General features: G+C 43.4%; 7 protein-coding genes across 12 annotated transcripts; 2 read left to right on the forward strand and 5 right to left on the reverse strand.

The window, feature by feature from the left end:
* Positions 1-25,146: 25,146 nt before the first annotated feature.
* Positions 25,147-27,389, reverse strand: LOC122128905 (NFX1-type zinc finger-containing protein 1-like). 2 transcript variants are annotated; one of them, XM_042703957.1, is made up of 3 exons: positions 26,732-27,389; positions 26,386-26,460; positions 25,147-25,584 (listed from the first exon to the last, which is right to left on the reverse strand). In XM_042703957.1, coding segments are annotated over exons 1-3 (429 nt in total). In that variant the 5' UTR covers positions 26,733-27,389; the 3' UTR covers positions 25,147-25,231. The 2 variants fall into 2 exon arrangements, with proteins under 2 accessions (XP_042559891.1, XP_042559892.1); XM_042703958.1 differs by having other exon boundaries at positions 26,386-27,389.
* A 10,240-nt stretch (positions 27,390-37,629) lies between these two features.
* On the reverse strand, positions 37,630-52,719 carry rhot1b (ras homolog family member T1). 2 transcript variants are annotated; one of them, XM_031563835.1, is made up of 20 exons: positions 52,274-52,719; positions 49,170-49,228; positions 48,895-48,976; positions 48,757-48,800; positions 48,611-48,664; positions 48,414-48,466; positions 47,707-47,815; positions 46,196-46,297; positions 46,014-46,112; positions 45,364-45,472; positions 44,891-45,011; positions 44,158-44,242; positions 43,557-43,702; positions 43,215-43,315; positions 42,733-42,863; positions 42,196-42,279; positions 41,628-41,750; positions 40,925-41,127; positions 39,700-39,822; positions 37,630-38,844 (listed from the first exon to the last, which is right to left on the reverse strand). In XM_031563835.1, the coding sequence occupies exons 1-20, from the start codon at positions 52,308-52,310 to the stop codon at positions 38,727-38,729; spliced, it is 1,983 nt and encodes a 660-aa protein (XP_031419695.1). In that variant the 5' UTR covers positions 52,311-52,719; the 3' UTR covers positions 37,630-38,726. The 2 variants fall into 2 exon arrangements, with proteins under 2 accessions (XP_031419695.1, XP_031419696.1); XM_031563836.1 differs by lacking the exon at positions 39,700-39,822.
* A 90-nt stretch (positions 52,720-52,809) lies between these two features.
* On the reverse strand, positions 52,810-56,889 carry LOC105892284 (arf-GAP with dual PH domain-containing protein 2-like). Its single transcript, XM_012818532.3, has 11 exons — positions 56,385-56,889; positions 56,005-56,135; positions 55,817-55,908; positions 55,414-55,502; positions 55,216-55,328; positions 54,767-54,916; positions 54,431-54,514; positions 54,172-54,234; positions 53,901-53,978; positions 53,568-53,796; positions 52,810-53,378 (listed from the first exon to the last, which is right to left on the reverse strand). The coding sequence occupies exons 1-11, from the start codon at positions 56,470-56,472 to the stop codon at positions 53,347-53,349; spliced, it is 1,149 nt and encodes a 382-aa protein (XP_012673986.2). The 5' UTR covers positions 56,473-56,889; the 3' UTR covers positions 52,810-53,346.
* Positions 56,890-57,216: 327 nt separating this feature from the next.
* On the forward strand, positions 57,217-59,334 carry tefm (transcription elongation factor, mitochondrial). The gene is made up of 4 exons (XM_012818553.3): positions 57,217-57,397; positions 57,624-58,093; positions 58,176-58,325; positions 58,438-59,334. Exons 1-4 carry the CDS (start codon positions 57,355-57,357, stop codon positions 58,861-58,863), a joined length of 1,089 nt encoding a protein of 362 aa, XP_012674007.1. The 5' UTR covers positions 57,217-57,354; the 3' UTR covers positions 58,864-59,334.
* A 30-nt stretch (positions 59,335-59,364) lies between these two features.
* atad5b (ATPase family AAA domain containing 5b) lies at positions 59,365-66,713 on the reverse strand. Of its 3 annotated transcripts, none has more exons than XM_031563576.2 (16): positions 65,106-66,713; positions 64,852-65,000; positions 64,511-64,661; positions 63,807-64,154; positions 63,606-63,702; positions 63,360-63,445; positions 63,057-63,202; positions 62,706-62,886; positions 62,388-62,561; positions 62,132-62,280; positions 61,882-61,975; positions 61,666-61,730; positions 61,147-61,503; positions 60,150-60,958; positions 59,790-59,942; positions 59,365-59,551 (listed from the first exon to the last, which is right to left on the reverse strand). In XM_031563576.2, the coding sequence occupies exons 1-16, from the start codon at positions 65,932-65,934 to the stop codon at positions 59,473-59,475; spliced, it is 3,867 nt and encodes a 1,288-aa protein (XP_031419436.1). In that variant the 5' UTR covers positions 65,935-66,713; the 3' UTR covers positions 59,365-59,472. The 3 variants fall into 3 exon arrangements, with proteins under 3 accessions (XP_031419436.1, XP_031419435.1, XP_031419437.1); XM_031563575.2 differs by having other exon boundaries at positions 63,606-63,729; XM_031563577.2 differs by lacking the exons at positions 64,852-65,000; positions 65,106-66,713 and having other exon boundaries at positions 63,606-63,729; positions 64,511-64,774.
* An 846-nt stretch (positions 66,714-67,559) lies between these two features.
* Positions 67,560-77,211, reverse strand: suz12b (SUZ12 polycomb repressive complex 2 subunit b). Of its 2 annotated transcripts, none has more exons than XM_031563579.2 (16): positions 76,458-77,211; positions 76,115-76,161; positions 75,741-75,805; positions 75,544-75,612; positions 74,875-74,924; positions 74,693-74,778; positions 74,318-74,549; positions 73,303-73,411; positions 72,415-72,520; positions 71,942-72,116; positions 71,345-71,433; positions 70,782-70,925; positions 70,337-70,494; positions 69,751-69,949; positions 68,488-68,561; positions 67,560-68,099 (listed from the first exon to the last, which is right to left on the reverse strand). In XM_031563579.2, the coding sequence occupies exons 1-16, from the start codon at positions 76,618-76,620 to the stop codon at positions 67,799-67,801; spliced, it is 2,067 nt and encodes a 688-aa protein (XP_031419439.1). In that variant the 5' UTR covers positions 76,621-77,211; the 3' UTR covers positions 67,560-67,798. The 2 variants fall into 2 exon arrangements, with proteins under 2 accessions (XP_031419439.1, XP_012674006.2); XM_012818552.3 differs by having other exon boundaries at positions 68,482-68,561; positions 76,458-77,210.
* A 441-nt stretch (positions 77,212-77,652) lies between these two features.
* Positions 77,653-87,334, forward strand: utp6 (UTP6 small subunit processome component). Its single transcript, XM_031563601.2, has 19 exons — positions 77,653-77,922; positions 78,541-78,625; positions 78,882-78,923; positions 79,038-79,130; positions 79,546-79,593; positions 79,694-79,757; positions 80,373-80,491; positions 81,060-81,137; positions 82,120-82,201; positions 82,298-82,379; positions 82,790-82,965; positions 83,552-83,631; positions 83,981-84,058; positions 84,460-84,639; positions 85,538-85,618; positions 86,053-86,162; positions 86,264-86,330; positions 86,485-86,557; positions 86,809-87,334. The coding sequence occupies exons 1-19, from the start codon at positions 77,831-77,833 to the stop codon at positions 86,961-86,963; spliced, it is 1,785 nt and encodes a 594-aa protein (XP_031419461.1). The 5' UTR covers positions 77,653-77,830; the 3' UTR covers positions 86,964-87,334.
* Positions 87,335-106,710: the final 19,376 nt, after the last annotated feature.

The following is a 106,710-nucleotide window of genomic DNA, read 5'->3' on the forward strand; positions in this document are numbered from 1 at the left end:
GTTGGTTCCCATTATATATGCCATAGTCATAGAATTGGATGTATTATTTAGGAAAAATGATATTCATGAACATTGTAGTCAACCTTATGCATTTAAATGTACCTTGACCACTTGCACAATCATCTCTGCAGTCACTGGCAAGTAAAAGTTTTTGACTGCGCTGGTTGACTTCAGTGCCTGCTGTTTGGCCAGATGCCCCTTACTGCCTATGTGCCTTGTCACATCCCGCACACCTGGATGGGCACAGGAGTTCTCTTGGTGGCAGATAGAGCACCAGTAATATGAGCGGGTGCTTCCTACAGTAATAAATGGCCATTTAGAGGTCCATTCACTATTAAAAGAGGTCTTGTAGGTGGCTGCTCCTGGGACTTTTCTCCCTTTTGTTCTAGCCATCTCCTCCACTGTTTCTTCCACCGTCTCCTCCTCTTCCACCTGCACCGTCTCCTCCTCCTCCACCTGTACTGTCTCTTCCTTCTCCACCTGTACTGTCTCTTCCTCTTCCAACATCTCCTCCTCTAATGTGTTTACGACCTTCTCTGGGCCTAATCTGGCCTTTTTAGGGGGCTTTCCTCTTTGGGCGAAGGACATGATGCTTATTTGTTTTTTACCTGACATCTTTGAAAGACAGATGCAATGATTAATGCATCCATGGCCAGGATATTTATAACATACTAGTATGCCTAATGAGCTCGCGATTCACAACTTCACGTGAAGAAGCCTCGGAATGTGAATAGAATGTTAAACCAAACACATTTACAAAAAATAATGCCCATAACATCATTGAATATTAAGGGCTGCCTAATATTCGTTCGAATTACAGGCTATATATATTTTTAATAGGCCTACTCGAATTTATTATAGCCTATTAACGAAGTTCGGAGTCAAAGCTATAGTGAAAAGGCAGGCTATAGCCTAAAACTGTGTTGGCTACAAACACTCATTAAAACCTGATGCTAATTATCTGGGAAATATTCTCTAACTGCAGTCAAGTTGTCATTGCTTGTGTCAAACCATTGTGAATTTGTTGTAACACTAAAACAGGAGACTACTTATCCTTTGTAGAAGACTGATGCTCGGAGCTCCAGTGGTTTCTTCAGGTGAGCGAAACTTTTGGAAGATCAGTCACGCGCAAATTCCAGGATGCTTTATTTTCATTGGTTGCTGGATTAAATCTTACCCAGATACAACAGATACAAAAGATAAGTTTTTTTCTGATTGGCTATTGTGTAGCCCATTTTTCTTTGATTGGCTGATAATTGGCACCTCACGGCAGAACTCCAGGGGATTCGGGGAGACGTGCTTGATTCCTCCATGGTGAGGGCAGCGCGGCCAGGTCATGTTTGCGTGCTGCGGCACATTAAATAGCCTAGTTTTTTTTCAGCGTGAGAAATACGATGTGTGGCGGGAGTGCGTGATTAAAGACCGAAATGAGTGACTGTCACGCTCAATGCGTGACACTTGAGAGCCCTGTATCATTTCATGCAAATTGAACTCTTCCGATTAACTCGTAAGGCTATTAATTAATAGTCAACAATACACTGTGGAACCTGAAGATGCCTTCCAACATCAGCCCGCAATCTCCAATCCTGCGCTTTGCCCCATTTGCCAGTACTATTTGTATGTGCCTGGTGTCCACTTTTCTTCTCTCACACAAAAGAAGTTCTTCTGTCCCTGTCATTAACTGGCAAAAAGTTAACCTCAACTTGTTTATTCTCAAACAAACACGCAAATGATTTTAAAAGCTGATGATGTCTCCATGTGTAGCGACCCTGGGTCAAGCTAGTCTACCAACCACACAGAATATGTTTAAACAGGGGCGGCTTCTCCATAAGGGCGACTGGGGCGACGCACTCCTGATCTATAAACGCAATATCACTGTAAGTCGCGTAAATGACGACATGTAAATTTAAATGTAATAATTTTTTTTCTGTCGGTTTCTACCACTAGACCAGTGGTTCTTAACCGTATTGGAGGTACTGAACCCTTCAAGCTTCATCAGTGCATTCACCGAACCCTTCGTAATTGTAAAAATAAAACATGATTTCTTCAAAAGATAGGTATATATTCTTTGTTCATATTCTGGTTGTTTCCATTGCTTCTTCAGCTGCCTCCTCTTTCAAATCAGCCTTTCTATTTCAGCCGGTCATCTTGACTTGGCTTGACCTTGCTTTTTCTTCCTAGCTTTCTGACAAACTCCATGTCTCCCTGATCTCACCCATGTGATTATATTTACTCTCTGCTGTACCTTTCAATCCTTCCAAAATTCCTCATTAATCATCACTGATGCAACTCCTTGGTAAAGCCATACTGTCGTCTTACCATGACATATGTATACATACTGAATATGCTTAAATGTGTGTTCAACAGAAGTTCTCATGACGCTACTTATAGCAACACTACAATAGGGCCACCTATCAATGGTGTGTACACACTAGAATAGTGCTAAGCACTTTTCTACACATAAAACGTTATTTTTGACAAGACTTTTTTGTATGCACATGGTCTCGGGTGGTGTACACATACTGTTTGTAAATTGCAGACTGGTGAGGTCAACTGGTATCCATCACTGTGGTAAGGATTTCTCGAGCACATATTGTTAACTGTATTGTTACTGCCATAACTGAACTGTCAATACAGCTATCATGCCAATTGTATGGAAAGGGACAACCCGGTTGACTGCAAGGTCCAGTATATTTAACAGTACGGAGGCCAATATTAAAATACATTCTCCGGCAACGTCAGGTTTTCACAATGTATCTGTAACTACCCGCTGGTTTTAACTCATAAACATGACTCCACGCTTCATACTGATGTCCAACTCTTTCTTATTTATTTTCGGGAACACCGTGAAAACTAGAGACAGACAGACAGACAGACAAACAAACAAACAAACAACAAAACAAACAAACCCAAAGTTTACACATAGCATCACAAACAAATATACATTTTCCATTTAAAACATAGTACAGATACGTAAATGCATTACCGTGTTCGCCTGGAAACCAGCAGTAGATTTGATTGGGAACTTAATTAGTGCGTGTTCTCTCAGTCTTTCAAGTCCGATTTGCCCTTGCCCTTCCAGGTCATATAACCAGGTAAGGTCACATGACACAAAGGGTCACCAGACTAACGCACAAATTCCTTTAACCACCAGCAAATGGATATTAACTTTGCACAACAACAAATTAAATCACAAATTCATAAATAAAATGATTCATCAATCTATGCAATTTAAATGTCCATCACCTAAGGCCATATATTGTCAGCTGATCCATCAGGGTCAGCTACAGTATCTATTGTTTAAGTCAGACCACTTGGCCCATTGCAGGCTGCATCCAGACATTTTGACAGTGATTACATTTCACAACGGTGAAAACACTAGCTATGAGGTCACCGAGGTCCAGACCTCTGTTCTTATTTTCAAATCTAAAAATAAAATTTGAAGCTAAATACAACCGAATGAAAAAAATCTGGGGTGCAACCCCTCCCTCTCAGTACTTCATATCGTAGGCAGTTCAGGTATTTCAAATTTTGGACATGTGTGTAGGCATGCTAAGTGTAATGGCGATGAAGTGAAGCATTTGTTTGAAATGTAGTTAGGATACATCAATGGCAGCAGTGCTAGAGCAAGACAATGCTTGTATGCCTTTTGTCGGTGGCCGTTGCAGATGTGCGCGTCAGTCGGAAGTAGCCAATATAATGATAATAACAATACAATCGGTTTGTTTAGCGCTTTTCATGGACCCAAAGACGCTTCAGAGAGCAATCATGTAAACAGATGATAGACGATATGGTGGGGAATTGTTGTAGTAGAGAACCCTGTGACACATAGGCTATCACCCTCACCCATCACCCCCTCAGCACCCTCGCTAAAACGCCGAGCTCCCCCATAGCACCTGCAGAAAAAAATGTCTGGCGCCGCCACTGTTAGTACTAATGGAACCTTTTTCTAGAAACATTCTAACTTGTTTACAATGATATTTTGGTCCACGGTAATTTCCTGTTCCATGGTAATTTCCTAGTTTTTGGCGTCATAGCCGACATTCAAGAATATAATGTCCACCACTAGATGGTGACATGAACTAACCGTAATCTAAAGAACAGTGTGGTGGCAAGTGCATTCTTGTACTGAATATTTCTGTCTGAGGTAGATATGGTCTCATGTGAATATAACTGACATTCATATTGTGTTTTATTTATTTGATTATTTTCCGACCACAGCCATTGGTATCTTGTCTCCTGAACTTTCTTATTTATCTACATCTTGAACTAACATCCTGGGCCTCAAGTGCTTGTCTGGCCAACACAACAGGTCGAGGGCAGTGTAACTGTGGACATCTCAACAGAACTTTCTATTCCTCTCTCTGGAGTAGCCTTAGTGTCATATTCAGATTTGGTAACAATTTAACTTGAAGCGCTAATGTGGTTTTGCACGATTTACTGATCATGTCTTTACTGATATGTCATCTGTTAGCGTGTGTGTGTGTGTGTGTGTGTGTGTGTCAGCCCAGTTTTTGTCATTTAATAATTTTATTTAATGTATTGTTGCAGGAATGGATTATTTTCTGTCAGCTTTCCCAATGATCAGGCTGTTGCCTTTGTCAAAGTGCGAATGGTTATGGTTTGCAGTGATTGCAATTCGCAGTTACAGCAATCATGGCAATATAGATTATAGTGATATAGACGACGTCACCAGTTTGTGCGCCTCACCAAGCTGATCAATATTGCTTTGTTGGCTCTGTATGAAAGTCCAGGGGCAGCGGCGGTGGTTACAAACATGAAAAAGAAGGGTACGGGACTGTAAAATGTTTTGGGAATCACTGGCACATCAGGGGGCCGCGGATTACTTTCTGGTCAGAATGGTGGTCCCTGGGACAAAACCAGTTGAAAACCCCTGGCCTGTAGGAAGGCGAGCTCTAGGGGCGTATGTTTTTAACTTTCCCTCCCTACACCTCCCCATAGACATATATATATATATATATATATATATGTCGAGGCGTGACTCGCACAAAATCTTATGAACAGATTAAACTTTCCAACATTTCCCATTCCTTCTTCAGATCCTCTTCGGGCTTAACTGACATTGCAGAGTCAGGCACATTCAACACAAGGGGAACACACAACACACGGCACAACACTCATGTCCAGCTACACACTTCCGTATTTTGCGGGCAACGTGATGACATTTGTCAGGGGGAGGTGCATATATATATATATGCACCTCCCCCTGACAAATGTCATCACGTTGCCCGCAAAATACGGAAGTGTGAGTGTTGTGCCGTGTGTTGTGTGTTCCCCTTGTGTTGAATGTGCCTGACTCTGCAATGTCAGTTAAGCCCGAAGAGGATCTGAAGAAGGAATGGGAAATGTTGGAAAGTTTAATCTGTTCATAAGATTTTGTGCGAGTCACGCCTCGACAAGGGGACGTTAGCCTCCCTCAAACTTGAGCAGACGCAGCACTTTGCTATCGCTGACTTTACATAAAGCGGGATTTAGCCTGACTGCGAGTGCGACTGTTTGGAGAGAACGCGCTAATTCACCAAACAAACAAACATACTTTCATATTCATTTTCCACGACTTGTTAGTCATGTCATCCATTCATATCGATGTGAATAAATCAATACTAATACAACTTTAATTGTGATGTGTTTTTGTTTCATTTTGCAATGTATTTACTGTATAATCCACGATAGCAGGTGCCGTTCAAACATTCCACATTCATTGTATTTGCTTAAAACACACAGAAGTACTGTCAAATCATAAAGAAAATCAGCTGTCACTCGGCTATTACCTGACCAATACCTTTCAAACTCGGGGATAGTATTCATAACTAATTTGTCCTTCATTCTACCAAATATGATGTAACGGCATATGGTATTGCACCTGTGAGGCAAACGTGAATAGAGTTTTGTTCGGTTATCTGGCGCTGCCCTCTCTAGACTGATTACTGACCAGCCAATCATGTCCAGTTGTAGACTTGGAACGTGGTCACATCTGCCTCCCCATCTTACCATAGGGGGAAATTGACAGGGTGGTTTGATAGAATGGAGCTCGGTCCGAAAAGCTGACATTAACGTAAAGTGGAGTTAACTTGCGGCCAACACCATTGTATTACAAACACTCAGTGGCGGCTCCTGAAAAAATTCTCAGGGGGGGGCAATTTTTTTGATAATGATTAAATCGACCCATTAAGTAGGTACATTAAGTTAGCTGATTAACTCATACAGCAATAGCTTTTTGTCCACAAAAAAAAAAAAAGGGGACACATTTCCCTCCCTTTGTAGAAACCTGTTGAATGGATACATTTGGTCTAGGAAGTCCTAATTGTTTTGTTGTCAATTTATCTTCATTAGTACGCCGACTAAAAAGGAGTTTCTGTCAAAGAGCGAATTGAGTTGTTGCACTGAACAGGAGCCATCTTGACAGAATATGCCTCTGTCGAAGCTGTATGACGTTCGTATAGGCTTTTACGTCCATTACTTATGACACGACATGGAATTTACATTTAAATTTACATGTCGTCATTTACGCGACTTACAAGGATATTGCGTTTATACATCAGGAGTTTTTTTTTTTTTTTTTTCCTCTAGGCAGTGAGTCGCCCCTATCGCCCTTATGGACAAGCCGCCCCTGGTGCTGACTTATGCTGCGCTGCCTAATTCAGTTCAATGGGCGTTTGGTTCTTTACTATCAGAGCCCAAGCAACACAGAGGGAGTCAGATGGTCAACAAATATATGATATGATATGATCAACAAATAAAACCAGACTGGATCCAAGAAAGGCCAAATTTGTTAGTTAATCACAGTTTTACAACCAGAGAAATACAAATGGTCAAAAAACTTTAACATTAGTTTTATAAGTACACCTCAGTGGTGTGTGTGTGTCTCTCTCGTCCCCTCACAAGTCCTAGTGGTGTGTGTTTCTTTTCCCCTCACAAGTCCTAGTGGTGTGTGTGTGTGTGTCTCTTTTCCCCTCACAAGTCCTAGTGGGGTGTGTGTGTGTGTGTGTGTGTGTGTGTGTGTGTGTGTGTGTGTGTGTGTGTGTGTGTGTATGTGTGTGTGTGTCTCTCTTCACCTCACAAGTCCTAGTGGTGTGTGTGTGTGTGTGTGTGTGTGTGTGTGTGTGTGTCTCTCATCTCTCCCCTGCATTTCTCTCTTGTTTGTTCTCTCTTGTGACTACGGTAGTTTTGGCACGGTTCTCCAGCTCCCTGGACATTTGACACCACACACAAGGGTAACAAAAGTAGGACAGGAGGACATTGTTACCCAGTGAACCCTGAAAAAGAGACGGGAGAGAGAGAGAGAGTGAGGACATGATTGGTTGAAAGTTTACAACATGAGAGACCACAACAAGACCACAATGTTTGTGTCAGGCTTGAACAGTCTCAACGGGTAACTGTCTACATCTCAACTCATTTTCATAGGACCGCTTCCTGTCGATGGGTCATTTCATCTCATTTTCATAGGACCGCTTCCTGTCGATGGGTCATTTCATCTCATTTTCATAGGACCGCTTCCTTTCCATGCATGTCTGCTCTCAACTGCTTTCACTTCTACATTTGTGGTCGTGGACATTAAAGATGTATTGTAGTTACATCAGCTCTGTGCCTCATGCTCCAGCAGGTAGATACGCAAGCAAATGTATTAGTATGATTCAGGCACATTTACCTACTTCAATGTTCACATGTTTGGTTGAGTGGAGATGTTTGGTTGAGTGTATACTGCAAACTGCACATGTTTGGTTGAGTGCATACTGCAAAGTGCACATGTTTGGTTGAGTGCATACCGCAGAGTGCACATGTTTGGTTGACTGCATACTACAAAGTGCAGATGTTTGGTAGAGTGTATACTACAAAGTGCACATGTTTGGTTGAGTGTATACTGCAAAGTGCACATGCAAGGCAGAGTTGCATAGTGCTGCTGGGTAGCGCTGATATGGGTTGCCAACTGACTGACATCAGCAAGTAGGATTCTTGTTTGTTAAGCTCAGGCAGGGTTCACACATTGTTACCAAATTTTCATGACCACACATAAACTCTTAAACGTCTGTGTATACACAAAATATTAGAAGGTTTGACACTAGAAACAGTTAGAACCTTTGAATAGAAATAGAAATAGTTTTCAGTTCTTATTCGTATTATTAACATAAAAATATAAAACATAAAATACGGAAAATGAAAATGCGTTAACCATGCCTGGTCAGGTATTTAACTTGTAATGAGATCCAGATATGTGCTGAATGTCTACTTGCAACTTCACCGCGGTCAAGTGACGTGGCTGATCTGTTTTGCAGTATAGTATAGTATAGTATAGTATATGTTTCCAATATAGATTTTCCACAGTTGATCTTAACTGAACCACATATACTATGATAGACAGGTATTTGTAAAGCAAATTTTTATGACTTTTCTAAAACTTTCTGGCTTTATTTATTTTTCCAACTCCATGATTTTTCCAGGTTTTTCGTGGCGGTATGAACCCTGTCAAATTGCATTACATTACAGCACTGTCCACTAGATTCATGAATAGCAAATAAATTAACATTTCCAATTCCCTAGATTTGTCATCACAACAGGATTTCAAGGATGTATCTCCCTAAGCACCTCAAACGCAACGGGCCTGGGCATGCACTGGCTCACCTGGAGTTGGCCTGATAGCAGAAACATGGCTTCTATCACCACTGCAATGTATGATCAGGCATATTTACAACAGGTGAGGCAATAGTTACACGGATTGATGCCCTGCTGGCTCCTTGTGGAAAATGGAACTGTGGAAAGTTAATCTGTTTTATATAGAACTGTGATGATGCTTCCACAGAACTGTGAACAAATGTTTAGAGATATTTCCCAAAAGAAGGAGAGGACTTTGGACATAAGTCAGTTGGACATGACTCAAAGCCTTATTAAACGATAACAAGTTTAAAAGACAGGTGGCTTCCCCTGTATCTCGCATTACTTGATCTCACAGCTCGTCACTCTCTCCGTTCACACTACTCATTTTATCCCACATGTAAGACTATCTAAAACCACTCGAAGAGTCACTTTGTGCTGAGGAATGCCAAAAGAAGAAGTGAACAATATTGTTACTGATACCATTTAACAGCAGCTAATCTGCCATGTCACCAAGGTTTCACCAGCCTCCTCCTTGACGTCTGTCATTCTTACAGACGAATGTGTGACGTAGTCATGACTCGCAGTGAAAACACTACTTTAAGTGGAAACACTATTTTCAGTATCCTTAGTGGATTTTTATAACTGCCAATCGACAGTTTTATAACTGCCCAATTGAGCCAAATTTAACTCAAAGGGAGTACTTAGGGAATTTTGCCAGGAAAAGTCAAACTTTACATGACTCTTTCATGTGCCTCAAGGGCACACCATTAACCAAGACGAGTGACCAACCATCAGATTATGTTACTTATTATCTATCTTCACCTGGCAACTGTGTTTACTTGCCAATAGAGTATTTCTTTAGACTTCCTGGTTTTCACTGTGTTTGTATCCCCCCTCTGAATGAGCTGAATAATGCCACCAGGAAATTGAGTTTTCATCTCAAAACCACAATGTTTGTGTCAGATCATAAAAGCCTCAATAGGTAGCTGTCAACATCTCATCCCATTTTCATAGCATTGCCTCTTTTCCCCACATCGGCACACCACACCCATTCTAACCCTTTCCCAGGCCATTCCTGTCTGCATGTGTCTGATTCCCCTCAGTTCCCCTTGCTCTCTCCCTCTGAAACCTCCGGCAGCCTTACCTCGATGCCATGTTTCTCCCTTGCCTTAAACTAGTGAGTTACCTCAAACGCATGCGAAAACCTCTCCATGAAAGCGTTTCTTAGAGTTTTGCTGGGTGTTCCATCCCATTTCACAAAACTACATAACTGCATAACCTGGATGGTTAGTGGGAAAGATAGGTGTGTTTATCAGTCATTCACATTACCATATATATTTTTAAATGAATTTGAAGATGATACCAAAACTAGTTGCTCATTAAATCATACTTCAAAAAGTAGCAAATAATTTATTGCAGTGTTGTTTTAAATTATTGCCTGAGTATTGCTGCTCTGTACCCTGACAGTGCAATCATATTTTGACTTCCATCGCAGTCCCATGTTTAGATACATGTTGACAGGTCCAGTGAGGACAGTGTACGCATGTCTACATGGACTCTCTCTGGCACTCATCAGCACATCATGATCAATGAAATACCATAAGGGTGGGCAACAAACACTGCAGACTGAAGAGGGGACTGGAAGTAAGAATACTGCCAGCCATTAGAGAGGGCAAACACTGAATACATGGCTTCCTATATGAAATTAATTGACCCATAGAGCAGGCGGCCCCCGGGCCAATTCTGGCCCGCCAGCGATTTTCTAGTGGCGAGAAAAAAAAGACTGTTTTGCGTCAATACCAAATCAATACCAAGTTACTTGCCGACCCCTGCCATAGAGCCATGTTGAACTTGGACTTGAGGTCAACTCGCAACTGTCAACCATTTCAAAGTCAACTGTTTCAAAGATCTTTGGGATGGATAAACAACAAAAGGTAAATAGTATTTATAAAAGTGTAACCAATAAAAAAAAAAGAAGCGTATTAATCCATTTAATTTTAAGACACTTTGTGCTTGAAATATCTGAATAGCTTGTCACGTGAATAAGCCCATGGATAAGATAGGACAAGGCCTTTGCCTGAACATTAGAGAATCAACATTTGGTCTAATCCAGGGGTTCTCAAACTTTTGCAAGCTGGGCCCCCCCAAAGCTGGTTAGGAGTAGGGGGGCCCCCGCCACCGCCACTGCCACTGCCACCGCCACCGCCACCGCCCTCAACTACACCACCATATATAGATAGATAGATAGATAGCATATTGTTATTATTATAAACATGTCATGGTTAGGCTATTGCTATTGTTAGGCCCATACAGACAATTATTATTACTATTTATAATTATTATTATTATTATTATTGTAAGTAGTAGCAGGCCTATTAGTAGGCTATTCATATTAGCAGCTTCATAAGCCTGCATGCTTTCTTATTATAATAATCATCATTATTATCACCATCATTGTATTATTATTATAATTAATGATTATCGACCAATTATTATTATTATATTATCATAATTATAATAGGTGTTTTTATTGCTATCATTACCCAGAATGACGAAAGAGAAGAGGTGGTAAACAGATGCTTAAGTCTACTGTCACTCTTCAGCTCAATTAGCTGCTCTTGCATGTCTATTGACAGCTCGTCTGCTGAGCAGATAAATGGATCCCGAAACCAGACGAATGAACGGTAGTCCTCTTTGAAATAGGACCCAAACTGATTCTTCAGCGCTGAAAGGTGATCAGCAGCTGATTGGAGGAGAGAGGAGAAATCAGTGCCACGTGCATCGGCAATGAAGTCTGCAAGGCTGGGAAACATGTTGCAGTTTCCAGAACTGATGCGGCCATGCCAGAGAGCAATTTTTTGTGTGAAGGCATTCACTCTATCAGCGAGGAGCAGAACGTTAGATTGGCGGCCTTGCAAAGACAGGTTTAGGCCATTCAGCCGGTCAAAAATATCCACCAAATAGGAGAGAGAGGCAAGCCACATGGTATCATCCAGGTGCTTCGCCAGATCTGTTTGACTTTCGGTCAAAAACAACTTTACCTCCTCTCGCAGCTCATACAGCCGTTGTAACACCCGCCCCCAGGAGAGCCAGCGAACTTCAGTGTGCAGCAGCAGCTGTTCGTGCCCTGACCCCATCTCCTGGCAGAGGACCCCAAACAAACGGGAGTTAAGTGGACGAGCCTTAATATGGTTAATAATTTTCACGCCCTGGTGAAGCACTGACTCGAAGAGCGTTGTCACGATCTGAGCCAGATCCATGTTTTCTGTCATGTGCCCCATGTCGTGTGTGCGCGCGCGCTCTCGCTCTCGCTCTCGCTCTCTCCCTCTCCCTCTCTCTCCCCGCTTCAGGTTTGCCATGCTGAACTCACTGACTCTTCCAGGTGCCTGGTCTAACACACCTGTGGCTAATTGGACCTCATCTCTTCCCTGTGCCTGGCCTAACACTCCTGTTGCTAATGAAGCCTCGTTTCTTCCCTGTGCCTGGTCACACACCTGTGTCTAATTGGACCTCATCACTGCCTGTGTTAAACCGTGCTCTGAAGAACATTCAGTGCTGGATTATCTCTTCGCTTACCTGGACACCTCTCTTGCCACGTTTTTCTTATTGCATTTTTCCTGCCTGTCTGTTTTTGCCTGGATTCATTTGGATTTTGGATTTAACCCTTTGTGGGTTTTATTGGACTGCTTTGGACTGTGCATCTAGCCCTGGCCTGTGAGTTTTTATGTTTCTGTCTTATGCTGCCTGCCATGCCTCATTGAGATCCCCATGTTTTGTATCTTCTGAGCTTTGCTGTTTTTTCTGTTGGATCTCCTGCCTCTGTTTTTTGAAAGACATTCATACTGCTGAAAGGTTTATTAAAATACTCCTTTTGAAGATACTTTGTTGCCTTTGTCTGCCTTTGGTTCCAAACCTGTTTTACTCGGCCTTAGCTGTCGTGACAAGCGTGGCATTTTCTTGGCAGCAAGCAACAACCATGCAGTGTGTCCATTGCACAAGTGGAGCAACTTGCTGGACGCGAGCTACGAGGCCACGCTCGCGCCCTGTCATCGACCGTGCTCCATCTGTGTAGAGGCCAATACACTTTCCCCAGCCCAAACCACTGTCTTGGATAAACGAGTCAAGGACATTAACTATTGCTTCCCCGGTTGTACGGGTCTGAAGAGGCCGGCAAAACAGGATGTCCTCCTCAATTTCCTTTTCCCGCAAATACCTGACGTAAGTGAGAAGCTGGGCCTGTCCAGCAATGTCAGTGGATTCGTCCAGCTGCAGTGCATAGTAAGGACTGATTGAATGTAGTCAATTAGCTGCTCTTTGATATCACTGGACATTTCTGATATTCGGCGTGATACAGTGTCATTTGACATAGGTATTGCGCTGAGTTTAGCAGCCGCACTGTCACCTATCATTATTGTACACATGTCTTGCGCGGCCGGCAAAATCAGTGTTTCGGCAATTGGATGGGGTTTGCCAAGCTTAGCAATCCTATGAGCAACTACATACGATGCCTCCAGACAGGGCCGGCGATTGCTATAGGCGAACTAGGCGACTGCCTAGGGCGACAAATGGGTTGGGGGCTCCCTCTAGTGTCGCCCTTGGACCTACTTCCCATTAATCATAGTTCGAATAACAAGCAAATAAAAACATGTTTATTAATCATGATCATCCGAGGGCGCCCCTTCAGCCATACGTTTACTTCAACCTGATTTTTAGATTGAATTGATGGTTATTGTCGATAGGGGGGAGGGGGGCGGTTGCGTTAAGTTACGTTACGTTAGTTATGTGAGGGCTCCTGCACACTGCCAGGGTGGGGTGAGCCGTGAGCGTGTCAGCTACGTGACATTCGCAAAAATGAAGCGGTCAATACCATCTGGAGCACAGGGACGAAAACGAAGAAAGGAAGAAGAGGAAAAGAAAGCCAAGTATAGAGGTAAGTCTTCTCATCTCAGCCATTAAGGTGTCAAACGAAATACATGTAGTATTGTGCATCACCTAATATTGGACGTTTCATTGCTGTCACTTAGGCTAGCTATAGCTAGCTAGCGACTGTTACTTTGCTAATTTGCTACGTAGGCTATTACTAGCAAACGTAACTTCACTGATAACCTACATGGATGTAAATGTCAAAGACCAGTATCTGGATAACGTATGCTAGTTATGAAAAGTACAGTTGCTGTCTACATTAATTATAAATGGCATAAGTTCCGTTTAGTAAATTTACAACTAGCAGGTGCACACACAGTAACCATTTTGGGGATAGTGGTGGTGTTCACCCTTCTGTACAGTTCCTCCCCAGGAATATACTACATTTTTTGTTTATTTTTGTTTTAAATTGGCCAGATGCACTCAGGCAATTTTTGCGGAGGCAGCTGTAGAAAGGACGCCTGATTCGCCTCCCTCTGAACTTTGTAAGTAGCCTACACAACTAGTACTACTGTTGCTGTTTTTGTTATTGTTATTATTATTAGCAATTATTACTTTCATAATCACATCACATTAATACTACTAATTGTAATCAGTAGCCTAGTATTATTTAGCCTTGTGGCAGTAATTGTAATATATCTACTACAAGTTACATGGTCAGATAAAATGTATTTGTACAATGCAACTATGTGGTAGGATGATAGAAATGACCAAATGCAACTGTGTAACGAACAGCATGGATGAACTCTGTGTTTAAATACAGCTGCAGGAGAAGGGACATCCAGTAGTACTCAAGGGGCCAGTAACACACAGGCCAGGAACACACAGCCTGCATCAGGTGAGTCTATTTAATAGTATTTATTCAAGCCACATCCATACTTTAAAGTACAATAGAAACATGTTAGCATGTATTAAATACAATAGCTTGTTTTCTTAAAGAAGTTCAACCACATTCATGATCATTTCACTTATATTAAACACCCCTAGTCTGGCTATACAATATGCTTGAATACAGGTGAAGGTGAAGGGACATCCAGGACCACATCAAGCACTCTGGACACCAGTGAAACTACACTGCCGCTTGCAGACACCTCACCCTCCACAATTCCTGCTATCCAGGGAGAACCTATAGATCCTGCTGACTGGCCAGCCCTCTGTGATCCGGTAAGGCGCAAAACTCAATCTCGCCTAGGGCAACCAAAGGGCTAGAGCCGGCCCTGCCTCCAGACACTGCTTGGAGACAGTGCTATGCTTTGATATGGTGGTTTTTAGTTGCTGGAGGCCATCACGTTTAAAGAAGTCCACAGGCTTCTCTTTCAACTCAGGGTGTTTGGTGTCGAGGTGCCTTTTTAATTTGCATGGCTTCATGCTGTCATTTGCTAGCACCTCGGCACACAAAACACACTGAGAACGTTGCTCAGTCGTGCCAGTGGCGGTAAAACCAAACTGCAAATAGCTCTCATCATATTTGCAAAGCTTTGGCTTCTTCGCATCTGGTGCATCGGTTGCCTGACTTTTACGAATCAGAAACTTGGCCATAGCTGTTTGCTGATACAGTGTCTGTGAAGTTAATAAAGTTCTGATTTCAACGTCGTGGTCTTGTGAGTGTGTATGTATGTGTGGCTGTGCTAGCTAGGCAATGGTTCCTAATAAAACGAACTGTACACAATATAGACAGGGACAGCACAGAATAATATTCAAGTGCTGTTGTTTTATTTGTTGCAACGCGGTGTATGATCAAAAAATGTAAAGGTAGGTGTTAAGGAGAAAAGGGCTAGCTGCAGTTGTAAGAAGTTAGCTAGCTAGATTGCTAGCTCTCGGGGCTACAAGCTTTTTAAAAAGACTGGAGCAAATTACTCCTTAGAATAGGCTACGAATAAACCTACGGCACATGTGCAGTAAGGTATAACTAAGGAAGGAGTGAGTCTTTAAAAAGACTGTTTATAAAGCAATGAATCTGAATTATTAAGCAAACAAGAGAAATCGCACAAAGTCTGGAGAGTGTAGTCTCAGCGAGGGTGAACGCTTACCATGCCTATGGTTACTTTTATACTCGGAAGCATAGTTGCAACTCGCGTTCAAATGATAAGACTCCGTTTTGATTGGTGGATCAGGAACGAAACAGTATTTGATTTGTTTGTGTCAGTCCAGCCCCTTGCATTTCGCCACTGAGGGAGCTTTCACTAACCAGTGACAGGTCGGCGCTCGTTTTTTTTTTTTTCTCCGTCTGTGACATCACGCCCCCCCGGAGAGTCTTCATCGCGCCCCCCTCTTTGAGAACCACTGGTCTAATCAGTTGCTGTAGGATGGCTACTACAGGCACGGAAGAGAACACTTCCTTCAATGCTACACTTGCACTATCCATCCTCTTCAAGCATTCCTTATTTTGCAGTGCTCGTTCTGGGAACGGTCTATTTTCTGGTTGGAAAAATAAATTCTATCTTGACAGTGCAAGCATTTATTCGACATGTGTTTTAAATGAAACGCGCTGGTGTCTTGATTGCAACAAGCACCAGTTTTTTTCCACAACTTCCTCTGGCTTTACCTCATTAAATGTAAGTTTTAATGTCTGCACTATGTGACATTAAGGAACTTGAAATAATTAAACAATAATTATTGTTTTAAGCAAAGTCAAGCAGGATAACCCAAATCCTATCACTTGACAGGATTTTTGATGGATGTGAAAGAATCATGGAAACAGTACACAGACATGACAAAAGATCAGAACTCAGATGTACTGTTCTGAAGAAGGGGTAGACACTTACAGGTCCTCCTGTCTGAACAGATGTCAAAGAGTTCAGTGCTCCAGGAGCCGGTGCTTTTGGTGGTGGTCGCTGTGGTTACCTGCTGTTGCACTGCCATGGTTCTAAGACAGCAAGAGAGGAAGGTTTCAAAAAATTTTTTTTTTTAGAGTTGACATCCACTAGAAAATGTTTCTTACCTCCCATTAATGATTAATGCATACGAGGTCAGACAGGCAACCTAGGCTACGCGTATTTCAAATTAAATGGGACATAAAATAAATGTATTGACAAAATTGTAAATGGGAAGTTAAGAAATTAGAAGAACGTGTGAAATGGAATAACGGATGAAAAAGATATAAACAGTTACACACATAAACTGAGTTTGTTTGAATTCAGGGACATTTGCAAAGTTTTTTAATTCCGAGGTCCATATAACCTTGTGTGAACAAAGAAAACCTTGGCCTAAATACATAAGTAATAGAATAGAAATGTGGAGAAGTTAAACCATAAGAAAGGTTTAATGTGGTCTTACCAGTTTTATCCTCGAGTAGCCTCCTCTTGGAAGAACTAATAATAATAATAATAATAATAACAGTGCAGGGTGTCAGCAGCAGTCCTTAATGTCAGAGCAGATTTTTCTTTTTAAGTGTGTGTAGGCGCAATGAAGAATGTTGTAATCCAGAGTAACCACAGGCTGACTTTCGGTAAAAAAAATTCATTGACCTCCTGCCAGCATGCGCAAAAATGTTTGTTGGCTCCGACCTGACTGTGGGCGGTGCGATCCATGGGTTACATTAAGCATGCATTAAGCAATCCATCGATCATTCTAACATCTCCTTCCTCTTTTCACTCATTCCCTCTCTCTGTAGAACCTCCATCCACTTGTTTTTTTCTATCCCTTTCCAACTCCTCTTTCTCACACTCCATCTCTCTACTTCAGTCGATTTTCTCTTTTTCTTTCAAACTTTTCCCTCCTCACTCTCTTTACTGTCTTTATCCATAGCCACTCTTGTTCACTGTTCTTTCCTTTCTTCTTTCACTTTTGTTCACTCTTCTTTCCTTTCTTCTTCCTTTCTTAACTTTTGCATTTCATGGACTGGTATTTCCTTCAGGAAATGCATATTCTTGTTCTTATTATTACAGTTCATGAAATGCCCTGTATTGTTATTCCTACGTTTCTTATACTTCTTCTTCTAGGTCTTGTAAAGGACACCTGTGCTATGTATTTTTCATTGACTTACATTGGGCTATTTTGACATCATAATAGGGTAATTAAACTGGCTTGCACCTGTGCTTCACTGACACCTGCGCCAAGGTTCCAAGGCTCCTCTTCTCTCTGTCCCTCTCCATTTAACTGTATAACTAGGAATATTAAGATAAACCTTCCATACTCTACTTTTTTTTCTCTCCATCGGTCCATCTTTCTCTCTATCCCTCTCAGTCTACTGTTTACCACACTCTATCTCTCTGCTTCACTCAATTTTTCTCTCCTTCTTTCAATATTTTCCCTTTTCACTCTCTCTTTATCTCATTATTATTGAGTTGTTAGCAGCCTACTTTTGTTTTGTCTTTGTTAATTACAGTGCATGAAATGCCCTGTATTGTTATTCCTAGGATTCTTATTACAGTGCATGAAATGCCCTATATTGTTATTCCTACGTTTCTTCTTCTTCTTCTTCTTCTTCTTCTTCTTCTTTGTACCAAACTTCTGGGCTTAATTCAGCTCGAACCGCTGAACGTAGAAACTTCGTTTCGAACTTTGTCGAATAGATTTACGTAAAAACGTATTAGTTACATTACATAAATAGACATATGAGGTACATGAATGCAATGAGTGATTCATGTCAAAGATGAATCAAGTAAGGATGAGCCACAGTGAAAGTGACACAAATAGCCTGAAAGGTAGAGGGGAGAGAGTATCTGTGCATACACACACAGACACACACAACGCTGTTGAATCATCAACAAACCAACCAACCAACATGCCCGACTGTGGAACCAGGTCCCATGGAAAAAGCCATTGGCAAAACCTTTTAGTCGGACTGTTCAGACAAGTTCCAACGTTCCAAAAACCATGCTGGCTTCCAGCGAATGTCCCATCCATATAATTAGTTCTGTGGAAAGCCATGTTCCTGGCTCCAGTTCAAAAAAATAGTTTGTCTCACATGTTTTGATGTCTCAATGATTGAGCATGGCCAGTTCTGTAGAAAACAATGTTCCTGGCTCCAATTCAAAATGTGTTTTGATGTTTCCATAGTAATGTTAGCTAAATTACATATTAGCATAGGTTTGAATATGCATCAGAGAAAGCTAGATTACAAAAAGATTTTCTGCAGAAAGATCAGTCTCACACAGTGCAGGCAGTCTGTGAGTGATTAATTCTCTCATAGGCAGATTCATTCTCTCACTCCCGTTCACTTTTCTTTCATGTATTCTTTCAATGACTCTGTCCATCAATTCCTACTCCTTTTTCTACTTTTTTGTCAGCCTTCTTTGACTTTACAGTACTCCATCCTCCCACACTCCATCTCTCTGCTTCACTCCATTTCCTCTTCTTTCAATATTTTCCCTCTTCACTCTCTCTTTATCTCATTGTCCATAGCCACTCCTGTTTACTCTTCTTTCCTTTCTTCTTTCAATTACTCTGTCCATCAATTCCTACTCTTTTTTTCAACTTTTTTGTCACTTCTTTGACTTTACAGTCCTCTATCCTCCCTTACATTTCCTTTACTTCCTCCATGCCATGTCTATATATATTCCACTTTATTCATCGGTCATTCTAACATCTTCCTCCAGTCCATTCTCTTTCCTATTTTCACTCACTGTCCGTTGTTTTGGATAAAAGCTCCTGCGAATTATATTTACCGCCGTCTGTATGCTATTGGAAGAGAGGGTAGTTGAAGTGCTTTTTGAAAACTGGTCAGTCCTTTTTTTAAACAAAGGGTAGGAGAGTGCTTTCGGACAACTGGTCAGTGAAAGTGAAGGGCAGTTAAAAGGGGGTAAAAGTGCTTTGTGTAACTGTGTGACTCTATAAGGTGTTATTACTGTAACTAAGTAGCTTGTCACAGATCATACATTTCACCTACGAATAAAAAAATTACTCATTAAACTAAAGGACCGTGACAACATGAAAATAACAAAATAAAAGGCTAATGGCAGGGAAGTCATACAAGCTACAAACAGACCTTATTAGGAGAAATCAAATCAAAGAATTCCCACACGGGTGACGACTTTCTCTTCCTAACTGGCTCCATAACTCAATCTAAAATACTCTATACTACTAATAACAGCAAACAATCTAAATCTCCAACTACTGCTAAATCTCTAACCACTGACAGCAAACCCATGAGTACGAGATGGGAATTGGGACATCTTATAGTCGAAGCATTCCGCCAAAAGTGAATGAACGACGACTTTGCGAAGCAGTTGACTCAAATGAGGCTTCAGACGTCACTACTGACGTCATTTCAGCAAAACGATACAAGCGTCGATACAAGCTTCGTCTGGAAGTGCTTCACTATTTTTTCTTTACTACCATAAAAATAGTCTCAATCGTTTGTGCTACGTTTGTGCTGTACGGGGGACTGAGTGACGTCACAGGCCAGAAAATGTAATTTTGAATTACTCAAAAAACATTAATAGCATTACATTTACATTTAGCATTTACATTTAACATTTACCAGAGCTGCCAACTCACAGGGTTTCGCCGTGTGACACACGCTTTTGCATGTTTTCACACGCACTCACGCCACACATCCAATTTCTCAGGCCAAAAAAAAATCTGATTTTGGGCCGAGACGCGTTTGTTCCTTTTCAAACTCCCCGAGGGTAGCTGGCGCTAAGGAGCAATTGGATGTGTGGCGTGAGTGTGTGTGAAAACATGCAAAAGCGTGTGACACAGCGAAACCGTGTGAGTTGGCAGCTCTGATGTACGAAGACATTAGACCAGTGTTTCTCAAACTTTTTCAGACCAAGGACCACTTAGCCAATAAAAAAAAACTCGCGGACCACCTAACTAAATACTAGTATATCCCCGGAACAACAGGCCTCCTACCCAGACCTGGCGCCATACAATTGTTAGCGGCACATGATTTTCACGGGCGGGCACTCCTTTTTTACGTACCGGTAGGCTAGTTATAGATATGACGAGTTTCTAGTTGGCCACAACTGCGCGGAGCTCAAGATTTATACAGTATATATAGAAAAATATATATGTAGGGCACAGAGGGAAGTCAACACACAGGTTGCAGTTTGGGATCCACCCTTTTATTACAGTGTATTTAATAATAAAATAAATGTAAGTTACTAGAAATAAATTAAATCCAACCTCCGCACACCCCTATGAGTCGTGCCGGTATTCCCAAGTCCCAAATAATAATAATGATAATAATAATAATAATAATAAAGTCCAGATTGCCGCAGAGCGTCTCCGACTCTCAACCCTTTCGGCTGCTTGGTCTGTCGCTGCTCGCTGCGTGTGGGTCTCCCTTGTCCGCAACACCCACTGTTACCGCGTTCCACCGTCATTCACTGCACCCGAGGAAACAAACACACACAGGTCATAAGCCATTTAGAACATCACCACTCCATGTCCCCCACAATCATAAAAATTGCAGCAAGTTTTATATAGCACATATTACTCACCCATCATCCTCTGACTTAGTGGGAAGAATGGCACTGCTTCTGCTGAGACATGAGCCGAGTGATGTCTGGCTCCAGACTGGAGAGTTTCAGTCTCATATTTGGCTCCACGTTGATCCGGTTGCGTTGCTTTGTTTTCAGACCAACAAGTGTGGAAAATCCAGCTTCACAGTTGTAGGTGGTTGGAAACGGCATCAACACTTTAAGAGCCGAGCCAGCCAGCTCAGGATGCTCAGGTTGGACATGGACCCAAAAGTCTGTCAAACATTTATCTCTGAAAGTCGTCTTCAGAGTCCCATCTGATGTGATTTCCACAAGGCTGTCAGCCTCTCTGGGAGGACGCATGGAGCAGACATGTTTGATGTGTTCTTTGTCTCCGAATGGACTTCTGATCCACTCATGGCCTGCATCTAACTCTGGGAAATATCTTCCCAACTGCGAGTGAAGGCCTTGCAGATGTTCCTTGAAGGCTGCAACAGTGTCGCCATCCAGCTTCTCTTCGGTGGTGAGAAGAAAATCTGCGAGTGTCGGAAAACTGTGATGGAAATTGATATTACCATTCATTTATATACTTACCATCGCATTGCAAGTATGTTCTCGTGTGTGTGTGTGTGTGTGTGTGTGTGTGTGTGTGTGTGCCATGTGTATTGACAGTCTGGGCACACCCCTGGGAAGCCACAACCATGGCCTATGCTAAGTAGGCCTCATGAATGTATGCTCTTGACACCCCAGCAGACATCCTGCCTGCCTGCCCCAGGTGGAGGGACACACATCATCTGTCCACCATCTTGCCTTTGTGTGCGTGTTCCGGAACTTTCCGTAAGAAGGTCACCTCCCCTTCCCAACCTTGACCTGTAGAACATTCCCAATGTTGATCTATCACCCCCAATGTAACCTCCCATGATTGACTGGTATTTAACCTGTAACACTGTGGTGCCTCTTCAGTCTTTGCCTGCCTCTACTTGATGTTGGAATTGACTCCCTGCAGGAGCGCCTTGAAATACACCTCCAGAAACCTTTGATTCGCCTCGTGGTCTTTTGTCTAATAGAATGTTGGCCTGAGATTTCCTATCACATGGTCCTTCGCGCCGGAGTAGACATTACATCTATCCGAATACAGCAAGGGGATCCAAGCCGACGCTCAAGCATTGTGAACGGGACAGGTAAGCGATTTACGCTAATTCTATGTGCAGAAAATTAGTTTGAGAGTGAGAGACAGACTCGAGGGAGACCGAGTCATCGTGCCGGTACATCAGAGTTTCTCTGACCAGCCATCGTGCCGGTCCAGGCATTAGCCTACCAGAGTTGAAATCCGGCGCTACGGTCGGCGGCGTAAAGGTATCGTTGCCAAGCTTAGTCCCAAAATTCATTACGCGCAGCATCGACTGACGCCCTATTTGTAAGGTGCAAGTGTCTAGACAGCATTGTGCCTGAGTCACGGTGGCCTCTGTTTATAACGCTGTATAAACTGAGACAAGTCTGCCATCGGAATCTCTCAAAAAGGGATAGCTAACTTGGTCCTGTACGGATGAAATAGAGCTCTCACATCAAACAAAGACTCTGCACATAGAAAAGGTCCCGTTCGCTACCATTGACCTATATTGTTATTACTACGACCACAGCGAATCAATCTTTTGGCGGTCTGTTTCAAGCGTGCTGTGTTGTGTTTAACTTTGTTGTCTGGTCAAAGCAAAATCTTGGTCTGATTTAATATGGCTGCTTTAAAAACTGCCCCTGCCAAGAGGGTTTGGGAAAAGGCTTCTATATCAGCTTGCACCGTTAGTGGTGAAGTCCCATAGTGGTCAGTGCTCCCCCTGAGTGCCCCCTCAAGTTGTTAAATGTAGTTCACTTTTACACCACGGTCGTAAATACATCGCACTTTGAGACCGGACAGTGGTACACTAGCATTTGTTGACAAGCTGAATGATATGGAACTGGCAAAGACAACGTCAAAAGCCAAAAGACAGTGTCATTTTTACAAGCCAGCTACATTTTCAAGGTTGCAAACTTCCAAGCCTTATTTGGCGTGGTGACCAGACGTCCGGATTTAGGCCGGATTTTCAATGCCCTGTCCGGCGTCCGGCGCAGCATCAAGCCTGATGTGTATTTGTCCTCCTTTTTGGAGTTGCACTGGGCCTAAAGAGCCGCGCTCTAGAATATTTTACTGGAACGCAGTCTAACAAATTATTGGCTAAAAGCGGTGTCAAATACCTATCTGATAGGCTTAGGTCAGGTTCTAACCCTATATCATTGACATAAGCAGTCAGGGTAAAGCTGCCATTGAAACACATGCGGGAACAGAGAAGCATAAAAGCAACAGACACAGACATGCGGCACGCAGGTATCTCTTCACTCAAAACATTTTTTCCGAGAAGGTACGTCGCCGTTGGATAACAAAATATCCGCTGCTGCCTTCATATTTAAAGTCCGCGCACTCAAAGTCACATGTTCCCCGTAACTCAGGTTCATCCACGTCAGCTGATTCCAAATGTACATACATGACACACCAAAACCAAAAGCATACACATCATTCTCATTTTAAATAGCCATGTACAAAAGGTGATTTTTGGCAACCTTTACAAGCTTTCATAGCAAAGTGGCAACGCTTGGCCTCACAACTGCTGTGCCATATGAAGAATACAGTGATGTTATCCAGGCCTGCAATCTGAAAGACATCGATATGGATGGACTGTATAAGGAAAATGCCATGACAATGTTGTATCAGTGGCATCCACTTGATATAGATAAATACAGTAGATAGATAGATAAACACTTTATTAATCCCATGGGGAAATTCTGGTGTCTTGCAGCTCTCTCATATTTACAATAATTACAAACAATATATACAGACAATACAATACAAACAAACAATACAATACAGATATGTACAGTGTAGGATGTAGAATGTATAGTGCAAAACAGTGTAATCATATAGTTATAGTTTTATGGCACCATGGACAAAGTATATTTTGATACCTCTTGTAAATATATACGTTTACATGTTGAGCATCTGATGAAGTACCTTTACCTTGTTCTGACGCTGCAAATATGGCAAACTTCAAACTTAATGACCTGTGAATTTGTAAAATATGATTGTGTGGGTTGGTGAATGAGAGAATCGAGTGCTGGTCTCTATTCTCCCATTCACCAACCCACACAATTTGAAGTTTGCCATATTTGCAGTGTCAGACCAAGGTAAAGGTACTTCATCAGATGCTCAACATGTAAATCCAGACAACTATGAAATATTTACAAGAGGTATCAAAATATTTGTAAAGGCACAAATTACTGAAGAATCCGTTCAACATTAGTTTGCAGGTCTGTTTTCTTTTGAAAAAAAGAAAAGAAAAGAAAATTACAAAATTACACAGATACCTTTTAAAAAAGACAAACATTGTACCCCCTCAATACTTCACAAGGAATTGCATTTACCGTAAATCCTCAAATAAAGACCGGGATTCAATTAGAGGCCGGGCTTCAGATAGTAGCCGGGGGCGTGGTTGATATGGACAGATAAAGACCGGGCCCCGAATACAAGCCGGGGGTAAAAAAAAGGTACCGGTAGCCTATTTGACTGTAGCCTACCAGCACCAGTCCATCAGCACAAAGCAGACATCACAATTTAATTGAATGCATTTCATAAATACATGTTCTCCTCATGTTTAATGTTGTTGGCTTATTTCATGGCTGTTTGCAATAAATGTTTCAGCCTACAAGGCGAATTTGTTATTATACAGTTACTTGCCTAAACGATAGAAGACATTCCTCCAAAATACCTCTTTTTACTGATTTTTTTTTTGCCGTTTCGTGATTTCCACTAAGATTTTTTTTTTCTTTAGGCTAATAGAACTTTAACGTTCCAGGTGTTACGTTGTCCATTACTTGCTGACTTCAAGTTACAATGACTTTCCGCTACGTTAAATGACCGGACTTCTTGCAGAATGATATGAAAGATGAGAATTAGAAGCACAAAACCCGTTGCCAATGACAGCGTTCATTAACTTTTCGCAGTGGTAAGAAATTACAGACCTGCTAACGTTGGGGTGCCCCATTCAAATCAACGGAACTTTTTTGAATATTCTGAAGAGCTGTATAATAAGTAAGAAATAAAGGCCTGCCCCAAATACAGGCCGGTGCGCTGTGCAGCCTAAGTAAATAAAAGCCCCGGCCACAATTTGAGGATTTACGGGTATATGATTTGTAAGGTTTGTTTTCTTTTGAAAAAAAGAAAAGAAAATTACAAAATTACACAGATACCTTTTAAAAAAGACAAACATTGTACCCCCTAAATACTTCACAAGGAATTGCATTTATATGATTTGTAGCATACTCATACGGATCTCAGACAGTCGATCAGCCGCATCCTGGTACACCTGCTCGGACTGCATGGCCCGCGTGCGGAGTTCCGTCTGGCTCTGCCCTGGAGGCTGCTCCTCCTCTGACTGGGTCTTCCCCACGGCCATGGCGAGCATCAGCTCCGCCAGCACCTCCACATCCTCCTCGTCCTTCTTCTTCCTTTGGCTCTCCCGGTCGCGGTCCGTGTCCCGGTGGACGGCATCGTCCAGGAAACGCTCGGCCTGGATCAGGTCGGCTTCCTCTTCCACCTGGATCAGGTCCTCTTTCTTCTCTTGCCAACCCTCGTCCTCCTCGTCTGGAACTGATTCTGTGCAATAAAGGAAGCATTTTTAAGATTTTAGAAAATGTATCGACGGGCCGCACTGAGTGAGGTGGCGGGCCGCATGCTGGCCAACCCTTCTCTATATCCTGCCAATGCATTTTAAACACTGGTGTGGATTTGTATTTTGAATTGCCCTACAGTTTTTTCAGCCCTTTCATTTACTCCTCTATCTAAATCTATCAATCCCTACCTCAAATTCTGTTGCTGGTAATCTAATTCAGCTATGATTTGCAGAAGTTTAAAAATAAACAAAGATTTCATTGCATCACCGTGTCCCCATTAGTTGTATTGCCAGAGAGCTGTACTCTACTGTAGGTCGCTTAGGATAAAAGCATCTGATGAATTAATCAATAGTGTGAATGTTTTTTTGCTTTGTCTTGACCCTGAGCCAGTGTTTTAAACCTTACATACATATGCACTAAGGAGGCACACGCGTGGACCTGAACGTTACCTGGACGCAGATAGTATACCTTGACCTTTAGTCTCAGTGTTAAAATTCCCTAATGACCGGCTGATAGTGTAGGAGACCTAACTGTGGGGTAGCATGTGGAAATGGAACTGACTGAACTTAATGAACTCAAGTTTCTCCTGAACAACCATGGACATAAATGGAAAGCAAAGTTTAATTATTTGGCAAATACATTTCTTCCAGCATTTTATAGGCAACAGTTTATGCATAATTATCTGAAAAATTATTAGTCATTCAGTTTACCATCCAAAATTCCTAATTTCTAGATTGAAAGTTACATTGTAAAAATCTCACTCTTTTCACATGAATTGTCTCACCATCTGAAGGGCTGCCAGTGGGTTTCTCCATAGAGTCTGTGCTTTCCCCTTGTCTTGAGGGATTTATATCTGACACTGTAAGCAACAAGAAAGAAGTGTTTTAGGAAAATAAATCTTCAAGGAATTTCAGTTCTTGCACTCTGAGGGTCTTTTGGGAGTGCACAGACCACCACCAAGTTAAAAGGCATTGCAAATAAAAGGAATTCACCAAAGGTCCTCCTGTCCTAAGAAAATACTTACCTATCCCTATTTCCAGGCACCGTACTGATGGCAATGTAATAATAATGCTCTTTATTTGCTACATCCAATGCCTGTATGTGTAGATTCTACAGTTTATCCTACTTACTATTTGGGCGGCCAATAGACAAAGACCTTGTCCTTCGTCTTGACTCTGTTTAAAAAAAAAACAGAAATGGGGATATTTAAGCCAATTTTGATGTACATTTTGGTCAACTCCCGATTGTTAGATTTAGGCATTTTCATAACTTCACATAATCTAATTACAGCTCACAAACTAATGCAAATTAGTTTGCATAGCACCAGACTAGTGCCATTGAGGTGGCCCCTGGCCTTTTGTCTATGTTGATGAGCTATCAGACATGGTTCCTGGCTTTTGTGTGTCTTGGAGCTAGAAACATTAGTTGGCTTTTGTCTACAGCCACGACAGGATGGTTGAGGCCACAAGGCATTAGCATCGATATGGCCATACCTGACTATGGCCCTTGGTCAAACTAGACTTACCCCTGACCTCCAGATCCACCCATTCATTCCCCTTCACACATATGTTAATTCTACAATATAAATGGCCTGTACTTTCTGTAATGTTTGAGGAGAAGATGAAGCAAGAAGACCAAGCCGTGAGCAGCAGACGTGCCTAGCGCATGCTCGTGCTGCGCCGAGCTGACCGTGGCTAGCGGCTGAATAAAACACATTCTTTCGCTAAGCTGTCTTCTACAAGTCTGTTATTCCTGAACAAGCTAACTTGAACCAAAGTGTGGGCATCCGACGAAGGACACGAGATCTTTCACTACTATGTCCAGATACTGTACATACCCTAAAAGAAAATGAAGAAAGCTTTATTGTCCAGCCAGGCAATATTTGTGTCTTCAAGAACCAAACTTTTAAATTTTTCTTCTCTGTGGAAAACTATAAGTAATTTGAGTAAAGTGAACCGCTCCAATGCAGTTGAATGACTAATCATTTGGTGTTGCCTTTTCACTCAGTTTGTTGAAAAGTCAAATCATCTGAAAATCATAGCAAATTATTGTAGAGAAGGTATTCACAAAAGTCACAAAATTACCATTTCACGTTTTGAATGTTGTGGAAGTTTGGTGTACTTATATTTTTAGCAAAATTTTACTTTAAGTTAGGGACACACTCCACCTGGTAGCAATGGCTACTACAAACTTAAATTACAATCATTTAATTTTTTATGGTGAAAAATGTCACACTTGTTTCAATGTAGCCTAATTTGCTTTTTCAGCAAACTCTCAGAGTAATTAATAGACTGCTGTCCTCTTTGACAATACCGATATGGGTTTTTCAATGGCCGATACCGATATTTAGAGAACAGGGCGGCCGATGGCCGATATATAAAGCCGATATCATGTTGGTTGCAGGAGTGGCGTAACCATGACAACCACGGACGTGCAGTCAGGGGAGGCAGAGCCTCACCTGTCATCATGAAAAGTAAAAAACAAATAATGATGAAATAAATATTAATATTTCTCTACTGATCTGTGCTATAAATGTAATTTCTGCATGATTCCAATCATTTTGAGCTTTTTTATAGAGAGACTTAATCTTAGCAAGGTTTAAATGGAAGAGTTCAATTTGCATGAAATGATAGCTAGTTATCTAGATGATGTTATAGTCTCCTCGATTTAACTCTTAAAATTAAAAATAAAATTATAATGGGAAAAGGTAGAAACCCTCACAGTGCCTGTGCAACTTCGTATGAAAGAGTTCATATTCACGAGTTAATATTCATGAGTGAATATTCACACATATTAACATCACAAGCTAGCAGCTACCAACTGTATGTACCTTACCTATGTGTGTGTACAGAATGCTGACATGAAAAACAACTAGTAGTCAATGTGCAAGCTGCCAATTGAATGGTGATTTAAGTTACTCTATTGGGTTTATATATTTGTAAATCTGACTCTGAAAGAGTCAGTGCCTTACCAGCCACAAACCTCACCGCACATCACTGATGACAATAATTGTCATTTCATCGTGTTAATGTGGATCGCAAACATTCGGTAAACGATATGAAAATGGTAGTGTGGACGGATATCGTTTTTATTGCGAACATGGAAATTTGTACATATACCCGGGTTAGTGTGTACACTGTACAGGGCATGAAGCAATCGATCCTCAGATCATGGATCAAGGATGATCAAGGCAGAAAAGGTAGATAAATGATGACATTATCAGAAATAGAATATGAGCTGAATGAATTAAATCTCTAAGGCACGTTATGATCAACAGCAGCCGTCAAAGGCCGATGCCAATTAACTAAAAATGCCAGATATACGGCCTGATTAATCGGCCGACCGATTAATCGGTCTAACACTAGGGTTGCAAAATTCCAGGAATATTCAAAGTTGGAAACTTTCCATGGGAATTAAAGGGACTATACGGGAATGAACTGGACTATACGGGAATTAACGGGAAAAAATGGGAATTAACAGTACATTTTGGGGTTATTTATACTAACTGTATTTACCTTGTCATATGGCAGACAATGGGCCTCATTCTCGAACATTTTCTTAAGTGTCTTCTTAAATATCTTCTTATGAATTTCGAAAGACCGACCTAAAATTAGATCTCCGCCGGATTCATGAACGCCTGGAAATGTTTTCTTAAACCGCCAAAGTGTTCTTAGTTGTGCTGATTCTTAAATTGAACGCATGTTCTCGTACACCTGAATTTGCATATATAAACGCCCCACCAGCTTCTTATAAGGGCATGCAACTATAGCGACGTGTGCAGAATACACCGAATCCACAGGCAAGACGAAAGCAACTTGAGACTGATCAAAATCATCCGAGGAAGTCTGTGGAATTGATGTGAACGCAATCACCAACGATTTCTCACAAATTCAGCTCTATAGAACATGGGCACACTACAATCTGGCCGATTTACGACTGCTATTTAGCGTTATAGGCTAACTTTTTTTTTTTTTTGAATCCCAAAATTCCCGAGCTTAACTTCCCATGGAAGCCTATCTTACAATGAAAGATTGACTCTCCTGGTCCCTGTTGTGTCAAACTCCCTCAAAAGAGTTTCCCCATATCAATTTCAAAGTCTTTATGAATAATCATTAGATCCAATCCTGTTATTAGGCTACAACCAATAGCCTACTGTTCTAATCCTCAGGTAGGTCTTTAAATGTCTCAAGCAGCTGAATGCCCTTTCCACCAAAGCAGTTGAGACAGGCATTGTCAGTAAAAATGTAATAATATCGTGAATGTTTGAGTGCATGTCCACTATCTCTCTTAGGATGGTGGATTAATCAGAGTCAGTTTCCTGCAGCATCATTGTGTTGCACCAGCTCAAGTTTCACCTCCACATCTACCTAGACTGGGCATCACTATGCTAATTCAGTGAAAGCTAAGTTAGGCTCCACCACCTGCTTGTTCTTTTTTGTGTTTACTTTTAGCGTTAAAAAGTTAAATTAAACTAAAGTGTGCCTTTTGTGAAACTCGGACGCAGACTGAAACTCGGACGCAGACATGCAAAGAGTACTAGTATTTCTGCTGTTGTGGATGTAGACAGGAATCAGATAATATCTCTGGATGAGTCTATATCATGCCAATGTATAGCGTGTGTGGGGTCAGCCCTATGTTCCCACAGCCCTATGTTCCCACATTTTTAAGGATTTTTTTTCACTGACAATTTTGAAAATTAGTCCTGATGTTCCCACAGCCCTATGTTCCCACAATTGTAGATTTTTCTGAAAATGAAACCCTATGGTCCCACATTTCCTGTTAAGCCCCAGCCGTTTTCGGGACAAAAACGCCTACAAATACATGCCTAAAGTAAATGATCAATTCCTCCACAATTATACGGTAAATGTGCATGTTCTTGACATCTACGAACATCTACAAATATCAGAGAATGTATTCACATGGACAGAAATAGTCTGTCTGTTACTCTGCTTGAGTAAAACAAATTCGTCTAAAAAAAAAAAAAAAGGCCTGCGGGTCCGTGGGGTTAAATTGAGTGTCAGTGCAGTCTTGGAGCTAGATCAGGAGTACATGTCAGTGCTTGTTAAATGTATGCTGTGTCTCAATTGTACTAACTCATGGAGGTGAGCTTAAATTTGGTAAGAGGGTTTGTCACTCCACAGCAACCCCATGTTGGAGTAGCGGTGTTGAGCTCAAGAGAGTTTGGAAGCTAGCTAGCTCCTTCAAATCGCCAGCTACGGAATGGTGAACCCTTAACTACCAGGCAGGTGTAGAAATGTGGGAACTGTAGGAACATAGGGCCTAATTCTGTAATGAATATTAGAAATGTGGGAACATAGGGCTGTGGGAATATAGGCACGCTCCCGCGTGTGTATGTATAGCAAACACTGCTGTGCCCTACAGTTTTTTCAGCCCCTTCTCTACTCTCTATTTAAATCTATTGTGCAGATTCTGTGTACAGGACAGGTGAAGGCACCATTGCTCAATGTCACATGAATGTCCTAGATTGGTTAGATATATCACACTACTATACTCCGAGATCACTCTTTACTACGACATGGCACAGGCTAATGATTATCAGCCCTTGCATTCGCCAAGCATTCAGCTCCGGAGGATGTGAGAGCTCGTAACATGGCACAACGTTGCTAAAAAATATCACGGCATAGATTACATCGACTTCACACTTAAGCCTTTGCCTAAAAGGGGAAAATAACTTAAAAATACAACAATGCCCTAAGTAGCGCACATCACTTATTATTTAGGATTTTTTTTCGGAACGTAGGCTACTCACCCATTGGTAGTGGCGCATACAACAAATGCAAAAGTGAAACTGATTTGCAGCCTGTGAAAATATCACCTGGAATCATAGTGCGAACATTTTGATTGACGTCGGCGAATTAATTGTAGCAGTACAATGAAAAATAACTTTTACCGGAGCAGGAAAGTGGGTGAAAGGCCAACATGACGCTAAGTGGCGTAATTATAGGGAGTGCAACTGCACTAGAGCATGTGGTTAAAGGGGGCCCGTCCTCATTGTCATTGAAAAAATGTGTCAACCTTATTGGCCAATCCAGCTGCTCAAACTTTGAAGGTCTGACCGGGCACTCCGTCTCGCTTTTCGATTCCGAACGCAGACACAAGTGTAGATGATCCACTCCCATCAATTCGCAAACATTTCTCAATTATGGTGTTAGATATTCATAATTATGAGCTATCACCAGCCCAATAAACACTTTAACAATAGTAAGTCTTAACAACAGCAAATAATTCATTTTGCCTCATTTGCCTTTTGCTGAATGAAACGAATCTCGTTTTTATTAAGTAATATTGCCATCGAAAAATAGCAAGGATGTCTGGGTAATATTGTTGTCAAAGATTCTATAGCCCACCCACACATGTTGCGATTGTTTCCCATCCTGTTGTGTTGCATTGCGTTGCGTGTTGACAGCCAGCTTTCCCAAAGATTCAGTAGTATGCGAGCAACCTGTAATGTCTTTGATGCTTTACACCCCAGTACCCTTCAACTCGCAAGAGATGATGAGCTTTTTGGAAAGGCAAAAGTTTTGTCAGACCACTATGACAGGGACATTGCCCCCACGTTTCCAGCGCAACTTCAGGTCCTGCTTTAAAGCAGCGATCTCTCAGCAGTCATCAGTGCAACAGATAGCAAAAATGCTGATTGTTGATAACCACTCGGTTACATCAGCATTTGGCGAGGTGTGCACAGCTCTGCTATTGCGATCATTTTCTAAACTAAAGATGATTAAGGCCCACTTAAGGGGCAGCATGGGGCAGGAGAGACTGAGTGAATTAGCTACCCTGTCCATCGAAAGCATCCGAGCCAGGGAGTTGAACATTTCTGAAATTGTTGAGGATTTTGCTCAACGCAAGGCTCGTAGGATGCCATTCTAAACGTCATGCATGTTACGGTTTTTTTTTTCACACGCCTAATGCTACTTGAAATGTATTTTTTCGCTTCAATGTCGTAAACATTACAAAATTACATTACAAGTTACTTTGCGCTTAGGCCTAAGTGATATTGTTGGAGGAAGTTTTTTTTGTTATTGATTGCAGCAGACGAGGCGCTGACTGTGGATCCGCTGTCGAGTGGCTGTTCCCATAAATCCATGCAAATGTTCGTAATTCACAATAATGTTTGATTACCCCCTGAAGAAGGTGTATTAATGTTTTCCCATGTGTTGTCTATCTGCTCATTATACACTATTTCTCCAAAATCATTTTGATCGATGAAATACTGTGTTCATTGGTGTTTTTATTAAAACATATTGTAGCTACCCTTAATGTGTATTGTACATCATAAGTAGATATGCCTGCACCTCGCTCGACTCGACGTTTACACATTTCGCATAAAATTAAATTTGGTGGGGGGTTACAGATGAGATCTGTAGTGATGGGCAAATTAAGCTTCGGTGAAGCATTGAACCATTAGGCACATTGTTTCAAAAATCGGTTCATTACTTGAAGCTTCAGTAACAGGGACCTCTCCTGGTGATGCAACTGAACAAGTGAACAAGTGCCTGACAATGGCACGAATCTTTAAAACAATGACAATCTAGTGTGCACGCACCACACCCCCCCCCCGCCCCCACACTCATGCACCCGTATACAAAGATTGTGATATAATTTTTTTTTTACAAATAAAGATTAATTATTTTTTGTATATTGTGTTATTGAAGAGAGAATGCTTGGGGAAAGGATGTGCTGGACAAATATGGCACAAGTTGGGTGTGCTTGTGTAACCATGTTGGATAGGGAACAGTCAAAGATTTTGATTTAAAAACATTATTTGTTCTACACTTTTTGGACTGAGCCTGTTGATATAGTCTACTTTTCCTATAGCCTAAATATTTAACAGCCAGCGCACCTTATCATGAGCGATCAGAATAAAGTGTTCCCACATGTCAGAACGACCTCTCTTCCTAGATGCTTTCATAATGATGATAAATCAATACGAACGTAATGACTGTCACATAATGAGATAGGCTACTACGAACCAAACGCAATGTTGTGCGCGGAAGTTTTTATGCTTTGAAGGCGCTACAATTCAGACTCGAAACGAGGCAACTGACTGGTTTGTGTGTGGCGCTGTGAACCACTCAGCTGGTTCATTCGGAGAAAGAAGCAGTGGCTGTTTCGCACGTAATATGTGTTAAAACGCCTGCCTCCACCAGCTCTATCCAGTTGGGCACCCCACTGTGCCGGCCATTCACGGGACCTGGGGTCCATGAAAGGTCATCCTATCATTTGATCCCAGAGTTCCGTGGGGCTCGTGCACAGTGGAATTTCACTGACCATTTGGTCAAACCCAACGGTTTCAAGGCTCCCCCTCAGCTCCCCTATATAAGCCTGACCCACCGCTGGCCAGTGTGTGGGTCAATAGAAGCTGGAGAGGAGCATTTTCATCAAGGAGTAAACGGACAATCCATTATCAAGGACATTCACTTTCGTCTTGCCGTGCGTCTTTGTGAATGTGAGTGTTTGTATATAGTATATGTGTGGTTTAGCGATTTAGTCTATTAATATCAGTGTAGGTAATATCTGTTAGGCATTTAGCATATTAATCATTCACAGTCTTGTGTATTTCACTCCGTTACTGCTAATTCACGTGAATGTTAGTAACGGAGATAATGGAATGTTCACCGTTACGCGGCACGGTGTTAAAGTAACGTATCCATGTTCAGATCATTGCCGTTATATTCATCGTGTGGATAATATAGTTATGCTTGGTGTATATATCATTGTTAATATTGTATATTTGTTATTTATGTCATTCTGTAGAAACCACGGATTCATGTCTATCATTTCACGGTTCAAACACGGATCAAATCAGTCAGTTCACGGTCATTCACGGTTCAATCACAGTTCATCGTCATTCATGTCCATCCTGCCATTCAAGGCTTGAGTGTGTGCAATAAATACTCCATTACATCTGTCATCATTGGGACATTGACATAATTCTCGTTCTAACCGGACAGACCTGTGGCGATTGTCACCCTTTTCACAACTAGCAATACAGTCCTTTTTGGGGTTTATTCAATTCATCATCCCCCTATTTTATAATATGTCACGTGATTTTTCCGTACCAAAGCAACCTTCGAAGCAGTGGTTTTATGGTTGGTGTAGTTTAAGGTATGAAGCACGTTTCGGCGCTTCAGTGTCAGGCTGCCATCACTACAGTGACCTCTCCTGGTGAAGTGCCAAGGCTGCAACGTAATTGACAGTGGCACGAGGCTTCAAAACAATGACAATCTAGTGTGCACGCACCAAATCTCCCCCCCACACACGCACACACTCACCCACACACATGCACTCCTATACAAAGATTGTGATATAATTATTTTTTACAAATAAAGATTAATTATTTTTTGTATATTGTGTTATTGAGGAGAGAGTGCTTGGGGAAAGGATGTGCTGGAAAAATATGGCACAAGTTGGGTGTGCTTGTGTAACCATGTTGGATAGGGAACAGTAAAATATTTTGATTTATAAACATTATTTGTTCTACACTTTTTGGACTGAGCCTATTGATATAGTCTACTTTTCCTATAGCCTAAATATTTAACAGCCAGCGCACCTTATCATGAGCGATCAGAATAAAGTGTTCCCACATGTCAGAACGACCTCTCTTCCTAGATGCTTCCATAATGATGATAAATAAATACGAACGTAATGACTGTCACAGAATGAGATACTACTACGGCTACTACGAACCAAATGCAAGTTTGTATGCTTTGAAGGCGCTACAATTCAGACTCGAAACGAGGCAACTGACTGGTTCGTGTGTGGCGCTGTGAACCACTCAGCTGGTTCATTCGGAGAAAGAAGCAGTTGCTGTTTCGTGCGTAATATGTCACGTGATTTTTCCGTAGCAAAGCAACCTTCGAAGCAGTGGTTTTATGGTTGGTGTAGTTTAAGTTATGAAGCACGTTCCGGCGCTTCAGTGTCAGGCTCATAGACATATATGTATATATGTATATATATGTATATATGTCTATGGTCAGGCTGCCATCACTAGAGATCTGCACTCGGGCCCGCCAGGTCATTGTTACGCCGCTGACGTTAGGATACATTTGTGACACGAAATACAAAGGTTGACGATTCAGTAGGCTACAAGTGGCATATTTGAAATTTGACTACCTAGATGAAGTAACATGACAAATGAAAAGAAAGTAAAGAATGTTACTCTATCTCCTTTACCATGAAAGCCTAGCCCTAGTCTGAAAGCAGACAGCAGTGTCAAGCCAGGGGAACTGACCTGGTGATCATGTTGGTTTTCATTCATGGATTGGCTAGACAAGTTTGGATTGGACTAAGGAATCACAATGGAGTGTGAGAATGGGTGGATAACACATAATTATCCACAAAGTACTGGGGACTGTTAAAACCCAATAATGATCAGGAGGATTGAGTTCTCATTAAAGATGATGCAGATGACATAGTCTTGAGCTGGCACGATTACCTGTGTGGCAACAAATATGATTGTTTTTAAATTTGTCAGATTTGCGATGGCAGGAACTTGCTGATTCCGAGTGCCAGTCAAAACTGTGTTGGGTATTATGCTGTGTATTATGCTCACCTGCTTAATACACATATGTCAGACCTGGGATCAAACACAGATCATCGAGAGCATTAACAACATTACTGAAAGATATCCATATATTGATTTACGTGTACGTATGACAAGACCATGAAATATGCATGCATAAATGCGCTTGATCGTTATGGAAACTGTCATTACAAAATGAATGTTCTCCAGCCTCCGTGGGCCCTAATTTCATTAACGAGCAATGAGCAAAACTCCGCACGCACAAACTAAAGCTATCGTGTGGTGTGTGGGAGCATTGCACTGACCCGCCCATGTTTGTGCGTGGGATCTTGCTCGTGGTATTAAATTAGCTAAATGATTTTGCCAAGTTATTACATTTGCATTAGTTCATGTGCGCCAGAGTCTGCTCGTTGCCAATTACCCGTCAAAAAAATTAGGACCCCTTCCACAACATTTTGTGGGGAAAAACTGTTCTGGTTTAGAAGTCAGGAGTACAGGTTTAAAACATCTCGCTTCAGTTTTTTATTCACTCTTTTATATTTTATATACTCTTACATGGCTCTCCTGACCTTTCTGATTGAAGCGTTTGGTCTGTTTATATGACCTGGATAGGACTTATTTTCTGATTCTGATTTTCCTACTGCGTGTTTGGTGTCTGGGTTTCTCCAACACATGTTAAAGTCTTCCACTTAATGACTAACATGAGTAGCATAGAGGTGGTCCAAGTACTAGTTTTTTTTACCATCCAGCTCTACATGCCAAGATTTCACCAGCGCCTTGAGATGAGAGATGACTTTGCTCTCTTTATTCATAACTTTCACTTCCTGTAACCAGAAGATGTGGCTGAACTCCAGTGGCCGCTGGCAATCACAAGCAGTTTCAAAATGATGGGCTGAGGGCTGCCTCACTCTCTGCAATAATGGAACAGACCATTCTTGCAGCAGCAGGACTGAAATAATATGTCCATGTGGGTTTGTGCTTCCGGAACACTGGCAACTTCCTGGTCACAGCATGAGCATTCTGTATTCTAAAACAGAATAGAGGGGCCAGTGTAGGAGTCTGATAGTGTGGTAAGGGTAGAACAGGGCAGTCACGACAGTTTAATATGTGAAAAGGTGTGCATTGGAGATAGTAGGTGAAAGAGGTCTTGACAGTGTTGGTATGCCTGTTTGACAGCATTTACATTAGAGTGTGCAAAACTGTAACTGATTTACTGCGTTTGTGAGGCACTTTCTTGTATATATCTGGATGAGGGAAAAGGTACCCCATGATATGGACGTGTGATTTGTGCATCTTGACCTGAATTCTGATATTAGCAATGGTGACACATTATAATGCATTATGAAGTTTTTCATGCAGACATCACACCCCACAAACACTTGGCTTTTTCAGGTGAAGAGTGAGAGGCATCTGCAGCTGGTGTAGAAGGCTCTGGAAACAGAAAGAGTCCCATAGTGGCAGTAACTCACCAAACATCAGCCATCGCTTTAGCAGCACCCATTTATTGTAAACTTTTGGAAAGTATGAAAAAGAAACAAAAACTACCTTTGAACAAGCTCAACATATCATGTTTTTAAAGGGGGGGGGGGGGATCTCTTTTATAGAGGAATGTAGTTTGTCATTGATCTAAAATACTAGACAGAAAGTGTCTGAAGAAGTAACATAGCATGCACATCCAGTCTGAGAACTGTAGCTAATGTGTTTAAAGCATGATGAACCTTAAGCATACCAGGGTGCAGGGAATGAATGGCTTTCTAGGTAGTACAGACAGCACAGGTCGCTGGTCATCCACCTGTGAGGTCGGCCCCACTGACCACTGTGTCATATGAACACATCTTGATGCAGAGTAACACGTGCAAAACTACCGACTGGTAAGAATGAAGTGACATCATTAAAAATTGAAATATGTCATCCCGCTTATTCCTTTATCTCTCCAATAACGGATTTTCCAAGACCTGCGATTTAAACGGTGACGATTTAATCGCCACAAATGAGTGTTCATCAGTAAAATGAATACCAGCAGTCTGTTGCACAAGATCTGGCTCACTTGTGCCATTCAGAAACCTGCTTGAAAAACGGAACTCAAACAACAACTGAATATAAAGTTTGATGAGTCGACTTGTGCATTACAGCTTGTGTAATGTATGAAAGCTTATAATCCAACCTTATTAATATCCAACTCCCTTTTTTTACATCGTTTCATGGGGAAAGAGATATATATATATACACATATACATACACTAACAATGTACATTATTCACAAGGATACACAGAGTCTCCTGCCACCTATTTTAAGAGTCATCAGGAACCAAGAGACAGATAACTGAGAAGAAATACTCCACATACTGTGCGTATTGACTCCTCCATCTAGTCAGTATAAATATAAATAGCTATGATATCACCACAGGTCAGAGAGCATTATACACGTCGACGTACAAAATTACATGTAGCTTTACTATGTGGAAAATGTAAGTCTTCATTTGGAGAATGTTTGTGTTTGGACATGGGGATACGCCTGCAGGGAGGGGATGGCAGGAGGGGACGACGACGACGACGACGACGGGGGGGGGGGGGCTGGATCACCGCGACCTGAGCATGGCTCTGTACATGGCGAAGCCCAGCACCACAAACACCGTGGCGCCAACGCTGGCCTTCAACCAGAAGGTGGAGCTCTTCAGATCAGCCTGGGTCATGTGACTGGGGAACGAGCAGAAAGAAGAGAGATTTGACAGAAAGAAAGAGAAAGAGGGAGGGAGGGAGGGAGGGGGGGGGGGGTAGAAAAGAGCACAAGAGTGAAAAACAAATCTGTGAGTGAAAAGCTGCTTGAGTCTGATCTGGACTGTGTGTAATACTTTGATGTAAAATGAGACGGTTTAAGAAACGGCATGTAACGCAACGCACAGACAGTAGTTCTCCCTTGGCAAAAGGCCTTAATGAGATTAGAATCTTTTAGAATCTTTAAACACTCAACAGGACAGAAATGTCATGACATGGAATGCAGTGAACAGTAAAGGACATGAGGACATGATGAAGTACAGAGGAGACAATCTGCTGAAAATAACAAGACACAAACTGGCCACGGGTGCACACACACACACACACACACATGACATTGAGGAATGACGGAGGAAGTGGAAATGCCACATGTTGGGAGACAGAAACAGAAATCTGAAGAGCTATGTGTCTCCAAGACAGGACTTTGAAAAGTGAAAAGAGAGAGAAGACACAGAGACGAGGACAGTGAAACAAGTAAATGAGTCTGATTTAAGACAGACGAGAGATTAAGACAGACGAGAACAAAATGAGGAAGAACAAAAAAAATGACAGACGGAAGTTTGACGGAAGTTGAATTTTGATGAGAACAGAAACATGGAGGTGAAACTGTTTAAAACTGGGAAGACGTGACCACACACAGATGCCAGGGGCCTGCCAAACCTCACAGGTTCGAGACAAAATGATAAGATGATGGCCATCAAGCTGATGCAGGAGAACAAAAAGAATGGAACGAGCGGTTGTTTTTTGTTTTGTCTTTGAGGAAAGAGAAGGGAAAACCTGCTGAATATGACGGTGTAGAGTTTGGCCTTCACGGTCTGCATCAGCTCGGAGTTAAGGAAGTTCTGACAGAGACAGAAGGTGCACCGGTTGCACGTGCACATGCAGCGCAGGCGAGCGTGGCTGAGAAGAGAGAAACCCACACAGCACACATAGAGCACAGCAGGACACGCACACACACACACGCACACACACACACACATCATACACACACCCACACCAAAGAGAAGATTGTTCAATTTTGTTCAAGATTGACAAATGCACACACATGCATGCACACACACCCTCAAAGAAAAGGGGTGCTTAACACACACACAAATCCAAGAAGTAAGATTGTTGAGGTTATACACACACACACACACACACACACACACACACACACACACACACACAAACACACACAGTGTTGTTAATGCACAGCAGTGTCCACCACCGGTGAGGGCACCCTTCAGTAACACAGCAGGTGGGACAGTCGAACGGCTGGTCAGAAAGAGTGAGGGAAGACCCATCGGCGTCTCTCATGACCAAGCTGATATTGCTGACATGCACAAACTCTACTGAGGTAATACCATTACACACACGCTGTTAAGACCATCCACGTGTACGCATCCATAATTAGCAACTTAAACATCCACCTAAAACAGATTCAATGTTACAGTATGCCATATGCTGCAGATTGTATTTGCTGGATTACTGTTGTAGGAGGATCAAGTGCTGTTGTGCACCGAGTTGGTTATATTGTGGGATTACTGTTCCGATAGATAGGTATTACATCATCCAGAGATGCGAACAGAAAACATCCCTCTTCAGACTTCACAGTAAACATGTCTTACCCTTATTTGCTCAGACAGTTCACTGGATTCAGCTGCCAAGCATCTATGTCTCAAACACACTTGGCTGGCGGACAGCTGAGGCCAACCTCAGCAGACTAGTGGCTAAACGACAGATCTGGATGAAATACCCAACTGTTGTCAAAACTATGGATGTTAGGAGCCACCGGCTGGGCAACTGGCAAAATTAAATCACTAACAGCTTCAGTTTGTGTGGCCAATATTAGACTCATTTTATACATATGCACACATACGACTGTACATCCTTTAAGGAGAACATGGACCTATATTTCAAGACCATTTGGACCAATTGAATATGAACTATTTGCTTGAGTGTTTGACTGTTGGGTGTATGAGTGCAGCTGCAGTGGTGTGATGGCGGGGCTGGGACCTACGGGTACATGGCCATGGTGGTGAGCTTGATGAAGATGTCCCTGTTGGGCGCGGCGGCCGTGTTGCAGGTGTAGGACTGCGGCGGCGGCATCTTGTGCCGGCGGCAGAACTCCAGCGGGGTCTGCGCGTACAGCTGCTTCACCTCCGGCAGGTCCGTCTTGGAGGCCACCAGCATGCAGGGCGTCTTGCTGTCCATGAAGTATTGCTGTCGGGACAACAGAACAGACGGCGGCTGACTACTGACCTTTTCTGTGTTCTGAAGTGTGTGTGTGTGTGTGTTTGTGTGTGTGTGTGTGTATGTATATGTGTGTGTTTGTGTGTGTGTGTGTGTGTGTGTGTGTATATGTGTGTGTGCGTGTGCGTGTGCGTGTGCGCGTGCGTGTTTGTGTTACTGTATGTATTTATGTATACATGCACTTACATAGTTCATAGCTAAACCAATTCAGTGGAGACAAGAAGCTATCTGATGACGAATCCAATGTTGTCATTCATTGAGACTTGTATTACTAGTGAATGGACCACACACAGGATGCTTGGCCACCCCTCTAACCTATTATCGTTCACACTATGATTGATTTATGTTCAGCCGTGAACACTGTAATTGGTGAAGTCAATTTTAGTCCACAGAGTGAGTGGTGCTTCTATTCTCAATAGGCTGAGAGTCAGTTAAAGCGTGCTTAAATGCACAGCAAGGGGCATGCCTACCTTAAAGACGTTCGCACAGTACTCAAAAGAGAAGGGGTTGCTGGAGTCGTAGAGCAGGCACACAACGTCGCAGGACATCTCGGCGTCCGAGAGAAAATCAAAATCTGGGAAGACCTCGTGAAGCTGAGAGAGGGACGGGAAATATTTCAATATTAGTCAGGATGACCTCGGGCCTTCATTAAAAGACCACAATAAACTGAAAAGTACTGTCTTTCCTCAGGCATTGCTTCCTACAAGCTTCCTACGGAGACATTCAGTCATACAAATTTCCGCCAACCGGTTGTTTGCTGTTATTCCAGTTTAATCCAACCCTAATTATTTTTTCCAGGAATAGCATGCATAGCAAAGGCACGTGGAACGTTTCTCCCTGACACAGTTAGTGTCATTAAAAAATAAATTCATATCCATTTACTACTTTTTTAGATATCCATTTGAAATCAATGTTAGCAATTGCTGAATAAGTCCTTAAGGTGCTCTATAATCTAACAACAATTCAGTAAGGGAGTCGGCGCCTTCAGTGGTGCAGGTAGCCCTTTCAGTTTGACCAGACAACAATAGAGGAGCTCACCAGTAAGTACTTCTCTTGACCGTAGACATAGGCCGTGCTGATTGCATAATAGGATTTGTGTTCTTCACTTATTGTTCTCTGGCGCTGCGGGGGAGGTAAGACACATAAGAACATTAGACCAGAGAGAGAGAGTGTGTATTTTACACACACACACACACACACACACACACACACACACACACACACACACACACACACACACACACACACACACAGTGATGGCATATTGTAAGACTTCTGGTTCAATCGCACAAATACTTTTAAAGGAAGGAACTACCCCTACCATCATATTGATTTTCAATTTGTACGTTCACAACAATAATTAATCAATTTTCAAGTTTTCAAACTTTTCCAATAATGAAAGCAAAAGTAGTTAGTGTTACAGCCGTAGCTGGTTTCACAGCAGCGATTAATACTGTGTAGTTCAGTTTCAGTCCTCATCTGGTGACTACTCTGCAGCCACAGAGAGCACGTGTGATGCAGGTCCACACAGGACGAGTGTGATGCATGTCCACACAGGACTAGTGTGCTACTGACCATGAGGTTTCTCCCCAGGAAAGCCTGCAGGAAGCCACTCTTGCCACTGCCAATGGCACCGAAGACATTACAGCGGAACACGTTACGCTGAGTCTGCTTCTTCTGCAGGTCAATCTTCTTGTCCCGAGTCACTGCAGGGGGGGACGGGGACGGGGACGAAAGAGACCGAGAAATATATAAAGGAAGATGAGAGAGAGGACTAAAGGGACAGAGGATATGAGAGAGAGAGCACCGATATTCACACAGGGAGACAACCAAAATGACAACCAGTATGTCTCTACACAGATATACAACAGGACAGGAGTCTTCAAGTGTTTCATATATTGTTTGCTGTCTTTCAAAGTAGAAATGACATCTCAAACATGACCACGGCTTCAGATGAAAAATGATCATAATCAGTGATGTGAAAATGTCATGTATTTCATACTGTGCACTCAAGCTAGCTGTTCGCCATCGTAACCATGACAGCAGAATTCTCTCACCTGTCATAGAAGCTGCCTGGGACTCCTGTTCAGCGATGATGGAGTAACCTAGGTAACCCAGGTACTCCAGACATCGCTGGACATCTAGGTATGTCGTTAGCCTGGACAAAAAGGCACACATAAGAACAGCATCTATTTTATCAACACTGCAGCCACAATGAGCAACTAAGGCAAACCTGAAACTGAGATATTATGTATTTTTTTTTTTACATTTAAATACGATGAACACAATAAATATGTAATATTAAAATATATTTTATACACCATTATGCAGGGTTCTAAAAAATTCTACAGTTTTGACACACGAAACAGCACGAGTAACAGATATGTTGGTGCACTGACGTCCATTGGGAGAGGTAGCCCTGGTACGTGATCCAGCCCTGGTCATTGGTGCAGACAGTGTTGTGGACATCAGCGCCCCAGGGCATGTAGGGGAAGACCTCAAACAGGTCTTTCAGCTCCTCTGGGGACAGGGCACAGTCCCTGTCCTGCAGCCAGACAAACACATGCAGACATCTGTCAGGGCTTTGCACATCAAAATGGAAATCTACAGAAAGAAATGATTTAAGGCTAGTGGATAGCTCTCAATGATCGTAAATAATATCCTAAAAACCTGCAATGTACACGAGTGTCTTGTTATGCTTTTATTAACCATTTTTGGGATCACAAAGAAATGATTAATCATTGTCTGTCACTGGTGCATTAACATTCATTTCTCTGACCAAAGTGGTGCGTTTTTCAATGGTTTGAAGTGTTACGTTTTTAACAGTTACAACAGCACAGGACATAGGGGGTGTAGGAGTAGAGGACATCCAGATGGTGCTAAGCTAATGGTGGCTAATGATGGCTAATGGTGATTAAGTGCAGTACTATTGAGTCACGTAAAGCCTGCATTGCTTATTGTCAGTAACAGTGTGATGTGGAGAGAAAGCTTGACAGTCACCTTGTCATGTTTGTCGAAGATGCTCTGAAGGAAGAGGTAAGCGTTGTGGTTGAGCTCGGTGGTACAGTCAGGAGGTATTTTTAACCTGCGGCAGCATAAACATTATGGTCAGATTAAGAGACGCACCCAGGGCCCGGATTAGCGATCAGAATAGCTGGATTACACCAGCGCTCCTCAAAAGACACTATGGGGGACGGCCACAGAACCCCGGAGGGGGTTGAGGATGGGGGGTAGTGAACCTCCGGGCAGGGGAAGGCTTTCCTCACATTATCCATGATCCCAGTCATTACCCACTGGGATTACACCTCCCAGCCCACAGGCTCTCCTTCACAGGACGTCCCACTAGGCTAGCATCACATTAATGAGCTAACAGGGCTTTCCAAGTCCATGTTCACCAGCATGTGAATACCAGTCACAAACACGCTTAACCCCTTCCTTGCCAGATTCGGTCATGCATCAACACACTGCAGGTAGCAGGTACATTTCCCTCATGCTGTCAGTTGGATCAGACAGGTTTTGACATGGGTACTTTAATATTACCAACTTTTCCTTCTGCACTATCCTGCCTCAGCGATTATCAAATGCATGTTTCTGACAGCCATTGAAATAGCTTAGTGTTAAGAGTAGAAAAAGCGATATGTTCAGTGACATGTGAACAAAAGGATAAAAATAGCTATATGCTCACGAGTCAAGACATAGTCACAGCTTGACATGGCCGAGAGGGTTTACTCACGGGGGAAAGAGGTAGTCCTGGTGGAGCTCCAGGTCGTCATCGTAGCCAAACCTGCGCAGGACGGTCCAGGTGGTCTCATGCCTGCCTCTCTGGATGAAGAGCGTGTGAAGGAACAGGAAGCCTGGTAAGGGAAACAGTACAGTTACATGCAGGCCAAACCTGATATAGGACTGGGACTGTCTTTACATCTCTATTAACAGAACATATAAAGACATTCAAACCAGTCTCAGATCTGTACGAATAATTGTAGCTGGTTATCAAACGGCATCCTAAGCCATGTCCACGGGTGAGAACATAAAGTCAAAAATATACTTCTTATTTCTCCCATGTGACTTGTGTAAGGTAAATTTATAACCAGTAAGTGGCTGTTCAGAATTCCTCTCTCTCTCTCTCTCTCTCTCTCTCTCTCTCTCTCTCTCTCTCTATCTATCTATCTATCTCTCTCTCTCTCTCTGTGTGTGTGTGTGTTGTACCTTTCAGCGTGAGGCCGTTGTCACACACTCCATCATTTAGGTTCTTCCTCACCACATTCTTCACATCCTCCAGAGCTTGGGGAGCCAGGGGTGTGTTGAAACATGTCCTCTGTGACAGACAGCCACACAAAAAGCAATATGCTACTGCACCAAACTCCATTACTACTGACTCCCAAACTCCATTACTTCTGCACTAAACTCAGTTCAGTGGCAGGGCAAAACATACCTGAACCAAAAGCATGGAAGATGCAATGTTACAAATACAACACACACGCATACACACACACATACACACACACACACACACACACACACACACACACACACACACACACACACACACACACACACACAGGTACTACTGTTCATACCGTCACACTGTATACCATCCATATAAGAATCAGTCAAATATCATAGCACACATACACTACACCCGACACGGTCACACCATTAGAACTGACACCACTCATGCTAAGTAACACTACAGGTGTCATATCTCTGAAAAAGATTTATTCTGAGAAACACGAGAGGACATCACAGCTGTGGCTACTTAAAGACAACAAAAATATCCTTTATGGATCAACACAAGAGGAAAGAACCATATATTAGTCATCTGCAGAAGAATCAACCGTACGAATAGGGGTGCTCACCTGGAAGAAGTTGAGCTCGTTATCATTGAGGATGCCATCATTGTCCAAATCCGACACCTTGAAGATGCGCGTGAGGGCTCTTAGACACGCCGGCTTCATCTGTAAACAAGACTCAGAGGTTTCAGAAGCATTCCCGTCGGAAAGGGGTAAATGATCTCTTCGTATAAGGCTATCTGCGGTACCTCCTTCAGGTCGGGGCAGTAGAGGGGGCCGGTAGGGTGCAGAACCGCCTTCTGAGCATAGTAGAAGAGCTCCGAGATGTTCTTCAGGTTCTTGGCAGAACACTTCAAAAGAAAACAAAAGGTAATAACTAAACATCCGTATCCCATCCCATAGCCACCCCCAATCACACACACATTACTGTTCATTTGGCTCTGAGAACAGGGCAATCCCACCCCTCGGACACTAACTAATAATGAAGAGTTAAAGTGAAGATACGGCCTGTGTGTATTTCAATACTCCTGAATGGAGCGCTAGCTAGAGCTCTTGGAAATGAAATGCTTGTGAGCGAGAACATTCTAGCTACCCGCGAACATAAAAGCTTCTGCAGTACTCAGTACATATGCAGTATGAGCATGTTAATGCCACCTTACTACCTTCCAACTGCTACTCCTTGAGTGCGGCCATGACATTCAAACTGCTAATGAATATTGTAAATGTAAATGTTCTCCCTTATCCAAAGATGGATAAGATAAGGCTCCTGAGAGTTGATCTGTGGCCAGACTTCGGCTTGTGTGATTTCTGTTCTGCGCTCAATAACTCAATCACAGTGCACTACAGCGTATAATAAAAACCGATACCCTTCACTGCCAGGCCAGCTGCCAGATGTCTGAGGTCGGGGGTTAGGGTACTTGGGTAGCACGTCCTTAAGTAAGACTGACACTGTTCCAACTCAGACATCTATGGATATAATCCAAGCTAGCTGCTAGCGACGCTACAGTAGTAGGGATGGGAGATCTCAGAGCCCAGGCTCATCATGGCTGAGGCCTTAGCAGGGTCTTGGCGAACGCTGCCCTGTCTATACTAGGTCACTTCCAGAGAAGAGATCAGACCCAGATTAAGCTCTCAGCGGGTCCACTCCATGTCTGGGTGGAGAGGAGCTTAGCATTTTCGAATGTAGTATCTAGCTTGTTCATTATTGCCAACTGTGAATGGACACTGGCACAGAAGGCTGCAGGCTGCCTGCTGGTATCTACTAGTCTCTTTGTGATTTGTATCCTGATGCGACACGGTTTACTTGCTTTAAGACACACATCGGTCAACGACTAGAAGGGGCAGGCCATGCAGAGCTAAGAAAATCTTAATTCACAGCTGACTTCAGATCAGGGTATGGTGCACAATGTGGTACTAACTGTCACCACAGCCCATCTGTAACAATGATGTCCATCTTGACAAAAAACTGACATGCACTGTGAACAGTAACTCATGTTCACCACATGGTCGTCACGTGGGCTTTTAGAAATATAGAAATGGCAGAAATGACAGACCCTCCTCACTGAGCACAGCCTTTTTTTTTGCAAAGCTGCCTTTTCCGGAAAGATCTCCAAAGCAGACTGGGGGAGTTTCTCTCATCATGGATGAAAAATCTCGGAAAACTAGCAGTCAACTATGGAAGAGCTCATGGAGGGATTGGTAGCCAGATACATGGGTTTGACCTTTGCACTCTGAGACCTCTGCATCCTCAGTCGCTCACCTCCACACAGGTCTCGATCTCCGTGTACTTGTTCATGATGGGGAGGATGGTCTCCATGCTGCTGTGCTCCACCAGGTCAGACTTGTTGCCCACCAGGATCAGGGGTATCCTGCCCAACACAGAAATATAAATAATATAATATTAGAGGGCAAATGTTTATGAGCTAGTGAAATAATGTAACACATTGTAGCAAACATGGTACAGTTATCACTTTGGACTTTGTCACGTTCGTACTGCTAACCTCTCCATTCTGTTCTTACAGGTTTACTTTTTTTCTTTGAAATACACCCAAGCCCAAGTCTTATTAATGCAGGCTATGGATGAAGAGAACCTCCATTTATTCTCAGTGAACTCAAATGAAGCTCTCATTCAACATGGGATGGACATTTTGTATGTCACCTCCATGACTCTCCTTTTGTGCTTTTTTAATGTTGAGTCTACGGAGGGATGATTCCTATGGAGGGGTGACTCCTATGGAGGGGTGAATCCTATGGAGGGGTGAATCCTATGGAGGGGTGATTCCTACGGAGGGATGACTCCTATGGAGGGATGACTCCTATGGAGGGGTGATTCCTATGGAGGGGTGATTCCTATGGAGGGGTGATTCCTATGGAGGGATGATTCTTATAGAGGGCATGATTATGAGTATTATACTAGGCTTTATGGCCCAATCCCCTTTCACCACAAAAAAGTTTCCTCAAACTGACCTGCTGTCCTTGTCTGTTCTTTCATTTATTAGTGGAATCCAATGACTGGTCACCTAAAACAACAAAACATACATTAAAGATGAACGAATAAAAACAGAGACCCACTTCCAAACTAGACAAACAGCTCTCAGATATGTTCAGACATCTTACTAATGAATAGCGAATCTTGAGTCAACTTGCTGAAACTCCCACCTTACCTTTTCAATGGAATTCTTGTTGTTGACTGCATAGACAATGCATATGACATTGGCCTGTAATTGATAGAGGACACAGTTAGTCGTGGCACTCCACCATACACGAATATCACTGCGTGCATCATCTCCACCGCCAGCGAGAGACCCACCTTGGTTATTTCTTGATAGAGTTGCTCATCAGTCTGTTCGGCCTCTGTGGAAAGAATCAAGAATCGCTTAGACGTGTGACTCAGCCCTGCAGCATATATATGCAGCACTAAACCAGGCTTCTGCGAGTGACCCATTACCTGAGTAGTCCACGATGTGTGTGGGCACTCGTTCTGGAGTGACATCGGCGGGGATGGTGATCTCTTCAGCACGGTAGGGCACCTGATGTAAAGATTCAGTTTAGTACACTAGCTACAGGGGGTACTTTGTGAACTATCGTGAACACACTGTTTAGATACTGTCTACAAAATACAGTATTATTAAATCAGCTTTAAGATGGTATATAAATCAATATATTTCAAATGAAGCAGTCCACCACTGTCTAAATTAAAATCTTTGATAGCTTTTGGCATACCACATCTGGGAATTCCTCCGTGACCAGTGACATGATAAGGGAAGTCTTGCCTACTTTGGCTGTGAAGAAAAGAAACAAGTAAAACCACAACAGTGAATGTTGACGCCGGTATTCCTTCGTGAGTCATCTCTGTCCTAAGGCTGAAGCACCATGTCTGACCTTAAAATGGCATAGTACCCTTATATTTAATTCATGATACAGCTTAATGCATTTTTAGCCATTTTCAACAGTTTTATGTAGGCCACTTTTGAAACATCTTCTGGCTATTGACCTTATAAACTACACTTCCACACCACTGTTTACCTTAAAAACCACAAGACCACACCACTGTTGACATTATAAACTACACTACCACACCACTGTCGACATTATAAACAGAGATGGGCAGTATTTCAATTACTTGTATTTGAAATACGTATTTCAATCAATTTGAGTATTTTGTAATTTGTATTTGATAGGGCTGATGAAAAATCTAACGTAATTTGTAACAAAATACTTTAGAGTGGAGTAATTTTGTATTTAAAATACTCAAAATACTTTCTCCAGTGTTTAGGCAGAAGGTGTTTTTCTGTCGGATTCTACCACTAGACCGTCCGATATGCCTCTGAATGTCATTGTCGAATCAGGCAACAGTCAGGCAAAAGTGGTGCTTCAAATGCTGTCTTGATCCTTGTCAATTTATCTTCATTAGTACGCCGACTTAAAGAAGGTTCTTTCAAAGAGCGAATCGAGTTGTCACACTGAACGTTAGCCATCTTGACAGAATGTGGCCGTGTCTATTACCGCGCACTGTACACTGCAATACAGTGCGTAGTGCACCCTAGGCACTTACATCTGTAGTGCCTTCTGTCGCTGATTAGTGTTGGCCCTGTTCGAAATGTCTTAAAATGCCTCCTTCCGAAAATAAGCACACACAGCGTGATGACGTAACATATTGCCGTACATGTTGCCGTACATGCTATCTTAATAGACTGTTTGAAATCAACGGTTTTTGAGATACCTTCCCCCGAAAGGACCTGTTTCGTCAGACACCTGTCCAACAAGAGATCAAGGATTAAGACAGCTATCTAAGAATTCGAACACAGCCGTTGTCTCAAATGGAAAACTGACGGACAAAAATGTGTGAGCCTTTTACCCATAAATCTGTGCGCCAGCTTCCTCTGGCCAACTGGAAATTTTAAACAAAGATGGCGGACCAAACTCCGCTGACAGCCGTGTTTTGTATGTAAATGTACATCTTTTGGCATTTTCTCGCTTAGATTTTTCAAAAGTTACAGAGAAGTAGACACTGTACCATCATCAGATAACACCGTTATTGTAACCAGCAATAATGGTTGAAGTGATTTGCGAAGCGTCAGTCAGCCAACTTTCCAAACTGAAAAGCTGCCGAAAGGGCTCCTCCTCTTCCGCTACGTAGCCAAGATGGCGCCCGTTTAGGGTGAGTAGTGTCCATCGTTTCACACTGCATTTTTTGACCGTTTGCAGTGCACCATCCGGGTACTTTCAGTGCCCTGAATTCTGCTGGTTCTCTCAGTGTGAAAGCCCTAAGCACTGAAAGTCAGTGTTTGAAGTGCGCGGTAATAGACAAGGCCTGTGACTTGATCAAAGCCGTATGACGTCCTTATACGCAATTACGTATGACGAAAGCACGGTGGGGCGAGCCCTCCCGGAAGCCATAGAGTTTGCATTGAGAGCCTTGTTTTGTGAAAACACGAGAGTCACACAGCTGCTGCCTGCAAAAATATATACATAATCAATCAAGTTGTTGTCTTTTAATAGCTTTGCTTAGTTACACTGACATTCTGTGACTGTTCTTCCTTTTTGTGGGGTTCACCAGAGCTTTGTGTACATTATATAGCCCAAACCTGAATGCTCTGCTATACCAAACTGAGAAAACGGAAAATCCAGAAAAAGTATTTCCTATATTTTAAATACAAAATACATGTATTGTATTTTGTTACATTTTCTGGCACCAGTATTTTGTATTTTATTTTAATACATTTATTTGAGGGGTATTTTGTATTAAAATACATTTTGATGTATTTTTGCCCATCTCTGATTATAAACCACACTACCACACCACTGTCGACATTATAAACCACACTACCACACCACTGTTGGACGAATACATCACAGGAGGGCTGGAATGCACTTGTACTCAGATTCACAAGACAAGCATTTGGACATTTAGGTTTCGCTACTGAAGTCATCATGTTGTTTACACCTGATGAGGTGTTCTTCCGTCAACGGCTGCATTGACACTTGAGCACTATTCACTGAATAATCACACCTAAGGTATGACACAACATTTTATACATGTCATTCATGAGCACCTTCTCATATAGACTGTATAGTATCAAGATGTACAACTCTGCAATCTGTGGCTTGGATCTACAGATGTATAGAGAGAGGTCTAGGTCCTGGCCATGATGACCAAGTGGGAAACATGGCATTCAACCGGACTGTTTCGTGGTGACTTCTTCCAACTTGCATCAAAACATTTTACACACCTCCATGGATCAAGGAACAAGCCAGATTTCATATTACCAAGTCGATGTTTTGTGACAGCTACTTGCACAGTGAACAGTCTCTTGGGATGCACATTCAAAACATAGATGCATGAACAGGAGGATTTTGTTCGTCCTCTCTCTTGCTAATTCGCTGGCTAGTCTAAACCTATGAAATGTAAAAGGAGTCTTTAAATTAATATTTAAACACAAAATGTGCAAAATATTATATTAATGTGAGACAGTATAGAATATCCTGGCAACAGATTACAGTCTACGTTTCCTATAGAGCACTAACAGTTATTCAACATCGGATTAAATAATGTTAAGTAATCGGCCAGGTTCAGTGTAGCCTAGTTGACTGTTTGGTCTATTTCGCGACGTCGTCCATCCGTCTGGCAGCCAACATAACCAGGCTGCATTTCAACATCTCAGGAAATTTACACCATTAAAACGTTAACGTTACTGTGAAATGTAGCAATAGTAGGAAAGTGTCACAATACAACCGATCGCCCCGGGCAGTTGGTCAGTTGTCATTGCAAATGACACTGTATCGCCAGTAGCAGTCTGAGCGAATGAAAACAACACTGCACTCACGTTCTCCTACAAGTAATATCCTCACGTCCTTCCGCATCTTTTCCAGTTTGTCTGTCCGACTTGGAAATTCTCTGATCGAAAAGCATTTAGGATGTCATAGGGTAGGACAGCAAGGTTCAGGGCAGATCTGACCGGACGTTTTCACAAGTGCGCAGAATTCAGTGGGCCCTTACGGATCTCCCGTGCTATCGGAAGCTGATTTAAATTTGGTTGAAAGAGAGTGTTATTTTGTCCTCAATCGTACACTTGACACAAGGGAAATTGTCAAGTATTTTGTGAGGGTACAGATTAACACTAACGTGAATGGCTGCAGTCGCTGGTGATACTGTTGGTTGTTGGTTTGGCTGATTCCCACATCAAGGTACACGCCTCCAACAGCTGACCTTCATACGGGTAAAAGAGTGGGACAAGCAGTACGAATTGCGAGAATGCGCGATATTAAAAGCAAGACACATGCCTACAGTTTGCTTCTTTATTTTATCTCAATAAGAAACTACAATAGATTAAAAAAAAGACTCTGGAAAGAAGGCAACATGTAAGTAAAAGCCTTTATATATTATAAAATCACGAAGCAGCGATCTCTACGAATCATGGGAAAGCACAATGAAACGGATATTTTGTTGAGGTGTTTTCACTTATATCACCAGGCACAATTCTTACCTTTAAAGTATTGAAACTATTTTATAAACGTTAAAAAGTAGGCCTGTGATTGATATAATTTGACAGACTGTCCTGAATCCTTGCCTATATCTGCACACACATTTTGGCAATGAAATGCAAGTCCTTTTATAATTTGTCGAGTTAGATAATGTGATGCTGGGGGATGGTGGCCCTGTCATCTGGTAGGTAATCATGTAAAACGAAAATTATTGTTGGAGAGAATTCCAAAATCCTAACAGTCTCTCTGGGAAGTTATAACCCCTTAAGACACAATTTCCCAATAAATAAAATTGCATGCAAGTTTCAGTGACGTTAAGGAGTGTGCTACCATAGGTCAAGCACAGATGTCTTTCAAAGAAATGAATGTTTCCCAATGATTGTTGATTGACATCAAAATTCCTTTCCTCTTCTCTTCATGATTTTCTGCAGCACATGTTTGCTTCCACTGAAATGATAAAAAGACAGATAATATCACTGATGAAGTGATTCATCTCAATCTTTCCACTTACAAGATTTACCATATCATTGGTAGAGTAACAAATGGTGGACTCAGGTATATTTAAAGTCCTCTATAACTTGTTCTGATAAAACACTGATCACTGTTAGTATTTGTTGTTGTCATTGTGCATCTTACTGGCATAGTGCTTGGGAAGCATGGTCTGAGCGATGACTTGTCTGAAGGCCTTTATCCACTCCCTCTGGTCCTGCTCCCGCTCACACATGAACGCAAACTGCCTGTTGGGCGTCTCCACGACGATCCCACACTTCCACTTGTTGCATATGGTGCTTTTTGGCATGCTCTCCCTCACAGAGTAGCCGTGGGCCTCCGTGCCAATGAACACTGACCCCAACTCCAGGGCATCCTTTAACACGAACAAGTCGTCTAATGAGTCGGCCAGAATACGCTTTGTGGATAAAATGGATCAAGTGAACAAAACAAATGACATACAAAAAAAAGACTGTTTACCATTGGTGTTTTAAAGTAGAGCAGCTTCCTGTCCATGGAACAAAGAATGAACCATCTTTTCTTGAATGGTTCCCTTTGCTGTCCAAGAAGAAGTAAAAAGTCTTATCATTTCTTATACTGTGACAGTAATTTCAGAGATAAACAATGATAATCTCTCAACAAGATATAAATCTAAACTCTCTCAGATAAATTGCATATTCTAAACTACATGAACAAATATATATATAAAAAAGAATATTGCATATTGCATACATATGTATGATACACCAACCTTTGGTCCCGTCTTTTCCATGTAACCCTCTTTGAGACTGCTTCTGGTTAGTAATGGTATGAGCTGCTCAACAAAAGAGGATAACTGGATGACACGATTGGTGAAAATCATCATCATATTAAGTGCATAAAAACTGAGCTAAGGTGCTATCACAAGTATGATTATATTCGTCTATTACTCTTGTTTCACTAATAGATTTACAAATGCATCAATAAAAACATATGGATATTTCAGAGTACATCAGAAGTGCTGTCAATACCTGACTGTCATTGGATGGAGAGAGGATCACCTTCAGATAGGCATAGCGGGCCGCCCGGATTGCATTGAACCAGTTTACAATCTCCTGAAAGGCAAAGATATACGGCTGAATGGTCCATACAACCAATATTTGGCACAATTTTCCCATAAAGTATCAAAATCCATAAATCATTAACCCCATTAACCCCACTATGTCCAACCAATCCAATCCAATGGACTGTACAGATCTCACACAATATTAGAAAAGAGATGTTGATTTTGAGGTATTGCATTTTGGCAACAGAGAATCTTAATGCCAAATGACCAGATGGGGGGGGGGGAGGGGGGTCCCTCTCACCTGACCACTCTCATGGTAGACAAAGAGGTTTCTGGTGTGCTCCTCTTTCTCATAAGAGATCTGTAGGCCGTGACGGTGGCCTATCTTCTCTGGCTGGAAGGCTGCGTTAAGATCCCTCACTGGGATGACTGCTTTTGGCCCCCTGGACAGCTGAGAAAGCAACAAGTCAAATAATGTAATTCATTAAGTCAAATGGATAAAACATTACCAAGGAGAAAAACAATGTGATTTCCTCGACTAATATGAGTACTATGAAACCAGAGACAAAGACAAACAAAAAGGATAACTTTGTTAAGGACAAGGTTTGTCAGTGTCCCCCACACCCATATCAGGCCTTAGACAGCAGCCACTTCCTTCTCTTTTCAAGGTAGCAAAACAGTTGTGCAGGAATCACTGGTGATACTACTAGACATTTATACACTGAAGACAAAGACATGTACTTCACTCACATCCTCTTTGTTGAAGTACATAAGTGAGAGTTCTCTCTCAGAAAGGACAAATCTCCTCTTCAAGAACTGCTTGCTCTTCTTGCCTTTCTTCCACAAGGTCCCTTCATAGGAACCTGTTTGAGGTAAACACTTGAGTTTGAATGTTTTGACATCATAGGAGGCTCATTGTTACTGCAGGCAGTAAACTGATCTACTCACCTGAACTGTGAACCTTTTTGAGGTGCATATGTTCTCCTGTGAACTCCTGTCTTTCATATTTTGCTCGAATCCACTGCTCTCTAAGGACTCTTGAGGGGAAAAAAGATGTATTTGTTTTACTAATTCTCATTTTTAAATCAAAATTTCACATGGTTAAACTGTAATAGCTATAAATGTATAGTCATTATTTACTATGGCCATCTATATAAGAATTACATATATATATTATTACAGAATTACAGATATAGAATTACATATATATAATACAATGAAGAGGACTTGCGATGTTCTGACAATCAACTGTTCAAAACAAAGGTGTCTCTTGTACTTCTACAGAAAATCCCCTTTAAATGACCTGTGGATCATTCTACTTCCTCATTATAGCAAGTATCAAAAGACTCACACGCAGTCATGTTCCTTTGGTCTGTAGTAAAAAGCCGGAACCATCTTCTCAAAGCGGGCTTTTACAGTAGAGTTGCCATGGCACCTCATAAACTGATTACCAACACACCCAGAATGCAGAAGTTACATTTTGAAGCACTCATGAATGCAAACATATGATTCTGGTTCAAATTGACACCACTCCGTTACCTCAACCAAGTCATCCTCCCAGTTGTCCAGACGGATGGACTTGATGCGACTGACGTCGGGCATGTTTCTGTGTGTGCCCGAGCAGCTCATGCACACAAACACACCAAGCTTGTAGGAGGCCCAATCTGGCTCTAAGGAGCACCCACCCCCCCCATCACCGAGACACAAAGAATGAAACACCAGTTAGCATCGCTGGGGTAATACTTCTTCTCCTTCAAGCATCCACACATCTGTGGTGATCTTGTTCATAATCAAGATGTTTTACACTCAAATGAAAATTCAATAAAACATATATAAACAAACAAATAAATACAAAATATATGAAGCATTTCTACCCACAGTCAATGGTTTAGTAAATGAGCAATATGATAAACACTCACCAGGTGCCCCACAATCAGCACACAGACTGTTATTGGGCTGTCTCACCATTTCCAAAAGAAGATTCTTGTTTCTCTCCCAAGACCCCATTGGTGCCGAGATGCCATATTATTTCTTTTCCATCCTGTTGATCCCCCTCCCCATCTTACCAAAAACATGCCATCTTCATACCATATCCATTTAGTGTATCTTTTACGTACGATATCATACACATTCATACATTATCCATAGCTCTTTTTTTTTTACATCTCTCTAGTAATTGCTACATATCCTTTTTGCATTGAAGAAGCATCTAATCTTTCCAAACTGTTGATTGTAATCCACCATGAGGGGCCGAAATTAAGATCCCACTGTGTGTTTCCTCTCAGTTGTACAGCAGATCATAGTTTGAACTGGTTCCCCTGGTCCTGCCCCTGAGAGCTGAGGAAGTGAGAGATCATGACACACACATTATGAACTTGAGCCTATAACCAGATGTACCGCGTAGCAGTATGTCATATGGCCACCCCATAAAGTAAGAGAATGAGCAAGAATTAATTGAAACAAGGAAATAAATAATAAAATATATAACAAATATATATTTATACATTTAATTATATATGTGTGTGTGTGTGTGTGTGTGTGTGTGTGTGTGTGTGTGTGTGTGTGTGTGTGTGATTTAACCCTGTAAAGACTGACATATTCAAGCTAGAAAATTCAAATGTTTTAAGTTGAGTTAATTGGACCATTTGACAAAATACAAGAAAAAACACATCTTTCCCACATTTTGACTCCACTATATGAAATCCTAGACTTGCTGAGCAGCTGCGGTCCTAATTATTATTCAACTGTTGGGTTTCATCTTCCTAGGCCGATAGAGGGGAACGTTTATTCCTGTTCTTGAGTTTTACACGGAAATTAATCAGCGCGGACATTGTGAGAAGAAGAAGAAAAGTCTTGTATAGATTACAAGTACCATGCAATGAAAAGACAATGTGGATCGTCAGACGTCTTCTCTTTTCCGCGGGCTTAAGAGGTATTTAACGTAACATAAAATTCACAGAAGAATGGTGTACATTGCATCTGTTAGAAACGATTAACTACAACAACTTGATGACATGGTAGTTAACCTTGCCAATATCATGTTAGCTAGTCTGCTAGCGAGAGCACTGTACAATTAGTTAACCACCAGCAAACATTGGCTTGCAATTGAACACACGCACAGGCAGTAACATTGAGATTTGATTTTAATGTCTCCGCAGGTCATTATGGATTACTATGTCGTACAACGGGTTCACTCCCTGAGGTCAAACCTAGATACCTCCAATGCACATGTTGTTGGCGAAGCCGCATCACTATTGCTGGCTTCGACGCTTTGAATGGTACCCTGTCCTCTGAATTATGCAGTGACGATAAGAAATCGTTGGATACCTTATACACACCTGAACAGCGAGCTGTCATCCTGCAGCTTCTAAATAATGCTGCGGAGTCGGAACTTGCCACCATAAAACTTTTGAGAGGACGCAAATCTGTTAATATACTGGACTACAGAAGTCGACACGGGCCCTTCAAAACCCTTGAAAGTGTCATAAATGTACCTTTAGTAAAGCACAAGAGTGCGGTCATTGTTTTCAACTCCATCCTTAACCCACCGGAGAAGAAAGAGAAAAGGAAAACAAAGATACAGCTTGCCAGATTCACCAGACCAGAGATTGATCGAGGAGTCTTAGAGGTAATGTCAGCAATACTTTTATGCCCATACCCTACAACACTGTTGTTTTTATGTGTAATAATATCACTTTAAATTGTTTCAGGACGCTAACTCGATCGTGTCCATCATATGTGGCACAAACAAAGTTGCGTGGACTCATATGGACCGTGCCTTCACAGTGCTGGACTGGCAGCAGCAGGAATGCAATAGTTTCATGAAAGGGACGTACATGGCCTCATCCTACCTAGATGACGTAAGCCTTCTAGCTTTAGCCCTTTAACTTTACACACATGGCTGTTTACCGTTTCTTGATGTAGCCTACATCCATGATGTGTTCTACTCTCCCCCCCCCCCCCCCCCCCCAGATTGCATCTGTTGTGTCACTCATCCCTGCTGCGGACTTCTTCATCGTCGAGAAGCCCGGGATCTCTGCACAGAACACATCGCTTTTCCCCGTCATGGCTCACCTCCGCACCGTGGAGGCCATGCTCTTCGCCCTGCTGGCTCAGCGGCACGAAGTCGGCGACTCACCCAGAGTTCTGAACATGATGCGCTTGGCCGTCGGCCGCCACTTTGGTCTCATAGTGGGCGAGTCGCGAACCAGCGGAGCGCAGGTGGTACGTCAGATGATGACCGAGTCGGTGACCAAGAAGGCGTCTCGAGTCACTTTCCCCCACGACCTGCTGGTGAAGTATCGGAACGCGTTTCAGATGGGCAGTCGCAACCGCGGGGAGGAAATGTGCGATGCTCTGTTGCAGGCTGTGGCGTTCTATGAGCTCCTTGGGGATTAGACGACACCCGTTTATTTGGCACATTTGACCTTGGGTTATGTCGCTGCCTCACGGGTCAGCCCTCGGCTAAACTACCGCTGGTGTCTCCAGTCTATTCGGGTTGTTTGGTCCTCACCGGTGGTTTTTCTCCCTACATGACTGTCACCAAAGCATTTAGCTCTGCACATTTTATTAAACCGGTTACTGAACATTCATTTCTCCAGTATGAAAAATTGGCTTGGGTCAATCGTCCTGACACATCTACTGTTGGATTGCCTCCTCCTGAAACATGTTGTAATGTTTTATTTATGATCTCAATCTTCTGCTTTGGATTACTCCACTTCCATAACTGGGTTCAGAGAGCCAGCTGAGCTGAAAAGTGTGATGCAATTTTGTAACAGATGAGTCACCGTTTACCACAAACCCTGAAATACCTCCTTTTGCTCACCACGTTCACACTTACAAAAAATAAAGGTTAATTTATTGAAAAATTGTGGACTGAGGAAAAAAAACAACATTTATGGAATTCATTTTCCACTATACAATATATATTTCTATACAACCTGTAACACATGACCATGCAAATGTGAAGAATGCTCTGAGGTAGGTGTGTCGTGTTCCCCTGCGCTATCAAGGGAAATCAGTGGAGAGCTGCTGCAGGGTGCCTTTGGAGAGTCCAGTGTGGATACTTTTCAGATAGTGTTGGAACCTGTGAAGTACAAACATTAAGTGACTTCTCAGTAAACCTGAAAAAAATATCCCTGTCTTAATGCGCTAGCCAGGTTTTTCTCTGGCTGAGGAAAATAAATACATATGAATTTAGCACAGTGTCATTGGGCTCTTCATCTGCATAGGTCTCTATCAGTGTCTAGCATTGTCGATTGTACATTCACACATTTACTTTAAATTACCTAATGATGACAAGCAAATCCACATTGATCTTTCACCTGTGCTTAGCCTTGTCCTGTTGGCTCTCTGACCTGCAGATGGTGCGCAGACAGGGCAGGTAGTCGGTGATTACAGCTGGGATGCCTCCCAGTCGGCTGAAAGCTTTGCTGGCGAGTACTGTCTTAATGATGTCAGCTCGCCTTTCAACAACACTGCAAAACAGTTTGAACCAGACATTAGAAACAAACAACAAATATAAGGACACAGCATTCCAAATGACTGATTCACAACACAATACAATAAACTTGAATGTACTGGAATAAAAATAAGAAATGCCCAGATAAATTCGTCGAATTCAACGCCTGACCAAAGTAGCATTTGAGGTGTTAGCTTGCTCTGGGTTAGGGTGAAGTACTTACGTTGTTTCACTGAGACTAGTCTGACTCGAGAGGAGGCCATCTCTGTGGGGAGGTGGAGGTAAGGTGAGCTGCTCCAGCACCTGCTTCCACTGATCTGCCCGCATCTCCTTTCCTAGCTCTTGGACCTTTGCCAAGGACTGCTCCATCTCCAGACAGCATCCCCTAAAGCTCATGCCCTCCACGGCAGCCCTCATGTCAGAGGCCCCGCGCCCCCAGATCTGCTCCTTCTCCTCCTCCTGCTGCTCCTCGCTTGGTTCATCCAGCATACCATCCTTCACCTCCGCTCTAGTTCTGACCAATCGCAGGCCGGGTGTACAGTGGCCTGTTCTCTTCACGTGCCCATCCTGCAGGAAACAATCCAGGAAGGACAAGTCGTCCAGGAATCCCGTGAGGCTGTCCAAGCAGCGAGACACTGAACTAGAAGCTTTCTTCTCTGCTGAGAGTCTCACGGTCCTCCCCTCTGATTGGTCGGTATGGTGCCTCCGTTCCTCCGTCTTCTCTGGAGAGTTCGGTTTGGACCTCTGCATTCCTTTCAGAGACAGACAGCGCCTTTTCCTTGGCTTGGAGGCCAGCCTCCCTACCAGGGGTTTAACAACCGCGGAAGGCTCTGGAAGTTCTTTGGCCTTGATGTCTCCATGCAGCGCAGAGTTTGAAGCTTCCTTCAGGTAGTCTCCAGGGTCAGGTGAGACTATGGGCGGCAGAGGTAGGAGTGCCTCCATGTTCAAATAAAGTAGATCCACTCCTCTTCGCTGGCTTTCTGACAGAACTTCTGAACATCTGCTGTTCTCAGACGGGGTCCAGGTATGAACCTACAATGAAGAATGCATCATAAAATCAGACATCTAGACAAAACGATAGGATGCAAAAGTTCATGTAAAAGACAGGAGTAAAAAAGGTATGTATACAGAAGCTTGAAGCCTTCATTGATTCATATTAAACACTCTTTCGGTCTTCAAATCTGCTTAATTATTCAGACAAGTTTGCTCATTAAGCTCACTTTAAACATCCTTGCTAGCTCATGTACTGCCCCAGTGTCCAGAAACTCCCGCGGAGTTCCTGAGCAGTCAGCATCACATGCAGGTAGATCAGTGGGCTGTTTCGACCTCTCGGCAGATTCCTCCTGAGCTTGTGCCGACGTCCTCCTCACACATGGAAGACCCCTAGTCAGCACAGGATGGCTCAGCGCTGGGGGAGCAGCAGCAGCCCCCCCTCCACTTCCCACCCAGAACTGGAGCTGGAGCAGACACTGCCTGACGTCCCCTTTCTGTGCCGCCGGCAGGGAGGACATGTCCCGAGGGTCCGTCCTCACTTTCTCCACCAAACACACCAACTGCAGGTAGCTACAAACAACCTTCTGTGTGCAGACAGAGTTCAGGGACATAGGCTCGTGAACATGTTTCTATTTTAGCATTTGATCTTATGATGTGTTGAAACTCATATTTAAAAGAAGGCAGGCAAGTCATGCAATGCAAGGAACTGGTTGTGTTGAATTTTTGGGATTGTCTTTTGGGCTTACCACAGAGGGCTTCTTAAAATGGAGCTCTTTCAAGTGGCCATCAAATGTTTCACCAAACAAAGGATCTTTGGGTGAGCAACAATGGCTTTTTTCAGACATCATGATATAAGGTCTCATATTATACTATTATACTGATATTTTACATACATTTTATATTACATACTAATACTACTACTGGAAAACTAAAGGGGGTATGAAATGAATAAGAGGGCTTACCAGTGGTTGTCAGTACTACAGGCCTTTTGGTTGTGGACATGAAGGTCTTAATAGCTGAGAGAAATCCTACATCTTCACTGAAGATAACATCAACCTTCCGAGAAGATTATTTGCATTAATTCATGATTGTGATTAGACTAGCTAATTGAGGTTTCCGTTACAAAAATCGGTCTAACCGGCAAACTAAAATTGGGGCTTACATAACCAAGCAGTATGTTGTGGTAAATTATCTAAACGATGTTCTCCTTACCTCCTCAAACAAAATGAGAGACATTAGTGTTGATTTGCCAGTCCTAGTCCAAGAGTGATTATCATCATCATCATCATCATCTCCTTCCTGTTTGCCTGGGCTGCTTTTCTCTTCACTCCTCTCACTGGTTGGTTCCACAGTGTGAGCACCTGTTGAGAGGTTAGCACACACTCATGGGAAATGTACCATTCTTGTGTGTGAAATTATACTGCCACCTATTAATATCCTACAATCAAAGACAATGGTTGATAGCTACCATGTTGTATGTGATTAGGACAGCTCTGATTGGTGCTCTCAGGCTTGCTCCTTCTCTGGAAGAAGTGAGTCAGGTCCACAGAGGCCGAGTGACCTCTCCTCAGAGAACTCTTACGCAAGGTTGATGGCAGCCTTCGGCTCGACGTCATGACCTTCCTGGACGAGTTTGCCTTTCCTGCGATCGAAAAGACAAGCCGTGATGCATTCAGCAATGGTCAAATGGCAGGTCCGGTAACACTTAAGGGATACAGATTGTACAGGAACACGTCTTAGGCGATTGCAGTGCATGGAGGTCTGGAAGTATTCGTGATAAACTTACGAGGAGAAGTCACAGGTTTAGCAGAGCGGCCAGCGGTGCTACGGGAGGTGAAATAGGTTGGCTTTAGCGTGGCGGCGGTTGTTGAGGAAGAGGTGCCCACCTGATGGGACTGGGTGGCCTCCTTCAGCTGGGTGAGGAGGAGATGCCCACTGCGCTGGGAAGACGCATTCACCTCAAACACCTGCACAGGTAAAACAAACACAAATCTGACTTTTCATTACAGGAATCAATTATAAGCAGAGACTACAGTAACATGTCTTTCGTTGTCATTTTGTCTTGATAGAAATACAAATATCTCTACAACTCCATATGCATCTGATAAATACTCTACATCACTACATTCACCCTGACCTTGAAGCCCAGCTCCTGGGCACAGGCGTAAACGGCCGCAGTCTTGCCAATGCCGTGTGGGCCAGTAATGAGTAGAGCGGTGCACAGCTCCGGTTCACAGTCCTCGAAAACCACCTCACCCTCAAAGTCCCCACTGTCCCACGACTCTGCAGGGAACAACATGGGAGAGGTTACAACAATTCACCATTTCCCATTCAAGTGGTCTCATATATATCGCTAGTGATGAACCGCTAACAATCACATAGTGAAAATGAAAAACAAAATGGTGCTTCAGTGCTGCAGGTTAATTGAGCATGTTTTCACCTTTACTCTTTCCCCTTCGCATTTCCTCCTTCCTCCTCCTCCTCCACTCCTCCTTGTCTGCTCTCAGCTTCCACTCCTTTAACCAGCTGAAGCAGAGGAGAAGTTATTCAGCGCACTACTTTAACATACTGAAACACAACACTAGCCTCAAGCGCACTACTTTAGCATACTGAAACACAACACTAGCCTCAAGCGCACTACTTTAGCATACTCAAACACAACTGCTGCACTGGAATAGCTGCTTACTTGTGCAGTTTCTTCACTCCTGCAGGATTCCCTACAACCTCAGTGGAGTGCTGAGGCTGGTATTTTTCAGTCCACAAGACGTCATCCCACAGACCTTCTGAGCCAGAAGAACAATTCAAAAATCCTAGGAAAGTTACATAAAATGAGTGGCTCAAAACAGTCAAATCCACCAATCACAGTGATTTGAGAGTAGTTGCTCACCTTGATCATGACATTTCTTAGCTGTATTTTCAATGTCGTTTCCTGCATTTTCCCGTAGATTCAGTGTTACATTAGATGCCACAGAAGGGCTTGCACTCTCCTGCTGTTGTCTACGCCTTCTTGTCCGACTCAGCCTGCTCAGATGCCCCAGCCTCCTAGGAGTGTGACCTGATGAGGCCGGTGAAGGTCCAGCGGGAGAGCCAGGCTCAACAGCTGCTTTCTCCTCGGGCCTTTGGTTGGGCCGGCGCCGCTTGGGTGATATGCCTTGAGTTAGTCCCTCCAGCCTCCATTTTCTCTTGCCCCTCAAGCAGTGGTCGTCAGGCACTCTAGGATTGCATGTGCTTCCCTCTGTTTCGAAGAGAAACACAATAACCGACAGGAACATTAATCTAAAAATAAAAAAGATCAATTGATACCTGTGTGGGCAAATGGCTGCACAGAAGGTCATTCTTTCGGCTGTGGTCTTGTTCTATCATCTACCATTCTACCACAAGTATACCGTATACCACAGGTACACAATACCCCAACTCAATAACTCTTGGACAAACATTAGGTGGACCACAACAAATATATGCTTCAGTATGACTTCAAACGTGCTAACTGTTCTATATTCAGTCATTGCCGTGCAGCTCTTTTACATACTCCAACAAAATAGTGACTGGTTGCTTAGTAACACAGTTTCAGGATTCCTTTCCTAGGCGTACCTTGATTGGCCAATGCTTTTTCATGCTCTAAACGCTTTCTTGAGAGCGCAGTGAAGAACCTTTGCACTGGGAAGGGAGGGTTGGCAACTTTCATTTCCTCCAACAGGTGCTTGAGGATGTCCTCTGACAGGTTCTCTCTCCATCCAGATCTCTACAACATAAATCACATTATCAGCAGGTGACTACTGCAGTATGTTTCATTAAAACACAGAAAAGTTAATACATAAAAAAAAAACACAGGCACTTTATTTAAACAACTCTGCTTCGACCCTTTTGTTAGTTGCTTTGGGCGAATACCTGACCTTTAACCTGACTTGACAGAGTGAGAGACTCATACTGACCCTCTGTCTGTCCATTTGTGGAGTGGACGGAGTTGTGATAGAGTCACAGAGAGGGTGATATGGTCCACTGGAGGAACACACAGGAAACGATCCCCTCAGGTTCTTCAACAGCGGAGAAGTTGGCCAAGGAAGACTCCATAGCAAATTATCTGTTAGACAGACATTGACAGAAAAAAAACCCATCCTCCTCACACAATGTGTACAGAATACACAGTATGGTCAAATACAAAATACAGAGAAGAGTGAAATCTAACCGTGAGATTTTTGTAATACATGTCCCCCAGGTTGAAGTGCACTCAGTGCTGGTAGTGGATCAACACTGTCTACGGCGTGAGGGTCTAACTTCTCAGCTTTCTTTGGCCTGTGGTTTCTCCGAGGTATATGTGCTTCATCAACCTGTTCCTTATGAAGTAAAGTAATGCCTTGGCAACATGATGTGTAAGACTGATTCTGAGTGGACTTCACACCTGGCCCAAAGAGATGAGAGAGGTGCTGCTTCTGCTTGCCCTGGCAGGGATCAGATAAGGGGCCATCATCAGTTGTCTCCACCTCCACAGGCCGGTTGATCTTTCTCCAGCCCAATGTCTGAGGGAGAAGAGATTCAGGCGTCCTTTTGGCTGGAATAGGCTTTGAATAGATGTTTTTAGTGCACTGTCTGTCTTTTGATTCTCCCGAAGATGAACTACTTCCCAGGACCTGAGATGAGTGAGAGTTCTGCAGGTGGCATTTCCGGAGGTTCTTCACTTCAGTCGAGAGTGATGGTTCTCTTGTCACAGGTGGGCCCGCATCACAGCTAACGAAATCCACATACTTCTCTGTTGAGGGCTTGGGTCTATATATGATTTCCTCGGAGCAACTAGACGTGGTGTTTACAGTGACTTCCGAAGAACCAGAGTTGTGCTTCTTTTTGGATTTGTCGACTCCACCAGCCTTTCTGAGTCGTTTGAGCTTTTGAGGTTTAACACCTGAGGTACGGGGTGTAACCTCACTCCCTGTAGTCACTCTGAAAGGTGTGAAAAAATCCGTGATTCGTCCAGTTTCTAGTGGGGAAGCATACGTTTTTTTCTCTGTCGATGACGCCATGGGCAAGAAAGTTCAATCACTGCTCCAGAGTTTGATTCGTGCTCTATTAAAAGTTGCATATTTGGCGATATGTGACAGCACGAATAACTGCTATCGGAATGTCACATGACTTTACTGCAACTAGGATGGGTGAACCAAAATCAGCAAAAAATAGCTTTGCTCGGTGCTATTAAATCGGTGTAAAATTTAAAAATTGTAATACCAGCTATTGACATGCCATGAGACAATTAGGCAAGTTAAAACAATGAAAAAGAAATCACAGTTGATTCTTCGCTCGACAATTTGCTAATCAGTTGAGATACCGTTGCCAGGAAACATCCATTGCTCGATTGCTGTTGTTAATGTTAAGCAACTTTTGACTGATAAGAAGGTGCGTTAGGCTACTGGCTGCGGAGTGTTTTAGTACAGAAAAAGCATTTCAGTATATAAGAGACAAACGTATAGACATTGAAAGACCTATGCAAACGTAGGATACAAGCTGCTACTACTACTGAAGACCGGGGATTCAGTTTGTAATCCCGCCTAAACAAAACTATTGCCAGGAAATGAGGTCACCACTCGTCACATAGACTTTAGGAACCGCTGCATTAGATACATTTCCTTACAATGTATTTCTAAACTGCATTTTACATCATCCTTTTAAAACAATGACATTTTCATTTCAAGTTTAACTGACGACATGGTACAATTTCCCTCTAACAAATGTTCAAAAAGGTACAAGGTGGGTGAAATGATAATTTATTGTAATTTATTTATTTCAAGACAAAAGTTGCATGAAAGTATTTTGTCTGAATGATACTTTTTTTAACCTATTATACTACAGGTATACAATTCAAAAAGAGGAAAAGAAGGTTGCTGCAAATGTTGCACTTTGGCTTGTATTGAGAACCCATAAGTAACCATTTATTGTTCCACATTCTGCTTCTACAAAAAGCAATTCTGTTTATTTTTTTTGAGTGATAGTAACGGTGAACACTGTTGTGGATACTGACAAATTTACCACACACACTAGTAAACACATCCAAATGAAGAACTGCTTCAAATATAAATGAAATAAAAAGTGTCCTGAATAAAATCCTTTGTTTAACGGAATATACAGATCTGTTTCAGAAGTATTGTCAGTTTCTGAAAAAAAAAGGATAAACAACAATAAATTGTTGGAAGCAACGCTTATGGGTGTCAGTTGATCCTGGAAGTAATTCAGTAGAATAATAAAAAAACAAACATAGCCATATAAGGTGTAACCATTTCTGGGATACAGATCTTACAATTCTGTAGCATCTTTAAAACAATGCTCCTCTGAGTGAAATTCAGCAATTATCTCCAGGTATGAATACCTGGTCCAGGTAGGAATATGTTACCAAAATAACCTGGCTGATTACACAACAAACAGAGGACCATAAAAAGACGTTAAAATTAGCTTTATGCCTAAGTATTTCCAATGCATGACAATCATAGGGGAAAAGGTTTTCAGAAGTTCTGAAAATGTATCCATCCACTGGAATGGGTTGCAAGACAAGTGCTAAAATGTGCTAAAATGAGACCACTGATCCAACATCAGTTAATGAACACAAATGATCAAGACTAACAGTATTCCCATCCTACGGCAATTCAGGTCTTCTTCGACAGAGCTTTCCGATTACTAGGTGAGGATCACCATACTCTAGCCATGATTGTGAGGAAGGAGTGAGCTATCCGATGCTAAAATGGATTTTTCACCCCACCTCGTGGTCCATTTAGGATTTCGCTCATAATTGCCAGTCTTAACAAGTCGACAAACTCACAAGTCCCCGGAAACCATCCAAATAAATCGTAAAAGGGAAACCAGTCTTCTCTGGCACTAGAATGAGGTGAAGAGGGCTTGTCAGTCAGACATGGCGCTCTTGGTGCGCTTGCCGTGTAGCGAGACTCCGGAGCTTAGCGCGTGGCCGTTACAGACTCCATGGGTGTCGGGCAGGCTCTCGTCCGTCTCGGGCAGCTCGTCCTCGATCTCGTGCAAGCGCGCCATGGTGCGGTCGATGGTGGCGATGGTGACCAGGTTGAAGTCGTGCATGCTGACCAGGTGCAGCAGGAAGTTGCGCCGAAGGTTGCGGCGGATGATGTGTGGGCCGCAGGTATCCACGAACTGCATGATGGCCTGCGGCATCTGGTTGTCTGCTATAAAACTGCTCAGGAGAAATGGAAACCGGGCGAAGTTGAAGATATGAACAGTTCAAAATTTAAAATGTTTGCTTTATTCCGTAAAAAAAAAAAGCACAAAATAACTCATTCTGACTCGTAATGAATTAGGTATTTCTTGCCTTTTTGGTTGACTGTAGGAAAGGAGTGACTAAGTTTGAATGATGGTTAGAGTAGAACTTTGCGATGTCAGCAACATCGGGTTGGCTAGGAGGCTAACTCTGAGGCATTCTTTCACCCTCAGCTTTATAAAGTAGCACTGACAGCCCAGTTTTGTGGGCCCTTTACCGGAAAACAACCAAACAAAGATAGCCAACCAAACAACTAACAAACAAAAAAATAAAAAAAACACACAAACATGTGCATTACCCGTGCCTCATGACGTGAAGGTTCCACAGCTTCATAACCTCCTTCTCGCCCTCATTCACGTCCGTGAACTCCTCGATTTGCTACAAGAAGCAGTTAGATGCTCAGCAGACAGCACAACACATGTCCAACAGCCTAGCCTCCTCCTCCTCCTTCTCCTCCTTTATAACACAACTATCCCCACAAGATGAGTGTGGTGTGTGCACATGTGCAGTGTCATACTTACAAGGCTCAGTGTAGCAACCCCCTGTAAAAGTGTCTTAGCAATGTTAACCCTTACTGATTTTACAGTAGTCAATAACAGGCATGTGGATAGCAAACACAGGGTCTTAAAGACACTGATGTAAGTGGATGACCCCGGGTGCATCCTTGATGGCATGAGAGTGAGTCTGACCTGCGACTGACCCTCTGTTGTCCGTCACTATTTGTCACCGTACAAGGTGAGGCTCTTTCTATGAGAAATGTCAATAGACAAGCCAGTTGTTATTATTCATCTTGTCACAGAATCATGCCCACACACTACCTTAATACTTTTCAAAAGCACTCTCCAAAAGTTTGACTTAGGGTTGGGAGCTCTCTCTCTTTGACATAACATAGAGTGTGGGCATTAATATGCTACTTTTTTTTTTTTTTTTCTCTTTTTCCTCGTTTTTCTGAGTGCAAGTAGTCAGAAAAGGTGCCGTTGTGCAGCATCTTAATAGAGTCTGAATTTGTCAGTTGCTTTTATTCAAGCAGTCAAAGCAGCTTTTATTCAAAGCAACCTGAAAGTGAGGGAGAGCGCATAAGAGACTGAGCTTGACTCCACTTTAAACACTTACAGTAGAAGTATAAGGAAGTAGGGAAAAAGACCATAAAGGCACTGCCATGGTAACATAAGCACAATGTTTCAACCATTGCTTGTTAAAAGGCAAACTCGAACCATATTTACTTCCTGATTTTCGCCAAGAAATATGCTTTGGGAGGAGGTGGTCGTTTTTTTAAGAACAGATAGAGTTACAGGGTAGCAAAACAGCACACAGATTTGTTTACTCAAGAAAATGCAGAGAATTAGAAGAGAACTAGAGAGGGAAAGAATGTACTTATTCCAAAACATGTGGCTCAAAGAGATGTTCCGACGTGTAGCATCAAAAGGAAACTTTATATAAACATTAAAAGCACCAAAATGTAAATCTGTCTGCCTTTAATAAAAGGTAGAACAGAATTGGAAGGGAAAGAATTTCTGTGGTGGTTGTACTCCGCTGCTGGGAGGCTGCTGGGCGCTCTGTACCGTACCGTAATTGTCTTCTCTCGGAGCCACTCGGGGTCGCGCTCGTCCTCGCTGTCCACGTCCATCTCCTGCGGCCGCAGCGGCATGCAGCTGTCGCTGTGGAAGTAGAGGCGGTTGTGGCCGCTGACGTAAGTCCGCTGCTGCTCCGGCTCACCCTCCTCCGACTCCAGGAACTCCGACAGGCTGGGTTTAGTGCGCTTGGGCCTGTGGACACAGTCATGGGGTGAGGTGAGGTGAGGTGAGGTTTCAATGATCCCAGATCAGTCTCATTAGTCATACTCCACACCCTGTCGTGATACTAATTAGAAAACATCAAACCAGTCAGCAGGACGGGGCCAAGTGCTCCCACAGAAAAGCAGTGACCCAATTCAGAAGTGACCAACTGACCACTGTCCAGTGGTCTTCTGCTTCTGCTCAAGCTTCTCACACACAGATTACAGCAGCCAGACATGTTTGATTAGAATCACCTTTGCAGAGCAGAGGACGTTAAGGAGGACTGAACACCAACCCATGGTCATTCCCTTGCTGAACCCACAGCGTTAGGGTGATGTGACCCGACTCCTGCTTGAAGAGACACGAGTGTGGCCTCACCTGCATACCAGGATGTGTGTGACTGCTGTTCTCTTGACCGGGCCGTTACGGCTGAAGGCGAAGCCCGGCTGGCTGTGGATGTCCTGGGGGTTGCCCACGTACGAGCCGTCATAGCACTCGTTTATTGACACGTCTATCCGGGCTCCCTTTGGGTGAGGCTGGATGGTGAACAACAACAACAGAAACAAACAGAGATAATTAAACACGCATGTCTCTTGCCCAATCTCCATTCACACCGAATCATATTTGGCAACTCATACAGCTGGATTTCCTAAGCCTAGGGGGGGATATCAGAAGGACATCTTTATTTGTTCAAAAATCGTCCTCATTGTAGAGTACAAACATGCACACTACACACACACACACACACACATACATACACACACTAACACACACATACATACATACATATGATAGAGGGCCTGGTTCTCGCTCTGGTTCTCACCACGTAGTTAAAGATGAAGCGGCTGTGGGAGAGCTTGAGGTGCTTGAGCAGGCTGTAGAGTTTGCGGCAGTTGAGCGTGCACCACGGGCAGTGCAGGTCATCCCGCGCCTCCGTCTGCTGCCGTGTGTTGTTGTTATACAGGAACTGCAGGGACACACAGGGTGGTGGTTTTAAGCCAATGAGAAGATTGAAAACAGATTGAAAACCCTCGAGTCCACATCAACCAATCATCACCATATCTTTCCTTCAAAAGACACACTGAGGGGAAAGATCCTGATATTCAGAAGAACAACTGTTTCGTATTTGGAGTTTATGTTATGAGCATGTGGTTTTAAGAGCCATGACGTATTAAGAGCATTTCATGCATACATCCCCCATGGAGACATATACTTATATATGGATCATGAGCAGAAATAATAATGAAGGTCATTTTAGTTAGAAGTTAACACTAAAATCATAATTCAGACTGCAAGATGAGACCGATTTTGTTTCCAGAACAAAAGAAACCACCTGTGACCCGTTCTGAGCCGTCCTGAGAGGAAAATCTCACTGATGATTCCCACCTGATAAAATATGCGCAGTTTCTGCCTCGGCTCACACACAGACTGCTCTCGCCTCGTCTGGATGCTGGTGCTGACTGAGTCTTTGACAGCTGACACACACAAACAGGGCGACACACACAAACAGGGAATATACATTACTGACAGATAATAAGCACTCAAGGAGCTTTTAGTTGTAAATAATATCATCATCATCATTATTTATTCAGAGAGAATTGACTGAGCACAGGGCTCTTTTGCAGCAATGCCCTGATTGAGGGTACATAATACAGATGAACAATAAATAAACAAACCATAACAAAACAAAACAGACAAAATAAATAAACAAAACACATTAAACAACTCAGAAATTAAGTATAAAAAAAAATATATATATATATATGTATCGTTATATTTGACAGTCACTGAGTACAAGTAAAATGTTACTTCTCTTTCTCATTATCCAACACTAGCAAAAAAAGTAAGCAGTTAGGACATGACCCCTCTTAATGGTCACCGCTAATCTACTTCCACAATCAATAGACCTGAATCTTATGTAGAGACTGTGAAACTGTGTGATGGGTGCACCCTCAGGCCCAGGCTGGTGTCGGCTGGCCTTACCCAGAGGTGCTGATCGGAGAGTGCTGGGCCTGCTCTCGGCGGCACTGGTGTCAGAGTTGCGTGTGGACAGCGGTTTGGCCACGGGCGCGGTGGACGGGTCGTTGGGGTCGCCCGTCCAGCGAAGGGTGAACTGCAGCGTGGGTCCCTGAGAGAAGGTCTCAAACGGGGGCAGCCTCTGCCGGGCCAGTCGCGACGCAACACACACACACACACACACACACACACACACACACACACACACACACACACACACACACACACACACACACACACACACACACACACACACACACACACACACACACACACACGCACACACGCACACGCTTGGAATCAACAGCTTTTCACCCAAAACTCTTTCCAAATATTTACATTTAAATGTACAGCTGTCGAATTTCCCCTCCTTTAATCTATATATAAATATGTAACCCCATCCCTTGCAAGTGCATGTGTTCAGACAGATGATAACGGACCTTCCCATCCAGGATGGTCTCCCATGTGGCCCTCTTCTTGCTCACGGGGCAGTCCTCCACCTGCTGCATGGACACCTCGTACTCCCCATCCAGCAGCTGCAGGCGTCTGCAGGGGCACAGCCAAGGAAATATGGGGCAGAGGCTTAACGCAGCGCAGGCCTGAAGCTCCCCTGCTGGGAGTGAGAGCACTGACACCCACCCGCCCCCCTCCCTCCACAACACACTGCACCACAGCTCTCCCGGATGCGAATACATTAGTGCAATTAAGCACAGGCCGTAAAATCCATCTTAGATCCTTTCCATTGCTTTTACTTCCTCTAGTTATTTCCTGTGTTCCATTTCACTAATGAACCAGTGACGAGTTTTATTTGGACATTTACATTTAGTCATTTAGCAGACGCTTTTGTCCAAAGCCACGTACAAGGGAGAGAACAGTCAAGCTAAGAGCAATAAAAAACCTGGTGTAACAATAAATACTACTTTACATAAGAAATAGAAAAACGACCTAGAAAGGAAAAAGAAGTGCCGGAATGTAACTGCTGAAGTGCAAGTTAAGCACTAGTCAAGGTGACAGTTAGGAAGGGAGGTGCTCTCTGAAGAGTTGAGTCTTCAAAAGCTTCTTGAAGGTAGAGAGGGACGCCCCCCTCCTTGGAAGGAGTAGTCTGACCTCGTGCGTACCTGTTCTTGTCAAAAACGGTCACCAGTGACCAGTCTTATTTTGAAGGAGTAAGTCTGACCTCATGCGTACCTGTTCTTGTCAAAAACGGTCACCAGTGACCAGTCTTATTTTGAAGGAGTAAGTCTGACCTCGTGCGTACCTGTTCTTGTCAAAAACGGTCACCAGTGACCAGTCTTATTTTGAAGGAGTAAGTCTGACCTCGTGCGTACCTGTTCTTGTCAAAAACGGTCATCTGTGCAACAAATGTCTCAGTGGCCTCGCCGTCGTCTCTGTGGGAGGAGTTTCTCTTTTTCCTGCCGGGGAGCTCCTCCTTCACATCTACCAAAGGAGACAGACATGTCACAATCACGAGGAGGAAACCAAAACACACGGACAAATAATTGTGCAACGTGTACATGCACCGTCATTGTAGACCAGTAATGCTCCTACCCCACTAGTTGGTTCTGGCTGTGATCACTTAAAGCGCTGATGCTAAAGTGCTCCATAAAGGAAACGACTGTTTATGCACGAACAGATGCTATCAGTTGATGGCTGTGACAGGCTGTTTACCATTACACTGTATTCAACATTCGTTTCAAATTTGACCATTGCTGTAAATCAGCTAGCACGAGCCATCTAGGCCATGTTCTTGATAACAAAGAACTAAAAACGTCTTTCCTCCTGTGAAAATACTCTTGCTCCTGAGAGAATTAAGTATCATTTACTAATATTTACAAATAAATCAATATTTTAACATTTATTCATAGCAATGCAAGCTTGTCAATTATCTTCCATTGTAAGTGTGTTCAAGTAAACAAGTTCTGTTCTGTAGTCTGTGTTTAAAAAAATACCAGTACATCAAAATCCTTCTCTGAGATAACTGACTGTTTCCATAGCGATGTGGCAGGCAGTTATGGAGTATTGTTCTTGGAGAAACGCAACGTGTTTATATTGTCAGAATGTCCCAGCTCTCCAAGCTGTTCATACTCTCATTTCCTAGCATTCTAGCATATCCGATTATGGGAAGTGAAAAAATGAAAAAAAAAAAAATAGCCAAAACTCTGATTTTGACTTTTGAAACAATAGAAATGTTTACATGTCATTTCCCATCAGGAATTAGTCCACCCAAACAGTCAGCCCATAGTGACTGAGCTGCAGGATGAACATGATAAGTATAGGAGTACACTCATATGTGTGTTCACATAGCCAGAGACACACAACAGTGTACTAGTGTGGTGGACTGACCCATGTTCTCATCAGTCTCTCCGTTCACCAGGCCGTTTGGGTCCCTCTTGCCGGCTCTCGACACCCTGAACAGAAGGGAGTAGGACTTGACCATGTGGCTGTTGCTGGGCTCAAACTCGTTGCTGGAGACCAGTAGGGAGGGGAAGGCACCCGGCTTCGTTTGGCTGAGATCGGGGTTCAAAGGCACCTGCTTCTTACCCGTAGGCACTTGCTTCACTGGGCAACTGACATCCTGACAGGGCAGCGAGAGTAGCGGGGGGGGAGGTTAGGACATAGCCGCCCGATTTCAAAAGGAGAGAAACAACTCAATTAAAAGTAATGCTATGGTTTAGGGTGTTGAAGGGAAGGAAGATTCCAGAAGGTCAAGAGCGGTACCTTGCGTTTTTTATGGCAGACTTTGACGAGTAGAACCTCCAAAGACACTGAGTTTTGCTCGTTTTCGGAGTTTTGGCATGGCTTGTCTACAACAGACCAAATAAAACATGTTAGGTTCCCACAAACCCCGTGCCAAAAAGGCAATTATGGTGCAACCTATTAGCTCGCTTGTCAGTACGTACCGTTCTTATGAAAGAATCCAGTAAATGTGAGCTGTAGGTGTGATGCCAAGCTGAGGACATTACATAAAAGCAGAGTGACATCATGAATAATCTGACTCATGCTCTCATCACCTAGTGCTTCAGAGAAACAGTCGATTCATAAACATCAACAGAATCAAACGTTCAAATTCTACTTCCAACTCTAGTCAAAACTCTTTTCAACTGACTCGTGAGGGTTAAAGCCCTAGCTCTAAGGTTAAACCTCTCAGTTACAAGTTACAAACACACGCCCTTTTATGGGGGATATGTGGCACAAGAGTCTGCAAGCACTGGCCACAGAGGTCTTCTAAAGGCCGGTCAAAATATCTAGACACATTCCTTAGTTACAGAGTATGAACAATGTTGGGTGAGCCCCCCCCCCCTATCATTTACCCACATCAACATGACTATCTTTGACTTTGTCAGGTACTCAGCTGTCCATGTCATTTTAAGGGGGATATATGGATCAGAGGTCTGCACATATTGAGCATCCTGTAGCCAATGCTTAGCTGCTCGAAATCTCAAATTTGCATTGAGTGAGTTCACCACCTATGGACTAAGCCTGTTTGATTACATGAAATGCCATCTTGGCCACTTCTAGCTGGTTGCGTTAACTCATGTTTAAAGTAAGTTATGCGGTATGGCACTTACTTGTGGGAGTCCTGCTCTCCTTTCATGGCCTGCACTCTGGGAAGCATGTCATCCACTTTGAAGGTCTTTCTATACACCAAAATGATTTTTTTAAAAACATAGCAGTGAGTTGCACCTTCTTGTTGGAAACATTTGCAATAAAAGGCTAAAACTCACAATAAATCAGTCAATGAAAACATGGCGAAAGCCTTCCATACCTCCTTGCATTTGTTCTCGAGTTTCTGTGAGACATGAAGGTGAGTGTCCTATGCAGAAGTATAGGCTGAATGGGGGCATAACACATTTACGTCAAAGTCTGGCATCAGTTTGATGGTTGCACTCAATCATCAACTGCAAAGTACGCAAATGCTAATTACCGAGACATACACAGAAGGGTCTGACTGACAGTGGGAGGGACTAAAAACTAGACTGACAGGCATTGTCAAGCGACGCTACTGTCAACAAATGATTACAATGACAAGCAATGATTTGTGTCTGCATATTGCCAAAAGGTTAGAGTAATCAAAATGTTCCTATTTTAAAATTGACAAAAGATGACCGTTTGTTTTAAAAGATCTATGAAAAAACTTACCGCGATCAGATTCCTTGTCCGCAGGAATCTGTATATTTGAGTCGGCTCTGGAGGCACAAGAAATGGACTTATTATAGTAACTTACTATAACGTTACACCGAATACAGAGCAACTGGTGAACTAACTGACCGGGATCAAGTTCATTTAGCGTCGGATACTGTTTATGCAAATTGGCATGACACTTTTCTGCCAACAACTACCTTTCAAATCCAAATGTAAATGTGTGTGCACTCTTGAGATTTGGTAGGTGTGGGTATACAATCAATCTGGGGCTTTTGCCCTGGCGCAAAACAACGAATGTCAAAAATTCAACATGCATTAACAGATGACGATGAGTACTCACTCTCAAAGGCCTGCAAGAACAACTCATGGTCTGCTTGAATCTGTTCCATCTTGGGCTTCTTCGCCGCGTTCATCACGGCCGCAGAGGACGGGTACATAACGCCGTTTGTTTTACAGTTCGCAGAGTTGCTCATAACTTGACCCGAATACTTTTGAGGAGCCATCCGACGATATAAAACAACTTACAACACGTAGCTGGCTATCACAAAAGTCCTTTCAAAACAAAGGACACAAATAACGTTATTGGCTGTACATCCACTGAGCTCTTTGTAGCGGGCTAGCGGGCTAACTCGATTGGGCTCGATAAAAAACAGATGCCCACTACTTTCACGGAGCTACCTTAATAAATCGCTATTGATAATAGCTAATACACACACACTGCACAAATCCCATAGCTAGGTTAAAACTCTACGTTACCAGGTTAGGTATCAGACAAGCTAGCGAGCTAGCTAGAAAAATAATCTGCTAAACATCAGCCTGCCGATGGCTTGCTAACGAAGTGGAGCGGGCTCCAAGAGTGAAGCTTGAAAGCGGTGGTGCGGGCGAGCCGTCAGATCATCCCTATCTCCAGAGGAAACATTCCTAAAATGTTATTTGGGTTGTCAGAATGAACTAAAATTCGTCCCTTTTTTTGGAATAAAAATATGATAGTGATATATTTAAAGGTTTCCCAAAAAACTATTGTGGAAGAACACTTGCATATGGACCGACCGACTTTCTCTGTCTGAGCATTTTGGCATCCGCCCATCCCCTAAAATGGTCCAATAGAAAGAGCAATCTGACCATTCCATGTTGTTATTGGTTCGATATATTTAGGGTGATGGGAAAGTAGGTTTGGTAGAGGATGCAATTTGCCGCCAATAATGTTTTGGTCCATATGTTTATGATCCACCCTGAGCATAAAAATGTATTTAATACCATTTTCTGAAAAATTTGCGGTACTTATACGGTATGATTGAGAGATAATCGTGACTCTTTAGAACATGATACATATCTTTCTAACAGAACAATGTATGATAACCAAAGTTATTTACACACAAAATATTCCTTTATTACTATTATTATGACCTTGACATTTAATCACATCATAAGAACATTCGTGAGACTTCTACAACCGAAGTGGTGTTGCTGGTAACATTTGTGGGACAGTGGCAATGCACGTTTAACATACCATGCAAGGTTTCAGGACGGAACCTTAATAGTGGGACACCGGAAATAGAATTGATCACAACTTTCACACACGCGTGTTTGTCCGATGAAGCTAGTGAAGGTATAAGCGATGAATATTTATTGAAAAACAAAGTGCTTCATCAAACACACTGCACATATTTATAAATTGACTTCAATAAACTTTAATAACGTTGACGTGGAAGAATGGCTGAACTAGTACAACGACGAATAGAGGAGAGGATTCCCGAGCTTGAGCAGCTGGAAAGAGTGGGACTGTTCACCAAAAAGGAAATCAAGTAAGTGTAGAAAGTTTCATGTTAACCCTAACCCTTATGTTATACATAAGTCATCTATCAGGCTGATGTCTGTGCAATTGTCATGCTGCCCAACACTAAGGCGCCATGTTACATTAGCTAATACATCTGGAAGGGTTATTTTCCAAGCTACTAAATTGGGAAGGTCTTAACTTTTTCTTGATTGTACGGCAATTCAGAATTCTGCAGAAAATTCCATTGAAATGAGTGGACCATCCTATCGTTCTGAGGTCCTATATTTCAGCAATATGAGTGAGAGTGGAGTTTGTAAAGGATATCCCCACGGGTGTGATTCGGCCATAGGCACGAAAATGATCCTTCCTGGGCCTAAAAATGTTATTAAATATTATTATTATTAAATATTTGCGGTACTTAGACTAAACATGTTCAGGTAAATGTGATTGAAAGAAAATCGTGAAGCTTTAGGACATGCATGCATCGTTCCAACAGAAAAAAAACTAAATGTTCCCTTATTACTATTATTATGACACTGACATTTCATCACATCATAAGAAAATTCGGGAGACTTTTATGACTGAAGTGGTGTTGCTGGCAACATCTGCGGACTATACAATATCCCTTGCACAATGTTCATTGCAGGTCTATGCTGAAGAGGACCACTGCTCTAGAATACAAACTACACCGAAGGGACCTTTCAAAAGATGACTTCATTGCATACATACAGGTGTGGTTTCAAATGTGTCATTCGTTTGGTTTACATCAGTCATTTCTTTGTCATCCCTAAACAATGGCTTTGGAAGAGGTCTATAAAATGTTAAATAACTTATAGTGTGATTGTCCATTGAACATTCTGCCAGTGCAAGTGCCCAGTGAACCGTTAGATTATTGGAGCCTCTAAACACTAGCACACTGAATGCATTTCACCAATAATATCTCTGATTTAACACATCGGTCTGCTTTTTGCTTCCTTGTCTTTTCAGTATGAGATAAACGTATTAGAACTCGTCAAAAAGAGACGTACAGTAAGTGTTGGATCGGAAAGAATCCGCCCGCACTTTCTCTCATAGATCCTGTTATAATTAGGTGGCTTTTTTAATGTAGTGCACATGTGAAGTCCCTGTCATATTGTTTTCCAGAATATTGGATACCATTTCAAGAGGGATGAAATTGAATATGCCATCATTCAGAGAGTCATCAACACATTCCGGAGAGCAACCTCTAAGTGGCAGGTAAAGAACTCTAATGACAAATGACAGATTCTACATAGTTTTTGTGCACAAAAGTCCCTATATAAATGTAAGAGTCCCTACATTTAGATGTTTGGCATTGGTCTGTTTAAGTGTATTTCTAACCATTCAGTTGCAATAACATTTTAGGTAACAATTGGTCTGCATATTAGGTCATGTCATAAAATTGAGGCGCCGAATGAATGATTTCTTGTATTCTTGTTGATGTGATTCCATCAATGTAGCTTAAAAATAATCAGAATAACTTGAATAGTCTTATCAGACATGTTATGTAATAGACACTCTAACTTGAATGGGTGCATGATGCATCCAAGTGACACAGTGGACCTATATGATCATAAGTTAAAATGTCCAATTTAACATGGGTAAAAAAACACCACTATATTTTTTCCTTCAGGAAGATGTCCAGCTGTGGCTGTCCCATGTAGCATTTTGTAAGAAGTGGGTAAGTAAACGTCTGTGTGAACCATGTTGAGTGGGGGACACACTGAAAGGCATATCTATAGACCTGTGCATAATGTCCATTCTCTGGTTTCTCTCACCAGTCCACAAAGGGTGAACTGAGCAAGGTCTTCTCATCCATGCTTGCTGTCCACCCAGACAAACCCGGTACGTCACCTTTGGTGTTCTGTTCTAAAAGGCTATTTGACTGTTTAGTACTGAGCTTCCTCAACCCATTTATCAGTACATACAGTGTCTTTGAAGTTGACCCGAAGACAACAATGTTGCCAGGGTTTTAAGACGTGTTAGTCCTGTATCTTTTGAACAGAATGATTGCTGTTTGCAAACAATAGCATTGGTTGTGCCTACACATAGTATTGTCATACTCAAGCCAGTGTCAAGCCTATGATCTAACACCCACTCTGCATCTTCTCCTCTTCATCCTTCCTCCTCATCTCTCCTCTTCATCCTTGCTCCTTGTCTCTCCTCTTAATCCTTTCTCCTCCTCGTCTCTCCTCTCCATCCTTGCTCCTCATCTCTCCTCTCCATCCTTGCTCCTTGTCTCTCCTCTCCATCCTTGCTCCTCGTCTCTCCTCTCCATCCTTACTCCTCATCTTCTCCTCTCCATCCTTCCTCCTCGTCTCTCCTCTCCATCCTTGCTCCTCGTCTCTCCTCTCCATCCTTGCTCCTTGTCTCTCCTCTCCATCCTTGCTCCTCGTCTCTCCTCTCCATCCTTCCTCCTCATCTTCTCCTCTCCATCCTTGCTCCTCATCTCTCCTCCAGCCCTGTGGATCATGGCTGCCAAATGCGAGATGGAGGACAGGAACTCATCCGAGAGCGCCCGCCACCTGTTCCTGCGAGCCCTGCGCTTCCACCCCGACAGCAGGAAGGTCTACCAGGAGGTGAGGAGGAGATGGACGGAGAGAAGTGTCACTGTGTGTCTGTGGTTTAAAAGGACATCCGCAGATATGTGAATAATCTGAAGAAAAACATCCTCTAGTGTACAATACAGTGTCTGGTTCCTTGTTGTCGTGGAAACACTACTGAACTTTTCAAACTGACTATCCAGATATCCTGCTCCGGAATTAGTACATGTCTATACTTGAGACATGAATGAAAGTGTTTGTTAATGGAATAACATGAGTGTCTGTAGTCTAGCAGGGGAAATAAGGACAGGTGTGGTTATGATGTCCTTTATACTGTGTCAACACACCTGCACCCACATAACAAACATTAATGATAAAAAAATGTTTTGTTTTTTTATGCGTTGCATATGGATACAATATAGTCAAATGAAAAGAGGAAATTGGGGCAGTCATTGTTCCCAATAGGCAGCTTGTTCAGGAATTCCTGATTCATGTTTACAAAAACATTTGAAAGGGAACCGTTGAAATGAATGTCTGGAAAAAGCATTGATCGTCGGCCAGTAGTGGTGGCAACAGCGTTCTGACTGTTGTTTTGTCTAAACAGTACTTCCGTATGGAGCTGATGCATGCTGAGAAGCTGAAGAAGCAGCAGGAGGAGCTGGAGAAGGCGAAGATAGACGTGGTGAGTCCAGAAACCACAGCGCCCCCTGAGGGTTGGCATTGCTATTGCAGACCTCAGGTCCTGATATGCATTCAGGATTGAATAATTGAGTAATGTACTTAAATGTACGTAAATGTTGTGACCATCGCACAGCCCTCTGAAAGTCAGTTAAGGTGTAAACATTATTCAATTCAATTTTATTTATATAACACCAAAACAATAGAATTGTCTCAAGGCGCTTTACAGAGCCCAGTGCCTGAACCCCCTTAGAGCAAGCACAATGGTGACAGGGGCAAGAAAAAACTCCCTGTTAATCAGGGAGAAACCTTAAGCAGAACCGCGGCACATAAGGGGGGACCCATCTGCTTGGGGTCGGCCGGGAAGAGATAGGAAGGGGTCGTGTGGCAGAAGGGGAGGGAAAACAACAAGTGGTAAATGTTCACAGCATACATGTGGAAGATGTACATTATATATATATATATATATATATATATATATACAAACATCATATGTTACATACATGGTACATACAACAAAAAAAAGCATGGGTATACATTCTGATTGGTTAAAAGTGTTAGATGTATGAATATCAATCGGTTTGACAGTTCTGCTTATGCTCGGCATTAACAGTTCACCGCCACAGTATGAACGCTGTGTTAAGATGAAGGCGCTGCAAGTTTACACAGTACAGCAACTGTCTGCTGCTATGGAGACCATCTATTTCCCATGCAATATTAAATTAATTTAAAATAAGAGAAGTTGCCAGGGTTACACTTGAGCTGCAAGAAGACCCAATCCCAACGCGCGCCTCCCTGCCTGACCTGAGATCAGGACGCTCGAGCCCAAACTCATTTCCATCACAGACATCCACATTTGCTCCTGGAAATGGGAATTCATGCATGTAGAGCTTCAATTTTTAATAGCAAGAGTTTGAAGACACTCGTGACTGTCCTCATAATGTGATGTTGAATGTTGAACTCTCTCTCTCTCTCTCTTTTCTCAGGGGGAGTATGAGTTTTCCCCTGAGATTCTCAGTGGCAAGTTGGCAGAGGTGGTGTACAGAGCCGCCACACAGAAGATCAAAGGTGCTTTTCTCCATTTCATCCAGTTGAGGTTGAATGATGATGTAGCTGTGTGTTGTTGTGCTGCTGATGCTGATCGTGATGTGTGTTTCCCCACAGGAGCTGACTTCGTCCTGACCCTCCTGCAGATCGCGTCCATATTTGACTTCACCAAGGACCTACAGGCCACCATTCTCCAAGAGTGAGATTCAGTTTGTGACATAAAAATGCTGTGTAATTGATATATTTTCAAAGTATTGTGAATTATTTGAATACGGTTATGTTGGAATGCCGATGATAAAGTTGGTGATAAATAACTGACTAGTGCTGTCAAACTAGTTCTCAGCAGTCAACCTCTTTTCGGATGTTTTTTTTACTGTAGTGTTATGTAGAATAAGGTTCTTGTGGTGTTCAGGTTCTGAATTACTCAGAAGTTTTATTTGACAAATACACAGATTCAAAGGACAGTACTACAGTGCCCAGAACCTTAAACATAATTGATAGGTGTACTTGCTGTACAAAGCGATGTCAGCAGGACAATTATAGGCCATTTGAGCGTCTGCAGAAGTCCATATAACACTGCGAGTGCTCACCCTGCTGTTGATCCTGTAGACTGCAGAGCCAGCACACAGACGACTCGGTCACGTGGGACTTCATGGCCAAGCGCGAGCTGGAGGCGACCGTGACCCCGGAGCTCCAGACGGCCAAGGGCAAAGCCTCCGACACCGACCGCAAGGAGGAGCGCTGCTGCACCGTCTATGAGGAGGGCGTCAAGAGCCTCAACACTGGTATTAAACAACACACCCACACCTCCACCCACACCCACACCCACACCCACACCAACACCGTCTATGAGGAGGGCGTCAAGAGCCTCAACACTGGTATTAAACAACACACCCACACCCACACCTACACCCACACCCACACCAACACCGTCTATGAGGAGGGCGTCAGGAGCCTCAACACTGGTATTAAACAACACACCCACACCTACACCTACACCCACACCCACACCGTCTATGAGGAGGGCGTCAGGAGCCTCACCACTAGTATTAAACACCACACCTACACCCGATTCACACCCACACCATTTGGCCTGGAGTCAGCCCTACTGTGCATGAACATACACGTTTCTCATAATGAATAGCGCCTTAGTGGGGGATTGTGATCACCGCCAGTATATTCTCTACCAAGATCCATCAGTACAACACAAGATATGACACATAGTCCAGAGCTGTGACGTGCATAAAATGCACTCCACTGAGGCTTGTACTTTGTGTCTTTTGGGGGGGAAAAAAGAACTGATTTGATTAGCGATGGCCTGAAACTTGCATGCATGCTAACAGGCACTCTCTCTCCCTGTCCCTGTCACAGAGGCCATGTGGACGTGCTACGTGACCTTCTGCTTGGAGAGATACAAGAGGAAGACCAACGTCCAGGAGCTAAAAGACAAGGTATTCACTCCGTGCCCTACCAGTACAGTGCAAGAGCATCTTATAGCTCTGACTGCACAGCCAGCAGCTGTCTGTAGCGCATCTGGCCCTGATCCAGGATCAGCTGCTCTCTCGAGAGACTGGAGATACGGAGAGCCAGAGCCTCATGGGAGGTGTGTGTGTGTGTGTGTGTGTGTGTGTGTGTGTGTGTGTGTGTGTGTGTGTGTGTGTGTGTGTGTGTGATGTGTTCATAACCCGGTGTGTGTGTGTGTGTCTGTCTGTCTGTGTGATGTGTTCATAACCCGGTGTGTGTGTGTGAGTGATGTGTTCATAACCCGGTGGCCTTGTGTGTGTGTGTGTTTGCCTGCAGAGAAGAGAGAGGTTACTGAAGGCACTGCAGGGGGCTCACCAGGCGTCGCTGCTCCCAGAGACCTTCTACAAAGCCTGGGTATGTGAGGACAAGCAGTCAGCAGGGTTTGGTATACATACATACATACATACATACATATATGTATGTGTGTGTATATATATTTATATACACACACACACACTCTCACTCACGTCTGTAAGGTTTACTGCAGCCGAGCTATGGTTTTGATCTACATGCACAAATGTCAGATGTTGATAATAAGTTTGATCTTTGACTCTAATGTGAGTGCTGCACTCAACAGTTCTCACCACAAATGATAAAACAAGCAGAAAATCCCAGTTGTATTTAGTCCAGTTTGATGATACCTTGTAAAATGCATGGGTTGCACACTGTAAATACATGGTGCTAATTATGCAGTGTGAAGCTGAGACGTTCATATCTTAACTCCATCTTCTCTCCTCCTCCTCCTCGCGGTCAAGCTTGAGGTCTTGATGTCGTCAGGCGACGAAGAAGCCACCGCCCAGATCGCCACGGCAGCCACCCAGCGCTTCAGCCAATCGGCGGAGACGTGGTGCCTGGCCCTGCAGACATTGGTGAAACTGGGGAACGCAGAGGCGGGCGGTCTATTCCAGGAAGCGCTCGCTCACGTGAATCCCAAGGTGGCTGCTTTTTTGTCAGCGGCGCTGCCCGTTTTTTAAAAGTGGGACATCTCCCTGAAACGCCAGGCCTGCCCTAATTAAGCCGAGCTCCCCTGACGTATTAATTCCTCTTAATGAGCACTCCTCCCTGGCAGTGAGAGGAGGAGACGGGGGAGGGAGGGAGAGAGAGAGGGAAGAAAGAGAGGGAGCAGAAGGGGAAGTCCAAATGTAAACATTCCCTGTACTATTTTGTTCCCATATCAACTGATCTGAGGCCAGTTTTATGAGTCACTCTGGATGAAAGTGTTGTCTAAATAAATAAATGCGAGAGCAGTTTAGCGAGGGTTCTGAGAGGCCCTCCTTGTCTGCGTTTAGCAGACATCAGGTGAGGTCGGCCAGTTGTGCGGAGGGCGGGCGTAATACCGTCTGCACGCTCATTGTTTGGAGAGTTCCTTTCGCAAGGCTACTCACGATTAGAGGCTGTATGTGGCGGATTAGGAGCCCCGGGTTATATAATGCTTGGCAGGTCACAAAGGAGCTGTGTATGCCAATGCATGGGGAATCACTCACTAACACACAAACACACATACATACACACACACACACACACACACAAACATACATACACACACACACACACACACACACACACACACACACACACACACACACACACACATCATATACAAACACACACACACACACACAAACATACACACACGTATACACACACACACATTTACACACATTCATACACACACACACACACACACACACACACACACACACACACTGGTGCAAAAACACAGGACAGGAAAGGGGTGGGTCATGGTGGTTTTCAGGAGGATTGTTTGAAGTGGAAGAAATCGGAACAATACTATTAGCTGGTCTCACTCCTCTCTCTCTTTCTCGCCCTCAGGAGAGCCTGCCTTTGTGGCTGCAGTGGATCCAGTGGAGCGAGTCCAGTCGGAGTGTTGAGGAGACAGAGGCCCTGTTTCAGGTAACGCCTGCCCCCCTCACCAGCACCACTGCGATTTGGTATGACACAGCACACATAGGGCACAAGTGAAAGGCACCTGCGCGGGTGCGAAGTCTGGGCTCCGCGCCTGAGCAAACAATCACGGTTAACCTGGTATTTTCTTTTTTTCCCATATCAACTGATCTGAGGCCAGTCTTTAAGTGTTTCCTGTAAGTGCCGGGGTCAGGGCCAGGGCCAGGGCTAGAACGGATCTGATCCTGATTGTGGGTCTGTAAATTTACCAAGGCAGGACTTATTCGGTCGGGGCACACTGCCAATCTTTGTCAGGCTCAGCGGTTTGCCCTATAGAAACTGAACCCTGTGACACCGTTCCATTGAATCAATGTTTAATGCTCCATAATGCAATTGAGTGTTCCTTTCTCATAACAAAGAATGTTCATGTGTTTCTCCCACAGAAGGGTCTGTTGTCCACCGTGCCAGCAATTTCTTCAGCAGTCAAAGAGAAGTACCTGGATTGGTCCATTCGAACAGGAGGGTACAAGAAGGCACGAAAGACTTTCACAAGGTCTGTATAGATCATATGATAAAAACTGTAAAGAAGCTCTTAACCTTTCATGGTTCTCCAAATACTCTTAACCCGGGACTAACTGATTGGTTCGCTTTCAGTTTACATGAGCATCGTCCGTTCACCAAGGCCTTTTTCACCATGATGATCCAGATTGAGAAACAGCAGGTACGTGTCTAGTGACAGGGACGCAACAGAATGCATCTGTATGCGATTTCACAGGACGCCATTGAAACCATTTAGTAATGGTTGTCGTCAGGCTGCATTCAACAGATTTTGCTGGATCTCCTTCTTTTGAATCGGTGCCCTCTCTCTCTTTCAGGAGACTCACAAGATGAACAACGTGAGAGACTGCTACGAACGGGCGCTCAGGGAGTTTGGCTCCACTGATGATGGTAAGAGAGTGGGCATCAAAGGGAATAAATGTCAAAGGGAGACGGATTCGATGCATTTGTGAATTTTCCACTTTACAAGTCTACATTTATCCCATTATCACGTCTCCCAGCTACGGCCCACATACGCATTTGAAGCCCAGAAAAAAAACAAGTCATTAAAAAGAGCTAGTCTAGATAGAGTACGTTATTGAACCTTCACATGACCCATTTTTGTGTGGCGATAAAACGTCAATCCCGGTTGTTTTTCCTAGATCTCTGGATAGACTACATTAAAGCGGAGCGAGGGGCCCACGGCCAACCCGAGAATTGTGGGAAACTCCACTGGCGGGCGATGAAGGCTTTGGAGGGCGAACATGTGGAGCGCTTCATTACCCAGTACACTCTGCTGCAGACGGGCCATATCTGATGCCCCCACCAGTGGCACACTCGGGGGGGGAAACGGAGGTTGCCAGCACGTTCTTGGGTGTTAAGTTTTTCAAGACATTGGTGTCTCGGAAGGTTTGAGGAAAGTTGGAATGTCAACCATTTTGTATTAGTGTCTTACAGGAAGAGCATGTTTCACATTTTGACAGTTCTGCTCAGTCAACGATGTTGGAAATATACATTTATTATGAATTTACTACTACATTTTTCAGATGAATTTGTCTATTAAATATGTCCCTGTAGTAGTGTGTCCTACATGATGTAACAGTGTTACACAGTTTCTGTTGTGGCGTTTCTGGTTGAGGATTGGTGGAGCCTAGGTTTGGAAAAAACAGTTTCTCTTTTCTCATCAAACATGAGTGCATGATCTCTTTTCTTCCATTGGTACGTCTGACACAGTACACCCAACACCATCTTTACAGCTGAGATATTCATTCTGCTTTCATGTGAAGCAACAGTAGCAATGTCAACATACCTAGCTGAATACATAAATACATGAGGCCATACCTCTACTTCACTATCTGATTACAGTCAACGAGTGCCTTATATTCTCCTTATACATTTCCTCATGGGAAACCATTCTATGATATTGTTTGGTCATGAACCATTTTTTATATTTATATTCCAGGGAAGGGCTTTTTTTTGTAATGATCAACTCTCTTACTGCAGAAATTATTTAGCTAATAATGAACTACTACTGGCCTTGCACAAAAAAAGAATTAAAAGCCTGGAGAAGCCCTTTTGACATTCTAAATGAATGACTTGTACATGATGTACCGTATGCGTAGTACTATCAACTTATGATTTCAACAAAGTTAAAATTGTATATTTTAAATATTTAAGGAAAATATCTGACATTAGTCCTATCAAAATAGTACACTTTACATTTAGATATCGTAAGTAAACTCTAGTCAGGTCAAATGAGGAAACATCTGATCCAAATTCTGAAAAATGCCTGCAACCATGGTAATGGTATTAGCTACCTAGTCTTGTAAGAACACTTCCTGTTGCCTTCGATGTTGGTCAATAAATAAACGACTAAACAAGTACAGTACTGATATCCACTGTGCTGGACAAGAGGGAAACCCGAGAGTAGGGATGCAAAGTTCCAGGAATTTTCCGAAGAGTAAAGGTGGGGGACCATTAGGGACTTGTTATGTGTGTCTATGTACAGTGTTAGTCTTGCACTAAACGAACACATAGAGTTCTGATTAAAAACCCTTTTGGAAAACCAGCACAGACCATCATTGGCATCGAAATTCATTGTTTGATGGTCTGACTTGTATTTTGCTGGACGTTGCTGGTCTTGGGCTGCTTATGGCCAGGGGGCCAGCCTTAAGATAGCACAAAAGTTCAAAACACAGTATATGCTGGTCCTTAATGCCTTTTGCATTTTCTGGTAACACAAGCTAATGGTGGTCTATGCTGCATGGGAGAGAGGGATCATTCATTAATTGATGGCATCAATAATTCTCCCATGTATCATGGAGTTTAATCACCAGAGTATCACCAGTTAATCATGTTACTAAACATATTAATGAAAGATCGGTAGACACACAACCTGTACCAAGGAACCCAATGTTCCGGCTCTTTGCAACCCTACTCCCGAGCGAATGGTATTGGTCACAGATTACACACGCACTCTCCTCCGGAGAATAAGCCATCCTTTAGCAGCCTTCGTTCACCAAGTGTCTTGGCAGAACATTCAGTATCTGCTCTCATGTCACTGGTTCTCACGTCATGAGTTTCCATGTCACACTGTCGGTCAGATCAAGATAGGGCTCAGGACTCTACTTTCAGCATCCTTTAGAGGGTGCAGTGGTCACACTGGTTCTTAACAGGATGCATCCCAAGGGGTATCAAAACACAGGTGGTCCTCCGTCCACAACCCCTCCAGTGTGCAGTATCAGGCCTCCAGTATCGCCCCAAGATGGCTCCCTTCCCTCAGTGCTTCCTGAACAGAACGTAGGTGACGAGGGCCAGCAGGCCAGCGGAGAGCATGCCGATGATGCACTGGTGGCCCCAGATGGCGCTCTCCAGCGTGTGGATGCGCTCCTCCATGGCGTTGGTGTGGATGTAGTCGTAGATGGAGACGCTGATGCTCCAGACCGCCCACACGGCGTCCACCACCGCCTTCATGGTGGGGGACACCATCCGGCCGCCCAACGCTGTCCCCCCCCAACGCGGGGCCACAGCCTGCTCCTGCACCAGTCACCCTGAGGGACACGAACAGGAGGGGGGTGGGGGACACCAGAGAATTGTCAAACCACTCCAAAGACCCTCTGTCTAATGCAGATCACTGCTTGGTAGGTGATGGTTTTCACTACAGAGAACTATTTAACTTTAGGTTATAATTCTTTATAGAACGTGGATTTATGAATTACGAACTGATTTTGCAAATAACTCCCAAAGTGACACCCTATAGTAAGTGTTCACTGCTTATGACCTGATGTTCAGGACCTTAGACTTCATAATATGGGTGCCACGATTACTTAATAACAGCCTCCTGAAACATCACCATGCTGGCATCCAGTTGTAGCATTGTAACATGCACATGGGGCTACACAAACTTCCGTTGTACAATAAATGAGGATCTTGATAGTTCGCTATGCTATGAAATCTCTTGAAATTGGACACCAGGCTATTAGGCCCTACTTGTGTAGCCTACATGGTAAAACGTGTGCTATGCATGTGTTGTGAAGACGTCATTGGTCTGTTGTCTGAACAGCCGGTCGAACTTCGTTGTTTTCCTAGCAGCTGACAGCTACCACCTGACCGCATGAGATCAGCATAGAGAGCAGCCAATCTGCCTCGCTCTCATTTCACATAGTTTCATCAAATAGCCTACAGCATACGCGCTGGTATATCTCTATAATTATAAAACACGTAACAGAAACGACTGCGCTACTCCACATTATGATTCAACTGGCCCCTTGCATACAAGTTGCCACCGAATTACAATGTCCTGAATCGGAGGCCGACAGGCTATAGCTTGTTACGCTATGGGTTAAATAATCCCTAGAACGTCAAACAGATCGATAGTTAACCCACCTTGAGACAGAGTGTCATCGAAGACTTTATCGAACAGTGGCTGCGCTGGCATCAATAGACAAAAGTTTAAAGACAAGTCCCAAGTTGCGCTCTGACAACCAGTAGTCAATAGCTGACCTACTAATTACAAACATGCGAAGCATAAGAACAATGCTGTCGCTTACCCAAAGACTGCCGATAAAGAGAATGTTGCAGAACGAGAGTGGATGCACATCCGGTCTGTAATGTTAATAACAAATGTTATGTTACAATGGATAGGACTAGTGCTATCCAGCAGTAATTTGACATTGCTGATGACGGCGCGTCATCGAAAAAGGCGGGTCCTAGGCTATTCAATCTAATCTCGTATCATGCACTAAACTGTAGACGTTTATTCGTAGACAAATATGATGTTTTACGAAGAGTTGTCATAGTTTAGCATACATGTATTACGCATATAACCTCCCTTTGTATTTCCATTAGACTGACGTTGTTTTAATAATGGAGTTTGAATGAGTACACATTTGCGCAAAACATTTCCATCCAAATAGGCAAAGTATTAGCCTTATAATATTGTTGCCATTTTTGTCGAGCAATTATTTTGTTTGCGCGTCATTTTCTTTATCCTCCTTACAAGTGTAACTTTCTTTCTCGTCGCCTGGAGTCGCGCGACACCATGGAAGTTCGGGTATTTCTACAGCGTGCTTCGATGAGCCTCAAATTACGCAATTATGTTGACTGACAACAATAATAGGCGGGTAATTATAGTTATTGACCACCACTAATGCAGACCACTTCGTTCAGCACAATGACAGTAACATGTTAAGACCTGCAGTATCACTCTAGACTGTGGCGTAAATTTAAGTGGAACTTAAAAATGATGTCATTTTCCTTTATCCAGCGCAGAAGTCTGCCTCATGACCAATCAACGCCCGGACCTGTCATATAGACAGTGGCAGACCAAAAATTACAGCGCCCCTCTTCGGTAGACTGAACTAAATAGCAGTGCTCAGCCCGAAACTGGACTAAACGCCTGAAATAACTAGCTTCCAACCAGCCAACTACAGTAGAATTCCATTTCTGGGAGGTCCCAGCATGTGGCTGCAATAGCACATATCTTGTCCATCTCGGCTACCAGTTAGTGGCGCATCAGCACTGTGTGACAACACAACAAAACGTCTACGGTAACCAGATGGATTTTTCATTAACACCAAGCACATGGGGTCGCTCTGCCCGAGCAGAGCATATTTCAGGAATTTCTTTAAAGGCTCAGGCATTCATACATGCAACAATGTTTCGCTGGAGAATGGAGACTTTTCCGGACTGGTGAAGGGCAGTCTACTTTTTTACGCCAAAGAAAATGTTGCAATTAGTCCCAGAGGATAGGCTTTCTTAATCGGCGTGTGTGCAACACCGCAAATAAGAGGGGTGCGGTGTTGAGATGTGAAGTAGCCTACCAACAACTTCGCACTCCACGGCAACATTGTCGATTCTTCAAGCGGAAGGCTTTTCGCAAGTGGAGTCGCACAGTGGAAGTGTTGAGGCTCGGGAGATTACATGACAAAGAAGACATCGGCTCATCTCTACATCTAAATGTCCTGTCGCGATGTCTTTTCAAATCTCAGGTTGGGTCCTGAAATCGCCTGACCACGGACTTCGCATTTGACAGGTAATTTGTGCCCGATCCTGTGCGTGTGCGTTAGGTCCGCGAAAGCATTATGAATATTTATTTGAGTTAAATAAGGTGAAATAGAAGAATTTAAATGTAAATGAAAGAGTTATGGGCGTTTTCCCCATTTTACCTGTACTAGTGGAAATTTGAACAACTCAACCCCAAACAATTAGAAAGGAGAACAATCGTAAGTGTGTCAGAGATTGGGTCTTTGCGGGCAAGGTGAGTTTCATCATTCAATCAACTGGCCTACAAAGTCCCAGTTTTTGGCACATGTGACCTACGCCGAGAACCACATAGTTAGCCGTGCTTCAAATGGCACCAAACAAAGAGATTGTTTTCTGCTTCTCCCTTAAATGATTAATTCATTTTAGATTCACAATTCAACGGGCAAACGTGGCTAAAATTAATTCATTGAAGATAGCCTTATTATAGAAACAAACGAAATAGGCCTATAGCCTGCTGAATACCAATTAAAACTAGGTGTGTGCTTTCAATACTAAATCATATGCATACATACTTAATTCAGACTACAGAAGTGATTATCATTATGGCTCCTTCAAATACATGAAATAAATGGATTCTCTCTGTAAATATTACATTATATATTACATTTTAAAAAAGAGAAGGAGACCTTACATTATCTTGTAACAAGACATGTTCAACATAACACAGAGCTCTCCATGTGGCAGTGAAAGAATACTTTGGTTTTATGATGTTGAAGTGAAGAACATTGTTTAAGAAATGTCCCACTAAAGATAAATCATATATTAAGCATCATCATAAATCATTGCTCCTATATTATAATCTGCATTATTGCAAGAAATAACAAGACATTCAGAGCATGCTGGCCAGTGGATGGTATTTGTGGGAGATTTTAAGAGGCCTGGGAGAGTTAGGTTGCTTGTTTTGACCTGTGGCTAAACTTTCTCTGTCCCGTTCCACTGAACAACAGGCGTTAAAACAGTTATTTTTCCATATTTATATATCATAGCATTATTACATTGAACCATAGAGTAGATTGAAAATGATCAAATTATTAGTCAATGCTTACGTACTCGCAGGGCAATTTCAAAAACAAAAGAGTAAATTAGTACTCATTAGCAGGACAATGTACTCATTACTTTGAATAAAAAAAAAGTTAAGGAAGTTTAACCAAGTGAAGTGAACCCAACAACCTGAAACATTGAGCTGTGATTTATTTCACAGTTAAATGCATAAGACAAAGAAGGCCCAATGGCCGCATGGATTCATGTCAGAAGGGCAGTAGGTCTGTGTGGATGAGCAACTCCACGCGACAAGGGCCAGCCTGGTAGGAGTAGCGCACGGACTTTTAGGATGTCCACCAAGCGAGCCGATTAAGTTTGTGATATTAAACAGGGCAACAGCACTGGCTGCCAAGAGCCCTTTCTGTGGAGCTGTGTGTGCCATCTCAACTCCAATCAGTCTTGGCCTGTCAATTACGGGGCTCGCCTGAGATCCATTTTAGGTTGAGCGTCTTAGTCCCCGTTCCTCATTTCAGTGAGTGATTCCAAATGATCAAAGTGCAATTCAGTTTGGGTAAAATGTGTCTCCGCTAGAGGTCTGGAGTGCCTCTCAAGTCTGGCATAGCAGCAGCAGCCAGAGCCAGGCAAGTGCTGTAGCCAAAACACAAATTACATTAGAAATAAATCTTTTTCGAAATGATGCCCGCTACGGCTGGAATTCGACTCATTCAATCGACCCCTTACATGTTTACTTTTTTTTCCGCACAAACTGCAGGCGTTATGAGACCCTCCTTCCAGAAGAATCCGAGGGGGCTGAACTCACTCACCCTGTGATAAAATGTCTGTGCAGGCTTCAATAGAAGCCCCCGTTATAAATACACAGTTTATTGTATAAACCCTGGCACACACACTTGATCAGTGTAAAAACACGACCCAGTTCCAAGTGCTCGATTGTGGGAGAACGGAAAAGAATGAACTTGCCCCTTTATTTCACCTACAAAATGTTTTGTCTAAAATGTTAGATGAGAGCTACGAATGCCACTTCGCTTCAGAATGTCGTCAATTAATATATCACCAGCGCGTCTCTTGCATTCCTGTGTTTAGCAAACCGAAAAAAGTAGTATAAACTGTCCATGCCAATTTGCAACATTCCTCTGCTTGTAAGCTAACAGATGATACTGCGGCCATGATTGCCCTATTACAGGCCCGAACAAAAAGAGTATTCAGTGTAGATCGTGAAACTCAGGCGGGTTTGGTTTGTGAGATTTGGTTGAGGACGGAGGACCATGCAAATAAGGCAGCAAGAAAAGTGAGGGACTTTTAGGGGCAGCTGTGTTTTACTGACCCAGTCATAATGCCCCTAAAAATCCTTATTGCTCTTGCAATTGTCAGCTGATCTCCTCATGTTGTCCTGCGGGCAGATCTCCTCATGTTGTCCTTCAGCTCGTCCTCAGGCCTCCTCGGTGGATGGAGTTCACACACTGTTGCTCATTAGTAACACAGTTCCGGTAACGCATTCCATGGTCTGTGTGTCGAGGGACCTTTTTTTGGGTTCATTTGTTGAGAAGGGTTAGCCTGGTGGTCTAAGAAAAGCAGCCTACATTTTAACGTTGGCCCCTAATGTCACGTCTAAGACATGAGTGGTGAGGAGCTCCAGTTCTAATAAGTTGAGTAAGTAAATACACTGCCAATACAGATGCTGAAATGAAAGCCCAACAGGGAATATTTTTTCTGCTGTGCTCTAAAAATATCCCGAGACCGTGCCATATTTGATGGTGAGAAGCTCCTGTTGCAAGGGAGACCGTATATCTTATGCATATACAGTGGCTTGCAAAAGTATTCAACCCCTCTGGCAGTCATCACCATTTTCTGCTGTAGTGTATTTCTAAAGGATAAATAAGTTATTTGTCTACAATCTAAAAATAAATTAAGAACTTTATTATATTAAATATTTTAATTACACAAGTATTCAACCACTTTACATTAATACATGAAAGAGAATCCTTTTGCAGCAACAGCCTTAAGTCATTCGAAGTGAGACAGTACCGGCTTTGGACATTGTTCTGCAGTGCAGTGAATTGTTCCTCAATTTGTCTTGGTAGAATTGATATGGAACATCTAGGTTGACGGGATGGCAGTCCTGGACTGTAGTTCCACAGCTTTTCAGATTAAGATCAGAGTGTTGACTTAGCCGTTCTAGAATGTTCACTTTACTGTCTTTGAGCCACTCCAGTGTTGCTTTAGCCTTGTGTCTTGGGTGACTGTCCTACTGGTAAGTAATCCCTCTCCCAAGCTTTGGTCCAAGCCAACTGCAACAGGTTCTCTTGCGATATTGTGTAGAATTTATTTCCATTCATTCTCCCTTCCAATTCAAAAGAGTTTCTACAAACAATAATGATTGAGATGGTGTTCCACCTTTTAACGCTTTAAGGATTGGCCAAAATGCTCTATTTTGGTGTCATATGACCATAAGAATCCTTTCCCACATCTTAAGCAACCTCCATACATACATTATTGAGGACCGTCTAAAACAATGGCCTATTCTGCCACTCTCTAATAGAGTCCAGTTCTATGGATAGCTCTTAAGACGATAAGATTTCTCGGGGTGATGGCTGAACTGTGGTGGCCTCCCTCACATCCTCAGACGCTTGGTGTGGGGGACAGGCTTTTTTCTACAAAGCAACATTTGGACATCAAAGCACTTTTCTCTGAGTCTTTTCCTCACTTAAGCATTTGAATCCCATTGTCTCTTTAGTTTTCATTTCCTCAACATGTCACAACCTGGCTGTCGTCCCCCCCCGTCCCCCCGCCCCTCTTTAACCACTCATAGGTTGTACGTAATTATGACCAGTTCTGGTCAAATAAGTGCCACCTCTGTATCATTTGCAAAATAATGTATCATCTGCCTTAATCTGGAACTCAAAAGCACGGGGCGGTTGAATTCAGGTAGTGTATTTCAGTTTTGAATTCATGTGAAGACTATAATAAAAATATATATTGCCTTTGGAAATATACCAGACCACAAATGTTTGCAATACGAATATTGATCGGGAAAACACGTGTAAGTATCTTTAGTTAGAGTGAAAATGGCGATGGCTTTACTGTGCGCCCCTGTAGCAGCGGCTTGGTTGCCCTATGCTCTGGGGCCAGTGACAGGATGTCATAATTCCCTTTGTCAAATGATTCTCTTTGTTCACATAACGTGCTGACACAACGACTTTGGCTTCTGCATTCTCTTGCCATAACACCGAGGGCTGGGTGGGAAGAGGCGGGAGATGGGGGGGGGGGAAAGGGGGAATACCGGTGGAACAACTGTGTGTGTGTGTGTGTGGGAGAGAGAGAGACGGAGTGAGAGAGTGTGAGAGAGAGAGAGAGGGGACATACATGTTCCTGCATCCGTCTCTTTGTGATGAGTCATATGAGGCCATTCTCGCATGTCTCTTCCTCTGGGACACCCAACTGAAGCTCACCCCCGACTACAGAGGGTCTGAAGATAGAGAGAGAAAGAGAGAGAGAGAGAGAGAGAGAGAGAGAGAGAGAGAGGAGCCCATGACTCAGGCCCGTACACTGCACTGAGAGAGAGGGAGAGAGAGAGGGAGGGACGGAGGGAGGGAGGGAATGACTCATCACCTCGTGTGGAATCTCATATGGCTATCACAGGACCACAGCGCTTCCCTGCTCTCGCTCTCCCCCTCTTTCTCTCTGTCTGTCTGTCTTTCTCTCTCTCTCTCTCTCTCTGTCTCTCTGTCTCTCTCTTTCCCCTGTCCTATTGGTGTGTTTACTAGAGTCGGACAGTGTGTCAAACAGTTTCCACACACACTGCATTGTGGGCCAGTGTGTGTGTGTGTCTGAGAATTCCCAATGACACTTTGTAAAGAGCAGAATGCTGGGAGCAAATAAGCAGTATGTGTTCTGCACGGCCCTCAGGCGGGGACGGAGGGCCATCATATTACTGGTCATGAGTGTGAATGAATGAGCACCTCGACACACAAGCAAGGGTAATAGTTTCCACGGGCCACAGTAGAGTGTGTTGTTCATACACTAGCTCTTTGTGTGAACAATGAATGAAATGATGTCTATCAAGGTAGGCAGTATGCACTGGTTATTAAACATTAGTAAGGAAAGTTTCTCAGCAGTTCAGGGAATGGTATATAAATGTATGGCTTTTTATTCATTACATTTGGAGGTGATAATGAGGTACTTTCCCTGATTTCCTCAAACTTATAGCTCTGTGAACCTATTTGATATTTCTGTGCTTTAGTGTGTCAGATCATGAGTTTTTTTTCATTTTTTCTTGTCTACTTTTGATGTTTCTTCAGTTCACCTTAAGCGTTTGACGTAGCTGTGAAGCCCATAAGTCACGTAAAGTAGTGCGTGCACCCACACCTTCAGGGGTCCGTGACTGTGAAAAGTGATTTATGGATGAGCAGATAAGTTGAGAGATCAAAGGGTAAGCGCACCTCTATTTTGCAGTGTGGATGGAGAGGTAGGAGGGGTGGGGGTTGGCGGTGGGGGTGGGTGATGAGTCATCAGAGATCTGGGCACACCCTGTGGGCGAGCCTGGGCGCCCCTCTCCCCGCCGCCACATTCTGGATGCCGCTGGCTGCCTGGGCGTGGGCTGACAAAGGTGGCGTGTACCCAGCACTCAGGAGTCAGGAGCTGTTGAGCAAACAAGAACGCCGCACAAAAGCGAGGACAAACAAGTGCAGGAGGTCCCCCCCCCCCCCTATCCACCCCCTATCCACCCCCCCCTCCAGATTATCTCCCTGAAGAAACAGACCGCCCCAACCTGATTTTGGCCATCGTTTTTCAAAACACCCAACCTTGCGGCTCAAAGCCCCTTTTGCTATGATATCTACAGTGATCATATTCTCCCCCCCCCGAATTGACAAGGGTGCCTACTTTAACCTTTCAAATGATGTATGGTTAAAAGCAGTTTAATAATAAGTTAAAGGAGTTTGTTTGGACTAACAACCACTGCATGAATTCGATGATTAATATTTGTATGTCCCACTTGTTGGAGTCCTTCGTTTCAGAAATCGGCCAATTATGTGAAGAGTTCGAAGCGGACCAGATCCCTCGGGCCGGGGCCCTCAGCGTTGGGCTGACAGCGTGTTTTAACAGCAGGCAACAATTAAGCCCTCCTCTGGACTGCGAACCTATCCATGTATCGCCACTGTAAACAATGCAAATGTTGCACAATGGAAAGGCATCGGAAGATGAAGACGTTGGGGCGGGGTGGGAGAGAGGTTAAGTAAACGCTCCACACAACTCCCAGGCTCTCATCTCTGACTCGAGTGATCTCCTGACTCGTGACGGCATCCATGACTTCTGCTAAAAAAAAAGTTAAAAAAAAAAGCCCTTATTGCTCAGTGTCTAGTGTCATATGACATCTCCCGTAATTCGTGTTTTTATAGTTATAGCAACTGTGGAAGTACCCCTCGACTGAAGTGGCTATATTGTTGGCGTCCACGTCACACTCCACTTCTCCTATTATTTTCTCGTTGGTCTCAGGTGGCATGTCCTATAAATGTGACGGCCACTGAAAGAAATCAAATATGCCCTCAGAGTGATCCCATTCCTGGAGCCGTTTTTTTTTTCTTCTCCTGCCCCCCTTACTGTTGAGGCTTATTTTATCAGGTCTGTTCTGGCCAGCAACAACTCTGCTTGCTTCTGCTAAAACTAGCAGCCAGACTGCATTTAATTAGCGTGCCCTTATATATGTGAGAAATATTTGTCAGGTTGTGACTGTCCCGGTATATATCCGAGACCCTGACTCATCACAGAGAAATTCATTGGTGTTGCGGACACCGCCACTGCTCCCGGCGCCAGTCGAAGCGTTGAAAGGTTTAAACGCGTTTTTTGACCGGCTTGGGATCGAATGCTTTTCGAAATCGTGACCGTTTTACATTTCCAAAAGCCAGCTTGAATAGTGCTTCGGCGCTGTCTGGAATGTCGTGTGCACAAGCGAAATGCCATAGATATGAGGCTATCAGATTGGGACAGGAGTGGCCATGTCTGTTAGCGGAGGTCTGAGGAGGTTTGAGCCAATACAAGGTTTCAGACCTTTAGCTATGAAGTGCCTGTTTCAGCTTGGTAGACCATTTAAAGGGAAGTGCGACAATTTAAATGAAAAACAAACAGGGATTCTGCATTTTACATATTAACCGTAAGAGTTGAATAATCAAATAGTGAAGTCTGTGTTTGGCATCAATTAGTAAAACTAGAGGAAGTAGCTCTAAGGGTAGTATGGCCCTTTTCATTATTTGGTAGTTGTGGATCCAGAATGGATGACATTGTCACATTATCACATTGTTGAGCTGTAGGCAAAGAGACGTGTTAATTACTGATTGATTACTAGCTATTTGTAACGTATTAATTACTGATTGAGTACTTGCACTGCAATTCTGAGGCCTCAGGTGAACAGTTGCTAACCTCCACGCCTCCTAGCCTCTCCAGCCAGAGGGGCTGCATCCAAGAAGCGGTCTGTGTGAGGGCCAAGTCCTCTAGAATCAACATGGCTGATATGTCTTGTCAGATACGCTTCTGCACATGAATAAAACCAAAGTCCAAATGTATTTTATGATGATGTGGGTTTTTTTTTTTTTCTTTCAGTGGCTTTGGGGAGGATTTGGATGGACTTCTACTATTATGGCCCTTAGTTCCTTTCTCTGTAAAGCTGACAAGTTCGTTGTACACAGAGCGGAGATACAGCACACATACACACACACACACACACACACACACACACACAGAGTACATCTAATTTGCTCTGGCTAAGGCCCGTATCATCTAACTGCCAGCACTAAAGCCTTGTCCAAGTTTGCTTTTTCGGAGCCAACAGAACACACTGTTGGGTGTACTTCAGCCAGCCATTTATGCTGTGAAAGTGAGAATCTGTATCAACCCCAGATATCACGTTCCCCCCCTATCTTAAGGCACTGCTGTGCAGAATTTGCGAGGACTTACATACAAGGGACGCCTATTGTGAAGCCCAAGCCGTCGCCAGGCGATAATAAAGCCTTTTGTTAGTAAAAGAAGTGAGTCTACCGGCTAGATGCAGCACATGTTCCTCCGTTCCCTTGTGGGAACTCGGGCTTGCCCTTTTAGTGAACTTTTTGAGGGCCATATCAACATGTGAGAAACCTGTCAGTCAGACTGATAGTGTTTCAGAGAAGGGATTTGTATTGGTTTACAAGCCCAAAGATATATGGAGGAAGATATGAAAAAAGAAAAGACAGAGTGTTAGCTTAAACCAAAGATGGGGGCCATAAAACGCTTGTATGGAAAACATTACACAGCATGCAGAGTAGACCAAGCAAAGAGACATTCCAAGTGGGTTTTTTTTTTTTGTGTGTTTTTGGTTGAGAAATGCCTTATGTTTGTAACCAAATCCTTCTCCCGGAGAGAAAGCGGGTGTTGTACAGTGGTGATGCATGTGTGAGGCAGTTACTTTGAGACTGCAAGCAATTATCACACGACAAAACATGGCTGCTGCCTCAGAGCGCTTTCATCAAGAAACAGGGATGAAGCCATCAGACAAGCCCCCCCTGAGAACTCTCTTAAGAGATCTCTCTTAAGTCTCTTGTGCGCTCCCTATCTCCCGAACCGCCTTTTCCCTATAGCGCTATCTGTTACTCCTAAATCTGGATCGAGTCGGTCGTCTGATTAGACTGTCTAGGAGGACGATGTGGCAGGAGGATGAGCGTTTATATAATTAAGTTAGTCGAGACCTTTTCTCGGTACACACTTGGGGAGGTGACGGCTGAAACTGGAAACTGGAAGTATTTAAACGGAAAAGAAACGGGAGAATGACCTGCGCGTAGGTGAGCCGTGGACATAGCGAAGGAAAGAAGGGGCCTGAGTCGAGTTACAGGAATGCAGTCTTCTAGTTACAGAAATTGTAAGCATGTGCTCCCCATCTAAAATCAGTTGCCTACTCGTTTTCACAAGGCGCACTGTAGAGTAAAAAAAAAAGTGCTATGGACTCCCTGCTCTGCCCCTGCTTGCAAGTCCAGCTCTCCTCTCTGACGCTTCCCCTCACCCTGCTGGGTGAGATTTACTGTCGGAGGGTCCGGTGTGGAATGGGATGGCTTTCTGGAGATTTACTGTGTGACAGGCCTGTTTGCCGGGCCTGCTTTTTTTTTTTGAGTAGAGGGTGCATTCCTCTTCACTAAAACAGGCCCGACGTTAAAGTCCCATCCTACACTATTTCATCCACTCTGTGTAGTAGAATTATTGAGCGAGAGTGTCAGTTTGTGTGTGCGTGTGTTTGTCTACTAATGTCAGAGTGTGAGTGTATGTGTGTGTGTGTGTGTGTGTGTGTGTGTGTGTGTGTGTGTGTGTGTAATATTTCATTTGGTCTATGTAAAGAGAGCGTGTTTTCGTGTGCGCGTGTGATTATTTGCTTGTTACTTATACCAATGTATCTGTGTGTGTGTGTGTGTGCGTGTGTGTGTGTGTGTGTGTGTGTGTGTACACATCTCTGCACATTTGTGTCCAGGTCGGCGTCGGCGTCGGCGTATTGAATTGTTGGCGGAGGCGCAGCTCCTCCACGCCGGAGCATCACATGCCGGTGGCGAGAGCGCCGTCATATCTTAATACATCCTCGGGCCTCGGCAAGGCAACACAGGATGTTTTGGACCCCACTGGAAGGCTTAAATTAGACACCAGGCATTCTCAGCATCTGTCATGACACCCCCGGAACGCACCTCGTGGGCATATAACGGCCTGGACAAATGTGTCTGTCTGCACTTACCTCCGGGTTCCCACAGAGCAACTCAACCCCCCAGCAGGCTCCCTCGGGCGGGCGGCCATTTTAGACCCAGTGAACTTTCTCTCAGCGGACCGGCATCTCTTACTAGGGGCACTTGTTTTCCGCCAGCAGAGTGGGAACGGGGGTTGTGTGTTATGTAGACACGGACGTGGGGGAGAGTCTGGATTGTGTACACAATGTGTATAAGTTAGAAGCCTTTCATATAGGCTTGGCACCGCATGGGAAGCACGGAAGCACTGGCCGAGTGAAGCATAAATCTGCCATAATGCCCAGCATAAAATGGCGCAGCAGGCTCCTCTTTCAGAGTTACTACGACACGCGCTGACAATGTTTTGTGTTTGGATCAAATACTGTTTTTTATGGCTGATACAACAGATTACATTTTCTTTGACATGAGATGTCCTTGTCCTGCCTTGTAACATTACTTCCACCATTAAATGCTGCTTTAGAAAAGTGACTGTGGTTTGAAACGTGTTTTAATTCTGACTTACAATGACAAAATGTGTGAAAGACTTTTCATTTCGGAAAAGATTTGTACCTTTTTATTACACGCAGTGTATAACAAAAGAAGAAAGAAGTCAATTCCAAGCCTGTTTTTTTTTCTTCACAATAATGAATGTACTTGTGAACTGAGCTTACGGGATTTCATAAGGGAATGTGCCACTTGCATGACATCACAGACACAATTGTGTCAAATTAACCTGCCATCTGTTCATTCCGTGCTCTTTAACACATTAGTCATGTTCTGTGAACTAGTTCATCCAATAATCTCTCCAGCCCTAAAACTAACCTGCCCTGTCCTCATCTCATCTCATGTCAGCGTATCTGACTGAAAAGAGAAGACAGCTTGAGGAGAGCCAGTCCCGCCATGATTCCTTTGTCTCTCGGTTCCAGTTGGCCTATCAGAGTATCACAATTGGAACAGCACAAAATGGCTGGTGTATGAAGTCCCTCTGGTGTAATTATTCAGGATATCAAGAGCCCTCAAGCTAAAGGAAAGCTGTTGCCTGGAGCAGCCCCTGGCTCCAATAACCAATGTAAGACAATACTAAAACAGCAAATCATTTGACAGGGGCTCAGGATAAGACAATACTAAAACAACAAATCATTTTACAATGGCACAGGCTACAGTTTCTTGAATGGAATGGGGGAGATGATAGAAATATTGTGATGTACTTTCCTCCTTGAGAACTCACCTCACGCACAAAATGGATCAAATCCTGTAAAGCCACCTTGTCAACGTAAAGCTTTAAATAGACAACCTCTTCATAGCTGTCAACCCCTCTAGATTTTGCATTGAACTTTCGAAGGGTAAAACTATTTTTATTGTATTTTTGTTTTCTAGCACCCAAGTATGAGTTGTGTGTGTGTGTGTGTGTGTGTGTGTGTGTGTGTGTGAGACCGAGTGAGTGAGTGAGTGTGTGTGTGTGTGTGTAAGGTTGCATGGAGACTGATGGTTGTTTGTACAGTTCAATAGAGCTTGGCATAGAAATGTCAAAAGTGGAGAGAGCTAATTGGACCCACTTTCCAGCCTCAGTAAAGAACAGAATACAGAGTTCCCTTCCCAAACTCAGGAGAAGAGACAGGATTTTGACATCCCGGGGAGGTTCCTAATGGGCAGATGTCGCAATTCTTTTATTGTTTGTTCAGATTTCATTTTTAATGAAAGTAATAGCTTAGTGTCATGATAATTCTTTTGGCACATTTTGAATTGAAATATTTCATTTTATAGTGGTTCTTGCACCACTGTCTTTCATCGTTTGGCACTTCACAGAGTGAGTCATGGAGCGATGGGGCCAACAGCCAATCATGAAACTCTTCATCCTTCATCCACATGTCATTACTCCGAGGCATGTGGTATGAGCGCCGTGGACCTTTCACTCAAATTGTAAATAAAGTCCCCATGTTGCGAAATATGTCATAAAATATCAACGCGTCAGTTATTCTATTTGCATCTGCCTGCAGAGTAACTCCTGTTCAAGAATGAATGGCAATTATGTAGCCATAGCTCTCTCGGCTTCTAATAATACCTCCATGGGCAGCCACATGAGCTTAGCCGTCTCAGGTGTGACAAGTCTCTGGCATGGCGGTAGTCATTACCGTAGAGGCCAGTTAACAGCCGGCGGCCCCAGGCCCCCGTACACATCGGCCTGCTGAGTTACAACGTACGAGCGCATTAACACAACGCCTTTTTTAACAGCGCTCTGCTGAGGACCTTCTGAACGACATAAACACCACCGCCGCCGCTAACGTGCCGTCGTAAAGTCGGCCTCACATCAGAGGCGCTCGCCACACGGTGCAACGATCGCCTCTTAACCCCAGAAACCGCGGGCTCTTTCCCCCAGAGCGTACAGCATTTCAATCTCCTCCTCCCCGCTTCAGGGCCAGCTCGCAGAGGGCTGCGCGGCCTTGACTTGTGGCCGAGCGTAATTGCCTCGCTCTGACCAGCGGAGGCTACAAATATGATGGCTGGACATTCCTCTTTCTCCCCTGAGCTGCTGTTTGTTTGGGCCTGAGCGCTGGAGGCCTGCATCATACTCACTTACAGTATATGCAGAGGAGGACACCAGACGATTCATGAAGTGCCGGGTCGAAGTTAAGTGAACACAGCCTGGCTGTAGCTGGCTGATGTCCAAGCTTTTTCTCCTGCCATCTTTCTTTCTTTCCCCCCCGACCCTCTCCACCACCTCTCTCTCTCTCTCTCTCTCTCTCTCTCTCTCTCTCTCTCTCCTTCAAATCCCCCAAACAGAAAAACATTTCTGTTGGGCTGCAGTACAAATAAATGGCGCTCTCCTTCGCCATCCACCCTTAAAATGAGCAGAAATGATCACTTTTTAATGCACCAATGCGTGGAGTCCTCCAGAGGGGGGCCGGGGGCGGGGCCGGGGGGCGAGATGGGGAGACACTCGCGTGGGCGCCGATTGATAGTTCCTAGGAGGTGAGTGAAAAGTTCCGGAGTGCCAAAAATCTGTGACCCGTGCCCTCGATGCACCCACTTGCGGAGACCGCACATGTTAAAACAATCTCACGCACAATCAGAGCCGGAGCCGGCCACATCCACACTCGCTCGCACACCCACACACACATGCAGACCACTCCCAGGGTCCAGGAATGCACACACATGCTCCGTACGAGCACTCGGGATGACCCACAGGCCGGCTCTGCCATTCATTTGCAACAAACACGCCAAAACACACACTTCACAGCACACTTCAGAACAAATGTACACACACAGACACACACACACACACACACATTTACTTCCACACTCACTTTGAGTGCCACTCTCCCCCTCGTAGGTCATGCATACAGGGCTCACAGTACACTTAAGACTGCAGATGTTCACAAACACAAATCACATTGTGGCAGCTAGCTGAAACATCCTCGGAGCACGGGGTGTCGCATGACACGGAGCCAGCCCGCAGGGGCAGTCTCCCGACGGACAAAAGACGTCTCAGAGAGCCCAGGGGACGCGGGGCGGAGGTCTTGGTCATGGGACGCCGGACGCACGTCCCGTCCCGTCCCCCTGACTCTCGCGCCCCCAGGGCGACTAGCGTAGACCCACATCAGCCAGAGCCCCCCTCCTGCGCCAGCCAGAGCCTCCTCCTTCCCCAGCCAGAGCCTCCTCCTTCCCCACACGAAGAGCACCATGGAGCTCCGTCGGCTTCCTCCTCAGTTCTCTGACTTTATCTTCTCTGATTTTAACCTCACTCTACATTATCGCGTTGAGCTGGCGTGGTCCCTGGTGCAATATTCACACTGATTGCTCTTTTTAACGGCTTGTGAGTTTATCTCTCAGGTAGCTAACCTTTTGAATGGTTCACTATCACTGTTGTTCCTCCATAGATAAACCATAGATCTGGTGTTTTCTCCCTGGCTCACATGGCCGCACGTGATCGTGATCGTGCCTCAGCAAATGTGTGATTTATTAGTAGGGATGTAGAGTATACACGTCACGCTGATATTGTTTGTTTAGTTTTTCTGCAGTGCTTTCTAGTCAAGCCTGTCTGACCGAATTTTATAACAATTCACCCAGCGAAGCTTGTCAGTTTGGGCGTATCAGGTTATCACTTTCCTCTTTTTTCAGCACTGTCAGCTATGTAAACATGATTTGTTGTTTACGACCATGTCAAACATGGCCGCTCTCTCTCTCTCCGAGGAAGCAGCTGCGCGATCATAAGGTTTTTCTGATGTAGAGAAATAGCCTCGGGGTCTCTGTCTCCCTGATCAGCAGCTAGCTAACTCTTCATTTCAGTGTCTCTCAGCGAACGCTCAACAAAGGCTCACATTGTCTTTTTTTTCCTGATGGTTGAAGGCCTTCATGCTCCTTGACATTGGCGAGGAAAAGACTACAACATTTATATTCTGTTGTTTTACAGCTGCTTGGGTCCGACTTACTTTTCCAAAAAATGTTTCCCCAAAGTGGCAATGCACAAAGTCCATCCATCAGAAGGTCGTAAAGGATCGAAAAGACAGGCTGTGAACGTCTCTGGCGGACATTGCAGAGATGTACTAATGTAAAGGTACAATCATGTTATAGTATGATGTTATATGTTATGTTGTTATATGTTCTGTCAGTATTTCACCATTTATAACAATTTTATATTGTTTAAACTCAACAACTGGTGCTGGATTGGTGAAAGTCTGGAGCAATAATCATGCGTGGGTTGAGAAGCGAATGTCATTTTGTGAATTTGTGCATTTTTTGTTGCTAAATAAAAATCACATGTCTGTGAATGACTTGAGTGCTTAATGTTCCCCGGGAGACGACGTCTCAGATGGCCGACTGAGTGAGTTTACCGAAATGAATCATACTAACATGGAGGCTGTAATTACCAGAAACATGCTGAGTCAACGTAGTGCAGTCATGGTGGTCTGGTCCTACCCAGGTGAGCGCAGCTAACCATTAGGCTGAGACCACACAGACACACACACACGCATGCACACAGACACACACACGCATGCACACAGACACACACACGCATGCACACAGACACACACACACGCATGCACACAGACACACACACGCATGCACACAGACACACACACGCATGCACACAGACACACACACACACACACACACATACGCACACAGACACACACACACACACATACGCACACAGACACACACACACGCATGCACACAGACACACACACGCATGCACACAGACACACACACACACACACACACACACATACGCACACAGACACACACACACGCATGCACACAGACACACACACGCATGCACACAGACACACACACACA

This window comes from Clupea harengus, chromosome 26 (assembly GCF_900700415.2).
Source record: "Clupea harengus chromosome 26, Ch_v2.0.2, whole genome shotgun sequence".
Classification (NCBI taxonomy): Eukaryota; Metazoa; Chordata; class Actinopteri; order Clupeiformes; family Clupeidae; genus Clupea; species Clupea harengus.

What these genes read in the sequence shown, in the direction of transcription:
- LOC122128905 (XM_042703957.1), bottom strand. An exon ending in CACTGGCAGCCCTTCAGATG is followed by an intron (nt 25,585 to 26,385) that starts GTGAGACAATTC and finishes TTTATTGCACAG; the next exon opens with AATCAGTTCCAGACGAGGAG.
- rhot1b (XM_031563835.1), bottom strand. Translation starts at nt 52,310, where the DNA reads ATGCGGAAGGACGTGAGGATATTACTTGTAGGAGAAC. An exon ending in TCTATCAAGAAATAACCAAG is followed by an intron (nt 48,665 to 48,756) that starts GTGGGTCTCTCG and finishes TATCAATTACAG; the next exon opens with GCCAATGTCATATGCATTGT. An exon ending in ACTGCCCCGACCTGAAGGAG is followed by an intron (nt 46,113 to 46,195) that starts GTACCGCAGATA and finishes TCTTGTTTACAG; the next exon opens with ATGAAGCCGGCGTGTCTAAG.
- LOC105892284 (XM_012818532.3), bottom strand. Translation starts at nt 56,472, where the DNA reads ATGGGGTCTTGGGAGAGAAACAAGAATCTTCTTTTGGAAATGGTGAGA. An exon ending in CCAAAGGAACATGACTGCGT is followed by an intron (nt 55,503 to 55,816) that starts GTGAGTCTTTTG and finishes TTTCCCCTCAAG; the next exon opens with AGTCCTTAGAGAGCAGTGGA. An exon ending in TGTACTTCAACAAAGAGGAT is followed by an intron (nt 54,917 to 55,215) that starts GTGAGTGAAGTA and finishes TTGCTTTCTCAG; the next exon opens with CTGTCCAGGGGGCCAAAAGC.
- tefm (XM_012818553.3), top strand. Translation starts at nt 57,355, where the DNA reads ATGTGGATCGTCAGACGTCTTCTCTTTTCCGCGGGCTTAAGAG. An exon ending in CTTTTCCGCGGGCTTAAGAG is followed by an intron (nt 57,398 to 57,623) that starts GTATTTAACGTA and finishes ATGTCTCCGCAG; the next exon opens with GTCATTATGGATTACTATGT. An exon ending in CCTCATCCTACCTAGATGAC is followed by an intron (nt 58,326 to 58,437) that starts GTAAGCCTTCTA and finishes CCCCCCCCCCAG; the next exon opens with ATTGCATCTGTTGTGTCACT.
- atad5b (XM_031563575.2), bottom strand. Translation starts at nt 65,934, where the DNA reads ATGGCGTCATCGACAGAGAAAAAAACGTATGCTTCCCCACTAGAAACT. An exon ending in AAAAGCATTGGCCAATCAAG is followed by an intron (nt 64,155 to 64,510) that starts GTACGCCTAGGA and finishes TCTTCGAAACAG; the next exon opens with AGGGAAGCACATGCAATCCT. An exon ending in TAAGAAATGTCATGATCAAG is followed by an intron (nt 63,730 to 63,806) that starts GTGAGCAACTAC and finishes TAACTTTCCTAG; the next exon opens with GATTTTTGAATTGTTCTTCT.
- suz12b (XM_012818552.3), bottom strand. Translation starts at nt 76,620, where the DNA reads ATGGCTCCTCAAAAGTATTCGGGTCAAGTTATGAGCAACTCTGCGAAC. An exon ending in AACTGCGCATATTTTATCAG is followed by an intron (nt 70,926 to 71,344) that starts GTGGGAATCATC and finishes GTGTCCCTGCAG; the next exon opens with TTCCTGTATAACAACAACAC. An exon ending in ACACACATCCTGGTATGCAG is followed by an intron (nt 69,950 to 70,336) that starts GTGAGGCCACAC and finishes CTGTGTCCACAG; the next exon opens with GCCCAAGCGCACTAAACCCA.
- utp6 (XM_031563601.2), top strand. Translation starts at nt 77,831, where the DNA reads ATGGCTGAACTAGTACAACGACGAATAGAGGAGAGGATTCCCGAGCTT. An exon ending in TCGTCAAAAAGAGACGTACA is followed by an intron (nt 78,924 to 79,037) that starts GTAAGTGTTGGA and finishes ATTGTTTTCCAG; the next exon opens with AATATTGGATACCATTTCAA. An exon ending in GTTTGGCTCCACTGATGATG is followed by an intron (nt 86,558 to 86,808) that starts GTAAGAGAGTGG and finishes TGTTTTTCCTAG; the next exon opens with ATCTCTGGATAGACTACATT.